Source organism: Columba livia, chromosome 10 (assembly GCF_036013475.1).
Source record: "Columba livia isolate bColLiv1 breed racing homer chromosome 10, bColLiv1.pat.W.v2, whole genome shotgun sequence".
In the NCBI taxonomy this organism is placed as follows: Eukaryota; Metazoa; Chordata; class Aves; order Columbiformes; family Columbidae; genus Columba; species Columba livia.
The window spans coordinates 2,679,173-2,804,263 of record NC_088611.1 but is presented as its reverse complement, the minus strand read 5'-3'; the positions used below and the strand labels follow the sequence as shown (position 1 = coordinate 2,804,263).

Here is a 125,091-nt window from a genome sequence, read left to right as displayed (position 1 = left end):
AGATCAGGTTTCGTTACAACTAGCAAGATCCTGAATTGTTTTCATATTGTCTCAATATAATATACAGGTCCTGATTATAATTTTCTGATAATCAATATTAACAGGCTTCTGGTCAAATTAAAAAAATCTGGAGTCCTAGGAAATGCTTCTTACAACATGATTCTATAACAAGAAAGCTATTAATAAGATTTGAATATTTATCAGTTACAACCCTTGCAATTTATTTAGTGGTAACAAGAGCAATAAGGACATTTTGCTAAAACAGAGACATTTATAAACACTTTGATTTCACCTTCAATAAAGATATCAGATATCTTTATGAAATATTGTCTCCTAAAATACATAATCCTTTTTTTTTTTTCTGACTAAACTCAACCATCAAAAGGTTTATACAACTGGAAAGTGCTGTTTCAGTCAAGCTGTGCTTAAGCGGAGGGGAGCGATCTTCACTAAGTCCAAATAAACCACAGGCATGTCTGCTCCTCCAAATGCTACCAAGGCGGAGTTTTCTGTTAAGCCAAATATTCTGTTATGCAGCTGCCTACAAAGGTTTTGGCGGTGACGGGATGCAAAACCTTCTGCATGAACAACGTTTTTCCCATTGTTCTACTAGAATTAACTAATCCAAATAGTTTGGACACCCACCAATTTCTCAGCCCGATGCTGAGAACAGTAAAGCTCACAACAAACTCAGTTATATTATCAATTTAAAACGTATTTCATAACCTTCAGAGGGCAAAGCCATTGTGATGGTTCTTAATGATTTTTACAAATGCTGCCTCAGTTGAAAAACCCAACATTTGTGAACAATCGTATGAGTCTGCCATGGTTGGACAGCGAGCTCAGGATCAGCTAGGAAAACAACAATATAACTAAATACTATGATGAAGCAATCCAAGAAAGTATTTTCTTTCCTGAAGAGCAGACTGTAAGTATATCACAGGAAGTATATATTTTAGCATTTTCTATAATGTTAAAAAACTGCTTAGTGCCAAATGGCAGTTGTTCTGTACCTAAAATAAATTCAGTCAATTTTGTCTTTAATCTTCCTGTCTGAAATCTTGGATTTTCCTAATTACTCTGAAGAATAAACCACCATATTTTATCACCTGTAACAATTAGCCTTTCCCACATTCACTCTATGAAGAAAAACCAGCAGTTACCATGAGTCACAACAGAACCATCATCTCTTTCATCATATTCTCTACTGCGACAAAACACTCACCAGCTGACACCCTCGTAGTCCAAATTTATTGCATTGGTGTACTGAGAGATGAAGGTCTCATATCTCAGCTTCAGCCAGTTCTCAACAAATCGCAACCTGGGGGTACATCTAGCCTGTATTTGCACATTCCATAGCACAACCATGTGTGTATATATGTGCGTATATATGTATACACATAACTTAACCATGACTGCTTGCTACCTGCACAGTACAGTAACTGTGGATAGTTAATTTCACATTCACACTTCCTCCTCCTAATTTAGAAACCTACAAATCTGACTAAGAATTTAGTATATTCTTGCCAAATGAAGGTGGAAACCAATGATACACAAGTAGTTTCAAACCACAAGTTAATAATACTTCTCTACCCAATTCACTATAATAGTAGACAGAACCTATTATGAGAGACAAAGATTGCCTTACCGGATGCACAAAATTATCGCTTTGCTGGAATGAGGGAATCTGGGAAGCTTTGGTAGCAACCACATGTGCTATGGGGCAGGTGGCCACCCTGCTGAGGAACCAAGGGGAAAAAACCACCCAAGAAGCATTAAAATTCTGAACATCTTTTCACGGGGACTTGTTCCACGGCCTGAGCGCTGCGGTGGTGCTCCACAGGGACAAACAAATACTTCCATTCACACGGATGCGTTGGTAAGGATGCTGCCTTCACTGATTATAGCTCTAAATATCCATTCCTGCAAGCATTCAGTAGCACGACAAGGCACTATAAATGCTTAGCTATATACATTTATATATTTCTATAATTTTAACTTTCACAGATTCCTCAGATGAAGGGTAAAAAATACAACATCAAATGATCACTAGGAAACACGCTATTGTTCAAAGCTACTGTTTTCTGGATGTTTTGTACATTAGCAGCACTTTGGTTTCTAATGTAAATTATGTTTAATTATTTACACTTAAAAAAAAATTATATATATATACATATATATATATATTCAGTTGAGGCAGCAAAACGAATAGAAGTAACTTCTCCAGAGGCAGCACATTCCAACATTTAAGGCAAAAAATATTGAAAGATGGTTTAGAGACTCCACCACTGGTATTTAGTCATTCTTTTGTGCATCATACTTCTGTCTGCTCTTGCTAGTTAGATTATGAATTTCTCAGGGTGTGGGTTGTCTCTTGCTCTATGTCTGCACAATGTCCAGGGCTGTAGGGCCTCATCTCAACTGGGACCTTGAGGCACTAATGCTATAAAAGTATTACTAACAACAGTAAAGCAGTTCTTTGATCGCACTGAATTTTGAGAACTTAGTGGAGCAATGGTTCAAAAATAAGTAGCGACCTGCCAGAACTTTATTTATCATAGTGCAGCCACAATCTGCCAAAGCAATGCAAAGCATTAAATTCTTCTCTGATGAAACACTACCTGTTTAAATGGAGTTACTGGAAGAGTGAATACAGCACACTGCATATAAATATACTGAGGATTAATTTGTAAGCATATAAAGAAAAAAAAAAAAGGAAAAAAACTTTCATTTAGATATACATAAATAGTTAGCTCTTTAAACGTTTAACAATAAATTGATTGTACATGTAGAATATAGACTGGCTTTTCTCCAGCTCTACAGAATCCTAATTAGTGGTGCTGAAACTGTGTATTTGTGTAAGTGATTAGATGGTTACAGTGATCCACACAGAGCTAAGAAACAGCACAGATGATTACTGATTACGGAAATGATTACGGGATCTAAATGAAGTGACCCACATAGTTCCCTGGTATCCTTTTACCCCAGCGCGTTGGCAAAACGTATCCACACAGCAGCTCATGTCACCCTTCGCCTGCCCAAAGTAGCTGCTGCTATTTCAATCTGGTTCCTAAAGCATTTCTAAAGTTTTTTGAGGTTTTCTTAGGATTTGCTGCAATATCAAATTTTCTTACAATCATGACCCCTTCTGTAAACATATTTTCCTGTTCCCTGGGCGTTTTGCCTTGAACTTAAACTCCAGAGACGAGGGAGGCAGCAAGTGAGGCCCAGCCCACAGCACACAGCGGCACCCAGAGCTGTAGGTGTGCACAGACACACTGGGTGCTCTCCCCAGAACGTAAGAATGTCAGGGGTTGGAAGGGACCTGGAAAGCCCATCCAGTGCAATCCCTCCATGGAGCAAGAACACCCAGATGAGGTTACACAGGAAGGTGTCCAGGCGGGTTGGAATGTCTGCACAGAAGGAGACTCCACAACCTCCCTGGGCAGCCTGGGCCAGGCTCTGACACCCTCACCAGGAACAAGTTTCTTCTCAAATTTAAGTGGAACCTCCTGTGTTCCAGTTTGCACCCATTGCCCCTTGTCCTGTCACTGGTTGTCACCAGAAGAGCCTGGCTCCATCCTCCTGACACTCCCCTTTCCATATTGATCCCCAGGAATGAGTCCCCCCTCAGTCTCCTCTTGTCCAGCTCCAGAGCCCCAGCTCCCTCAGCCTTTCCTCACACGGGAGATGCTCCACTCCCTTCAGCATCTTGGTGGCTGCGCTGGACTCTCTCCAGCAGTTCCCTGTCCTGCTGGAACTGAGGGGCCACAACTGGACACAATATTCCAGGTGTGGTCTCCCCAGGGCAGAGTAGAGGGGCAGGAGAACCTCTCTGACCTACTGACCACCCCCTTCTAACCCACCCCAGGTACCATTGGCTTCCTGGCCACAAGGGCCCAGCGCTGGCTCATGCTCATCCTGCTGTCCCCAGGACCCCCAGGTCCCTTTCCCCGACACTGCTCTCCAACAGGTTACATTGTTTTCTGTTTTAAAGTTCCTACTGATTTGTAAGACATTTTTGTCAGCGTTTCACAGAGGTTAAAAAACCCAGTAACACCCAATCTAGCTTGGAAGACCTTGCTAACAGGTCTTGAGTAGCAACGGCCACATATTATACTGATGCGTCTGACTGTTAAAAAAATAGACTGAAGAGGAATTTGGAGTCTGACTTAAACCATCATCTAAATGTAGCCTCCACCAAAGTTTTAGGTCAAGGGGGTTTTAGTTCCTGAGTTTCAGTTCTGGCTCATCTCCAGAAGGACCACAGATCTGACAAAGATTTTCAGAATTAGTGTAGCCAGAAACCCAGCTATTAGTCCTGCTATTGACTGACACCCAGTCCCTCCAAACAGACAGCATGGGATGAACAAATAAAAGTATCCCATAGTGCATTTCCAAACAAACTGATCTTCTTCAAGAGTATGCCCATAACATCTGCAAAATACATGTTCCTCAAAATAAAATTATCTCTTTCAGATCTAGGCGTAACTGTAAAAATGAACAGTCCACTTTTTTTCCTTCCTGCCTTGGAATGAAAGCATACTTGGTTGGATAATTAATTTTTCCAAAAACCTAATTAATTAAAATTACACAAGCATACCTAATTTTAGCAAGAAAAGGAGCTGCAAACCCGTGTGCTACAGCGTATGGCGACTCTGGAACCCAGCCAACGTCTCACCGCCACAGAAACTCCATGGAGAACCAAGGAGTTCAACTGAATCCCTTCCATTGCCTCCCGCCGCGTGACAAGCTCCCATTGTAAAATCACGGTACCAGAAATCGTCCGGTTTGCAGAGTGGTTAAAAAAGTTGAGAGAACACAAGCATAATTTTTAGGGCTCACTTAAGCAAACTCAGAATGTCGAGGGCTTTCCCTCCACCCTCCTCCAGTAATTGCTATTTAAAGATCATTTGAATGACCTCCTAGTACATCTTAGCCATCTTTTTATTTACTTGTCTGGTAAAACCCAATCCTTCATCAGGCCAAATAGTCAAAGAGATGGAAAATTTAAACCTTTCCAGCTCCTGAAGGAAAGTTTCTCCCAACAGCTGTCTTGCTTTATGAAAGCATGAAGTCAGTACATCCAATCTCATGCTATCAATCACGCCGGCTGACATTTCCTGCAAACTGTGTCCACAAGACAAACGGGGAAAGAGAACCTAAAAGGAACAACAAATTGCCAAAAAGCAGATGGAATTATGTGCTCTTGTTTATATTTGGCTGTTCAAATGAGCCTGGTCTAAATGCCTTCCCCTCCAGAATTATAGCACTAAGCAGTCATTTGCATCACTGCTGAAAACACCTGACACTCGTATTAAGAAATATTGGGTTTAATTGCAGTCCATTAAAATGTGGAAATGTCTTCAATGTAGGATTAATGATTTAAGTGAACTGTCGGCTTTTAGAGTATTTTTAGGCCCTCCTCCTGCAGATGCAAACATCCTCTTGCTCCCCCCCCGCCCTGAACTTTTGCAAAAAAGGTCTGCCACATGTTTCTCATCTCCTGGCTTTAGGTAAGTAGCATTTAAAACGACTCTGAACATCAAGCATCTATGATTTGTGACTTTCAGAAGAGTGTTTGTGTACACAAAGGGATGTTAAATTGTTGTTTTGACTTTAATCTAAATAATTTTCATTTCCTCTTACGGCGAACATTTTCTACACATACCAAAACACGATTTTGTTTTTGCCAGTTCTTATATACGCACAAGTATGAAGCTACACACTGGATGGAATGCACTGACTGCTGGTACTCTGTTTATGACTTTCCTTTACATCCGGAGTCAGGTTTTGCCCCAGACCAAACCTGCAGTTGGATTTCAGTTGCACTGCCATTTAGGGTGACACGCGTGCACACAGGGCAGGATGAGGGAAGAGCTGTTGTTGCTGACAACAGTAAAATCATAGGAAAGAAAAATACAGTTTGGTGTATTGAATTCTGTAAATGTAAATATAAATAATTATCTAAAAAAAAATAAAAATAAAAAACACCCCACACCTTATCGGGTCAAATCACCAAGTTGCACTAGACAATTGTTTGACATTCTAGGATATTAACTGCAGGGCTGCCGATATCTGTGGAGAGAGGGGGATATTAAAGCTAACAACATTTTAACTGAAAATCATTTCTGGCATGTACCGCAGCAAAAATCACCAGACCAACGCCCCAAAGGAGGCTGTTGGATTCTGGCCCAACACTGACTACCAAAGCACGTGGACCCTGGTGGGTCCAACAACCATGGAGCAACGCTGGTCCCTCTCCTGCCCTGCTCTCACGTTCCCGAATCATCTAACAATGGTTTGTAAGGCTGCGGTAACCAGCTCCCAACTTACTGACTTACTAATGGTTTATCACAAGAAACTGTGGAAGGTGAACGTGGCCCAGCAATCCAAGAAGTCTAAAAATCAAGACTCTCATCAACACATTCTCTGCCTGCGGCCTCGAAAACACCACTTTCTGTCATACCCCTTACGGTTGGTTTCCAGATCCTATATTTATATATCTCTACCCTCTCTCTCTTTTCATATACTAAGAATCATGAAATTCAAAATCATTCAAACATATAAATCTTGCTGGATCAGCTCTGAAGCTTGTAGATGTGTAAATACAGGTGCCATGTCATTAGCCTTCCAGATTAGTCAATCAAAACCTAAACAAAGTCCACCCTAAAAGCTGAAATTATATTTACCAAAGAAATGAATGGAAAATGAGGCGTAAAGCTCAAGTGCAGAAAAGGATTTCAAAACCTCCAGTTTTACTACTTAGCAAACTGGTCACGATTCCCATGTCGCGTATCTCTAAAGGAAGTTACGAGAAAGTCGGATGGTTTCTGCAGTGTTGAAGGCCAAAAAGTACAAAAACTGTAGATGGAGCTTGGGGTTATGACAGGTTAAAGTTGTGCCTTCAAAAATGTAGATACTATCTGGTCACTTGCTGTATATTTGTCATTTAACTCTTACAGAAATCTGTACTTTACATTTTAAGTAAGAAAATATTTAATTGTATTCTCCTGTATATGTCAAAAAAATGCCCCATCATTTCAGAGGAAGTATTTTCTTATGTTTTTTTTCCATCATTCCCACAGACATAAAAAAATAGTATAATTGTCAAATATATGTTATTTGAAAGCAGGCCTGGAATGCTCTCAGTTTGCACATGTAGGCATTATTTATAGCATGTACTAGATCATTAACATTCAGTTATTAAAAATGCAGTTTGCAGAGTCGGCTTAGCTACACTCCTAATACACCTACTTCTTCACGACATTTTCAACACTGTTATTAAACACGCAAAGCCTAATGTTTAGCCAGTTTTACAACATTTTTTTAAATATTGCACTTGAACATTTTAAATATTTTTGTTTATGCGTTTTGGCACGCCTGTGCTCATAAACAGTGTGAGCTCAAGTAAAGCACACGCGGAAAGGTAAGTTGCGACTAACCTGAAACTTGGTTTAAAGCATGACCGTCCTTTTGGAAAACGCGACTGTCTGACCCTTTTTAGCATCGTTAGGTCTTTTCTTTCAAGTAGGTGGCCGTAGCACCATTTATTTCAACACACTTAAAGAAAGCAGAAGAATTTCTGAAAGCATCTGATCACATTTCTCCCCTATGCATTTTTCCATGCTAACTACTGCTTGCAAGTACCACGCTCAAGATCAAGAGCATCAGCTTATCCGCAACCATTTCAGTGTTATCTGGGCACAACTGACAGCAGTTTCAGGTTCCTAAAGACAAAGCAGCACCTGAAGACAAACTGCACCCCTTAGGTCCCCAACAGGACATTGGGTATTTTCAGGGCTATTTTTTTAAATCTCTCTGAGTGAAAATTTTCTCTTATTTCCAATGAAACAGCACGTTCTGTGATAATACGGCTGGAGATTAAGCCAATTCTTGCAAAAGAAGTGTGATTTTCCCAGAAGTCAGGTATTTAGAACGGGAAAAATTCAGACACACAATAATACTTTCTTTTTTTTCTTTAAATTGGCAACCTACCCACATTCCGTTGCAACCCCAAGAATCTGTAATAAGCAAGAACCTCCAGTGAATACTGAAGACTTCCAAAGTAGAAGTGAAGTTTAAGCAGTCAGAGAGACCAGAGCTCCAGGACAATCCACCAATAAATCACCATCTACATGGATTATATTATTTTTATAGTGGGGGAAGGAGTATTAGAGTCCTTTGTAACTCCTGTCGCCCAATCAACAGGAATCCCATGGACAGAAAGACCTCGACAAGGCATCCCAGCCTTCACCTTTGGCAGGAAATATGAATAAATTCTCCAGCCCTCGGCAGAGATGTCCTGCAAACAGTGAGCAGCCCTGTAGGAAAGCACTGTAGCTGCTTGAGCACCTGGGATGGTATAAATCAAATCCTAAAGGAAGATATTTTCTATACTGTTATTTTCCTTTCTGCAAGATCAATGCCATCCCAGGCTAATAAAATGCTGTATTTTATTAAAATTCTATATGAAGATACTGAAACATTTGGGTTGTTTGGCTCTGGTTGTTCAAGAGTACCGTCCACCCACCTCTTCCTTGCTTCCGCTGTCTAAGTTTTCAGCCAAAATCTAGGAGAAGATTAGAGGCCTCCAGATGTCCATGGATATAGAACCAGACCTCGAAGGTACTAGGACATGGAAATTTCACTCAAATCCACTGGCAACCAATTATTATGTGTTAACCACTAACTAAGCCAGCAAAACCAGGTCTCACGATCTGGGTCTCCATCTGCTGGTGAACAGAATGACAATCCAAGTCCACGAGCTATTGTATCTCCACAGTTAACAGGCAGTTCATTTGAGGTTAGACTTACTGAACACAACAGAGCACTTACCTTTATCCACAAAAACAGGGAAAGGTGTGATTCCTACTAAACGAAGTTCCTATATGATCCAGACCATACAGCCTGGACAGCGGGTGAAACCTTTTCACCGTGAAAAACAACAACAAAATCCAAGTTGCAGGAGTCACAGATTTTTTTAATCAAAGAATCTCACCTCTAGCAGAAAGCTTATACAATTAGGAAATATTTTTACAAGATATTTGATTACCATGCTGCTCAGATCTATTCTTTCTTCTGACCTGCCGTGCCATACATGCACCTTTCTAGATGAGTCCTGTCCATGAAGAGTATCCAACAGGATGGAAAGGGTATAAACTGGAGAAGCCGGAGTGGTCCATCAACAGACAATCACGACAGGTGTTTTTAGAATGTTGATTAAATCTCTCCTATCTAGCAATATACTAAAAAAAAATGAAAAAAATAGATTTCCAGACATACCTGAATAAACTAATTTATGGATCCCATGTCTTACAAGCTGATACAAAGAAGACCCAGCAGATACATTTTTTCACCATATTTGTTGTTTTATAAAACCTATAAATACTGATGCTTAATTTCTCTCTGCTGATGTAATCTGTTTTACTATATATGTACCCTCCAAAACTGTATCCTTACCCTTTGCCTTTGCTCCTGCATAAGCAGCTGAAGCATGTGGAATCAGAAAACAAAAGAATCCCAGCTGAGAGATAGACATGAATGAAACTAATAAGGAAAACAAAATTAAAAACAAGAACACAACATTATAGGAAAGGGTACAAGATAAAGGCAGAAGTGACCTTCGAACAACATTAAAAAGACAGTAGATATGGGGGAAAGAAGAAATGATACCAAAAAGTTCAAAACCTGAAGCGGATGGTGAAGCCAGATGAACACCCAATTAAGGTACTGGGAAAGAGCAATGAAAAGACAGAACAAGCACCACTGAGTTAAGTTTTTTCTGGTAACTACTAAAATAGAGTGTAAGATACTTAGAAAGGGAGTATTTTTGACAGGAATATGGGGGCTAATTAATGACATACTGTAATTAAACACCTTTTACCATCTGTAGACTTACTTCAGCAAGACTGAGCTTCTCTGACCAAAACTATTTGTATAAAAACAATGTAAATTTTGTTAGTCTCTGAAGCCCAGGGCTGCACACAGACTGTGCTCAGTGCACACACACTGGGCACAAAACAAATCACAAAGATAGAAATTTCATGAAAAAATAAAGGAGTTCACAGCTCCTACTGCAAACTTTCATGTATGAATAGGAAAAGTGTGCTCAACTCAGAAGAATTAACTATACCTGCTAGAAAAAAGTAATAGATATTCAGAAACCTTCCTTTTCGGAGAACTCAGCCATATTTGAATATTCCAGGTTTTGATAACAGCTTTAATTTTTTTATTACTAACTTATGTAAGAACCTACGAACTAGGCCATACCATGAAGACCGCAAGTCCTGTACGCAATAAAACATGTTAACACATGGCGACAGTATTACATATATAGCTGCCTTACGTAAAATAGGAAGCAATTTTAAGGAGAAAAATCATTTGGCAACTCTATTTGAGACCTACTAGTCACAGGAAAGTGTTGCTGTCATTGTCATTTTGTTCTGACCACTCACTCTTCCACTGCTGCTACGTGCGTACGGATTTGCAAGAGGCATCTAAAGATCCATTCTGCAAACCTTCTGTTGCTTTTTTCCCCAAAGACTTGAAGGAGTAAGTCAAAACGAGATGTCAACATATCTAGCAAAATACATTTTAGCTTACACATGAGACTGCACACAGAAGAAATGGCAACGGACTCATCAGCTGCAACAGGACGACTGGAAAACCACACTTGGTGTTCTGCACTTATGCAATGGGTTCAACAGCAAAGTAGTTAAATGGCCTGCGAGGGGGATATAGATTTTTACCCACACAAAAAGCTCTTCAAATTTACCCTGATGAACTGCCTTGTGCATGCTAATGACCACTTTTTCATTCTTACTTACAAGCAAAACTAATTATAAATCCACTTTGTCTCACTGATGCGTAAACACATTTCATACTAACCACACGAGAAATGTGCTCTGGATTACGGACTTAATATCTGAGTTACACAACTTTTAGAGTCCCTGTGCTCTTTGTGGATTAACAAACCATCAGAATTGTTAGGCAGCATTAAAGGGCAATTTCCTTCATTTTGTAGAGTACAATTATTCAAGCAATTATGCAAGCATAGGAAGCAATTGCTGATAACTTATTTTTTCAGAAATAAGACCCCAGTTTTTCAGAAATAGCTTCCAATGTAATTGCTGTGAAACCTGAAGAGCAAAAACAGCCACTCTGTAAATACACAGATTTTACAATTTAAATAAATGGTTATTTTTTTCCTTATAAAATAAAGTGTTACCTGATGCCTGAAAGTTTCAGATGGCATGAAAATTAGCCTTCAATTGCACAAAGTAACTACTTTGTACTGGCAATAGCTAAACACCATAACAATTTGCAAATTAAACCGTGCTATAATTGCTGTACAGAGTTCTACAGTAAGTGAGAGTACGGCAGTATCAGGCTTATAAAACGGGGTGACACGTTTTTCATTGGGCTACTTTAGAAATCGCAGCTGCTATAAAACGAAGCGTGTGCAGCGCTCGCTAGAACTGCGGCTCTCTATGAGCAGCTCACATCTCCAACGCAATTACCTCTAATCTGCACCAGTCTAAAGATGTTTGGAAACATTACCCAGGTTTCTGGCAATGAATTTGAGCTCTGTGGCAAGAATTCCAACTACCACCCCTCTTCTGCCCTATGTCTTCCTTCCCCATCCAACAGGTGAGGTTCAGACTCTGGTACATCCCTCCATTGGCAAACCTGAAGACTAGTAGGAAAATATTTGTTGTCTTGAGCTGCCCAACACGGTCACTGAGTCATCAGAAACATTCACATGCCACATACACACTAATCTAATTATTTTGTTGTGGCACTATAAACTCTTTATGGAAGCAACTGTGTCAACACGCGGTAGAAATTGGACCTGACCTAAATCACAGATGTAAACTCCCCGTCTCTTAGAGACTGGCACTGTGGGATTTAGCATGCCAAATCAAGCCCTGAACTCACTGTTGCCTACGAAACTAGACTTAATATTATAATCAAATAAATGTAAGGGCGTGGACATGGCTAAAGCGAACACGGGAAAATGGCCTCTTCTGTGGAAACACTTCTGGAAGTCACCTAACTCTGCAGAGTGTCTGTGTCATCCACCCGACTTTATTTCCTTCTCTGTTTTCATTGGATGCAACACTGAGTAAACCCTTCTCTTGGATGGCTGCTGCTCCAACTGCCTCTGTCTTTTGTTAATCTGAAGTTTAGCACTGACACGTTCTGCTGGCAGGTGATATCTCCTTCCTAGACATGCACAACCCCATTCCAACCCTCTTCCCACTGGAAGACACAGCCATGCTCACATGGTCACGTCGAAACTCTCTTCCTCATGTTCCCCTCATCAAACTGTCTGTTGCGCTTGACCATCACCATCTTCCTGCTCTTCAGTTCTTTCTTCCTTGGAAATTCATACTTCATTATCTTCTCACCCACTTGAGCTCTCATTTCACATGTTCCTTGTAGCAGCACACGAACACCGCTTCATTTCACATTTCCATTACACTCATCTGCTACCGTTTTTAAACTAACTTCTCGTTCAACAACCTCTACATCACCAGCATTTTTCAGAAAAGAGCGTATGCCATTTCCCACATCTTACTCTTCTTCTGCTTCCAGTTCATCAGCAGCAAGGGGATGACTGAACTGGTAATTCTTCACACTCTTCATCTTCTAACTCCTCTCCAGCCGAGGTGACATCCTCAGTGCCTTTTCCACACCTCTTTATTCAGCCTGTCACGGCAGTTGGTCAGCTCTTCTGCAGCTCCTCCAGAGTCCAACCCTTCCTCCCTGTCATTGTCACCAAGGGTTTATTGCCATGCTGCCCCCAGGTCACCATGGCTTCCTCTCTTCCCACCTCCCAGACTTTCACCTCCCCTCCTCAGCCAAGGACCTCGTGTTTAAAAAACTATCTCCATTCGTAGCTATAGGCTGCCAGTTTCTGCCCTTGCCTCTCCAATTTTCTGATTCTTTTGTTCACCTTCAAAATTTCTCCTGGTCGAGCTGATCATGCACACTTGTCCAACTTCTCCTTTCATTGTCCCTGCACAAGTTTCTTACCTGGACCTTTTGTTTTCTCTCCATTTTCGCGACTCTGTGCCTTATACAGTCATCCTTTACTCTGGGTCACCTTTCCCCCTCCCTTTCTCAAGCCTCTCTTGCTCACACCCTGACATGACCAACAAAACTGTGAACGTGGTCAGGTTCTGAGGAGTGTGTTTCTTCTGCCCTGGTTCTTGCTCCACACTCACCCCAACTTCACTTGCTCATTGTTTCTTACTGGACTCTGCTAACTTTATGAAACTGAGTACAAACTAAACCTTCATTTCTAAACAAAACCAAGGGCTGGTATTATAAACTCAGTAATGCTAACTATATTCATTTTATTCTGAACATGCTGAATAATTGGAAGTAAGGAATAAAGAAAGGAGATTAAAAATTTAATTACATAAGGAATCAAGCATTTTAAGAAAAAATAGCAAGCCAGAAAATTATTTAGCTGAAGATAGTCTAGAAAGCACTGCTACTATTTCACAAAATTACAGAGTCAGGAGTTCTAATTTACTTAATGGAATACTTTTCTTTAGTTTTACTTTATTAGAATGAGAACCTCATAGATGCCTGGTTTTATTCACGAAGCTATTCCAGCAGAGCTTATGCACTGTTTAGATTGCCTGGCCTAATCAATGATAAAGTCTATAATTAAATCAGAATGTTATCATTCAAACATACTTAATTTAGAATATATTATAGATTTAAAAGCGTAAACAATGACAAGGAAATATCGAGCTTAATACAGCAATTAGAGAAAGGGTTTCATTAAGGGTCACCCTAGCATATGGGTTCCATTTCACAGAAAATATCTGCCAAAGCCACGCAGAAGCCACAAGGGTTATTTTGTTACCATGGAATATGAGCGAATCTGATGATACAACAGACCAGGAGAAGGCGCGTGTGTAAATACTTGTTCTCTGATGTCAATGGAAGGTTGTCCACCGGAGCCACCGCACATTGGGGTAAGAAAACTGTTGAATCATAGAATTGTTTCAGTTGTAAGAGACCCCCAGGATCATCGAGTCCAACCATTACGCAACTCCAGCACTAACCCAAGTCCCTAAAAACCTCATCTAAACGCCTTCTAAACCCCTCAAAGGATGGTGACTCCACCATTGCCCTGGGCAGCCAAGGCTTGTCTCTAATCCAAATGTGAAGATGAAATAAGGTTAAATTAGGATTGATCAAGGATGAAACGTTATTTCAGAAGCAGTGACCGATTCCTCCTGGTCATGGGAAGCCACATTGTGCATCATCTGTTGCCCAACTATGCAGCAGGGGTACCAGGAACAGGGGTCACTACCATTTTTACAGTTTACCGATTAAAACATGTTTTTCCTTTAATTATTGACAACAGGCACATGCTGTTCTCAAGCCACATACCTTGTACAATGGCAAAATGTTGATTTGTCTGTTGTTAGAAGGGACATCATGATAATATCTATCTGGAGTTTCACTGCATTTCTTTTAATGTAAAAATTCAAAGAAAATGAAAATTGTAGTCAGATTATACACTGCAGCAGCAGTCCCTTTGGACCTCAAAAAATATACAAGCCTATGAAATTTTCAAAATTCCCTTTTTGCGGGATTTCCTACATGTTTGTGGGTAGAAGTTTTAGTTTTTTCATTAATTAAATACAAAGAAGGAATAAGGAAGCTATAAATTGTAACGTGCATGCCTTCCTAATATGTCAACTAATATCTCTTTAAAAAAAAAAAGGGGGGGATATAGAACCCCAAAATCAACTTTTCTACACTGAAGCTACCTCAAAGCTACAACCAGCCCCAGACAGAGGTTTGACAGCGGCAAGCGGAGCGTCGCACTTATACAAGGAACTCAAATAAGTTAAACAAAATCTGCTTTGACATTTAAAATGGAATTAGTATTTGGCCAGCGCTATAATGTTCATGTCCCTTTTCCTTGACAAAGGACCCTTTTCTCAAGATTTCTAGACTGAAGTTTAGCATTTGATTTGCAAAAGGCCCTAGGGCCACTTCACGCTAGACTCCAGCACCAGTTCTGTGTTTGGCCACAGTCCCGAAAAATGCTCCATGTGGGCACGGAGCTTTACCAGCATCCTGCACCCCTGGTACCCGCAGCAAGCCAGGACTGTGTGTCCTGCTCCCCAGATCCCCACGCACAGACGCCCTCGGGCCCCAGACCCCTCTGTTCCCACACACGAGGAGCCCAACTGCTGAATTCTCTCTGAGTAGCACTCGGATTGGTTTGGAAGAGCACTTAAAATGCAATGATATTGGCTCGTTAGAGTGTATGTTTCCAGGATGTTTTGGGATTAGTGGTAAAAAAAAAAAGTCTCGGAAAAAAGCTAGAACAACTGCTGTGTATTAGAACAGGATGGAAAAACTTATTCTATTGATGCCAGCTCTGTTAGTCCACTAGCTAAATGATTAATGTTGATAATTCCTCTCCAGCAGACTCATTAAACCTGAACTTATTTTTCTTACAGGCCTTTGACATTTCCTACTTTCTTAATATCAGAGGTAATGACAGTGGCGTGATTATGTACTTATTCCTTTCCACCTTCAAGCAGTTTTCTTTGGCAAGAGTTACTTTTTAAGCAGAAAACCTGCACACGAGCATTCATTCTTTCCCAAAAACTGTTACAGCTCCATTAGCAACACTAAATGGCAGTGCCTTAGAGGAATGCGCAACAACCCCTCTAAAAATTAAATAGTCGAGGTATTCAGAGCAGTACCACGAGCAAGATATTTTCGACAAAACTGCAATTTATAATGGTAGGGGGGGGTCCTGTCCCTCCCCCCACATTTCTTTTAGATCCTGTTGTCAAAAAAATGTCCAAGTTAAACAAAGAAGAAATTACAGAATGAATCTGGAACTTAGCCTTGAAGAATTAGGTTTCACTCTAATTGAGATCATACGCTGCATGTGCAGTTTTGGCACATAAGCCATATTAATCAGAAACTCTTTAATCGTGGATAATTTCTCCTGTGTGTGCCAGACTGGGCATTCTGCTGCTGGCCCAGCTTCTAAGTCTGTTTAAGAGTCCACCTTTGACTTCATAAACACCCGCTTACAAAATTGGGGTCAACTTCCTTCTATGAAGGTATGCTACGCTGGCGCTAAAAAAATTCCCTTAATGATTAAATTGCATGTCATATGGAAATAAAAATGTGCAGATTCCAAAGGAGTGACTATTCCGAGTGATTACAATTTGTGCTGGAAGTCGCCCTCGCTCGAGCCCATCTTTCTATGAAGTCCACAACAAATGAAAACCAGGGATGATCCAATAGCCACAGCAAGAAATTCGATGACTGCAATGAGCATCATTTAATCTACTGTTATTATACTACTGCCGAGATCCAAGTCCAGAAAGGCTAAACAGGACACAAAAATGTTTCTTGCATTCAATTCCAGATTGAATGGGGAGGATAACTAATGATACACTGGTATTGACTGGATTTTCATCCCTTTGCAGTAGAGACAAAGATGGAACTACTGAAGCAGAAAGTGAAACACTCACATACACGGATGAAACATGAGTTCTTGCCAAACTAGAGTATGAATTTGGAGCCACGATGGCTTTGATGGAATCTGCAACCTCGTTCCAAAAGTTTGTCTACAATTGCGGGAGATCAAAATTAACTGCACTCCTCCTACTGAAAAATATTATCACTCACATCACTCATGCCTTCATTAGATTGTTGGTATACTTAAAACTTTAATTTCCATAGCGTGTGCATAGATCTGTAAAACCTAGCTTAGATTTGTAATAATGCACAAGCAGCCTTTTGTAATAAATGGATCTTTCTATACATTTCTGCACCTGTAGGTTCAAAATGAGCTCTTGTCCCCAGCGTTCCATTTGCTATTTCTGTTCAACAGTGTGACACCCGTGAAAGATAAAGTAACCACTACAGAATTACCCTTGTATGAATTTTAAAGTAATAAAGCAAAACCAACTGCAGCATAATATATAAACCTAAAAAATAAAATAAGGGAACCTTCCTTACTCAAGCATACCACTTCCATGAAACATCACACACACTGCACTCATGTCCGTAATTTATTTTAGCAGCGACTGCTAGACTTTCCATTATAAAATTTCCAGCTTCAGACACCCCTCCTTGTTTCTACAACTTTGTAGTAACAAACTCCAGCCTGCCTTATGCACCTCATGTCTCTCTACTCCCCCACTTCTCTAGAGCAAGATTTTTGCCTCCTCTTTCTCCCTTTATACATTATTATCCACTTTTCTCTTTGCATTTCGTGTTAAGAAGGCTGTTCTCAATATTACCTCTTCACCTAATTAGCTCAAGGAGTTTTTCCAATCTGCTAGGGTTTATACTTTCCTCCTTCACCCACAGAAATTGTAATTTGTTTCCTTCCCCCTCTCAAACTGGGTTTCTTACAGCTGGATTCTGCTTCTGAAGGAGGAACTCAAGTTTTGCATGTCCTTAGTTGAAAAATCAGGAGTCGCTCACACCAGGGCAGAAGAACTGAGAAAACTGAGAGCTTGAGCTCCCATAAAGCCTGGTTGGATGTGTTGGATGCTTTTCAGGAAAGGGATGATTCTCTGCCTCTTCTGCTTTTTTAATTTCCATTTATTAAGCTTCCACAAGCATTTACCACAGGCACAATTCTGCTTCTTCCCACATTTACCATGTCTTTCTATGGAAGACACAGATCAATGGTATGTCTTTATAAAAATATACTCTTCAGAGTGAACAATCAAACTTTTGGTGTGATGACTTATGAAAACTCCAAATGGAAGGTATTTTATCTTACAAGCATTTCCAATGATCACATGTCCCTTCCAATAATTCATATTGTATTGCTTTAGAAAAAATGCAGTAAAATTAAACCCACCTAGCATCATGAGACACCAGGAGAATTAGGAGGAATCCTACATATTAATAGGGCTATCATAAAATAAAACAAAGAAAAAAATCAGCTGTTAAACATCTGGAAATATCACTGTCTTTCAGCGGAAGGCAGGCTGGGAAGCAGCTACCAAAGGCTTTTGTATTTTGGAACGCAAGAAAATCTGAGGCAAGGGTGCAGGTTTTCATGTTCTCCTCATGCTTCTCTTGATGGCAGGAGCCTCCAACTGGAAATAACAAGCAAGTCTGCTCTTCCAGACAGTCAGTTCAAATGTTTCCACAATGAAATGTGAAAGGAACGAGAATGTAAAAAAAGCCCTTTAAAGACGGCAGAAGAGAGAGATGGCACAAAAGATGCTACGCACCCAGGAGACTTGGAAAAAGTGCCTTCACCCCAGAGCCTGTTCCACCTGCCCACAGAGGAGATCCATTAACATGGAGATTCAGTTAATCTTAGAAGCTAAGTCAGGACTCAAAATCAAATTACCTCAGCATGGTAAGTTATGGCTTGTCAGACAAGTCATGGTGTCTGCCTATACATCATCTCCTGGCTGGCAGGAAAGGTAAGGTAATGCAAAATCTGAATCTAAGAGCTTTATCTGAAATGCATCAGGGTTTGCTATGGGCCAAGAACATGCAGACTAATGTTTGAGAAAATTAATATTAATAAAAATACAATAATTGCATTTTACCTTTTCTCCTAGAGCCAAGCAAAAAGGTCCTCTTTACTTTTGACAGATGCTCAATTCGACTTTTAAGTCAGGCCATGGGTCAGGTAGGGCTTTAACCAGTACTGTAAATAAAAAAGCCTCTGGCCACCAAAGCTCGGTCCAACTTAATGCTGTAATGAAGTTTAGGCTTCATTAAAATGTTGAGAAGGGTTTAGGGAGATACCTGGTTATGAATGGATAATTCTTACAACTCTTTGCAACTGCTTTACTGTACAAGCTGACATTATGATTGTTGCCATCTATTTGCATATTTACAAACTGAAAGTTTCTGTGTTTTTTCTTCACTTACAAGATTTATACCTCATTTACTCCACAGAATAGTTTCAGCGTGACATTGCACCTTGTTAAAATCTAGTGTAAACTTTACACTTTTTCCAGACTTCAGGAGATTCACTGTGTAAACAACAACAAAACCCAGTCCATAAACTATTTATCTAGGAAAGGAAAAATAATAATAATAATAAAGGTCATCTTGCATTGCATCAGCTAGTGAAAAAGAGTAAAATAAACTGCCTTTTTATTTTTGAATGAGGGAAATGGGAACCACAGAGTAGGAAACTAAGGAGCCACCTCGCAAGATACAATTAATGCAAAAACTGTTCTTCGTGTCCTCTTCCCAAATAAGCATTGCTTTTCCTTATCCATGTGTCTAATAGCAGAAGTGTATAACATCACTGATTTATGGTAAAACTGACTGCATGTCAGCACTAGTTATCTTACTATTTCTTTTAGTAACACTTAGCAAAAATGATAATGTAAACCTCCAAAGCAGAGCAGCACGCTAACTATTGGCCGTCAAACTTCAGAGTCGTGTTTCAAAGCTCATCATTCAGATTCAAAGAGCAACTGGCTGCAGACAGCTGTGCTCATTAGGGATTTCTCAACATTTAATACACCAGAAAGATAAAGGCTGAAATCTCCGGCTCACTGAAGTCACTGGAAGTTATGCCCCTGATTTTGGCAGGGCCAGGGTATCACTGACGGAATTAGGGAAGGATTTATCAATAGATGTAAACGGGTAAAACTGTCTCCTCTGGAAGAATGTTAGCTGCCAAGTCAGATAATGGCACCATTCACCAGCAAAAATGACATGTTTAATCTGATGGATTGAGCATCCTTTAATCCTTCCAGCTATCCATTAAGCTGTTTATTCTCAATGTAAATTGTTCCAGCCATAAATTTACACCGGCTAAAGTGCCTATCATTCTGGTTTATACTCAGCCACAACCACAACCACAATTTTTGTATTTTCTGACACACATCTACAGAATTTGAAAGCTTGTACTGTCTAAATTTAAAATCCAAAGGCAGGCCAAATTAAAGCTGCATTTTCCAATAAGAGTATACCAACATTTAGGAAATACAATCTGTATTTAAGGGACACGCTTCTTGTGTTGCACCCCAAATGCTTGTGTTCTTTAGTCTCCAAACTGAAGCACAACTTAGCCAAAAAGTTCTTTATAGATATTTTATATCACTCTGGGCCCAAACTAGCATTCACTAGAGTTAGCACGATCCTTGATCGGATTATCTGGAGAGGATTTACAGTGCTTTACCTTAATACTAGCATCCATTATAAGGTGAGAGAAAAAGCAAATGTGTTTCCTTAGCACAAACTGCTGGACAGTTTTCTGGACCAGGAATGGTTTTCTTGGCTTCTTCCACCCAACATTCCGTAAGCCACAGTTAACCTTTTTCTTTCCAGTGTATGGAGATCTGTGTGTGCCCTGCAAAACAAACACGTTTTACGTGGAGGTGTGAGTACACAAGGCAAGGATGAGCAACTCATAAACCTTCGTGGTCTCCCAGTCTGGTGTAACTGCAGAGAAAACAAGGAGTAGCTACTACCTGGACCTTCTTCACCCAAGTTTGACACCACTGCAATGAACGGAACAGTAAACTGTGATGCTTCAGTAAAGTATACAGTAAACTATGGATTCATTAGTAATTTGATTCCTAGTTAGCGGATAACAACTACATCCTAAACCATCAGTTCTGATTCATAGTTATCGTCCAAATATATGATTATTCACAGAAGTAACACAAAGAAATTTGGACTTAAAATTATTTTTAAAATGTGTTTTGCCTTTTTCTCCTTAAATTCCGACAAGCAGTTGTCTTCCAAACAAGGAATTTAACATGAAATCATGTTTAATAGATTATCTAAAGGGAGGTGGCAAGGCAGAGGCCATATTTGCTGCAAAATTCTCATTACAAGTTAGACACTGGAAAGTAAGTTAAACAAACTCATAATGTAAATCTCTTAATCCTCAGGTAAACTAACAATGAGGATTTGCATACAGGAAGAATAAAAAAAGGGGGTGCATTGAGACACCAAGTTAGAGTATCCTGGTTTCCTAAGAATCTCATTTGAGTATGATCCAGTGGCTTATAAAAACATATCGTATGTAAGATTGTATTAAGTTACAGTAAATAATTCCAGTAGTTATTTCAAGTTTTACAGAATATGCTGAATAGAAGTGCAGTTGATTTTATAAAGACTTAATAGTAGTGCCATACCCAAGTCACTCATGTTTCTATTCATATGTAGACTTCATTTTATAAAAACTCCCCAGACAAAAATTAGAACCTGTTAACCTTGTTCATACAAGAAAATACAGAAGAAACATTATGCCATCCACATGGAAATCCAGCTTACCAAACAGCTTCCCATTGGTACTGAGCTTAAACAGGGTCTGAGGCAACCCAGCAGTTCTCTCATCAAACAGCCTGGCACAGGCAAAACATGGAATGGATTTTAAACCTTAAATCTGTATGACTTGGGAAGAATACTAATTTACCAACAAAATTATTTAGGGGAAATCTGTTCTACGGTCCCCCTTTTTTCCCTGTTTTAAAACATTGTTCCCTATTTTTTTTTTTTTTTAATGGTTAACAATATACTTACTACAAAGCTTCTTGCATTCCAGTTTATTTGATCTTTGCACCCATTGACACAGTCATGATCCAAATTAGCTTCCTAAAGTTAACTTCCTAATTGCATTACGAAAACATTACTCTCTGCTGAGTCACCAATTTTCTGCTTCATACTCGCATGATATTTCATCAGAAACTTGTTTCTCAACAGGCAAAAAATAAATAAATGCCAAAGCAAGTAAAAGAGAATTACCACTTATTTTTAATAAGTGTAATTTAATTAACTTGGATTAAACAAAATACGAAAAGAAGGTCTGTGCTTGGTTACTACCAATCAGTTCTCATTTGTACAAGAGCCAACAGAGGTGCCAGAATAATGATTTTACTTGTCCTTTGCTGGCCAGCCTCCAGCCTCCAAAGTCTGACACAATGACCTGGTGCCACATCATTTTAGAAACAACTGCTGGGCCAGTCCTAACTCCTAGAAACATGGGACATCTTTAAAGGATATTAATCACACATGTGGTAATCAACCTCCTCCTTTACCAAAGGCGTCATCACATTTCTGCTGAATTCCTTGAGGCACAAGAGATTTATTCCAACTTTGGTTTTAAGCAAGCTCTTAGAGGGCAGATGATGTGGTACAACTAAAACTTAAAGCTCCTTGGGCAGATGATACCTCAGCCAGTGTAAACACTGCTGATGTGAAGTTGACCTATCAAAAAAACAATTAATTGAACTTAAACCAAATAAAGTTTAGGCTGAACCAATGCTTTGTGTTGTGGACGTGGAAACAGAAAGCCAGATCTGTTATGAAACTGAACAACGGCTTCAGAGAATTTCTTCTTAAACATACATGAATCTCAATTTTTTTCCTAGTAAGTAACAACCAAAGCCTAAATCAACACAAGTCTAAATAAGAAAAATCTGCCCCTGCTGAAGTTGGGCCATTGGTTCTTCCACTAGAGTGAAGATTTCAGCTCCACTGCTCTGGATGGTACAAAGGGCAGCAAAGATGCTGAAGGGAGTGGAGCATCTCCCGTGTGAGGAAAGGCTGAGGGAGCTGGGGCTCTGGAGCTGGACAAGAGGAGACTGAGGGGGGACTCATTCATGGGGATCAATGTGGAAAGGGGGAGTGTCAGGAGGATGGAGCCAGGCTCTTCTGGTGACAACCAGTGACAGGACAAGGGGCAATGGGTGTGAACTGGAACACAAGAGGTTCCACTGAAATTTGAGAAGAAACTTGTTCCTGGTGAGGGTGGCAGAGCCTGGCCCAGGCTGCCCAGGGAGGTTGTGGAGTCTCCTTCTGTGCAGACATTCCAACCCGCCTGGACACCTTCCTGTGTAACCTCATCTGGGTGTTCCTGCTCCATGGGGGGATTGCAATGGATGAGCTTTCCAGGGCCCTTCCAACCCCTGACATTCTGGGATTCTGTGAAAATAACAATTTCATACCAAATTGCCTCACATCTTCTATCACTCAACATCCTTGTCAGGAATTCTGGTGTGTTTGAGTTGCTGGTTAGAAGTAAACCAAACTGGAGTGTTAACAGCAAAACACTCACCTTTTGTCTGAGCTATAAACATGCACAGAAACAGCAAAGTCAAATGCACTAATTTGACCTCAAATTTTAAGGCCAGTCTCCGGTACCTCAAGTCCTCTCTCTCAGTCTACTGAAGGGCAGAACGTTTCTTCTCAAGTGTCATCTCCAAAATCAGAGCAAGTTTGCTGATCAGCTGAAACAATCTACCAGTTAATTCATTGCAACTCTTGCACGATAACTCACGTGATAACTCTACCACCAACCATATAAGCAAACACCGGTCACCAGCTCGGGTAGTAAATCCAGCTCAAATCACAGCTACAGATCTTATGGCACAAATCCTGGCTCCAGCTTCTGGCAGCAAAAAATGGCAGAAGCTCTGGGTGGGATAAAGCTCCTGTTTCCCTCAAGTCCTGCTCCTTATTTGCTCTTTTTTTCAGGTCTCATTCACCCAGATACTTGCACATGTATCCAGACACCCTGAATGGTTCACAACCCCTTCCAGGGAGAGGGTTACCCAGACTGCAGGAACCATTTTTTGTGGTTTTGGCAGCAATGTTTGTGGTCTTGACTGTCTGAAAGATACTGGGTTAGAGCAGACCTAAGGGGCAACAGACCTTCCTGGGGTACTGGTGATTATCACTGAACTGTTCAGCGCAGCAGCTGCAAAACGCTCATCTGAGCCCCAGCTTCTTGAATTAAAGCACAAGTCCTTTGTTACATTTAAAATCCAGCTCCCATTTTGAGTTATATGTGGAAATAAGGTTGTTACTTCGTATGTAGACCCACTTCACTGTTGGTTTGGGGTTTTTTCCCCCACCCAGAACTCTAATTTTCAGTCCAACGTCTTGTGTTTGCCATACTGACACAACATGAGGATGAGGAATTAAATTAGCAAAGAATTGTGCTCTACCACTTCACAGTTTCAGATTTTTGCCTTTTTATGAAATGGCTACATGTTTGAGAACATGTTTTGATAGAGCATCAGAAATCACATCTTCGTGACTACTATTTATTGTTTCTACTAATGTGCAATGTAGCAATCCTGCTAAGACCAATTTATTTTCCTACCACAGTTTCATTACTTGGTAAAGAAGTCACTTTTTGCTTAATAAAGGCTTGATTAATTTCTACTGCTTTGGGGTATGTCTTTTTAAAATATACTGGCACGTTATGCAAGGCTTTGGAAAGAAAATGTTGCTCTGAGACACAATTTTACCCAAGCCTGTAATTTTCTATATCCCTTTTCCCTCAATTCTCTTTAAAAAAGCAGCAAAGATATTTACATTTAAATTTGATCTTCCTTTAGGATTTTTCCAACTCCACTTTTATTAACTCCCTCCTAAAATTAGTCCATGATTATCTGCCAGATATCAAACAGGCCTTTTTGCAAGAGAACTGCAGAGTTAGGAAAGTACATTTGACCTTAAAAATAGGTATATATGTATGTATAATCTGTTTTCAAACGCACACCAGAGGAACAAAATCAGAAGTGGCACCTAAAAGTTGTAACTGGTAAAAAGCATCATCTGCTGCTTGAAGTTCTGATTCTGCAAGTGGGCATGTGTGTGCTCAACCACGCTGCTGCTGGTCTGAGGGACCACGAAACTCCCCAGCTGACTGTTCTATTCCACATCACCTTCATGGTCAAAACTGATGATAGGAACGGCACGCAAGCACTGCCTTATTTTACTTTATGAATCTGAAACAAATGAAGACATCACTCCTTACAGATCAAGGTTCAGAGCATGTGGTGTAATGCAAATATAACTATTAACACCTCTGTAGAATGAGTGCTCGTTTTCAGAAATAATGTCCTACTATTCGCATCTCCCGCTATATTAAACAATAACAACAATTTTTGTCTTTAGATGCTAAAACACAAAACCTTGATCCTTATTTGTTCAGTTTTCTCATCATTGTAGCTCTCTGGCATGTTACCAAGCAGCAGAGATACCCTGACAAATGCAGTGTATTTGCTTCTAACCAGTTGCAGCTTTCATGTCAAAAAAGAAAAGAAAAGCTTCTAAACACACTTGATTTAAATAAATTTGCAAAATCAACAGAAACTACTCCACTTTTCTTAAACATCTCTTTTAAGTGGTAAATGCAGGACAGATTAATTTAGGGAATGAACACCCAATCAAAACCATAGTTCTCCAGGTTTCTGTTTTATCACCAGCTAAACAAGACTTCACCTGGAACATGTAACAGCCACTTTGACATCCAACACTGATGTTGCAAGCTCTAGAGCCATCAAAAAAATACAGTAAATTAGCAAACGCCTTTCCCATTCAATTTGCTTCCAGATATTGCATATTTTTAACATAAAATTTATCAGTTTGCTTTTCTGATACTGACATGATTATAATAAATAACATAATGTATAGTGTAGATAGATAAAAAATATTGTGTGTGTGTATATAGTAACTATTTAAGATGTCTAGTAATTCTGTAGTAAAACTACCCATGGAGTTCTGTGACAAGCTGCATTTTTTATCTGAAGAACTTATAAAGACCAAAATCAGGAGCAACATCAGGCTCGAGGAAAAGTAATGCAGAATTAGCAATAAAGATGGCAACAGCTACTAAAATCCCCGACAAAGACTATTTCAATATGAAAGCAGGATGCTGGAAGAGAACCCTGGTACTGGATTCGTTTGCTTTCTTATTTGCCTATTTTATACACATCCTGTTGGCCAGGTTTCCAGTAGCCCAGCCAATAACGCATGCAGAAGCATATAGACGCATTTCAGAGCACTTCCCTCAGCCTGGTACCCGCGGAATTCTGCCTTTGAGGAAACTCAAGTGATCAAATTGTAGCCAGACTTGCCAATCTTTGTCCAATTTGAGGTCAAAAAAGCTGACAAATCAGGAACTCTCAGATGTTTTGCCCTCAACAATCTGAAACACAAAAACTAAGTAATGTTCTCCAAAACCTGCAGCTCTAATTGACCAAAAGTTTGGGTGTTTCAGTGAACTCCCAATCAGTTTCAGGTGCAACTTTACATCAGGTTTTTTTGCATATAGACATACCCAAAAGGACCATCAGAAATGTTACCATGGTGTGAAATGAGATCTTCTCACAGTAGTTATATCTTACCAGACATGGGCAGACTTCCAAGGCTTTGGAATATTGGCTCAGTAAGGACATGCTTCCAAAAATGAGAGGATGGTCGGGCTGAAGGGACCTCTGTAGATCCCCAGTGCAACCCCTGCTCACGCAGGGTCACCGAGCAGATCACACAGGTGGGTCCAGGCGGTTTGAATGTCTCAGAGCAGGAGACTCCACACCCGCTCTGGGCAGCCTGGGCCAGGCTCTGGCACCTCCCAGCAAACAAGTTTCTCTTCGTGTTCAGATGGAACCTCCTGCGTTTCAGAATCAGATGATGATCTGAAACTCCTCCAGGTCACTGTATGACGGGGCCAGAAATGCTCCGTTCTAGGGTAGAGCTCCACAACATCAGCACAAAGCGGCTCACCACAAACCAGAGAGCCTCTGTGATACCCTCTTTGCAAAGGCTTTTCCATGAGGCTGGTTCCTGCACTACGTGCAAGCATCAATATATTTAAACAGAAGTAGGATGTGGGTCTCACACTAGAGTAACGATATAGTGGACACCTCCAGGCTTCAGAGGTGTTCAGATCAAGCTGTTCTTCCATACAGTGACACAAATACTTGTGTAAATTATACACCAACACTGACGATGGTAAGGGCAAACGCCAATGTCAACTGAGAGCAAGAACCGCTGTGAAGATCTCAGGCTGCAAACTCCAAATGTTGTGTGGTGGTTTGGTTTCACATCTCTGCCTCTCTGTCTCTTTCCAGGTGCACGATACCCCCGTATAGTGCTGGTATTGCTGAACTCCCTCCCACCCCACCTCTGGGACCACTGAAGAAACAGAGCTGCTGCTGGCAGGTTAAAACATGGCACAGAAGGAGCCATGAGTTCAGCAACACAGAACATCCCAAGGGGGATTGTAGAGCACTCAGAAGGTGACACGGGACAGGGTGGGGGGACGTACTGGAGGGCATGGAGCTCCATCTTCTTCGCAATGATGCCCCATGCTTTTCTATTTTTCACAATAACACCTCCGCAAAAGACCAGAAATTCCGCAAGCAGGCAATCCAGAGGGCTGTGAAAGGCTCACCTGCACCAGCACTGGAGGACCCGCCACCCTCAGAATGCTTCACCCGCCAGTTCCATTGCCGGAACCGAACCAGCACCTGAGGCCCAAACTACGAACCCCAGCGGAGACGCGTGGCCCTGGGCCCGCACTGCGAGTCCCGCCATCCACGCTGGGAGCCGTGAGGGGAGCGGGTCCCTCACTTGCTTTATTCCTTTCTATTGTCTTGTTCTTTCTTTCTCTCTCTCTTTCCTTCCTTCCTTGTCTTTCGAGGGTGCTGGACACTGAACAGGCTCCCCAGGGAGGTGGCAGGGCCCCAACCTGACAGTGTTCAAGAAGAGACTCAGACACACGGGGTGACCTGTGGAGTGTTCTGTGCAGGACAGGAGTTGGACTCCATCATCCTGGTGGGTCCTTCCAACTCAGGACATTCTATCATTCTATGATTCCCTTCTTATATCCCTATTTTTTTGTCTCTCCTTCTGTGAGTAGTATAATAACATAAGGCTTACAACCCCACGTGTGCCACAAAACTCTCATGTAAATCCTTCTGCTGTTCACCAATTAGGCTTAAGTAATGTAAATCTTTCTGCCGCCAAATCATCTTCTAATTGGGCTGAGTTGCAAAATTATAAGTGTTTTTCTTGTTTACAGACCTTAAGTATTGTATATACTGTTCTCCAACCAAGGAAACCCACGGACCTGAGTGACCTCTCCCCCCACTCACACCTCTGGGCAGGACGGGACACTGGGACATGTTCTCTGTAATCTCTACTTTCAACAGAAGACACATTTTCATACTTCACCTGGTATTTGATTAGATTAATCCTATTTATTCTTAAAACAAACCTGAATAACATTCATAATCACCTGTTAAATTACTCCCTTATCCCAAGAAGCAAGTTCCTCCAGGATCTTAAAAATAAACACATTGTGATATTTTTCTGGTCCCTTTTAAAATTTGCATTCTTATTATTAATAGACCACCAAACTATGTGCAAATTCAAGTGATTTACAGAGTGACACCAGAAAACAAAATGTAGATACCACGTGGATGCCCAGGAGCCAGAATCAGCGGCCTCACCAGCCCCCCGTCACTTCTGCCATGGGAAAGGGCCCAACTCGGAGTCACTTGGCTGGAACGCAAACAACTGAAGGGAGCGAAAGACTCTGTATATGTGTGGGGAGCATAAATGTGATATTAATTATTAATTTTGACAAGTCTGAATACCTTAATAATGTATTATTTTAAGCTACAAGCTTTTTAAAAAACCATTGAGGCTAAAACGAGTCAACGTTGCGGCTTGGACTCTCATTCCTCAGCATGTAGTAAAATGCGCTGTGACAACAAAATGGGCTGTGACAGATTTTGGTGAGTGTGGTCTTGTTTTGTATATTTAATAAAGGGCTGATAAATACAATGTTTAAAGTGTAAGGGTTGGGATATATCAGCCAGGAAACAGTATGTGTTAGCCAACCTGTCAAGGCAGAAAAGACACTTTAAATGAATACTTGCACAAACCGACCCATTAACTGATTCCCTCCTACTTTAGTATGCATTAGTAGATTATGCAGGTGCAGGTAACATTATTTCTTTAATAAAAACGGATTATTTGTAAGCAAATGTGCCAAGAACTCATCATACTCTATTCTGCAAACTTACTGAGATGAGAACTATCTTAGATTTTTAGCATGTATCGTAGAGTAACTTACTGGGCAATTAAGATCAGAATTTCAGAACTACTACGGGAAGCTTCACTTTTGACACCACTTGCAACAACAATGCTGAACGCTACTTTAAAACCCACCATAAACCTGTAAAGCACATCCTACCTATGAATCCCTGAGCATTTTACACATTTTAATCAGAGAAAAGCTCATAATATTCCCACAAGTTATGTATCACTAACTTTATTAAGTAGATTTCAGAAAAGAAAGATTCATGAACTTGGACACGAAATAATTCTCCAATGCTCCCCCTTGGCACAGATAAAACTGTATGTGAAACTGGCAGGGAGCTGAAAGTCAAAAATAAATATAACACCAGAGTAATAATGGACATATTTTAAAAGTGAAATCAAGTTATGTTTTTTCCTATCATTCTGTACAACTACGGAAAGATTTGCAAACTTGATTAATCACACTTTTTCATACTATAGTTTTGAAGACAAGGCTTGAAGTTTCTAACCCTCAGTGGTACAGAGGGAATAGTAACAATACAAAGAAGATTTTAAAAAAACAGCCCAGACAACTTAAAAATCACAAGCAAAACAATTCCTGTTTCATTAAGCTTTGTGATTCTTTTCAAGCCAGTCTGATGATTCCTGGAGGCTTGACTCCCGATTTTGAGTTGGGATTGACCATTTACCAAGTCGTGCCATTCAGAAGTTAAATTGCTGACACATAAAGATGTTTTCTTGAACATGATATCTGACTAGAAATGAAGAAATGCATTGAGAGTTTGAGGAAACAGAAGGGAAAATAAATTACTTTCCTTCTTAATTCTACCATAGACACATACAGAAACCCCCAAGCTGGTCAACAACCTCACAAAGTCTGTTTTCCTGTAGCTCTTGTTTCCTCAAAAAACAGATTGAAAAGTCAGAAATGGACAATTTTCATTGCAGCAAACAAGGATTTTGTAAGAAACTCGAACTTTTGTTGAATTTCTTGCTGCCGTATGCCAAAACTGTTTCTGCCTAAAGACTGAACAGTGACCTCGAAGACAAGTGTCTCCTACTGTCACTTACTTAAATCTTTGTTTTCTGAGTGGTTGCCCTTAAAATACTAACAGCAACATCAAATTTTATCCAGAAGCTAAATGCCCATTTCTCCTGCATAAACAAGGAGCTTGAAAGAAAGGATGCATCCAAATTTTAAATCCTTTTGTTCCAGTTAGCAAACCCTAGAGAGCTGCGATACCCAGGTCCCTGACACAGCCGCATGTGTCACACTCAGTCCGTGACTCCATGGCTTTTACTGTCAGCCCCACTGTTCTTCTGGTTCATTTCAGAAAATCTGATAACAAAAAGAGTTCAGCGTTGGACCAACATTTGCGTAAGTCTCTAAAACCCCCAGAAGCGCCGTTTGCATGATCGTCTCTGATGAGTCATCTCTGCGGAACACAGCAAGGCTACTTGCCTGCTAGAAGCAACCCAGCCACAGCAGCAGAGTTCTGCGCCACTTAATATTTACTTCTTAAACTAGTCCACTCTGGCAGCTAGACAAGACCTTGTTTAAAACCACCTCCATGATTCCACATTACACTTTAGTCTACACTGTGAATTAACCTTAAATCTAACTGAAACTCAGCTAAGCTATGTTTGGATGTTAGCACACTTCCCCAGCTGATGCTGACACTCATCTTCTCCTACAACATAAAAACTAAGACTCCTGCTTAGTAAAAAACATAATATAAACACCACTTTATTTGTGGGGAGCTGCAATCAATGGGTATCAACCTATGCATTATGAAAAACTGAAGGAAAAAAAATTACCTAGCAATAACAGAAGATCAACACAATATTTACGGCCCCAAAATCTTATTTTAATTCCCCAGATTTAGGTAGCAGACAGACCCATCATTTTTAAACGATACAAATTATTCACCATTCTCTCTAACTTTGCAATTAATTTTTTTCAAGGGAAAAATACATGGAGTTCTGACAGCCTGACTCCCAGAAGCTGCAGTCAGATGTTTAGGTGGTAACAATAACACAGCAGGGAACCTGTGTGCAGATATAGATCTCAATTTCTGTACCTGTTTTATAGTCCTACTGAATAAGAATAGTATGAAATAGAAAGAACAGTTGAAACTCAAGCTGTTAAGACATGCAAATACTTTTTCTGAAAGAAAATAAATGTATCTTTCCCATACAATAAACCTTAACATTCAAATTATCCAAAACAATAAGAAGATAATTAAGTTAGGTACAATTACCAACATCTCCCATATGGCGGTTTTCATTAAGCCCAGGTCACACATAGTACCCAACAGTTCTTTAATACAGCAGAGCTGGTTCTAAACTCATCCTAAATCCTGCAAAGGCAAAAAGCTCAATCATCTTCTACCAGACACTGATGATCCCAATTCTGTAAAAACCATTCTTAAAACTTATTCAGCCAAAGTCTTTACAACGTGCATAATCCTTACTCCTGCTGAAGTCCCAGAGCTTTAGAGCATGCTTTTAAAACAGGATTTTTGCCAAAGTAAAGACTGAGATTTAACAGGAACAAAGCAACGAAAAATTTAAGCAAATGCCTAAAAATAGACGTTTCTTCTGTGAGGAACAGTGTTGTCGGCTTCTTCCTGTGTGTTCAATTAATCAAAAAAACCCTTTTAAGTGAGGTTTAAATTGCAGTTACTACCAAGAAACCCTGACAACATGTGCTATTTAAATGGGGTTTTGGACTGAATGAACTCTTGCCTCTAATTTTATACCCAATTATGAACACAAGTGTGTATTTCCCAATCACATCTGAAAGACGCATTTCAAGTGAAATAAATGTATATCCATCTTACCTTGCATGATATAGCATTCTTCTCAAGTTTTTAATCGTGCTTGAAATGCTGGGGGAAACTGGTCACTCCATGAAGTATGTGTGCTGCTAATAAAAAATAAAGGAGTTTTTTTATCCTTTAAATACACTACTAAAAACAGAATCTAAATCACGAGAGTCTGTGGTAAACAGTTAGTGCCTCGTGCATCAGGTTGAGTTACGTTCCATATACAGGTAAAGTTACCCCAACTCACTCATACCTCTCAAAAACATTTGCTCAGATGGCCAGCAAATGTGTTATCCATTTTTATGACATCCACGTATACGTATGCAGATGTACAATGGAGCCACAGAGGCAAACCCCCATGCCCAACCTGCCGAACACCTGAGATGCCATCCAGCTGATTTCCTACATCCTACCATTCAACTAGATGATCCTCACCACAACCACTCACAAACTGCTCCAAGATATCACCAGCCAGTTCCTCTGACTCCTCAATATTCCAGTCAATGAGGAAGGGAAAGAGAAAGCTTCTCTGTTTACAGAGAAATATATTCAGAGACGGTGACTTCTTTTTGGATAATTACAATTTCGTTCAATGACAACCTGTATCTTGGTCTTCACCTCCCTACCTGATGGCTATCAGCTCACTCTGAGGTGTTGTATTCCCAAACTCATCCCAAATAAAGCAATTAACAGGCAGGATGCGGATGGCTCAGAGTGGCACACACATAGCCAGCAGCACATCTCTCCCATGTTTCATTTTCCATTTGCCAGCTGGCTAGCACAAAACCTTCATCCTCTGGGAGCTGAGTTCTGTACTCCTGCTTGTAAAGGCAAGAGGAGTTTATTAATCCTCCTTATTTCTCTCTCCTTAGTAGGAAAGGCTAAAGCTTTCTTAAAAGAGCAAGATTAAACAGTGAACTCCAAAATGCAACACAGAGCAGATAGATGGATAATTCAGGGAAGTTCCATGTCCTTGACTGAGGAGTAATCCACACACCAAAGGCCATGACACACAGTAGAAGCGATGATGATGTAGGAGAGACCAGAGTCTTCTACTCACAGCACAAATTTGTCAACACCTCTCAGCCAATCTGCCTTAATTAAGTCTTGGATTCCCAGCTGCAGCTGACGGAGCAGCTCCCACCCTCACCCTTTAAAAGGAGAGTTCCAGCTACACCCACATGGACTTTCATTAGATGTGTGAATTAGGAGACTTAGAGAATGCTCATTTTGCAACAATTTTCAAACAGTTGCTCATAATCCATGCAAAAAAAGACACCGTTGGTCTGGAAGCATCTGTTTACCAAATTCTTGCACCATCTCCACTCTGATTTTCTACCCGTATGTCTGCAATTTTAAAGAACCTTGTTGTTGACATGCAATAAAGGACAAACTTCACTGTGAACCAACTACCTCGTCCTTGAAAATCCTGTTATTTCAGCTACTGTTCCTGTTTTATAGACTAAAATATGGCCCCAGAAGTAGGGGGTGAATGTGCTAAGAATCTTCCAGACAAAAAACTTATTGAAGTATTGTCAGAAGACAAATCACAGTAATAAATTTCTTGTGCCTAGATGGGTTGAGGGTACATCAGAGTATCTAATGAATATTTATTCACATTTTCTAAAACACCTTTTAAAGTTATTTAAGACTGAAACCATTTTAAAATTAATCTCTGGGAGCTGCAAATCTTTTGCAAACAGAAATATCAAATCTGGGAAGCTAAATTAACAAAGACAGCAGTCTTAGCAAGTAAATTCTTCCTCAGCTCAGAAGGACATCCAGTTATTGCCACCTAAAAATTTACATGTTTAACGGAGATATTTGAATGAGCAGGTGGAAAACTCCATCAAAATAGAGAAGAAACAAATAAAGCACCGAAGATAATCACTGTCAACAGAAATCCCTTAAGAAATTACTTTTATATGTAACATATATATAAACAGGTACATGTTTATAGCCCTTGAAATATTTGAAACACTTTTAAATAAATATTCAATAAAGTATGATACTATTCTATATTAGAAGAAATAACAGCACACAGCAGCCGTACTGGAAAATCATCCAGCTTAGCTAAAAAATATCACTTTAAAGATGGCAAGTGCTAATTAATAGCAATACAAAACAGAAAGCTAGGTCTCAGGTCTGATGTTATCCTTGGGAACACAGACAGCAGCGGCAGTCCCGGTGAGGAATAACTAACTCTTCAACTGCTCTGCGGAAGAAGTGTCTTCTTTTTTTCCAGAAGACAGGCAGAACTTTTTGAAACTACCCTTAAAATTACCATTTCAGTTGGGCAGTCAGAGAATATGGATAACATAGACATGGTCAGAGGTGAAACATGGGCCAGGGCCTACGAGGAATGTGAAGCCACCACGGCCTTGATGTTCTTGTTCCGTAGCCAAGCAACCAACCTCTACCTCCAAGGCCACGAATCCCACGTTTTTCATAAGCACTGGATTCAATTAAAAATAATTAACTATTAAAAGACAGGTTTCAGTTAATCGCTAACTGGCTGCATCACGAATACTAAAAGCTCGCTGTGGCTTCCACTGCCAGAACTTCCAAATAAACTAAGCAAACTTGCTTATAATAGCAGGAAGAAATCGGATCTTTCCAAACGCTGAGGCTCAGCCAAATGCATCCCAGAGACCTGTGTTGCCATGAACTGAGGCTGGAGCTGGTTTCCACATTGCTTTGTTTATATTGACTGCATTTATGATGCCTCAGAAGTTGCCAGTAAAATATTTATTTAGCAGTTAAAACGTTCTGCAAATGATTTTGCTGTCCCAAAAGATAAATATTTCTCAGCATACTGAAATGATACATTGATGTTTTTGTTAAGGAAATTGCATGTTGATAAAATTTCCTCAGATTACACTTTGTCGTTCCTTTGTATTTGAAGTGGCCACATTAATTTTTTTGATATTTATTGTAATTGTAAATTGCACCAAGATTAGAAACATTAAACTTACCATAAAATGAAACACATTTCAAGTATTTCCGAGTCATATATTTAAGGGCTTGAGGACACTTTTGATCCTTCAGGTGGACCGGATTGCTCTAAGCTTACAGGACAAGGATCCAACACAAACCAGAATCCCACTTTAAACTCTTAGGGAGCCATTTTCTTTTATTTTAATCTTCTCTTCCCTTTTTTTCTAATACACTAATATCCAGCATCACTTTGGGGTGTCCCTGCCCTGCAAAATTTCAATCTGAATGTGAGCTTTACAGCAGATTAGAAATTTATGCAAGTCACTAAGTAAAAATAAGCCCTGCACTGCTGTCTTCACTCCATCAACCTCTAAACAACATTCACATGCATGGTTCCCTTGAACTTTCAGGCTCAGAGGCAACAGTATTATTTTTCTAGACAAGACCAAACACTTGCAAACGGGTGAAGGCTGTTGGTGCTCCAGACCATCAAAATTTCCACTAAGTGCTGTGGCCTTTGGGCCTGCTCCCGGGCACACAGGGCGTCTGAAGTATGCTGAATTGCTATGAAAAATTTCACTACAGGGTGCAAGCACGATCTCAGTGCAACAGTATGGCTCCTGAATGCAGCTTCTGCCTTGGCTTCAGCCTTCGGCAGCCTCAGCCTTGTTGGCCAACGTCCCAAACACAGCCCTCCCCTTGGGAAACCTCTGCAAGGTTCTGACACAGGGAATTAACTAATGAACAATTAACGCTTAAAAAACCTAACACTTAAAGAACCAACACTTGAACTAAGGAGCTAACACTCAGAGAGCTAACCCTTAACCCACATCACAATTGCCTAGCCTTGCTTAGCTTTGTGTAACTTATTGTATGAGAAACAGGAGTTTGCTGACGACTTCACAAGCCTTGCAAAGATAAAAACCTTGGGTGCATCCTTCGGTGAACTATATAACAGAAACTTGGGCACAGGACAGGAGATACGCCAGTTCTAACCAACTCAGCAGTCTGAGTCCCAACCAACTCGTCACACCAGCCCAAAAGTGACCAGGTACAGAGAAGGAGACCCGGGTTCACAATCACTGAGCAGGCACAACCAGGAGGAGCCAGAGGTGGAGACTATGGATATGATCTCCTGGAACTCACTGTAATAAGAACTGCCTTCTTGGGGACAGGTTATGAATACGTATAGACGTTCCTAAAACTTTCATGAATATGTAATACTTTACAGCATTTAACCAAGCTCATAGCTACTGGAAATTCGCACACATCTTAGGTGAATTCTTTCCCCGTGTGTCCAGCGCTGTAAATACATACCTTCTTTACAATCTCAAGGGTTGTAAGGCCATTTCCGCGCCTCAGTTCAGTGCCTGTCTGTGCTCCGAGACACATGGGTGCAAACCCTCTGTAGATAAGTTCTCCATGTATTGATTGCAAATGGGCTGCAGAGCAAGCCCACACTTCTGCCACCTTCTACAGTGGCATTACTTGGCCCTACCATACATTTCAGCCTCCAGGACAGTTTACACCATCAAAATTTCTCCCTACAGTTTTAGTACAGGTGGTGTCAGCTCCAGCCTACGCCACAAGCCGCTCTGTGATTCTGCTGTACATGGTTAAAAAGTGGCAGCACGACCACCCAGGGGTGACCTCAGATTGATATCTTCAGGTGCAACACTGGAACTATTCTGGGTTTAGCATCTGCGTTAATCAACTAAACTTGAATTTTTGGCCACTCGTGTATTAGGCATTAATAAAATGAGACATGTATTATAAAGAGTAATAGAAAACCAGATGTCTTTCCTCTTTCTGGTATGAAGGAAGTGAGCTCTGGGCTTTCCAAGTGTCTGCTGAGGTGGGGTGGTTTACCAAGGACAGGAGGGACGCTGGTTTGGACAGGCCCGATGCCTCATTGCTACAGAAATAGTCTCCAAGCAGCTTCCTATCTGGCAAGTAACGTTTTACCTGCAGAATAAGACATCTTAGGTTATGTGTAAATATGCAGAGATGAAATTCTGAAAAAGTCTCACACCACACATAAACAGGCAGAAATATGTTCCCATCAAGTACAAATAAAAACCCACCTATTGCTAAGCCAAACGTCTTTAGTTTGCCTCTCAGATTGCTGGGGCAACTTCACTGTTTCTACCTTGATTTTAAGTTCTAATAAATACTCTTTAAAATAATTTAGGAATTAAATTAGTTTTCAATGTACTCAGTTGCTGTTGTTACATTATCTTTGCTGCTGCATGTTATATGTGTGTGCATGAGTGTACGTGGAGGGTGTAGGGAAATTTATAGGAAAAGCATGCATAATACAAGGAAGGAAAAGTAAAACTGTACTTATGTATTATTTCTTCACTTCTTGTTCCAAAGAATTTTGTTTGTCTCCATACTTTGAAAAGAAACTACATTTATTTTGGATAAAGGCTAAGATTTATATGTTAAGATCTGGTAGGTAAAATCTTAGCCTCATTAAATCCCATGACGAAGCTGAAGTTAGCTTCAAGGACACTAGTGCACTACCTGATAAAAAAAATCAATGCGACAGGTCTTCAAGGGGTTTTTTAAATGATTATTACAGAAAAGTATTCAGGTTTCACAACCACATGTGACACAATCTTCATTCCATATGCTCAAAAATTTTGTTAAGGTTTTTCTACTACTATTTTAGTATTTTCTTCCTTATTTTCTTTTCTGTAGGTGGATTTTTAATTGTGGGTTGTTTTTTTTTCAAACATTCAGTTGTATTACTTGCACTTTACCCCTCAACAGGAGAAACCTGTATTTGGTTCTACCGCAGTCTTCTTCCTCAATTACATCTTCTGAGAAAAATCAATCTGAACATATTACCTGAGTGCAGTCAGAATATATTTGTGGAGATCACAGGACGCTGCCACTTCCCAGTGCCCGACTAAACATTCAATACAAAAAATATTCTACTTTGCTAAAATTTCCCATCTTCCTCACCAATCTTTTAACACATCATATTCCCTAGGTCTAAAATAAAAACATTCTTCCAGCATTTGGAGGGAGATTTTTTCATATTTGCCTGTGCAATGAACTTTTTTTTCCCATCTTTTCTCCCTTTTGGTTGATTTTGGTGGAGGAGTTGTGCCATTTGACTGTGAAGAACATCAAATTCTTTGGAAATCTACAGGGACAGGATGAAAGATTAAACACATGGGAAAACGTTCCCATTCTAGCTGTTTTCAGTCCCGTTTTTTAAGCAGTCAGCACAAAATTTGAGTAACTAACCCTAACATCAATGAGCTCCAGCTCTTCAAATGAACAGTTAATTAAAGGAAAACAACTTCATAAACGAACAGGGTTGCAACAACAACACGTGAAGAGGCTTCCACCTCTTCCTCTGTCGAGCACAGCTCCATCACCAGCCGGCACATGGACCACAGCTTTGCGGAGCAAAACATTGAGGTCTCTATCACAGGAACCGCAGTTGAAATTCCTGCCCTTATCAGCAAGCCCGAGAGCGCTCTGAATCAAAGCTAACCATTAGAGGGCAACCTGATTACATGAGCAGGGATTATTCTAGCACAAGGACTGGGTTTCACTCCAAAAACACTGATATAGGGATTTTAAGATGCCACGGGTAGGCACGGATTTACAGCCAGAACACTGAAGAAGCTCTTCATAAAATGTATGGAGGAACACAAACCAGAAGGGTCCATGCCAGCAGTTCTTGCTTTAAGAAACACTGTACATGCCTATGTAGTCACTGATGCTGTTCAGTTAGAAATTAAACCCACTATATTTTAGACCAAAGAGCCTGATGAACCTCAGTACAGCCCAACAGGTATGACTGAGGTGGAGGGAAGGCAGAAAAAGGCTGAGAAAAATGATGACAGAGCTCCACAAACCAAAGATTTGCATAGGGAAAAATAAAAGAGGCTGTTATCTTTGTGAAAACATGTCACCTAAGTTTATCAGACAAAATTACCAGGTGGCAAGTTGAAAACACAAACAACGGGCTGTAGTTCTTCACATATTGCACAGATAACAGAACTTGTTGCCAGACAGTCTGGCATATACCAAGGACAACTTGGCTGGAAATGACAAATAGATGGTAGAAATGTGTACTAGAGGCTCATATACATAGTCTCTTGTGCCTTGGGGAAGTCTTAAGCAACAAATGACTGTGAAGTCCAACTGTAATGCAGAAGAGCATCACTATTTGCTTACCTTTTTTAATATGTTTTCCTAGGCATACTGCCAAATGCTATCAAATATAGGGCATGGTTAAGCTGAACCGGTACTGTGGTCCTCATCTTAGGAAGTTTGGCTTTCTGACTGTTGCCCTTCTCTGCGAGTAAATATTGTTCTTGACAGAGATGTGGTGAGGGTGGGGGCACCAAAAATTGGTGGCTTCAGCACACACTGACATCACAAAGGACTGAAATGAAGGAGAGAAAGTGTAACCTGGGGTGTAAATTCCCTGGAGTTCTCTCTTTACTCATTTTCTAATAGTTAAAGTAGTTCTTCATCACGTGTCAACTATTGCAACGCAACAGCAGCTGGAGGGATCTGAATATAATGAACAAGATTGTGCGAGACCCAGACCAATAACTTGCACAGTGTAGGGAAAAATATTTCTGATTAGAAACGAACAAGACAAAATCAGTATTCATGCCATTCCATACCAATAATTATTTCAAGTCCTCTTGTTTCTTTACAAAATCAGTGCATATAAGGGCCTAGGAGTAAACCTACAGCTCTTTCCTGGGAAAAGAAGCTGCATGTCCCAGGTACAGCAGCTCTATTTATAAAATATTCAACCCTAGAAATTCCGCTTTGCCTTGAAACTTTCATCTGCATTGAATGCACTAACAGAATGTATATTGGACAGGATTTGTGGACATTCAAGGACACATTTACCACGAATACACTAATAAAAATATCATCAGGGAAAACGCACCTGGAAAATGTGAGATATGTAAACACGAGGTCAAAGAAGAGAATTCTTGTAGAGTGTGTATATCCAAGCCTAAGAAAATACGGTGGGGTTTTTCATTTTAATAGGGCAGAAAACACAAATACGTGCCACAGTCTTTGACCCAGTTTTGGGTACTGCCAAGTATGGGCTCTCTGGTTATAAAGGTAGTATTTTCTTACCCAACCCAAACATAGCTATTCCAAATTCGTATATGGATAACATCTCCTCTGGAGCTGGTCTCATTTAAGAGAAGATACTCTAAGGGTCCATATGCAATCAAAAACCGTAGTTACAAAGAAATACCTTTTCTTCCTAAATATTTTTTCCATACCCAACCAACAGATCACATCACAACATAGTTACAAAAGGTTCTGCCAGGATGTCAGTTGCTTTTATAAATCACTTCATAAAAAATAAAGATTGCAATACAAGAAAGAGAATGCAATGGGATGAGCGTAGCCAGCTGACACTGCAACACCCAGAAGCATGGATGTTGGTCGGTGACTGAGGCTCTTGAGTACTGATATAGCATAAACATACCCTAAAAATATGTTAGGACTGCTTTAGTAACGAGAGTTCAAGAAAATACAGAGGCTCTCTTTTTTTGTCCCGCTGTAGCTGTTTCTGGGCAGCATTTCCATGTGCATCCCTGTTAAACACGACCCAACAGGCTACATGTTTTTATAGACTAGAGACTCACAGCAGATGACAAAGATCTCTTCCTTACCTTCATGATAATTGGCTTTTCTTTTTGAAAAGCATCCTTTTCTGAAGTTATAACTAAGCATAATTTCAATACCTAAAAAAATATGTCATACGACATAGTAGAAAGGGCTCTTCTGGCAGAATAAAGATCAGTGGCTAGAAGGAAAGCACAGTAATTTCAAGGCTAGGTATACATAAAATTCTGCTTGCATGACCATGCAAAGCAAGGAAACAAGCAAATGCCTCTCTGTTTTTAGATGCCTGGAAAACAGAAAACATCACCCTTTTTGAGAAGAGGAATCTGCGAGTCTGTAGAGAAGACAGCAGGCAGACGTTTCGGACCATGCGAATGCCACAAGCACACTTGCCAGTGCTGCAGCTTTTGGCGGCGAAACACCACTCTTACACTTCATCTACAGCTGCTTTGGCCACACATCCAGCATTTCTAGGCACCCAAAAGCTGGGTGGAAGCACACGAGACTGCTCACACAATGCACGTTAGCTCCTTGGGTTCCCCAGGCCGTGTTTGCACTGGAGACACGGGGAAAGCACGAGGCAGTCCTGGAAATCCAGAGCAGGAATCACAGCAGCAACTCTTTTAAACATCAGGAATACAGGTACGAGATTCTTATAGAAGCCTAGTAGGGTTTTGCCATCCAGATATCTCCTGTTCCAATAGGGGTAAGAGAGCAGCAAAACTAACAGGAAATTATCTGTATCAAGGCAATGCTTGCTTTACCCAGCTTTCCAAATCTTTGCAGACTACAGCCCATTGAAACCCGGTACTCTTTCCCAAGTCCTGCTCACACTGAGCCTGCTTTCATACTGAAAATACAAAATTTGGCTCAAATGATGTTTGAGCACCTTGGGGTGTTGCTGCTGGCTGGAAATGAAAGAGTTAAACTACACAGCACTTTTCACCCACAAGCCAGTGAAGGCTACAGACCACTAATATATGTGCTCATCTAAAGCTTCTGATTTTCTATATATTTTCCTGCTTTGTTGTTTGGGTTTTTTTCCCCCAAACTAGGCTGTATTTCTCCCTTTAAACTAAGGATGTAAAAGTTAAATCTGATGGGCTTAGCTGCAATTTACACACTGGCAAGTGTAAAGCATTTATAAGCTTTCTGTCCCGTACATACATACATTGCAGCTTAGCCAAAAATCTACAAATATTCATTAAAATTCAGAAGAAAATTCAGCCATATTTACAGCTGCTTCACATTTGCTTTCTGCAAATATTTGAGTACTTGTACTTTACTAGTACAAATACTAGTGAAAAATTACTTTTAGTTTCAAATAACCACTGAGCTTAACGTGGTATTTTCAGTTATTACATGCATGCTCTGCACACTGACATTTACCCAGTGAGAAACGCATCAGACCGGGAAACAAGCGGTAGTCTGTGACTTCCGCAATTAACAGTATAAAATCTGAATATGGAATATTTCCACACTCATTAACATGGAAATTTCATGGCACGCCACAGAGTTCAAAAAACCCCAAAACTTACAGAGCCCTTTAAACCTTACCTATGGCAGCCATAAGCCTCAAGGAGCTAAACAGAGAGGAGGCTCTGAACATCTGCAAGTACTGACACAATAATCCAGCATTTTGCATTGACTCAGCAGGCCCTATGAGAATTTCTGTTTAAGTAATGGGAATATCCAGCAACCCCACTCTCAGTTTTACAGAGAGGAGAAGAGGACAATATATGCAAATTATATTCTTTTTAAAAACTTGTATTAAAAGCTTTTTTAATTTAGACAAGATGCTGTTCACTTCCATTTTTCAGCAAATGCTATCATTAAGAGAGAACATAATTTGAGATTATTGGGGGTTTATATTAAGTTCTCAAATATTTATGTTTAATAAACGTCTCAAAAAGCGCACCCAGCAACATTAATCAGGTAGAATCCCAGCAGAGAAAGAAAAAGCCAGTTAGCTCAAACTGAACAGCCAGCTGAAGTCAGACTTGCGTTTTGCCAGGACTGACGGCCATATGTAGATTTTGCTCCCAGAACACTTCCCTGACACAATATTCATACTATGTGAAGCGCAAATTTGGTAGTTGGAGAAGTGTTGCACTGTAATTCATGTAAAATAGCCCAGCGTGGTGTTTGGGGGTCTCTTATCCTCGTTATTGTAATAATGTGGCCTCAGAAAGATGTCAGAGTTCCTAAGACACACAGTTGTCGGTGTGTGATGTCACGGAGGCACCCCGAGGTTAGTTTAAGGGATAACAGGGTCCAAAACAACTTATATTAAACCGGTGAGAAAGAGGGTTTTAGAACTCCAAAAGTGACTTAAATACAGGTTTGGATATCAGTTGAGGAAAATTATGAAGGGGCAGCAACTAATACAACAGGCAGTCCACAGTGTGCATGCATGTGGCTTCACCCAAAACAATGCTGGAGCTGTCCCTCCATGCCGGATAAATACACACTTGCCTAACACGGTGTGGGATTATTTTTAAAGAGATACACGTACTCGTAGTGAGTACGGGAAGTGTACACTCGCGATTCCGTGAGGGTAAATTTATAATACACTCGCAATCCTACGAGGGTTAAATTACTTACGTGTGCAGACGTGCACGGAATATTACACGTGCTTATGTGGAAGCACGGGAGGAAAATACACTCGCGATTGTGCGAGGAAATAATTTATACACGTGCTCGTATTGAGCACGGAAAGTTACACGTGCATATGTGCACGAAAAGTATAAATATACTAGCAATCCTGCGAGAAGTTTTAGTCACAGCTGCGGCAGCGAGGCAAGCGGGGTCTCCATCCCGGGGAGGGGGGCTCTCGGCGGCAGCATCTTGCTCATGCTTCGAGAGACCCGCAGCAATGGGTGGACTCTCCACGAGAGTCCCGTTTTTCTATTGGCTGATCAGATCTGACTGTAGTCATTCTAGAAGCTTCTCTGCACCCCCACACTGGCTGTGGATGCCCCTGAAGCCTCCAAACATCCCCCACACTGGCCGCAGGCGCTCAGTGGCTAATGGCCCTGGCCAGGGTGCTCTGGGCCAAACAAAAGAAGCTGTTAGCCTCAAGCAGCAGAGAGAGAGGCAGATGTGCCTACTCCTTCCATACTGAAGGAGGGAGGGGGAGAGAACAGAAAATAACACAGAAAGTCATTACGAGAAAATAACCATTGCACATCTGCCTATTCTCTTCTGGGCTCTCTTTACCCTTTATTTTCTTTATCCTCGTGGAACGTCGCTGGAGTCCGGGGATCCTGCACAGGGGAGTTTTCAGGTTAATAGTTACGAAATATCAGGCTGGAAACAGTTGTCATAAATCACTGGGGTTTGCATAATTTTTCACTGCAAGTCATGCCTGAGTAACTTTTGAGTACGAGTGACAAAGGACATCACACTTTAAGCATATCTGTACGTGAGCCCAGCAGGCAATCTCTTTAAGGCAAACTCAAGGGGTTCCTCCTTGCATATTTAAATATAATCCACTAACTTCAGCCTGTATTCAGAGAGTGAATGTACACTGCCTAACATCTTTACGTTTACCTCAGGGGAAAAAAAAATGTTGAAAAAATGAAATATTCTCGTTCCAGCTAATACTTGGACTTTAGACACAACTCTTCTTTTATTCATTTGCCATTTCAACTTTGGAAAGTTTCCACATTCCCATCCTAAAAAAAAAAAAAAAAAAAAAAAAAGAAATGTTTTAGAAACGCTATACAGGCTTATTTTGCGGTTTGTTAATATAGGTGCAATATAAACAGTGGATTTGAGGATCTTGCAGAGGAAGAAGCCGTTTTATACATAATCATGTTTTAATGGACTCTGTTTGTAAACTGATGGACCCGTGTAAGACTGCGAATGACTTTTTCCATCAACACAGAGCTGCATGGGTAAGAACATGTATTTCTAAAGTCTGCTACAAAAACCGCTGCCTAGTGACACAGTAGTCACTAGGTAAGGTACCTCCATCCATATCCCAGAGCCCTGATTCTGGCAAATTTCGTATAGATTTCATGGAAAAGTTTAGCCAAGCAGTATCAAGGACCATGTTAGTGCATTTAATGCGAACTTGCCCTGAACTTCATTTACGTATTACTCTGCCAAATTTAATGGAATAAGGCACCCAGTGTTTAGATTTTATCTGCCCTACAAGTCAGCTGAAACAACTGAATTTGTAATGACCTCAATCCAGCGTTTTAAGTTAATACAAATGTCTAATGACTGTACTTCATGTGCTGGTTAATGATTTTCAGATAATTTGGCTGAACTCAATAGGTCATATTGATCCCTTCATTATATTTTTATCCAAAATGGTGATGAGAAGTGCCAGATAGTTGTGAACTTTTTTCTCCCCAAGTCGAGGAATGCCTAACCCCCCCCAGCTTCAGCTCAGCACACACGTTGTGCCACGCAATGTATTTTAGCAGCGACAGAGGGTCACAGGCTGCAGCATCCCCCTGCATCCTCTCGCATCTTAACCCTCCATTCCCACTGCACCTCCCTCCAGCCTCCCCACCCGTTACCCCTACATCCTCACACACCCCCTTGCATCCTCCCCACATCTCTCCATATCCCCATTCACCTCACATCCCCTTGAATCTCCCGCATCCCCTCAAAACCCCCAGCTTCCCTCACCACAACCCTCCGCATCTCTCAGCATTCCCCCCATCCACCCTGCATCCCCCCCACATCCTCTCCCATCCCACGCACATCCCCTTGCAACTCCTACATCCCTCCACACCACCCTCTCCATGGTTCCTCCCCTCCAAACCACCAGAGAAGAACAGGCAGCATTAAGACTGCACTTTTGTGGGTTTTTCTGTGGGAAACGCCCACAAGACATTGCTATAGGACCAGTTTTTACATTCAGAATGGCAGAGCAGATCTCCACTTGCCTCACAGGCCTCGAGCAGAGAATCAGGGCAACATCTCTGCCCCCAGCAGCAGGAAACCCCATCATCTCACCGACACCATGTCCTCTCCACCCCACCAGAGCGAGCACTCCTGCGCTTTTACCTCACCATAAACCCTGTGTCATTAATCTTAAAGTCCTCTGGCTCCATAGAGCTATTTTTAAATTAACATTGGTGAAAAAGCAGAACCTTTCTCAGGTTTCCCCGAGATGTTTCACAAAAAGGGAATTTAGGATGTTTGAATTGGAAACTCACGTAAATGGATTTTTGTTCAGAAAACCATTGTAACGTTTGCCGATTAACTGTGACCTGATCAGCATTCTAACATGGGAAGAACCCACTTTTGGTGCTGCTCTTTCAGCCTTCAATCTATGCCCTTCTGCTTTGTTTATGGAGAAAACATACACTGTTTTACCTATACTGATGTAATTAATATGATAGAGTTCCCCAGCATGGATGTATTTCTGACAGAATGAGTTTTAACAATACAGCTCATTTATATATAGAAAAGAGAATAAACATCAGGTATATTAGCTACATGTATACTTTGCTGGCTGCAGAATTACATAGCACTGGCAAAGGACCCTCGGGGCAGGGGGCAGCTTTTCGGGTGCTTTGGGGTGCTGCAGAGAGAGATGATCCCCATGGGCAGAACATGCTATGAGCAGAAATCACAGCACTGAAGAAATTCATCCAGATCTTCCCCAGGGCTCCTGTCCGACATCCCCGAGCATCTGGGCTGACACATCTTTGCTGCTGAACCTTTGTGAACTTGGGTATCACCCATCACAGCCTAACAGCATCCATACTTGTTCATTACAGCTGTAAAAGCTAATTAGAAAATTAAAATATCCTGCACTAACAAAAATTATCCATCAGCACTAAACCCATGTGCTGGTGAGCAAGGCCTGTTTCAATTTCTTCATGGTTATTCACCCACCAGCAAAGGTTATTGATGCTGGTTGAGGTGAGCCCCAAAGACTAGTTTGTAAATGCACTCTGATGTCATCAAAATGCATCTGAAGGGCTGTCACTAATAGCTGGTGGCACTTGCCTTTGCTTTTCAACGAGAAGGTGACAGCTTGCTGGGATCGCTCTGCTCCCAGCTCTGAGGGGCAGCGCCACACCAGCCAGCCCAGCAAGAAAATCAAATGGGAAATCAGACTTTAACAGAAAATAACACAGAAAGTCATTAAGAGAAAATAACCTGCACAAAATATTTATATATATATATATATATATATATTACAAGGTTTAAAAAAAAATACAAACAACACCGCACCAGTCAAGCTTATTGTCGGTTACTTCCAACAGACTTCTCACGTGATTGAGAGGACTTTGGGTTCTATTAGCACCAGTGACAAAGTGGGGAGGGCTCCGCAGCTCAAGACACACGCACTCAGCTCCTTCCAAAGCGAGAGTTTGTCATTAAAGTCCTTACAACCAAAAGAATTGTTTCTAGGCAAGCGGCTCCGAGCACGGAGCCCGTTAACCGGAGGTCACGGTACGCTCCTGGAGGTTCAGTGTTTTCACTCACAGAGTGTTTACGCACTCAAATATGCTCTGAGCCGGTTGCTTACGAGCAGCGGGAGCGCATCCTGTCCGCGCACCGCGGTGCCCTGCGCAGCCGGAGCCTCCCGGCTCTGCTCATGGACGGTCATCTCCCACCTGTATTTATTCTGCTGGAGAAAAAAGCAGAGGGGCAGGTAGCAGGAACAGGGAGACTCCGTTCTGCCGAGCTCCCCGCGGTCAGCCCCGCGCAGGCGGTGGCTCCGGGGCCGCTGTTAACAACGGGGGAGATGCTCCCCCGAGCCGCCCGACAGATATTTTCCTGCCAGGGGCAGCAGAAGTTTTTTCCTCTGGGTCTTGCGGGGAATCACGAAGCGGCCGATACGCAGCCCCCTGGAGAGACGTCCCTGCGCGGGTGCGCAGCCTGCGCTGCCCGCGGCTCCCGGGAACTGGGGCGATGCGGTGCGGGGTGCGGCGGCCCGGGGCTGCGCTCCGCATTCGGCCCGCACCTCCGGGCACAGCCGGTCCTCGACCCCGGCTCAGCAGAAAACGCGCCCTTGATTTTCTCTCTCGCTGTCTAGAAAAGAATCAAATAATTTTCGTTATTTAACGCCCTTATGGTCTGCGAAAAATACTCACTTTACGGTCTGCGAAAAATAATCACTTGTCCGCCACTTACTCAAATGTGAAAAGAAAATATTAACATTATATCGTAAGCGCGATAGCAATAACTGAAGCTTGGCTATTTCCACATCTCTGTTGAACACTGGTGACGGACACGGCTTGTCGTTCTGTTAATTTAGGTTAACGCACCGGTCAATCTACCTTTTAATTAAAACCGGCTGCTGTTTTCACGTGCGCTGAAGTCGTTAGCCTGTAACCTAACCAGAAACAATAGACAGAAGATGAAATAAAGAAGCGACAGAATCAAACACGCCCCGTGTACTGCCCACGCCGAGTGACCCCGCAGCCCGCCTGGCTCCTCCACCCGCGACACCGCCGCCTTCCCCCTCCCCGACGTTAATCCTCGTCCCCAGGTTAAATAAAACATTTCAAAGGAATTGCTTGTTTAAATATATAAGTCATTTTAGTGTAAGAATATGAACTTGCTTCCTGTTTACTCAGCAATGGCCGTATCTTGTGCTTACCAACACTCAATCGCTCATCCAGGGAGTTTATTTAACCTGGGATAAAGGAATCCACCCGGGCATCCCCCGAGCCGGGACGGGGCAGGGGCGACCCCCCGGACCTCCGCTCACCTCCTCACCCGCCGCCTCGCTGCAGCGATCCGGACCCCCTGGAGCGTTGTGGAACAGGCAAATGAGGGAAACCGGGAATAACCGTGTCGGGAACGGGGCGACTTCAGCGCGGATTCACCTCGGCGCTCACCGAGGGCTTCAGCAGCGGCAGGTTCGGAGCTATTTTCAATTAAAGCCCATAAACACTGCCAGGGCGGCTCCTTTCCCGCCGGGATGCTGCCTTCGTGCCGCTATCAAGGGATGGAGGTTTCAGAGAAAGCCGGCTCCAGCGCCGAGCTGTGTCGGGATGGACCGTCCCAGGGGCTGTGCTGTTGCAGCCAGCCCTTAATGCTCCCCAGGGGATGCAGCCGGGAGGTGCTAATTACCACCTTCAATTGGGAGGCTGGCCTAATTAGCACCCCTGCAGCAGGGGCTTGGTCTGGGCCCACCCTCCGGTCAACTCCCGGCCGCACAGCACCGCGCCAGCACCACCTCTGGTCCCGCTTCCCTTCCCGAGGTGCTTCTGCTCTTTAGCAGGATGGTGGTAGTTGCACGTCTCAGTAGATACTCTACGGTTTTATATCTCGATTTAAAAACAAAACAAAAAAAAAATAGTACAGCAGGGACCGGGAGAATACAATTTAAAAATAAATAAAACTAAAAAACCAAAATGCTACGATTTCATGCTATGCCGCAGAAGTTGACAGAGAGCCCTGGAAAGGCGACGGGAAAGGTCGGGAGAGTGCGGGACCGGCCGGAGCCCAGTCAGGGAGGTGATGGGCTCGGCCACGCTGCTGGTTGAAAATAATTCACTCAGGCCGCTCGCTGTCGTGTGCTATCAGACAACCTGCCCAGCCACGTTTTAAACAAGCGTAATTAACATATCTGACAGCAATTTACGTGTATATAAAACGCGAAAGCATCCAAATTTGCCCGAGTAAAGATTGCGGGTCTTGCCCTTGTGGACAGGCCGGGTCGTAACGACCGAGATAGCGCCACGTTTTGTTCTGCCTCAGTAGACCTGCCTACGAATCTGGATTTGAATCTCTAACCTACCTCCTCGAAGAAAAAAAAAGGCATCATATTATTCAAAGCAATAGTTCATAAAATACTTTATTGAAATAAAGTAAATATCTTCGCATTAATAAAACTGATCATAAAATGCAGTTTTCGAATAACTAGGGGCACCACAGGGTTTTAGACAGCGATCAGATGTGAAAAGATGGGATCCAGTGACCTCCTGGCCGCTCCGGGCCGTCGCACAATACAAGCGTCCATGGCGCAGCGCTCCGCGGGCGCGGAGAGGAGCGGGAGACGGAGGCGCGACCGACCAAAACCGCCCAGTTCACCGGAGACCGAAGGCGACCGTGAGCACGGACCGTGCTGTCCCTTGTCCTCTGCCCCCAGGGCCGCCGCGGGGTTGCGGACACTCGCGGGGCCGGCGCCGGGCTCGGCGGGCAGCGGCCGGAGGGGCGGCCGGGGCCGGCGGCGGTGGGGCCGGGCGGTCGCCCTCACTCCTCCTGGCTGACCTCGGCCGGCGAGCCCAGGCTCTCGGGCGGCTTCTCGGCTTCCCGGGCTCGTTCCTGCTCCGAGAGCTGCTCGCTGCTGGGGATGGAGTTCTTCTTGGGGCGGCCCTTTGGCTTGGTGGGGGACTCCAGGCCGCCCCCCTGCAACACCTGCGAGGCAGGGAGGGAGCAGAAGAGGGGAGCAGTCCGGTAAAACCATGCTGCCCTCCGCCCAAGGCAGGAGGAACCTCCCTGTCCCCCGTCTCCCAGATCGGGCCGTGGCCAGGGGAGCAACCGTGAATGCCGGTCCTGCTCGTCCCGGCCGCGCCGATCGCCCTTCGCACCCGGGGGCCGAGCTGCAAAACCGGGCGGCCTCGGATCGGGGGCGTCCGGCGGGGGCCCAGGCGATACGGGCCTTAAACGCCAGGACCTTAAGTTGTTAGTTTTTTTTTTTTGGCCGGGGCCGGCATGCAGAAAGACGAGCCCGCAGGGCAGAACTCGGACACTTACTATTTTCTTCCATTTCATGCGCCTGTTCTGATACCAAGTTTTCACCTGGAGCTGGCTGAGCCCCAACGATTCGGCCAGGTCTATTCTGCGGGCGAGAGAGAGAGACGGTGAGGCCCGGCAAATTTCATCTCGGCTGGTAGCTTTCCTCCTTTTGCCGGAAAAAAAAAAATGAGCCCCTATCCCGTCCCGACCCATCCCATTCCCGGTCCGGAGGGTCCAGCATCTCTTACCTATCGGGCGTGGAGAGATATTTCTGCTTCTCGAAGCGCTTCTCCAGCCCCATGAGCTGCAGTTCGGTGAAGACGGTGCGGCTGCGGCGTCCCTTCTTGGCCTTGCTGCCCGGCTCCGGGGGGCCCGGCTCCAGCTTGCCGCGGAGGTGCAGCTCCAGCGGGAGATGGGGCGAGGCGGAGCCGCCCTGCAGCCCCGAGCCGGCGGCCAGCAGCGCCGAGCCCAGCCCCGAGCAGCCCAAGGGAGCCAGGGGGAACTTGAACACGGCTGCCGGCTCCGCCTTTAGCACTGCTGAGGAGGGAGAGAAGGACCGTCAGCGCCAGGCAGCCCTCGGCCCGGCCTCTGGGGATCCCCGGGGCTGCAGGGTGCCTCGCTTTCCCTGGGGATCAGAACCTGCAAGAGAGCCCGGATCCTTCTCTTTCTTTCCCGGCAACGACCCAGCGAGCAGGAGCGGAGTCAAGGGTCGGGTTCCCCCGGCTCCGCCGCCTGCTCGGTACATTTTAGCCTTCAACGGGCAGTTGCTAATTACGGAATGGCTTGAGAAGTTACAAGTGGAAATAGTTTAAATCAACCGAAAAGCGTTTCCCTCCACTGCCACCCAACAGCAGCGGGGCCCGCTGCAGCCGGCTGAGCCCCGCCGGGCGTTCCGGCTTTTTCCTCCCGAGCATTTGCAATGCATTTTAGGACACTTTCGACGAGAGAACAATTTCTATTCCTCCCGGTGCACTGCAGCCTCATGATTTTCTAATGAAGACGCTGACAGGGAGAGTTTCCAAAGGGAGGGAGCCCATCCCCGAGGATGTTCCCGGCCCAAGCTGAGGCCGCTCAGCCACTCCGCTGCCCGGCGGGCTGGGGCCGCTGCCCGGTCCCGGCTCGGCTCGGTTGGTTCCGGCCCTGCCCAGCCGCCGCTTCCCGGCGCCGCCGCCCCGGCCTGGGCCCGCGAACCAGCGCTGGTCCCAAATTTAGGGCGTTCCAGGGCCTGATCCTTGTCCCGTTGAACCCGGGCCACAAAGAGCCTTTTATCTGGTCGACTGTTACAAATAGTTCTGCCCATCTTGAAAATAATACTGCTTTCCAGATATTCTAATACACGTTGCTCCCTTGCTGTGAGATTTGGCGTTTTCCTCTTCCTCTTTTATAAGGAAAACAAGAAATAGGGATCCTCCTATTCCGTTCGTTTCAACGGATAAATAGCGACATCTCCGCAGACTAAGATCGCTTAGCTTTCGCAATCACACATTAGATACTGGCGCTTAAAAAACGCATATTAAATACTGGCGTTAAAAACAAAACAAAAAGGAAAAAAAAAAAAAAAAAAAAAAAGAAAAAGAAAGAAAACCCGAATATAAAAACCTATGTCATTAATACGCAGCATTTTTCCTAGATACTATATCAGACTGGATAGAGCACGCTGGGTCCCTCTTAAAATAAATGTAAGTACATTATCTATATATGTAAGTATATTATCTATATATTTTATATATAGATAATGTATCTATGCCGGATTTCCAGCTAAATCTGTGTCCGCAGAGCACCGTGCCGCCTCTTGCAGACATACAGATACATATCCCACTGCGTAGCGATTCACACCTCATCCCAAAATACACGAAAAAAACGATCAACAACAACGGTCTCCCGTGAAATTCAATGGCCGTTCTGTGCAGGCGGCGTTGGAGCCGTAAATCCGCTTTCTTCAGTTTAGGCCCAAGCTTTTCGCCAGGCTCCAGGCTGGCAGCTTCCCGCGGCACGGCGAGGGGATGCGCAGGACCGCCAAAGCCCGGTGGCTATTTTTTTAGGCAAAATTCACGAAGTTTTCTTCAAGGGAACCGGCTCTAAAACGCGTTCGAGTACATCAGCGGGAAATGCCTGCCCCCCCGCCCCGCTACCGCAGCCCCCTGCCCGCTCCCTCGCAGCCGCAGGACCCCTCAGGGTTCGGGGACCAACCCCCCGCCCGGGGACGTACCGAGGTGGTTGTGGTAGGGCCGGGCGGAGAGCAGCGCCTGCACCCCGAACTTGAGCAGCTCCCCGGCCGGCGCGGCCCCCTTGGAGTCCGGGGGGTCGGTGAGGATCTCCTCGATCATGAAGCTGCGGTAGCGATGCGAGCGGTGGTCGGGAAAGGCTTCGGCCGGGAAGTAGTGCCCGGCCCCCAGCTCCAGCGGGTGCTGCATCCTCGTAGCCGCCCGGGGTGGGGGGAGCCCCGGCCGCCCTAGCGCAGCCCCCCGGCCGGCGCTGCTGACAGCCGGGCAGCGGGGCGCCCCGCGGGGGCTCTGCCCATCGCCCCGCCGCCCCCTACCCTGCTCCTGCCCCTACGGGCCGGGCCCGGTGTGGGCCCCCCAGCGCGAGTGGCCCGGGACCGCCCTGAGCAGCGCGGCGGGCTGGAGCCGTTACCGCCGCATGCACACGGGGCGCGGCACCGGGGAGCAACTCTCCGCCCCGGGACGGCGGGCAGCGGCCTATTATACCGCCGGCCCCGGCGGGGCTGTCAGCGCTGCGGGGGAGGGCGCGGGAGGGGCTGCGGAGGAAGGAAGGGGCCGGGGCGGGCGAGTACCTGGAAGCGAGAGGTTACAGCAGAGCATTTGATCCCCTGCCATATAAAGCAAATTAGCCTTTCTGCTCGCCGCGGGAGAGCAGACACCCAAACAAGAGCGCGGTCTCGGTCCCATCCCCGTTCCCATCCCCGTTCCCATCCCCGTTCCCATCCCCGTTCCCATCCCCGTTCCCATCCCCGTTCCCATCCCCGTTCCCATCCCCGTTCCCATCCCCGTCTCATCTCTATCCCTGTCCCATTCTCATCCCCGTCCCCAATCCCAACCCCATCCCCGTCCTCATGCCTACCCCTGTCTTCGTCTCCATCCCTTTCCCCATCCTCGTCCTCGGCCTCATGCCCATCCCCATCTCGGTCCTTGTCCTCACCTCCATCCCTGTCCCCATCCCCGGGGCTGCTGGGGGAGCCGCCTCTCCAGGACGCGCCCGGCCGGAGGGGGCGACACACGGACCCACCCCGGGGGACCTCCCTGCCACCTGCCCGGGTCACCCGTCCCCTGCTCCGGCTCCCCTCGGGGGGACCAGCCCCGCGGCCCCGGCCATGGACCCGCAGGTCCCTCCCGGCGGGGAAGGGCCGCAGCCCGCGGCACCACCGGCGGCTCGGAGCAGCCCCGGTGCGGTGGCCGGGTGGAGCCAGGCCCGGAGGAGCCCGCGCAGCCCGAGGGGAGGCGGGTCCGCGCTGCCCTTCGAGGGTGTCCGGCCAGGCGCCCCGGGCGTCGGCCGCATTGCTGTGACAACTGAAAGGAGCTGGTCAGGGAACGAGACCGAACTCAGCACGAAGCGAAGCGTTACCCTTGACTGTTACAGTCTTTTCATGAATATTTTGCCCGGTACAACGGGATTCGTTTAATTCCCCTTTAGCCCGTGTCATGTAACAGCAGATAATTACTGAGTGGTCCCTACTCATTACTGATGTACTTCATGCAAGATTCATGTGCAAGAGTCCCAACGCTCATGATCCCCAGCAGAAAATGTAGGAACGGATTAGATGTGGGATGATTTCGGCGAAGCCCCGGCAGGATGCTCTGTTCCCACGGCGGAATCGGCACCGAACACGCGGGACCGCGCGTCGATGATTTCCACAGGAGGTATCCCACGGACTCAGCCCAGCCGCTCCTCTGCTATGGACCTGGCCCACGCAGAGGGGCGGGTGTCGGGCTCATCCCCGGGGCAAGGGGAGCTCAGCTTTCACCTTCATGGTTTTCGACAAAAAAAAAAGGGGGATTTTGGCAGGTTTTCCCGGGGTCTACGGGGAATGCGTGGGGGCATGCGGACCCGCCGGCGAGGTCTTGCCCGGCCCCGCTCCGCCGAGCCGCGGGCAGCGAGGCAGGACGAGACCGCTACGGGGGTCACCCATGGATGGCTTCTTCCCACGGACAAACAGCGCTCCGAGGCCGTCGGGGACCGGGGGTCCGGCCGGCACCCCCAGCTCCCCCCGTCCCGGGGCTCCCCCGCCCTGTCCCGGCTCCAGCTCTTCTCGCCGGGCTCCACGCCGCGGTTCTCGGCCGGCAACACGCGTGGGGGTACCCGCAGGCAGCAAAGGCAGCGAGCGGCCCCGGGAATGGGCTTTGCACAGGTCCCGGTTGCTGGGACCGTCGGAGGACCGGGATACCAGGGCCGGTATTTTTAATTAAATCGTGACAGAAGGGATATGTGGAGACGTCTAAAGAACCATCGAGAACAGGAGGCCGAGACGCTTACTCTTGTCGGCGTTATTTAAATCCTACTGTCCTGTCTGTTCACCGTACTACTCAGCCATTGCATTGGACAAAATAGAGGTGTTCCTTGATTTAATTTATGCTCGGTACTTCCCCTGCCTTCCCAGATAACCTGCTGCAAATGTTCACTGCCATTTGCACGGAGCAGTTGGGCATCGATTTTTTTTTTTTTTCCCGTTTTCTCCACGTTTCTTCCGTTTAAAATTATGTCACTTGCTCTGTGACACAGTAAGGAGCTGAAAAACACGGTATTAGCCCTCCCCTGACTTCTGTTAGAGGCTTGTCACTTATTCAGACATCACTCTTAGCGTTCGGACTGCCAACGAGTCGGTGACACACGACAAAGCAGTGGCCGTGTTGGGAGGCAGCAGCATCGCCGTCACACCCGCCCGTCGCTCCGGGGAGTCCGAACCGAGGTTAACGGGGCCCCAAAAATCCGAACAAAAACCCTCCCAGTTTCCTTACGTGGCTTTTTGTCCGCCCATCTTTTGCTCATCTTCTCTATTCAGATCAGAAGGTATTTTCGTGCCAAGGCACTGATTTCTAACGGCCGAGGCAAAAAAGGACTTTGGAGTTATTGTAATAAATAACAAAGAGAATAATTACGAATAAGGTGAGAAGGATTTGTATCACATTCAAGCGAGCAGACAAATCCACATGGGATTATTAAACAACCCCACATCCGAGACTAGCACTCTCATAAAGAAATAGTACGCATAAAATATATTACCAACTCCCCCCTTGCCTTTTCTTTTCTTTAAAGTAAAACAAAATCATGGATAATTGTAAATATTCAAACCCTCCCTCACCATCTCTGAGCAGGTAATGTCCAGGCCAGTACAGACGTGGTATCATTTCCCAGCAATTACCTTTGATAATTAAAGGTTTTATATATGATACCTTATGAAACATCTGCCCCGAGGTTGCTTGTGTGAGCAGGGGGGAGGATCACACGGCAGCAACCGGTCCCGGGAGCGGGCCTGCAGTCCCTAAATTAGTTAAGAAACAAACCAAACAAAAAACGTGAACGGAAAACGCTCGCTATGCAGGATTTTGACGCTACACCGTGAGAAAGGAAGGACGAACTTCATGATCCGGCTGCACTCACAGTCAAGAATCTAAAATCGTTGCAAAGCAAATCCCATAGCTAAAAGTACATCAGTTAATATTTTTAAAATTGTGCTTCTTAGAGTGTCCGAAATTGTCTAATTTCCCGTGTTTTTACAGAGCACCTAAACCCGCCCTTTTATTTTGCATCGCTTGGTCCCGTAGATACAATCCTCAGCCGTTCATATAATCTCTTTTTTATAAACAGCATCACTTCACAGTGGAAGTTCAGCAAAATATGTGGGGCTTTGGGGAGGAACTGGATGAACAAGCTGCAGGCCTTAAATTTTATACACTTTTTCCCCCCCCAGTTGGTAGAAGGGAATCACCTTTCTCTGCTCCTCATTAACTGTTTTGTTGTTGGTTTTTTTTCTCCCACCAGGGACATAATTTAAATAACTGTTAGAAATAAAGACTATTTCTACAGTTAGCTATTTAAAAATAATTTTATACAAATGTATGCAACTAGTTTCATAAATTGCCAATACAAACTATCTAATTCAGGCGGTTTTCTATTCTTAATTTTATAAAAAAGGCGAATGCGTTTTTAAAGGCTCCTTCTGCTTACTTTTACACTTCAGTTATCTTGATAAGTGTCTCTATTTTGGCCGGGTAACTCAGAAAACGATGACAGTCTAACTAGTACAAATTTTGCTGTGGAGAAGGAAACAAGTTAACTCGGTGGTATAAAATTCTTCACCGGGGTAGGAGTAATTTTGCCTCACTGATTAACCACCGTTTTGACGGGAAGAAGAGTTTTGCCGAATTTTGCACATCACCGGCCCCTCAGTTAAGTTCTCACAATACCCTCCGAACTCCGACAACTCTAAGGCGAAAAAATAACCAAATTAAAACTCTTTTGCCTCCTGGGTCCCTCAGGAAACATCCCAAGCGGGGAAATACTTTTACACAAAAAGGGCAACAAACGAACCCCGCGCTTCTGAGCATCGCTGGGCCGATCCGACCCACCCCAGAGCGCAGCAACAGAACCCGACAGAACCCGAGCTCAAGCTCGGGGTCCCCGCAGGGCTGTTTGGGGGCACAGAGCACAGCTCAGGGCTGTCAAACCCAAGCTCTGGCTTGCCCAGGAGCGGGAGGGTCTCCCGGCCCGCACCCCGCTCCGGGTGAACCGGCGCTGCCGTCCCGGGCGATGCACTGCTCCCATAAGCGGCGTTTAGATTAATTAATAAGTGTTTCGTTTTGTTTTGTTTTGTTTTGTTTTGTTTTGGTTTGGTTTGGTTTGGTTTGGTTTGGTTTGCATCAAATCTCTCGATGCATCTCAAACCCCAAACACTTCTCGTTTTTTTCCAATGTCACGCCCCCATCCCCACTGTCCGTACCCACCGACGGAGCGAAGCGGCAGCCGGGCGGACCCGATCCCCCGATTCCCCCCGGCCCAGCCCGGGGGTACCGGGTCGCAGGGCTGTGCCCACCGCCGGCCTCCCCCCGCCCAGCTGCGGAGAAGCGGGGGTGACCCTCATGCCATTGTGGGAACATCATCCCCGCAGCCCCTGCCCTTCCCACGGGTGTCCGCGGAGGGGAATTAGTCACAGCCATCCCCGACTCGCTCTCTTCTCATGGCACTTAACAGTCAGGAAATCCACAAAGTGGTACGAAGACAGTGGAAAACGTGACATCACAGGCTAATTGGGAAGGAGCATTAGGGCTGAGGGAATAGCTCAGCCCTGAGTAATACATTATGTTTAATGGCTGAGTAAAGCTTCATCAGCATTTAAACACGTATCCCTCTAGAAACGATTTTCTGCAAACACCTGGCCTCATCAGACAGTTTGATTATTTAATTATCTTTGAAAGATAATGCAGTTAGGTTTGAGGGAGGGAACTGCACTCCAGCCCCTTTATTTCCCTGCCATACGAGGCACATCGCGGCCCTCCCTGCTGCACACACTCCGACAGCGCTCACAAAGAGGTGTTCTCCATTTCTGAGCTTTACAAGCGTAAGGAAACTATCCCTAAACCTGCTATTGTCTGAATATGTTTAATTTCTGTCCAACAGAATAGCCCACAAAATGCAAACCGCCCCACACGTGCAATGTCCCTTGTCACCAGCAGCACTGGGGACAACACACACCCGAGGGTCACACTCCTCTGCCACGTACAACCACGGACCCACCCATCCCACTCTAACACCTTTTCCGCGGCATTCTTTATTTTGCAGAACACCAAAAGGGCGCAGACAGTAAGATGCACACTGTGAAACATGGTAATTCCCTTTTTTTTTTATTTTTCATATAGGATTTTAAAATTTTATTAGTTTCAATTTTTCCCTAGTTCACAAGGTGAGGGATGCAATGTGATTAGGTTTCAGGTTGGACAGTATTTCTTCCTCTGTGGATTGATTTCTAATTATGAAGAGATCTGTAGGCTGAGGGAGCTGGGGCTCTGTAGCTTGGAGGGGACTGAGGGGTGACTCATTCATGGGGATCAATATGGAAAGGGGGAGTGTTAGGAGGATGGAGCCAGGCTCTTCTGGTGACAACCAGTGATAGGACAAGGGGCAATGGGTGCAAACTGGAACATAGGAGGTTCCACTTAAATCTGAGAAGAAACTTGTTCCTGGTGAGGGTGGCAGAGCCTGGCCCAGGCTGCCCAGGGAGGTTGTGGAGTCTCCTTCTGTGCAGACATTCCAACCCGCCTGGACACCTTCCTGTGTAACCTCATCTGGGTGTTCCTGCTCCATGGGGGGATTGCACTGGATGAGCTTTCCAGGTCCCTTCCAACCCCTGACATTCTGAGATTCAGAGCATAAACTGCACTGCCCAAAGTGTGGTGGCTACAACCCTTAAAAACAGTGTCCCAGGTAACAGATGAGTGCAATTGCACTTTCCCTTGTTGACAGCATGTGTAACCATGATGATGTGTGCAGGCCTTGGCCTCTGGTCACGATCAGCACCAACCCCCCCGCGGAGGGTTTAATGTCAGAACTGATCTTGCACAGCACAGTCTCAAGCAGAGTTATGGATGTGGAGCTGCACCTGTGAAACTGCAGGTGACAAATGTGTTTTGCAAACAACAGTTAGGAGATATCTAAAAAAGTTAAACAGAGGTTCAGTAAATAACTACACTCAGTCTAAAATGGCACCTGTGACTGTACTACCCGTTTCTAGATGCTAAATTAGTTTCAGAGAGAAAAAAATGAATTGTTCCTATCACTTTCATATTAGGTTAAACTCAAGCAAATCCTGCATCTGTTGCAAAATTAAGGATGTCCTTAATGATGTGGCATTAGCCCCTGTGCTGTAAACACTTCAATGTGTGCTCAGGTTATTCACTGTGCGCACAGTCGAGTGACTGGAATAGACTGTTTATAGTTCATAAAATTAAGCTAATGACCACATCTGTGCAGAGCTGGGGCCTTCAGTTTTTAAAAGTGAAGAAACAGAATAAGATCCCTACATTCTCCAGTTTTACAGTTAGCCTCCAGTCAGTTTTGATTCCTAGTTCTCAAGTACTGTGCCAGATTTGGACGGTTTTGGTTTCTAGATCAGCAGGGAGATGTTTAAGTCATTTTAAACAATAATGGCTAATTGAAACATTTTCTTTTAAAAATAACAAGATGCTTTACACATAATAAACTAATATTAATATTGACTTCCCAGTCTCTCACAGGCACCACTACAGCTAGTTAAAAGTTAGCTAGCCAATTACATAAAATAGCTTTTATTAAATGCCAAACAATATAAAACAATTAAGTGATGATGGGTTTGTTTGTTTCTCTTCTCTTGGTTTATTTCTTAAACACGCTTTTGATTTGTATGTGTATGTTGTTTCAAAATACGGGTACAAAAAAAATAAAGTGCCCCTGCCATAGGGATTAGGAACAGAATCTCTTATAATTTCCCTAGAAATTAATGGCCCTGGCACAGAAGGGTCTGCAGTCTGGGCTCACCAAAAAAGAAAATCACACCCACCAAAAACACTTAAGAAAATTGTTGTAAAAATGAACAACCAGGTGTCTGAAATCTCCCAAATGGGTCCTGTATTTAGCAGATATTCCGCCTGACAGGCCAAGTGATCTGGGGCAGCTGAAACCTGCACTGACGGAAACATCAGCCCTACGGACTGAAGTGAATCAGGCAAGTGTTACCTGCTGCGAGGAGTGTTAATAACAGATGGTGATTAAACATATACGGCTTCCCAGACATGAGACACTCAGAAACTGAGTATCATTACAACCTCAGGCTATAATTATTTAAAAAAAATAAAATCGTGCCACACAGTTTAGAGTTTCTGCATGCTGCTTATGTTCCTAAGAGTTTTAATCTCCGTAGCTTGGTTGAGATTCAAGGGATCCTTAGAAATGTAACTTGTTGTTGGAGTCTCACTCATAAATCAGCACACCAGATTAAAATATTTAACAGAGGTACCTGTGCTCAGGGGCTTGTTCTCCTCATCTTCACCTGAGCAGGGAGCCCTGGCCCGTGACCAGGCTCAGGTGCCTCATGCTGATGTGCCAGATTTAACCAAACAGAAATCAAGGTTTGGTCCTGATCCAGCTGATATTGGTGGCAGCTGTGTCCCCGGTCCAATGGGAGCGGGATCTGAGCTTGAAGGAACCTGATTTTCATGAGAGATGGCAGGAAGTCGGTGGCACCAGTTTGCGGGTCTATGTATGTGGACTCACAGAGCGGGTTTTATGCCATTTCCTATTATGCCCCCAAACTTCCCAGGGTATGTGTGTCCTGGTCAAAATCTCCCCCTGATGTTGTAAGCCAACCTGTATGACTCTCTGTATGACTCCTCATGCCAAGGTTTTGCTTAGTGCACCCCACTCTGAAACCAGCCCAGGTCACAGAAGGATGTGCAAGTAAAATCAAGCCCGATTTTCATTGTGCTCACTTCAGGAAAAGGCTCAGGTAGATGGGGATTACATGCTCTGCTCACTCCATATTAGATCCCACACCGTGTATTGACCCTCCCTGGCTTACATTGCTGTCTTTGCATGGGTAAAACTAAATAAAACTAATAAACCCACATTGTGATACTTATATCTATGGAAAGTCTGTCCCATAGATTCATTTCTGTTGGGATGGAAGACGGAAAGGGTAAATTTTACTACAATTGTCAACTTTCTCCTCCTGTATCCAACTTCAGCTGGAAGAATTATGTTTTTCTTATTACCATTCACGGATCAGTCTAATTTAGAATGAATCAGGGAGTTAGGATGGTCATATTTTAATGAAATACTTAAAGAGAAGCAATGTTAATAGAAGTAAATTTGTACGCAGAAAATTCCCCTTGAATGCGTGAGATTTTGGGAGAGTCCTTTATCATTCGTGCAAATGGAATTATCTGCATGAAGAAGTTAATTACCCTGAAACCAACAAGCCTCAGGGTATACCCTGGGCCCATAGACAGGCTTTATTACCACCCTGAAAGCTATAATGCACCTACAAATTCTTCTGTGCAGGAACAGATTTCCTCTCCTTTCTAATGGATTATTAAAAAGAGTTAGAGGGCTTCCTAAAATTAGCCTTAAGAAAGACCAATGTTCTTACAAAAAGTGCAATAGTGGTTTCTGATTTCCAGGCCTTTCTCAGACAAAACCTGGACTGTGCTTTAGGTCTTTTATTCTCCTTGCAGATATTTTGAATTCTGTGTGGGAAAACCTTGCTCACACTGAAGTCACCACAAAGAGATGTGCTATCCACCTCAGGCGAAATGAGAACTGATTCTTACATTGCCTGCACTGCAATTCTTACATCTGATACAGCAAATCTCTATTTACTAGATCCAGAACTAAATTTCAAACCCATATATGGCCATGGCTGCTTAAGAAGTTTAAACAATTTTGCTTTCCATACATATATTATGACACGTGCACATTTTTGGACTCTAATACGAAATTCCATGAACCCACAGATACTTATCTGTCTGAACTACACATGGATTGATTTAATATGACTCTGTCCCCTCCTTCCCTTACTCAACAGCTCTTCCCTGCTCATTTTCTCCAGCCTCTCCGCTGCCTCACAGCAGCCACCTCTGCACCACAGACCCGCTCTGGATCCTCTGGGGACCACGGTCGGTCCATCGTGACTTGGGCTGTCCCTGTGGCCACCGCATCCTCAGCTCAACAGCCACAGATGGGGGAGCTGGAGAGAGGAGTGGGAGAGTTGGCACCTTTTTGTTGTTGTGGTTTCTTTATTTCTTTCCAAAAAAGGAAACTACAGAATATTAGTACAGAAGAAAACAGAAAGAGGGAATCATAGAATAGAATCATAGAACCATTTCAGTTGGAAGAGACCCTTAAGATCATGGAGTCCAACCATAACCCAACTCTGGCACTAACCCATGTCCCCGAGAACCTCGTCTAAGTGCCTTTTCAACCCCTCCAGGGATAGTGACTCCAGCACTGCCCTGGGCAGCCTGTTCCAATGCCCGACAGACCTTTGGGGAAGAAATTGTTCCACATATCCAATTTGAACCTCCCCTGGCGCAACTTGAGGCCGTTTCCTCTTGTCCTATCACTTGCTACTCAGGAGAAGAAACCAACATGCTCCATGCTATCAACTCCTTTTGGGCAGTTGTAGAATACTAAAGATGAGGGGCAATAGGTGCAATATCCTGAGGAAATTCTGACTGGGGACAAGAGGGAAATTTTTCACAACACGAACAATCAGCCATTGGAATAAATTCCTCAGGGAATTGGTGGATTCCCCAACTTTGGATATTTTTAAGATTCAGCTGGACAGGGTGCTGGGCCATCTTGTCTAGACCGGGCTTTTGCTAAGACAGGTTGGACCAGGTGATCCTTGTGGTCCCTTCCAACCTGGTGTTGTGATTAGCCTGTGTAACGGGGAGATTCACGGAACAGCAAACTTAAAGAAACACTTGAATATTAAAGACAGATTCAGCAGTACAATACTACTGTCGCAAGTCTTTCCTCTAGCTTTCATAAGAGAATTAGGCCCTTAGCTTAATCAGAGGAATCCGCTGCTGACCCCAAATAAAGTTCCAGCAAGAGGCCTCTGGTGATTAAGTCATTACTATCAGAAGATTTTGGTTCAAAAAGGGAAAATTCTAATTAATAGGTTTCAATGAATGGCAACATGAGCACACAAAAGCTGAGATTTTAACAATGACAGTAATTAATAATAATTTTTTTTTCTGAGAAGTTTGTGCATGTAACTGGCAATACCAACACATCTGCACATGCAACAGTTCAGACACTGGCTCTTTCGGATCATCAACAGCGTTCACATCCCATTTTTAACTGGGATAGAAGTTTCCCAAGTTTGCAGTTGCTTTGCAGCTCCTACATGAACGTCCTTTCTCCTAAACCCACGTCACACACTCCACCTATGCTGGCTGCAATATTTTATGTGATTAAGGGAGGGAGCGGGTCCGTCACCACCTCACCCTGTGCCTGAGCATTGCCTTCCAGCACACACTCAGAGCTGCAGATGAACGGCAGAGACCTCAGACAACACTACGTCTTTGAAAGGTTTCTCATTCGCCACCTTGCCAGCCTGCCTGTGGAAAAGCAACAGCCAGATGTGACACAAAAATCCACTTTACACCACCTTGCAGCAACAGACCACTGCAGGAATGTCGGCTGCGCCGAGCTCGGAGCTGCTTCGCACCGAGCTTCTGAGCACAGACCGAACACGAGAGCGATGGAGCGCTACGTGCTGCAGAACTGAATCATCCTACAGCCCCTTTCGGATCTTTTTAACCACATCCAAATTTCTCTGGGCTTCCTTTGGCGTGGTTGCTGCTGGTGCTCTGCTGAGGGACCACGAGTGGAAACTCAGGACCAGCTTTTCTCTCTGGAGGACTCTTTGAATGACTGGCTTTTGAGTCTTCAATGATAGCAATCCTCTAACAAGTTATGGAAGAGCCTTTGAGTTTGACATTTTTATAAACATCAACCTTTTCATCCTCAATGTTTGTTGTTTAAGGAAATCCCTTCTAGTTCTTACGCATGTATAACATATAAAACAATTGAATTAATACCATATGAGGGTAGAGGGGTGAAAAATCACGTCTATAGCCAAAGTAGTTCAGAAACACTGTACAGCTGAGGTTTAAGATTGCCTATAGTGACTTTGTATTTTGTTTAGACATCAGTGTTAATACTTCATATAGATTATGTGCAATACAGATTACAACAGTATGTGCTATGTGTTGTATAATTTATGAACTATTAAACTTAATTCATATGTTTTGGGGTTGTGAGTTATAACCAAACAGAATCTAAACTACCAGCAAGTGAAGATTTATTTATTTTTCTGGATTAAACTGTTTTGTGGGACAGGGAGGAGACCCAAAGCCAAACACTCGCACACTCACCCTCAGCAAGCTGAGAATTCAAGTTTTATAAATTTAAATGTCTTTTATGTTCCGCACATGCATAAGCTGTACTGGTGGAGTTCCAAAACAGGGATTATCTGGCTGGGTTTGTTCTGTACGTGAGAGGAAGATCAGGACAACTGAGGAAGGCAGTGGGGAAACACTTTTGCTTCAACAGGGAGCCAGAGGCTAAGGGTTGTATGACACCGAGCGGGTCCGTAAATTCCACAGGGAGCCCTGCAGCGTTGGCTACAAGTCTGCACTGCCCTCGAAAATGGAGTTGTAGCTTCTTGACTCCCTATGTAGTCAATAGAGATTCTCATGGGCAACCTGTAACTCAAACTGTCCTCCTGCAACTCCAATGTTGTCTCTTGTGAATCCTGTGCTCTCTGCCTCGGTGGTGACAGACTTTTCTGATAAGCAGGTGCCAGAGATGCGACAGTACAATCAGGCTTACAGACAGACTCTTACTTGCAGGATGTGCTTAGCTGACAAATATTTATCAAGTGATAGAGCCAAGTGGTTTGCTCATCTGTTCTCATATGTAAATCCTACCTGATGCTGGACCATCCCAGACAAGCTTTTGCAGGGAAACTCCTGCAACTGTTTTAGTTTATGGCCGGTACAACCAGAACATTTCTGTCAGTCACCGCTTTTCAACGAGAAGCGCCAGGAACAGCTGAGGGTGCCCACCGAAGGTCTTCAAACGATACCGGAATGCCGTGTTGTTCTCCTTGGGCTCTCAAGAACCAGTGATATTTCTCACTCCCACACCTGGAGTTTACACATCAGAATTTAAACCAACGGCCTTACAGAGGAGGAAGAAGGAACCCAAATAAAGAGTGTCTTATTCCTCAAGGGGACTCAGCATCTGTGGCTCTATGCAGCAGCTGAATCCCAGAATGTGAGGGGTTGGAAGGGCCCTGGAAAGCTCATCCAGTGCAATCCCCCCATGGAGCAGGAACACCCAGATGAGGTTACACAGGAAGGTGTCCAGGCGGGTTGGAATGTCTGCACAGAAGGAGACTCCACAACCTCCCTGGGCAGCCTGGGCCAGGCTCTGCCACCCTCACCACAAACAAGTTTCTTCTCATCTTTCAGTGGAACCTCCTGTGTTCCAGTTTGCACCCATTGCCCCTTGTCCTGTCACTGGTTGTCACCAGAAGAGCCTGGCTCCATCCTCCTGACACTCCCCCTTTCCATATTGATCCCCAGGAATGAGTCCCCCCTCAGTCTCCTCTTGTCCAGCTCCAGAGCCCCAGCTCCCTCAGCCTTTCCTCACACGGGAGATGCTCCACTCCCTTCAGCATCTTGGTGGCTCTGCGCACCAGAACTTTTGAAAATTATACTTTTCAGTAAATTCTATTTTACTTTGACACTTTTTGACTTTTTATTGTTTACAAGGTTTGCCTGGGAGATGAAACAAAAGTTAATTACATCAACTGATACGTCAAGAAAATGGATTGATTTGCTATCCCCTCCAGATGGGCCGCCTTTGCGTGGCAGTACGCGCAACACATCCCAAAGACGGGACACAGAACGCGCTGGGAAGGCACATCTGAGCCAGCAGACTGACACGTCTTTATTACAGCGTATTTATTTTTTATCACGTGCTTTGACAGAAGTCTCATAAAGTGTTATGCTCCTTCTGTAGGGTCAAAGTCTTGTGACCTTCCATGATTTTAGAGAGAAGGAACATAATTTGAGAGGGCATGTTTATTATTTCTGTAAACAGTCTGTTTTCCATGCCAAAGAACAGTTTTTCTGTATGTATTTGGATGACAGCTCAACTTTACTGGCTCGCTTTGCTGACTGAGCCTTGCCTGCCAAATGTTTTTGATCATAATCTGGCAAACAAAACAATATTAATAGTAGAGCTGAGCAAATAATCTCCAGAAAACTGCTGATTCTTTTAAACCTCTTTTTATTGCTTCCCTGAATCAAATGCAGTTTGCTTGAATTCAATTACAATTTTAAAGCACCTATTTTTAATTACAAACAAAACAACCCCACAGAATCGGAAAGCCCACTTGCAAGACAGTTAGTTGTGACAAAACGGGTCCGTCACGCTGTGTTTCTTATGTCCCTGAAGAAACAAGTGTCCGTGCCGTTCCCTCGGGAACGCACACGCTTGTGAGATTAAACTCTGGACAGACAGCTTCCAAATCTGTTTTTTACCGGCAAAAATGTTCGTGGGTGGTAGACAAGATCACAGTCAGAACAAATCTGTTTTAAAATTGGAATAGTCTGCTTTTGCAATATATACTGTCCTCTGATAAATGCACTGAAGTGACTTATTTCCCTTTCAAACGGTGAAGATGTATTTGAAATATACCTCTCTGAATGTCTTACATTCATGCATGAGCCGAGGCTCCGTCAATGAGGTTATTGTACAACGTACGCTCCAAGTCCTTGTTCTTTGACAATCCATACAAATCCTTGCAGCATCCTGCAGATGCTGTGAGCCTGGAGCAAACTGACTCCTCACCTTTTTTGCATGGCACAGAGCTCATAAAATCACTCCAAGTTGTCCCACTATTATGTCACGAAAGGCAGAATTCCAGTATGTACGTTTGACTGTTATTTGCAGAACAGCTTTCTGGAACCCAGCGCAGCGGGACACAAGACAAGCATTACGGCATGATGACAGCACTGATGGCACCGAGCTGGACCGTGTCGGTTTTCACTCCTGTTCCTGCAGAGTGAACAGAGGGATGAGGACTCAGCTCACCGCCCCTCCACAAACAGCCCACTTCCTCTCCTAGGGATGGGTTTACTTAGGGACTTTGATGGGACTTAGTGGAAATCCTAGCTAAACACACCATGCAGCTGCAGCTGGAACGCGGCCGCTGCTCTGTTAGCGATACAGCTCTCAGCAATATTTCCACACCACCAAGAGCTGCCCCTTCCCGCTGGACACCCAGCTGCATGAGCACCAACACGTTATCTTTGCCAAAGTCTAACTCATCCCAAGGGTTCTTTGGGTTTTGGTCAGTGACTTAATGGTCAGAAACCACAAGACTTCGCTTCTGCAGCTCAGTTTTCTTGATCTGCGTTTTGTGCCTTCTTCCTGCAGCAATCCGGTGGCAGGTTGGTCTGTTTGGGCAACCAAAGGTTCACACCGACCCAGCGCCCGACTCTGCTCCTTTGCCGTTCCAGATGTTTTGTTAAAAAGTAATCCATACCTCCTCATCCTTGTTCTTTCTTTCCCAATCAAAGAAAAACCAACCAGAAGCCCAAACTCAGTGCTTCGCTCCCCCCTCTTCCAGCATCTGCCTCAGGAAGCAGCCACTCCATTGTGCCAGCGTGTTCTCATTTGATGGAAAGAGAACTATTATTTAGTTAATAACTGTTTCTAATCTGAGACACAGATAATACCCATTCTGGCAGCAAATTAGCTGCTGTAATGCACGCAGTGGGCCTTAGCAGTCATTGATTTGAAGAAACGGACCAAATTTTGTACAGATATGAATCTGAATTTTCATTGAGCATCACAGGAGATCTGACATTTATTACTTCTAGGTCTTAAAACCAAACTCAACTTAATGCAGAAGTCACTGAAAATCCCCTTCAATTGAAAAATTATAATGTGGGAATTAAAAAAAAAAAGCTGTAGACTGATAAGCTTTAACCATCAAAAAATTTACCTCTAGAATTATGACCAGAATGAACTACATCTCACTTATTTCTTACTAAAGCTCAAGGCAGACTGGTAAGGGTGCGTGGTTTAAATTAGCTGCCTGCAAACTTCCAGCTGCTATATTATCCTATTAAAATTTATTTTCCTCCATTGTGGCTCATATTAATTCACAGCTATAGAGCTGCACGTAACTTCAACCATTACAGGCTTTATAAAATGAAAAATATGGAAGCATTTGTTTTAGAAAGTAAAATTGTTACACACAGATGAATGATGAAAGCAGACTACTGAAATAAATGCAGCAGGTTAACATCTTTAACACCTTTCTGGAAGGAGAACACACACCACACGCAGAGGGAGAAGAGGGTCTCCAAGCCCCGTATTCCCTGATCTGGGAAAGAATTCACCATAGACAAAGTTGTAGGCTTTGGTTATAAAATGTCTTAATCATTATTTTAAAGTACAGCCACTCAAAACCCAAGACACTCAGACCTTTCTCCATTGTTTTACAGGTGCTGTTGTAAAATGGGGGGTGATGATTAGCTCTCCTCTCTCTCCTTTAATGAAAACTGCTTACATATTTTTCACTGGCATTGTTTCACAGCATCTGCTGATTATCCCTCGTAGCCTTTTGTTCCCTTCCCATCACACTGGCTGGTCACAAACAGGACAGATATTGTACAACGCGTGATGTGCCTGCGTGAACAGTGCAAACGAGACGCTCATAGGGAAAGCCGAAACCATCTTTGCAAAGGCTGTGTTGTGCCGGAGAAGAACACTGCTAACCCCAGCGAGCAAGCAGAATGGCAGAAAAGAGGAATAAAGTGTTTAAACCCAGCGCTTGTGCAACCACAAACAATTTGGATGCAGAAATGAAGGTTAACAGGTTAGAGGTAAAAGTTCCATATTCTTTACAATACCTTATTTCACAGATTAATCCCATAAAGTCATTCTTCAGCTGGCTGCTAGCGTTGAATCGGAAAGGGCTCAGAACACCTTGCTGAAAAGCACACTTCACATAGGCCTAACATCCCGGTGCAAAACACCACCAGACTGAACAGGTGGGATTTCCAGACTACGCAGGAGCTGCCAAGATGGGGCGCAGGAACTTTGGAGATGAAACCCGCCTTGCGTCCCGAGCAATCCAAGGAATATCGAAAGAGGCTTAAACCTTCATAAAGAATAAAGCGTTTTACAGAGCTGGAAGAAGAAGGGCTGCATCATGTGAATTTGCCACCAGGTGGCATGTGCTGATCTGAAATAAGTTCCAGTCAGGTGAGATTTGTAAGATCTACACAGCAAAACTCAGGCCTGGGGTAGGCAGGTTGAGCTTCAGTTATTCCATTTGCATCAGGTTTGAACTTGGCCCTAGGGTATTAGCAAATCTACGATGTTCCTGGGATTATCATCAAGCTCAAAATCAAACTTTGGGGGGGGAAAAAAAGTTTCCTTTTCCCTGTTTCCCTCCTTATACCCTATTGAGTTGCCCTAAGCAAAAATGTTTTCCTGGCTGTATCTGGGAGTCTGTATCTCATGTTCAACCTCGGTGAGTTTCCTGCCAGTTCTGGTTCACCCTCTGAACCAAAAACCCCCTATCATAGAATTATAGAATAGTGGGTTGGAAGGGACCGCAAGGATCACCTGGTCCAAGCTTTCTTGGCAAATGCCTGGCTTAGACAAGGCCCGGCCTCCTGTCCAGCTGAATCTCAATGTTGGGAATCCACCCCTTCCCCAGGGAGATTAGTGCAATGGCTGGTTGTTCTCATCATGAAAAGTTTCTCTCTTGTGTCCAATCGGAATATCCCCATGAGCCGGATCAAGGGCACGGCTTGGTGAACACCTGAGCTTTTTCCTTATTTCAGACATAAAAGAGCAAAGCCAGTGCTTCTTTTCAAAAAGCATGGTACACCTCTGTGGTTGTATCTTTACAAGACAAACTTTATGCTTTCTTCTATGAATTTTATAAATTCTTTCTGATGTATGCAGGGAGTTTGTTTATTCAGGTAATTATGCGATGATAAACACAAATTTTGGGAAAAGATATCACATGGCGTGCTTGGCATTCCAGCTCTGAGCCAGCAAAACCCTAAACACACGAGAATTATAACTGATGGCAAAAGCACAATCACACACAGTAGGATTGAGCACTCAATATGAGTCCTGCAGTTAATTTTAAAAATGAAACTTGTAAACTTCAGCAACAGTTTCTGACAGGTAGACATGGTAAGGGAAACCATATTCGAGTCTTTTAGAGGGAGACAGAGGTTAAGAGTCACACAGAGATTTTCTTGCTTGTTTAGAAATCACAGTTACTGCAGGAAATGCAGTATGCTAATGCTGTCAAAAAACATGACATGTTTAAGACACTTCAGTATTAAAAGGACTGACATGTTTTAAGAAGCAAGCCCTGCATCTCCTATGCTGACAGCTCCTTCAGCTTAGGAGAAAGAAAAGGAAGAGACAGAGGGAAGAAGAGGGAAGGGAAGGGGAGGGAAGGGGAGGGGAGGGGAGGGGAGGGGAGGGGAGGGGAGGGGAGGGGAGGGGAGGGGAGGGGAGGGGAGGGGAAGGGAAGGGAAGGGAAGGGAAGGGAAGGGAAGGGAAGGGAAGGGAAGGGAAGGGAAGGGAAGGGAAGGGAAGGGAAGGGAAGGGAAGGGAAGGGAAGGGAAGGGAAGGGAAGGGAAGGGAAGGGAAGGGAAGGGAAGGGAAGGGAAGGGAAGGGAAGGGAAGGGAAGGGAAGGGAAGGGAAGGGAAGGGAAGGGAAGGGAAGGGAAGGGAAGGGAAGGGAAGGGAAGGGAAGGGAAGGGAAGGGAAGGGAAGGGAAGGGAAGGGAAGGGAAGGGAAGGGAAGGGAAGGGAAGGGAAGGGAAGGGAAGGGAAGGGAAGGGAAGGGAAGGGAAGGGAAGGGAAGGGAAGGGAAGGGAAGGGAAGGGAAGGGAAGGGAAGGGAAGGGAAGGGAAGGGAAGGGAAGGGAAGGGAAGGGAAGGGAAGGGAAGGGAAGGGAAGGGAAGGGAAGGGAAGGGAAGGGAAGGGAAGGGAAGGGAAGGGAAGGGAAGGGAAGGGAAGGGAAGGGAAGGGAAGGGAAGGGAAGGGAAGGGAAGGGAAGGGAAGGGAAGGGAAGGGAAGGGAAGGGAAGGGAAGGGAAGGGAAGGGAAGGGAAGGGAAGGGAAGGGAAGGGAAGGGAAGGGAAGGGAAGGGAAGGGAAGGGAAGGGAAGGGAAGGGAAGGGAAGGGAAGGGAAGGGAAGGGAAGGGAAGGGAAGGGAAGGGAAGGGAAGGGAAGGGAAGGGAAGGGAAGGGAAGGGAAGGGAAGGGAAGGGAAGGGAAGGGAAGGGAAGGGAAGGGAAGGGAAGGGAAGGGAAGGGAAGGGAAGGGAAGGGAAGGGAAGGGAAGGGAAGGGAAGGGAAGGGAAGGGAAGGGAAGGGAAGGGAAGGGAAGGGAAGGGAAGGGAAGGGAAGGGAAGGGAAGGGAAGGGAAGGGAAGGGAAGGGAAGGGAAGATATCCTCAGCATTTCCACTAAGTTCCAGAATGTTTTTATCTTTAAAAAACGTAAGTTAAACCCACACAATCGCTGCTATTGTTTATGTAATTTATACAATGTACTAGAGACACTAATTTGATGTTATAACATACTAACGTGGCTAATGAGAGAGACACATTATAATGTCAAAAATCTGCAAGTATCTTGAAAACCAGAACTTAACTTCACACGTGTGTTACGAGGACACTCACTCCAAAAACATCCTTCCTACCCGGCAGACAGATGTTTCAGCCAAGCACACTAATGCACCCCAAAGGTTTACAGCTCTTATTACTCCTTTAATCAGGAGCTGTGTATTCAACTCTAGTATTAAAATAAGCCATTATGAACCTATTCTACTCTGTGTCCAGGACCCAAGTACTTTCTGCACCTGTTAAAGATGCTAAAAAAAGCTTTAACTAAGTCTCTCAAACTGATGTCTGTTTGGCATAGAATCGTCACCAACGCTAAACCCCTCAATAAGTGAGACACAACGGAACCAATAGAGCAGTTGTAGGGCACGATTTACCCAAAAGGTACCATGGTTTGAAAATTTTCAGTGACACCCCAAACCTGAACCACTAAGAAGGATTCACAATGCTGTGTCAGTGAATTTATTCACTGCTGTTTGCTGTATTTCTGAGCACACAGCAGCTCCGAGAGGCCAGAGCCCCGGCTCCCGGCCCTGGCAGAGGCGGCTGAGGGGATATCAGCCCCTTGCACATCTCTGATCGGGAAGAAAATGAACATAGAGTCACCTTTGATTCTGCGCGGTCACGCTGCAGCGCCCAGGAGGCGGCACACTGTGATAAGAGGGGTACCAGCTGCTCCTCAGCCATTTCTCCTACAATCATAGAATGTCCTGAGTTGGAAGGGACCCAGTATATACAGAGAACAGTATATACAATACTGAAGGTCAGTAAACAAGAAAAACACCACCTTTTATTTCACAGCTTGGCCCAATTAGCAGATGATTTGGCAGCAGAAAGATTTATATTATTTAAGCCTAATTGGTGAACAGCTTAACAGCAAAAGGATTAACATGAGAGTTTTGTGGCACACGTGGGGTTGTAAGCCTTATGTTATTATACTACTCACAGAAGGAGAGACAAAAAAATAGGGATATAAGAAGGGAATCATAGAATGATAGAATGTCCTGAGTTGGAAGGACCCACCAGGATGATGGAGTCCAGCTCCTGTCCCTGCACAGGACACCCCACAGGTCACCCCGTGTGTCTGAGGACGTTGTCCAGTCTCTTGTGAACACTGTCAGGTTGGGGCCGTGACACCTCCCTGGGAGCCTGTTCAGTGTCCAGCACCTCTGGTGAAGAACCTTTTCCTCATGTCCAGCTGCCCCTCCCCTGGCACATGTTCCTGCCGTTCCCTGGGCTCTGTCACTGTCACAGAGAAGAGAAGAGCTCAGCCTGCCCCTCCTGCTCCTGCTGAGGAACCTGCAGCCCATGAGCTCTGCCCTCAGTCTGCTCTGCTCCAGCTGAACAAACCCAGGGACTGCAGCCGCTGCTCACACGGCTTCCCCTCCAAACCTTCACCAACTTCATGGCCTCCTCTGGACACTCTCCAGCAGCTTTATCTCCTTTTCTCCTGTGTCCCCAGCCCTGCACACAGCGGATGCTCCAGGTGAGACGGAGGGACGAGCACTCACGGGTGCGCAGCAGACACCGGCCGCGCCGCCCCTCGGCCCGCTCGGCCCGCTCCCCCCGCAGCCGCGCATGCGCTCTCCGCCGGCACCGCCCTCCCCACGCCGGCAGCGGAGCGGCGGCCGGACGCGGCGGGAGCCAGGTGGGTCCGGCGCCCTCCCCGCGCCCCTGCGGCCCCGCCGGCAGGGACACCGTCCCGCTCAGCCCCTTCTCTCCCGGCCCGGCGGGCTCGCCCCGCTCCCGCCGTCCCCCGGGGCCCGCCCCCGTCGCCATGGCAGCGCGGCACGCCCGGCGGCGGAGGCCGCGGCCATTTCCTTCCGCCGGCGCCCCGAGGGCTCCTGCCCCGCTGCCCGCCCGGCGGCTCGGGCGCTGCCGCGGCCACGGGGAGCGCGCCCTGCCCCCCGGCTGAGGTGAGCGGCTGCGCTGCGCTCGGCACGGGGCGGAAAGACAAAACAGTTGCCTTTAGCCAGTGACCAAGTTCTCCCGTGGGGCCACCCCGAGCAGAGGCCCCTGTTAGGAGCCGGACACCCACACACACCCCGCGGGGTGACCGGCCGCAGCTGTGGAACCCCGGGCAGGGGCGGGTAATCGGGCTTTGCTCAGTAATCCTGCGGGATTTAACCTGCAGCAAGGCCTGGGTCTGCCAGGGAACGAGGGCAGGGAGCCCGGGCCCTGATAGCCGCCATGGAAACGGGCACCCCCTGCGCAGTGTTACGTTCTCAGCAGTTACACCCGACCTCCATCATCGCTTCATCACCCTCAGATGCTCAGGCAGCCCCCTTTGGAGTCCAGAAGACAGGCATGCACATGGAATATTCTTCAATCCAAACGCAGGACAGTACTTTTTCAGTGTAGGTGTAACTGCACTCCTCACTACATTAAGAAAAAGAAGGGCTTAGCTGATATATTAGTAATCTGGATTTAAGTGCTTTTGCACAGCTCCCTTGCTTTGCTTTTCTCAGAGCCATGTTTTCAGTTGATCTATGCCTCTATTAGTAAAACTGAGCACCACATCTGTAGAGTAATTAATCCCAAAAGAATACGTACAAAATAAATTTCAGCATCTACAATTATGTATTGCTTGAAAGCATTTCTCTGTATCCTTTTTTTTTTAATCAATAGTTTATGTGTAATACAAGAAAGACAAAATAGGCTAGGGAAATGGTCTTCAGGGCCACATACTGTGAGAATATCATCAGAGAGATATAATTAGCGGTGTAATCCTCTCTCATTGTGTGAGTGATTGGGTGGCAGCGTGAGCTGATCTGGATAGTGTTTCTTCCATGTGTTTGAGTAAATGCTTTACTTAATTGTAAAACCTATGATACCATTATGAGTAATTTTTAATAATAGTGGTAAAACTACAAAAGAGAGGAGTCATGAGTAGAAGTGCTGAAATCTGACCTGGATGAAGCTGGCCACTGGGAAGGATTGTGTTGCAAATAATATACAAAAAGTATGGATTGCAAGTGCTCAGATAAAGTACGAGATTGCTTGTATCTTTTAGTACTAGCGGGTAAATGTATTCCCAGTTTCTGGCTATATATTCCCACTTCTCTGGATATTTTCCTGCCGTGCTGCAGAAGCTGCCCAGAGCGGCTCTTGCTCAGCCAGTTCACCTGTACGGGGTAATTAATACCTGTTACCCCTTAAAACAAGTACATTATTTCAAAACAAACTCAGTCCTTTCCTATTGCAGCCACGTATAGTTAAAGACCACGTGCCTAGTTTGAAACAGTTCGCTGAATTTCCATCTGTCCGAGGAAGGATGATTTTGGGTAGCTTGTTTATGTTGTAAATTAGAAAAACATGTAAAAATACACTTATTTCCTCATTTTTCTCTCTACTCTGGAGTATTTCCTGGACTTAATCCTATCACAGGAGTGCGATGGAGTTACAGCCATCTGCAGCCCTTGCTCTCTGGCCACCTATATTAAGTTCCTTTGACCCCTTTGGCTCTTCACTCAAACAATTCCCTGTGTTACAGAGCTTGACCATTTTGTTCCCTAGCAAAAAACAAATGATAAAATGCCTAAAAAGACCGACTACTTTAGGTCTACCTAATTTTCTTAACATTCCCTCTTTACCTAGTCTGCCATTTTAGAACAGTTAAGTTTAATTGTGCATAAAGTCGACAACTGTTCCGCACACCCACGGCAGGTCCCACGTTTCTTAGAAATTCTGGGTACATTAAGTGGTGCTTTTGCAACAGTCACCACAAACTGGCTTAATATATGGTAGCTCTGCGGGAGTTGTAAAATTTATGAAAGAAGGATTTCTTCCTAATTTCTCTGTTTTTTCAACAACCTGATGTTTGCCAGCTATTTCAAAGACTGAGCTACCAAGAATAGTAGATGGTTACTGGACAAGGGCTTTGCAGCCACATGGATGCTGCCATAATCATATATTTAGGAAACGAGCTCGCTCACAAATCAGAGCAAGATTGCTATGGCTCTGTGCCACATCTGTTTCCTTTTTTATATGTGTATCTAGTTTAACTCGTGATTTTTCTTTCATTTTAGAGAGGTTCTAGACTATTTTCCTTGGCTCGTCGTCACCTTTTGCGTTGCAAGTCCATTGAATGGCCAGTCATTAATACTTGATACAATTATTCAGTTTTAGGCCTGTCTTTTGAATTGAAATATTTTTATTACTATGCTGCCTCTGTCTAACGTTTCACTACCTTTCCATTTTGTCCATTATTGGTAATTTTAACTAGCAGTGCAACAAAGAGAGAAAGAGGAGCTCTCAGACAGATGATGGAGGACAGGGATCACAGGTGAGCTGCTGCTCTGGGTTCTCATTAAGCATTTAAACATGTATTATTTATTTAAACATGTATATTTATCTTACAACTATAACACTGCTGGTGTAGTCAGGGTCTACCAAAGATAGGCTTTGACCCTGCTTTCCTGATTGATGTGCAGTGAGATGCATTGCGCTTAAGGAACAGAAATATATATAGAGATATACACAAATCTGAAAGCAAACTTAGAAAAAAGTATTTAATAACATTTCATACAGTTTTAAAATTGCACAGAACTTAAGCATCCTCTGCAGTGTTTCTACACAAGCTGAAAATAAGGCAACATCCATTGATTTTCATTATCCAGACTAGAGGAGCAAAAAACGAAAGGTGAAGCTGGAAATGTCCAAAGCGAGCTAGGAATCTAAATATATGGTTTGTACTAACCTAAAATGAACCCTAAAGTAAATCAGGTTTTAGTCAACTTTAAGTTTTAGGATAATTTGATGTTTTGATTTTGTCTGTGTATCAATGCGAACAATACAGTCTAAGCAACAGTCAAAGGTTTTAATTGCGTCCAGCTCATTATGAGACACTATGGCCAGTTTTCTCTCTGCCTAAATTAGTAGCTGAGGTCACAGGACAGGTGGATTTGCTGCGTCTGTGTAAAGTCGCTGTGAGGCATCCCGTGCAGCCCAGGAGAAATAAGCTGCCAGGAGCCGAGTGATCCTGTTCTACTTACCTAAAAAGCTTGTTAGTGTCTTTAAATGGCATAGTTCAACAGAATTTTCCAAAGGATTTGGGATTCTTCATTTTGTGTTAGTAGGAAAATGCCAGGCCTAGAGAGATAAAGATTATTAGTTTAGTCACTAGCATCCCACCTACTCTTTGTATTCTTTCCTTGGAAATGGCAAATTATTTCAACCTAATGGTTCACTCCCCCAAAAAATCATCCTCCATTCACACAAAGCCTTGTCTTGACAAAATATGATGACACAGCCTGTTCCAACAAACATGTTTGGCACCGATTCCTGGAACTAGCTGAACTTTGCGGATCACTAGAATAAAACAGTTCTTCAGCTGAATAAACTGCTGTTAATACCAGTGGGTACAAACGTAGGAACAGATATGAGGAGCAACCCGGCAAACCTCTAACAGCTACGAATTCATAGAGCAAAGCAACACGCTGTTGCACCGAGAATCCAAACCACCCACGAATTACCCCCCTTCCAGAATCAAATAGGCGAATAGTGTTATTATATTATCCATATGACAATAAAGACTGAAGTATGTCAGTGACTGCTGCTCAAATACGAGCATTTAAAACTTTCCCCTGAATAAGTATGCTAATATTAAGAATTTAATTAATATTTCTTAATTATCCAAAGCTGTTCTTTGTTCTCTAGTCAACTAAAAAAAAAATGCTAACTTCCTCCAGTTCCTCCTACAAAACATTTTACCAGATGCTCCATTTGTTGAACCATTTTTTGTGTGCTGACACTTGAAAAATGTGTCCATTTATTGATCATTCTTACACTCTAGTTTCTAGAGCCACTTCTATAATGACTATGTGACAAACCCAAGAATGTACAACGTAGTATTTTAGGCTCCACAATCTGCTCAGATTTTTAAGTACTAAGGTACCTTAGTGTGTTTTCCAAAATTGAGTACAAATCTTTCGAAGCCCCATTTTTATTTAAGGATGTTTTGCACATCCCTAAATGATGTGTGCTGTATACTAAAATGACTGGGTGCAGTTTAATTCATGCACGTGAGGTTTTTTGTCTTCGCAAGATTAGTAAGAAACTAGACGTGTAATTTTAAGGTCTACCTTGGTAATTTGCCTCTGTGCTCAGTAAATTAATTTTCTATAGTAGTCATATTCTTCCTTCTGATTTTCATGAGCTGTATACCGCAAAAACCAGTGAAATATGACTGCAGAAATATTTCTGAAAATTAACAAAACCATTTAGTCGTATTGTATGCTCCATCTCTATTAGCAAAAATTAAGATGATGGGTTTGGAATTAATAAGGTTGTTGGCATCAGCCTTGGGTTGCTGTCCTTGCTTGGTTAAGTAATACACACATCCCGTCCACAGAAGCTTACACAAATATTTTGTTTCTAAATAATTGTGAGGCATTTTTAATGATGAGTAGTGAGCAGCACTTAATTAGTACTATGATTTTTCATAAGACATGCAATGGAAATAGATGAAAACTTCTTTTTTTTAATATTTAGTGGTTGACATTGATATTGCATCCTATTTCATTTAGCTTGTTTAATTACTTACTTTTAGCTAGTATTTAGTCAAATCAACAAAATCTTTGCATCCTTTACATTCAGATGAACTTTTGTTACATTTTTGAGATACTTTTAATGCAGTTAATGTATACTCAATGTAAATAGTGACATTCTGGTCTTTGTTAGGTGGGAAATAATAAATTTTGTTCAGGTTGTAACCACAGGTAACAGTGAAACGTTCATTGAGGATCTTTTCATGACATTTCAACATGAATGGATCAGTTTAGCTGTTATTAATGTAACTTCACAATCTTCTCAGCTGTGTGCTTAGTTCTTGGATGCATGCAGATGCATACATATAATGAAATACATTTAATGAAATATAACAAGGGCAAGTGTAGAGTCTTGAATCTGGGCAGGAACAACCCCAGGTTCCAGTGTAAGTTGGGGAATGACCTATTAGAGAGCAGTGTAGGGGAAAGGGACCTGGGGGTCCTGGGGACAGCAGGGTGACCATGAGCCAGCACTGGGCCCTTGTGGCCAGGAAGGCCAATGGTACCTGGGGTGGGTTAGAAGGGGGTGGTCAGTAGGTCAGAGAGGTTCTCCTGCCCCTCTGCTCTGCCCTGGGGAGACCACACCTGGAATATTGTGTCCAGCTGTGGCCCCTCAGTTCCAGCAGGACAGGGAACTGCTGGAGAGAGTCCAGCGCAGCCACCAAGATGCTGAAGGGAGTGGAGCATCTCCCGTGTGAGGAAAGGCTGAGGGAGCTGGGGCTCTGGAGCTGGACAAGAGGAGACTGAGGGGTGACTCATTCCTGGGGATCAGTATGGAAAGGGGGAGTGTCAGGAGGATGGAGCCAGGCTCTTCTGGGTGACAACCAGTGACAGGACAAGGGGCAATGGGTACAAACTGGAACACAGGAGGTTCCACTGAAAGATGAGAAGAAACTTGTTTGTGGTGAGGGTGGCAGAGCCTGGCCCAGGCTGCCCAGGGAGGTTGTGGAGTCTCCTTCTGTGCAGACATTCCAACCCGCCTGGACACCTTCCTGTGTAACCTCATCTGGGTGTTCCTGCTCCATGGGGGGATTGCACTGGATGGGCTTTCCAGGGCCCTTCCCACCCCTCACATTCTGGGATTCTGTGATACAGATATTTACTTGTTGTTGATAAAAGGAAAATGACGTGAGCAGAAAAAAAAAAGAGATGGAAGATTCGGTTATTAAAACTTAGGGTTGGTGTGGCCTGTTTGCCTCAATCCCTTTAAAATCGGGGCAGATACAGAAGCAGTTTACAGGATGATAATCTGCGTGGTCCGTAGGGCACTCCTCGTACAGCTTTAGGATAAGAAAAGATAGTTGCTGGCTCCTCCCAGATTACCATCCCCAATCCAATTAACTTCAGGAAATACCGTGGCAGCATCATTCAGCCTCGCTACTGTAAAATGTGAATTGCCAACAACGTTTTTCTTGTGGTTGGTACCGCAACAATGAAGGGGTCAGCGATCATGCATTCTTTTTGCAGGGCAACAGGTAAGGTGTTCAGTTGAAATTATTTGAAACTCTGTGAAAACTCATGTGCATTTATTATGCTCTGACTATTTGAGATTTAAAAATAATTCCTCTAATTTGCGGGGTTAATTTTTAAAACTTTTCCGCTTCTGAATGCTGTTAAAATGCATTAGTGACGATGTTCATTCTTCTGTATGTAGTCAGCCTTACAAGTCTGATAGTCTCTTAGTAAACATGATATTCATGATCAAGAGTATCTGAGTCACCAGCCTTGTTTGTAGAACAGTTAATATATTCATTTTACACCATCTCCTTTACAATTATCGATAGTAATTACTGGCTTCCAGCCTGCTCTAGATAGTTTAAAATAACTTTTGATAACTATTGCATTAACACTATCACAGAAGGCTGATGTGACTTAAATAACATGAATCAAGTCAATTTATAGACCTGTCCATCAGTTTAGCTTGCAGTTTCTTGCTCTTTCTGTAAAAAAAATATGAGTAGCAAATAGTGAATCACCAGACCGACACCTACATAATCATCTAATGAATTATATTCTTTTGTCTCTTTTGTACGTGAAAGTAGTTACAGCCCTTTGTAAATATAACACTTAATGATTAAATGACATTCAGCTTTTAGTAAAACGGATGGTGAGGCCTTTTTTCCCAAAGGGGAAAGAACACATATAGAAATAAGAAATCAGTTCTGCTTGTGGTCCCAGTGGAGTTGTACAATAGCTGTACTATTGTTCTGGTGTGTAAAGTCTTCTCTTTGTCCTGTATCAATGTGTTTTGTTTTTTTGGAGTTTGCTCATAGGTAGTGAACATTTCCCATTTGAAATAAGCCCAGGGAATTGATGTGTGTGCCTGCCGAAACGTGCGCTCAACGCTGAAACCGCCTTCTAGCCTTTGGTTAATTGTAGCTCAAGTATTTGTGAAATATCTACTATCAGTGAACTTGTTTTACTGATCTGTACCTTAGAACAACAAACTTTGCATTTTGTTTCATTCATAGTAAGTTTAACAAAAATCAGCTACAAAATTTTAGCAGTAAGTGCTTAGTTATTTCTGACACTGTTAAATTTAGATAGTCTGTTGTAATTTAAAACATGGTTTCATTTACCAGTGCTTCCTGGAGAAGTGACTAATTGTGTCTCAGCAAATTTAGAAGATTTTTCTATTTAAAAGTCTCATGATCTGCCAATATTAAAACATCATATTTAAAGCCTCAATTTAGGGACCAAGTAGTAGCTCTTAGCCACTTCATTAAATAGAAACAGTCCTCCTTACACTATCATCTTTTGGCTTGGTCTTAGTTATCTAAGTTGTCTTTAGTTATAATAAATCTAAAACATCTTAATTAGCGCAGTTTGCCGAACTTTGCATTTTGGCAATGATACTTTGTCCTGTCAGATCTTCTGTTTAGCCCAGTGCCCTGTTGACTTCTTGGGATGGCTCACAAATGCAAAGCTGCTCAGGAAGATAAGTACCTGTAGAATCAGGCCACGGAGGGAATTTTAGCGGTGTTACCTGAGTGCTTCGGTACCGAGCTAACACAGCCCTTACCTGTGTCTGTGCTCCACCGGCTTCCTTTAAAAATTTGGCTGCTGGTATTGAGTTACATGTTTGCAACAGGGAGCGAACAACTCGCTTTAGAAGACAACATAATAGTGAAAACACCCTTCCTCATTTTATGTGACAGGCATAAGCATCAGCACCTGCCTGTTGTATGAATATATTTGAGGTTTAAAATAGCTTTTCTTATGCACTGATATTTTACGATTGAAAGCTTATCGAAGATTTTTTCATGTTAATACGTTAATATGCAAACAAAATCTTTCGAAATGCGCGGTCTGCTGTTGTATTCTCAGTTAGCAAATCCACATGAATTGGAGAGATGGGACCTTGCTGCTCATAGATAGTTGCACAGAAATGCAGTGGGAGCTTTACAAAGGGATTAGTGTTCGTGCCAGCAGCTCAACTGCCCCAGCTGGAATCATTCCAGTCTGGAAAACAAGCTCTTCTCTCTGTTTTGAAAACATGTCCTGCAGTAAAAGATAGTAATTGCATCTGTTAAATAACCATCTTAATTGCTAAGGCAGAGTGAGACCACCATCTTCTCGTCTCATCACTTTTTTGCTCTATCATTGTTTTCTGGCTGCTAAAACATTAGACATTGCTCCTTTCTCGCATTTCATTCTGGAGCAAAAATTCAGCCCAGTGACTGGAAGCCACTGATTTCCAGATCCTGAAGGACTAGAAAGGAATCTTCCTTGTCATGAGGCAGAGTGACGCTAATTTTGTAACCCCACGGCTCGTTTGCTGCCTCCACGCTGCAGCCCATGCCTGTGAACCACTAAGACAGGGGCCAGGATGCTCTTAGTCAGCCTGCCCAGCAGTTATTAATAGTTGCAGAACCTCTTTCCTCATGGGTCCCTGATCTCCCAGTTGTCCCACATGCTGCGTGGCAGTTTGCTGCTCACCCTGTCACAAAGAGAAGTGATTTTATTCTGGAGGAAATGGAGGTGGACAAGAGGCTGCTTGACGCCTGAAAGTGGAAGCAGATCTCACCTGCCAGCGCAGCGTGCCCATGCCGTTCCTCTGCAAGAAAACCACCTCTCTGCATGTGTGAATCCCAGAATGTCAGGGGTGGGAAGGGCCCTGGAAAGCCCATCCAGTGCAATCCCCCCATGGAGCAGGAACACCCAGATGAGGTTACACAGGAAGGTGTCCAGGCGGGTTGGAATGTCTGCACAGAAGGAGACTCCACAACCTCCCTGGGCAGCCTGGGCCAGGCTCTGCCACCCTCACCAGTGGAACCTCCTGTGTTCCAGTTTGCACCCATTGTCCCTTGTCCTGTCACTGGTTGTCACCAGAAGAGCCTGGCTCCATCCTCCTGACACTCCCCCTTTCCATATTGATCCCCATGAATGAGTCCCCCCTCAGTGTCCTCTTGTCCAGCTCCAGAGCCCCAGCTCCCTCAGCCTTTCCTCACACGGGAGATGCTCCACTCCCTGCAGCATCTTGGTGGCTGCGCTGGACTCTCTCCAGCAGTTCCGTGGCTGCTCTCATGTTACGAAATACAAGAAGTGAATGAATGGTGCAAGCAACAGGCAACAAAAAATGCTATATCCTTTCTGTTAGAATCGGTATGCTCAAAAGTGGACCCCCCCACACACCTCAAAAATACATGCAGACATCAAAACAAGTACAACATCCATACCTGGAGGGGACCTCCTGAAGTATCCCCCTTAGTGCTTGACATGGTGCATCATGATTTCGAGAGAGCCTTGTTTCCTTGGGCGATGTGCTGCTGCCATTTCCTCCTGCCCGCCAGCATCGGGGGCATTATTTTCACTACATTGTGGTTCCATTAGCTGCGTTGTTTGCCCACGCTTAGCAACGTTGCTTCCTGTGACAGAACAGGAGATAGAGCATCACCTGAGACACTGTTCCACTTCTGCAGTTGGGCAACGGGGATTAGAAGACCAGCGTCTTTGCTGTCATGGCAATAGAAATGCAGCCCCAGATAAGGGAGCGGATCTGGTTAAGCAGGGTCACGGTTCCCACAGGGCACCTGATTCCAACAGCTGGTAAGGAACGTGACCCGAGATAACTCGCCAGGCTTGGTTTTTCCCTCAAGTGTTCATGTAATGAACAAAATGCTGAAGAGCACCTTTTAAAAACTAAGAATATATCGTACAAAGAAGAATCAGGAGAGAGTTGTTTCTCTTACCCAAGCACTATATATGCTTTAACCACTTTTTATCTATGCAGGAATGGAGTGCCCCTCTCTAGTAACATCAACACTGAAATAGTGCTGCCTGAACCCTAATTACATCATTTTACAGCTGTTTGAGGCAGTGTAATACTGTAAAGTTATTTATTTCCAGCATCTCACCTCTTTTTTTGGAAATAAATATAAGGGAATTGCTCACATTGGAATTTAAAACACCTGTCAGAAGTGAATGCAGCAAACTGAAAGCTACACAGCCAAAATGTTGAAGTCAGTTGGAACTGCCTGGTTGTGCAGAACAGGAAATATGGATTTGGTGTGTCTTCCGAAATCAAATTAAGAGAGGTCTAATTTGTCACACAGCAAATAAACACATTGTCCACCTCTGCCATTCAAAACAATGTTGCCAGTATTTTAGTGTTTTGTGATACTGTAGGTATATTATCTTCTGCATTAACATCTATCTCTTCCCTTTGTAGTTAAGAATCCCTGTCAGCTCGAATTCTGGTTTAAATAAATATATATATATATATATGTATATATATTTCATTTCATTTTTTCTAACACTTGACTACAAGGTAATAGGAAAGCTCAGTAGCCCTAGTGGTGATGATTCTGCTGCCCCTATTATGAGGTGTTTTTTTCAAGTGTTTGTATGTTACCTGGGCAAATTATTCAGGTGTTTTTGGAATAACTTTCTGAGAAATAGAAACCAACAATTTTTGTTAATTCAACTCTATTAACTCTAAAAAGAATTCCTGGGGATGAAATAAAGTTATTTCCCTTACTGATTTCAAAGTCCAATGAAAAAAAAAAAAATAGACATTTTGGAGCTTGCAATAATATACATGTATTCCTGTCTATTTATTAAGGAATTGACTTTTAAATCTGCAGAGTCAGATGGTCAAGTAGCTGAGTAGAAAACGCTCCAAATACCCTTTAATCATTATTAAGATGCATTTTAATTCATATTCTTATTACTATGATTACATTATTCCCACTACATTGTTCCCACCTTAAAGCACCTTGAAAAGGCCAGAGCTGCACTAGGCAGCTCTGATGCAGAATAAACTCCACTAGCGTTGTCGGAAGAATAATCTCAATTTAAGCGAGTATGTGATAGATAATGTAATATCTGAACGGATGAAATTCTATTTGAGCCTATTTAAATACCTATTTTAAAAACAATTATGCGTAATTATAAAGGTGGACAATGAACAGCAAGCAGTTAACACCACACTTCAACCCAGCACGGGACGGTTGTACCACCTCATCCTTACCATGCCTGTTTTTGTGGGGTTTTTTTTAGCACATCTGTCTTTTCAAACACTATTTATGCTGCTGAATCCTGATACTGGTTTTGCAGAATTTGGGACCTAAGGTTTGTCTGTTTAGAAAAGTTTCAGCAGTTAGACGTGCAGCAGAGACATATTTAGTTTGGTGGGAAAAAAAGCTCTTTTGTTATACTTGTAACTATTTTCTTGTATAGATAAGAAAAACAGTGATATATGCCGGGTAAGAATTTCCACTCAAGATCCTTGTAAATGGTTTATTTAAATATCACAGGGACTGATGAATAGGTTCACATTCACAGCTTTCCTTTAGCTTTTTAGGTCTTCAGAACAGGACTTACCTTATATCAGAAATTATAGTAAAGCATGAGAAGAACCCTTTTTCTGCATAGACAGACTTTTGTGTTCAGTTTTCTTGCTAGAGGACAATCTTCATATACACGACTTCAAACTTACCAACAGGCTAAAAGCAAAGAATGGAGGGAAGAGAGCAGAGAAAGCGTGTAACTTGTGGATAATCTGTTTGGCAAGTATCGACTGAAATTATAAATGGCATGATCTGGGAATTGTGCTGTCGTGATATTATTAGCTTTGCTGCAACTGCCTCTTGCAAGATTTGGGTTCGAGATGTCGTACGTTTATACTTTTAAGGACTGGAGAAGATCAAGACGGCAGTACATGAAATGCTTTTAGTTGAGTGATTCCTGCCCATATGAAACACATAGTTATAAAGCACATAATCAGCCGAACTCTAGAGCCAGAAACACACAATCGACTAAACTTTTAAATTGCTAGAACAAGCAGTGAAGCTGCTGAATTTTAAGATGATTGCACAGCAAAAAGAAAGTACAGTCCATGTCCAACTGCCCAAATCTCGAGCCTTTGACAACTCTATAGCCAGGTATTCAGCTTTATTTTGCATTTTTGAGCTTCTGTTGTAGCTTTTCAGTGAACATATTACTGTTCCAACAGGTACTGCAATGGCTGCAGGAGTTTTGCTGCAGAATGAACTGCCGTATTCTTCGTTGCTGGAGAGCAGTCTGTATCTTGCAAATATGAGTTCAGGTAATAATTTTTCTCAGATACACCATTCATAAAAAGTGCTTAGAGAAAATCTGGGAAAAAATGTTTTCCATAGGAAATTAAAAACCCCAGAAATATTAACCCCAGTTATAAAATGTCTATAACAAAACCAAGCTGCACAATGCATTAATATGTTGAGATTTTCTGTAATTTTCCTATTGTCAGTGCCCTTAGCTGAAGAAACGATGTGATTTTGGTGTTCAGAAGCTGCCTAGCTCTCTGAACACGCACGCTTTCAACAAACTCCCCTTTCTAATACAGTATTTAAACCCCTATAGGATGTAATTCTTTCTTACTATTTTGGCTGAGTACTTGCAAATCTTGCTAGATTCAATAGGAAAATGATGGTGTGCAGCATTTTATTTTGGTCATTTCTGGCTCCACTATAATTTGTTATATAATGAAGAAGAGTTTATGGGAAAATAAAGGGAAAAATAATTAAATATAAGAAAGCAATGTAATTAATTAGAAAACATTTTTCATATTTGCTGGGTATAGGTAGCACTTGAAATAGCCTTTTTCCATCTCCTTCCTTTCTCTTCCACCCAACCCCTAAAATACACATTTAAATATTTCCTCACCTCTTGATATCAGCTTTATTGTTGAATTGGAACAGTCAGAGTCTTGAGACAACATCTGAGAGAATCACAGAATCCCAGAATGTCAGGGATGGGAAGGGCCCTGTAAAGCTCACCCAGTGCAATCCCCCCATGGAGCAGGAACACCCAGATGAGGTTACACAGGAAGGTGTCCAGGCGGGTTGGAATGTCTGCACAGAAGGAGACTCCACAACCTCCCTGGGCAGCCTGGGCCAGGCTCTGCCACCCTCACCAGGAACAAGTTTCTTCTCAAATTTAAGTGGAACCTCCTGTGTTCCAGTTTGCTCCCATTGCCCCTTGTCCTGTCACTCGTTGTCACCCAGAAGAGCCTGGCTCCATCCTCCTGACACTCCCCCTTTCCATATTGATCCCCAGGAATGAGTCCCCCCTCAGTCTCCTCTTGTCCAGCTCCAGAGCCCCAGCTCCCTCAGCCTTTCCTCACACGGGAGATGCTCCACTCCCTTCAGCATCTTGGTGGCTGCGCTGGACTCTCTCCAGCAGTTCCCTGTCCTGCTGGAACTGAGGGGCCACAACTGGACACAATATTCCAGGTGTGGTCTCCCCAGGGCAGAGAAGAGGGGCAGGAGAACCTCTCTGACCTACTGACCACCCCCTTCTAACCCACCCCAGGTACCATTGGCTTCCTGGCCACAAGGGCCCAGTGCTGGCTCATGGTCACCCTGCTGTCCCCAGGACCCCCAGGTCCCTTTCCCCTACACTGCTCTCTGATAGACTTAATCAGCTTTAACATTTTCTCATATGACATCACTACTGATGTTTCAGGCCTGGTACCCACAGCAAACCTTCCCATAGCTCCTTAGGACCTGGGCTGCAGGATTCAAAATTCAGTCACTCAGTTCCTATTCAGTAGCTAGAAGTAACAATAGATTTTTGCCTGATGAATTCTTATCAGAAGACCACTTTTTCTTGTGCAAGTTTCTCTGTAAGAGTTGCTGTTTTTGTAGTACAAAAAGAAACATCAGACACAGACTGACGATGGTATCCATAGGAAAATGCAATGGGATTAATTTGCTTATTGAACAAACCCATGGTGAGGCTTTTTAATATCCCAAGTTTCTCTCTTTTTAACATGCAGTCTAATGCACAGACAGTGGGATGACCAAGTTTTTTGAGCATTGCTATAGTCTGTTCTCCACACAGTTGCATGATATTTTTATGCTTTTGAGAGCGTTGCAAGCTTTTTGGCCAGCTCATTCCCCTTAGCGCACTGGGAGCAAAGTGGGAGGCAATTTGCCACCTAATATCTACCTTCAAAAGCCTAAAGCACTCAACTGATACATCTTCTCCTCCCCGTAATCTGCTTTATCTCAGTCTGTAGGGCTAACAGCTTTGCTTAATAAAAAAGCTGCACCCTGAAAAAAAAACAGGCCTTTTGTTTTGAATAACAAATTGTGTTTTGTTGGAAGATATGAATGGTCCAGAGCGAACAGTCTGCAATTCATCATGTACTGAACCCTTGCAGCAGGAACACACTAATCCCAATCATTATAGAGCTAATGATGCATTTTGGAGCAACTAAGTGGAGGAGGAGAGGTGGTTGTGGAATGTTAAACTGAGAGGTGGGGGAGTATAATGTTCTGACTTAGAGATTTCTCAGGAAGCAGAGCCTCCAGCTACATTTTGATTGTTCTTTTGACTCTCGTGTTTTGCATCTGCGCGAGTTCTGAATGCACCTTATTGACGGCCGCCTAAATACTCACATTGTTTACGGGAACCGCTCGGGCCGTTCCCTCTCCATTTTCCAAATTATCTACTTGAACCGCAACTATTCGCATCCAGCAGCGGGCACAGTTTGTCCCACACAGGGGAGACGGCTGGTGGCAGCGCCTTCCCCGCGCGTTTCTATGGCGACAGCATCGCTGAGGGATGCGCGGGAGGATGCGCTCGCCGCGACTCCGCGCTGAGCAACTTGGCCGTGCCGGCAGCGCGTCCGCGGCGCCCGTCCCGGCCGCTCGCGGGGCTGCTCAGCCATGCAGGGCTCTCCCCGCCGGCGCTCGGCAGTGAGCATTTTTAGCAACTTTTTCCAGGGTCGGAGACATTCTTCCTCCGATCCGCTTCTCCGCATCCTGCAGAGGCGCCGGAGCTCGGCTGTGGAGGTGCTCTCGTCGTCGACTCACCGCGTTATGGTGGCGGTATCGTCGCTGAGCCCCGAGGAGCTGGATGCAACTTTTCCTGATAAAAAAAGTAAAGTACTTTTCCTTAAAGCTGTTGGCAGTTCTGGATATTTTATTGATGTTTAATCAATATACTTATGTTCTGTTAACTATATTTTGTATATATGCATAAAATACTGGGTTTATTTTTTTTTCCTGTATTTTGTATTTTGCTCACTGATTCCTTATTTGGGGATAAATACACGCTTTTCACTCTAACAGCTCAGTTATAAAGGACAGATAAAATAGAAGCACACATTCACACATACACCAAGTAAATGGCTAATATATATTTGATTTCAGGTGGAAGAGGATTGTGACTTTGTTGTTGTTGTTATCACACACCTCTCGCTTCATCAGAAATCCCCAGGTTACAGTGAGAAAAAACAACCTCTGCAGCAATACATTTTTTCTCCCTTAGAATCCTTTCTTCAAGTCTGTATTGGAAAACGAGCCTTCCGTATATATTCCACATATTTGTGCTGTTTGCAGCTTCATGGATTTAAGGTCAAACGGATACTTTTAAGGTGGAGATGAATTTCTTACTGAATCTGTGTTTTCTTGCCTGTTTTCTAGGAGGTTCAAGGCGTCCGACGGCAAAATACACGAAGGTGGGGGAGCGGCTGCGCCACGTCATCCCCGGCCACATGCAGTGCTCCATGGCCTGCGGCGGGCGGGCGTGCAAGTACGAGAACCCGGCGCGCTGGAGCGACCAGGAGCAAGCCATCAAAGGGCTCTACTCCTCCTGGTAAGCAGCAGCATTCGCGCTCACGAAATGTAGCTGCAACGGTTGTATTTATCTCAAGAGAGAAGTCAAAGTAAAATAACGAGCTTTTCTTTTTGAATCGCCTACCTCTGAGTCAAGTATAAAATATAATTGTTTGATTCAGAGTTACAGCTTAGCAGCAAACTATAATAGCCATTGTACACAGCCCACTAAATTTTAGGAGAGAATTCTGTTTGCTTGTTATTTGGTTTTTAAGTCTGGTTCACATCCAAAAGGATAAATATCTCTCTCTCGTGAATTACAAACAACTTTTTGTGGGTTCTAGACAGTTCTTGCTAAGGTTAAAATAGGTGTCAATTAAAATGTGTTCATAATAGAATTTAAAAGTAAAATAACTTAGTGAAGGTGAAATAGTGTAAGGTACGCAATCAAAAGCATATTCATATACAGTAATATTCACATGAAATGCATATTTACTGATTTTCTTGTAGTGGCAAATGCTATTCAGAAGCATTACCGGGCCAAACAGGGATCTGAGTCCAGATTTCTATTCAAGTGAATGTTTTTAATATGTTCATTGACCTGGCCTTTGAACCTTTCCAGTAATGGTCTTTGGATATGACATATCTGCATCAGCTTAACCGGATTTATTAGTAGCGATATATGATAGTACAATTTGTTGAAAAATCATTTCTAGTTAATCAGAAATTATCTTTCTTGAAAATAACATGGTCTTATTTTGCTAGGTTCATATCCATGAAAATATTAACAACAGCGTTATTATTTGCTTTTCTAATTTCTCAGGATAACAGATAACATACTGGCTATGGCTCGACCCTCAACAGAATTAATTGAAAAATACAACATTATTGAACAGTTTGAAAGGTAACCAATTTAATCATTATATGTTGTAGGTATTACTAAGGTAATTCTTGATCCATTTTATTTTTCAGCATTGATTTGGATTGTTGATAAAGATCCTTTAGTTTTAATAATGTACAGGTAAAGATTTATTCTCCACTAAGAATAAATGCGTTTCAGAAAATATGGGATAATTAGATCTTGGCTGAATATAATACTTTGACTCATCTATTCCTTCCCTAAGATGTGACATAAAAACCATAATTAACCTTCAGCGTCCTGGGGAGCACGCGAGCTGTGGGAATCCGCTGGAGCAAGAAAGCGGCTTCACGTACCTTCCTGAAGCTTTCATGGAGGCTGGAAGTAAGTTCACTCCTGCTGTTCCTCCTTAATTATTGATTTTGGCACTTAAAGACATTTTCACTTGACTTCTGTGTGTTAAAAGCAGTTATATAAGAAATATATAAAACGCGAAGGACGCTTCAAATTCTGGTACAATTCATGTTTTCTTATCTAGACTGTAAAAGGTTATTTCATTTGAGGGCTCATGTATTGACAGCATTTTTATATTATGGTGAGATGAGAAAAAGCGCCTCTCTGTAAGAAACAGCTTTTGACTGAAGAAGTGCTTTTATTTCTAAAAGGAAAAAGAAATTACCCTCTACCTATATATAGCTCAGTAATTTTTGTATGAATCACTCAGTTTAGCTACACCTTCTACATTCTAGCTGAACTTTAGTTTGACAAATCTTTGCTACCTTCATGTATTTATCAAAGTTCAGTAGCAAGCGTACTCTGAAATGGGAAAAATAGTCCCTTGCAAACAATATGTAGTCAGATTCCAAGATCCATTAAGCAATTTTAGTACTATCATTTATTATTAGTCATCTCTCTTCTGCATATAGGACTGAAAATTTCACATTCAGTGTGGCAGAAAATAACTCTCTCCCCTTTTATTTCAGTTTATTTTTATAACTTTGGATGGAAGGACTACGGGGTGGCGTCTCTCACTACCATACTTGATATGGTGAAAGTCATGGCTTTCGCACTGCAGGAAGGGAGGGTCGCCGTCCATTGCCATGCAGGACTTGGTCGGACAGGTACGTGCTCGACTGCGAGATCAGCAGAATGGTTTTCTACAAATGCAAAACAATCTCTGGTTACACACTATCGATCGTTTGTTTAGGTTCTATACCATTGCAAGATGTACATCTATAAAATGGTTAAAAATGCTAAATGGATTTGTGAAAGTTATTTGAATGGCAGGAGGGGATCGGTTTTAGTGTATTAGAAACAGTAACCTGTAAGGTTAGAGAATTTTTGAATCTTTATAATAATTCCCTGTTACATTCAAGTGGAAGAGCTGGCAAAAACAAACCCGGTACACTTTCATTTTCCAGTATTTATCGCTTATTTACAAACCTGCCAGGCATTGTCAGATCAGGTGGATTTGGTGCAGCGGCTACAGTTTCATTTACTTCTGTCCCCGTGTGCCAGTGTCCTTGCTGGAGAAGCCACCATCGCTCCTGCGGTCACAAATGGTGGAACTCCTCGAGATGCTGCGGTCAGGAACCAGCTCTCCATGGAGTGTAGAGAGAACAGGTTGGACCATTTTGTGGTCCAGAAATGCAACTGTACCTACCTAACAGCATCATGTGATACCCCTATAAGGCCTGGATCTTTCCCTATATTTTTATCCCATAGCTCCACCGCCTATTTGTTTTAGGCAGATAGTTCTTCGACTAATGCTTGTTTTAATATTTTCCAGGTGTTCTAATAGCTTGCTACTTAGTTTTTGCAACAAGAATGAGTGCTGATCAAGCAATTCTTTTTGTCAGAGCAAAAAGGCCTAATTCTATTCAGACTAGAGGGCAGTTGTTGTGCATCAGGGAGTTCACCCAGTTTTTGGTTCCTCTGAGGAACGTATTTGCGTGCTGCGAGCCCAAGGCGCACACGGTGACGCTGTCCCAGTACCTGACCCGTCAGAGACACCTGCTCCACGGCTACGAGAGCAGGCATCTCAAACACGTGCCAAAACTCGTTCACCTCGTTTGCAAATTGTTGCTGGACCTGGCTGAAAACAGACAAGTGATCGAGGCGGAATTGTTGGATATCCCAGATCTCTCGGCTGAAATCGAAAAGACCGTTTCTCAGTTGGTGTCCACACAGCTCGATAGAGAGCTGGCGAGGCAGGACAGTGACACCTCGGAGTTCTCCCACACCCACTCCTCCACTTTTGAGACGCAGGATTCTCTTTTCTCCCTGGGACATGAATGCGATCCTCTCTGGAAAAAAAGGAATGCTGAATGTCTTCAGCCTCTTACCCATCTGAGAAGGCGTCTAAGCTACAGTGAGTCAGATTTAAGGAGAACTGAGTTTCTCTTAGAACAAGGAGAAACCGCATGGACAGTACCTGCTCAGATATTGCTGTGCAACAAACTTAAGCAGAATAGTGGTGAGGAATGTTCTGCCACTAGCGAACAAAAGCCGCAGCTGGATTTAAACAAAGAAGCGTTAGTGCGTAATACGTGTGTGTTCTGGAGTCAAGGTAAATTTAGTTTGGATGGACAAAAAGATGGATCCTCACTTTATAACAGAAGGAACTCCATCAAAGAAGTACAACGCAGTAGAACCTTTTCTTCAGGTCTAGCGTCTCTCCACAATACCAGGGAACCTGGAACGCCAAGGCATAGTTTTACCAATGAGACTGGTCATAGAAAAGACCGCAAGGCTAACATGTATAGCAGAAGAGTCTATGTCTCTGAGGACTCTGATTCTTCTTCTTCTTCTAAAGTGAACTTTTCCATTGGATATGAAAGCCAAGGTAGCAAAGATGTGTCAGAGACAATTCCACACATTGTTCTGCAATCAGAATTGAGTTTGGAAGCCCGAAGAGTTTTGGCAGCAAAAGCACTTGCAGACATAAATGAATTTCTGGAAGAGGATGAAGTGAAGCAGAAGGTAGAAATGTGGCAGGTAATTTTGAACTCTATTCAGTGTTATGGGCTTTGCATATTTCACCTAGATTAATTCCTAAAATGGCAAAAATGCCGCCGTGTGCTTTAAATGACACATTGGGACATGGGTTTATACTCTATTTCAGGATATTATTTTATTTGTCAGTTATGGGCCAGTTCTTTCAAATGCAAGCAAAATGCACCTACAAATTTTGGTCTCTAGCAGGAAGTTAGAACTTTTCTTTTCTGGTTGTGTTCATTCATTTTACTAGAAACTTAACTGCTTATTCTCAAAACCAGATCCTCCCAGCAATGTTTGCTTTGAAGTTGGAATCTAAAGCTGCTTGATGTATTCTAGTAGATAATTGAGAGGTTCTGAGCTTCACTGTTATCCTTCTGTTTAAAATAATTGCTTGTATTACTGCTGATTAGTATTAACACTTTGGAAAAAACCTAGAAATAATCTCTTGTAACTCTGAAGTCTTTTTCTGTTGGAACATAAGCAGCCAAGTACTGCTGTAATCAAAGGGAATGTTAGCAAAAGTAAATAGATGATGCATTTTCAGTTTTGTTTTGTTTTTTTTAAGAAAGAACTGAACTCTCGAGATGGAGCTTGGGATAAAATCTGTACCGAGAGAGATCCTTTTATCCTCTGTAACTTGATGTGGTCCTGGATAGAGCAGCTGAAAGAACCTATTATATCCGCAGATGATGTTGACATGCTGGCAAAAAACTGCACGGAATCACAGGATGCACTTTACTTACTGAGAAAGGTAGATACTATATATGTCAGTTTATTCTTTAACTGCCAAGTATATTTTGTTAATTTGTGTCAAACTATTTATTTATGGCCTTTAGGCAAGAGAATTGCACTTTTAGAAGGCAACTTTCATCTCTTTAAAGATCAAAATGAAGATTGTTTTGATATTGAAGTGTGAGTTGTAATCAATATTATAATGATGAATATTATCAGAAAAATACCAGATACCGTCTTTGCACAGTATTCAGCAGAAGCTCAAATTCAGCATATTTCCCTGCAAATTCTGCAGTTTGAGATCCAGAGGCAAAGATGAGAAGCATTTTCTCTGTGAGTTGATGTGTGACTTTCGTTACTGTCACATCTGGCAGCTGTGCTTAAGGCTTGTCAGATTTTCTGTGCAAACATCACTTGCTGTGCAAATCCATCAGCTTTGGAAGAGCTAGGGCAAGGAATAGGAAGAATTTGCCACTTTGAGTATTCAGAAGCCAGGCCAGATTCCTTTACATAAGTCAGGCCTTCTGTATTCTGAAATCCCTCTGCAAAGCATTCAACATCTTTGTCTCTAAATTGGAGAGACATGGATTTGATGGATGGGCCACTCAGTGGGTAAAGAATTGGCTGGATGGTCGCACTTAAAGAGTTGAGGTCAATGGCTTGATGTCCCAGTGGAGATCAGTGATGGGTGGTGTTCCTCAGGGGTTGATATTGGGATGGGCACTGTTTAACATCATTATTGGTGACACTGAGGTACTAGAAAGAGTGCAGAGGAGGTGATGAAGCTGCTGAGGGGCTGGAGCACAAGTGTGATGGGAGCAGTTGCGGGACCTGGGGGGTTCAGCTGGAGAAGAGGAGCTGAGGGGAGACCTTCTGATCTCTGAACTGCCTGAAAGGAGCTTGGAGCACAGAGGGTGTTGGTCTCTTCCCCCAAGCAGCAAGTGATAGGACAAGAGGAAACGGCCTCAAGTTGCCCAGGGGAGGTTGAGGTTGGATGTGGGGAACAATTTCTTCCCCAAAGGGCTGTGGGGCATTGGAACAGGCTGCCCAGGGCAGTGCTGGAGTCACCAGCCCTGGAGGGGTTGAAAAGGCATTTAGATGAGGTTCTTAGGGACATGGGTTAGTGCTAGAGTTGGGTTATGGTTGGACCCGATGATCCTGAGGGTCTCTTCCAACCGATATGATTCTATGATTCTATGACAAGGACAGTGAACCCTCAGCAAGTTTGCTGATGACACCAAGCTGAGTGGTGTGGTCAGCATGCTGGAGGGAAGGGACCCATCCAGAGGGACCTTGTCAGGCTGGAGAGGAGGGCCCGTGTGAACCTCATGAGGTTCAACAAGGCCAAGTGCAAGGTCCTGCACCTGGGTCGGGGCAATTCCAAGCACAAATACAGGCTTGGCAGAGAATGGATTGAGAGCAGCCCTGAGGAGAAGGACTTGGGGGTGTTGGTTGACAACAAGCTTAATGTGACCTGGCTGTGTGCACCTGCAGCCCAGAAAGCCGACGGTGTCCAGCTGCATCCAGCTCTGGAGCCCCCAACATAAGAAGAGCACTGACCTGTTGGACAGGGTCCAGAGGAGGCCATGAAGATGATGCGAGGCCTAGAGCACCTCTGCTATGGAGACAGGCCGAGGGAGTTGGAGTTGTTCAGCCTGGAGAAGGGAAGGCTCCAGGGAGAGCTTGGAGCAGCCTCCAGTGCCTAAAGGGGACCCACAAGAAAACTGGAGAGGGACATGGGCACGGAGTGACAGAACAAGGGATAAATGCTTTAAATGGAAAGAGGGGAAATTTAGATAAGATGTAAGGAAGAAATTCTTCACTGTGAGGGCAGTGAGGCCCTGGAACAGGTTGCCCAGAGCAGCTGTGGATGTCCTGTCCCTGGAAGGGTTCAAGACCAGGTGTAGTGGAAGGTGTCCCTGCCCATGGCAGAGGGTTGGAACTAGAAGGGCTTTAAGGTTCCTTCCAACCCAAACTGTTCTGTGATTCTATGGTTCTTTAATTCTGGGAAAAAACAGGTACTTCTGATCCAAACTATTTAATTGTGCTTTCCCCAAAGGACTAGATGTGAGGTAAATGAAAAAAGAAAATTCTCTATTCTTGATCTCTTAATTACACAAATTCATCTCCTAATTTTTCAGGGATTCTTTGTTTCTGAAATATTTATGAATAGGGTCCCTTTTAACAACTTCTGGATATCCAAGAATACAGCTTCTAATCAGGTGGTCAGAACTTTCTGTGCAGTCCCCATCTTCATGACAGGACACTCAGAATGCCCAAGTTCATCTAAAAACATCATGTTTCTTCCTGAAGCATCTTCAACTCTGTCAGAGTTGTAACTCTCTGTTTGTATTAAATAAAAAAATAATTGCTTGACACCTGTTATAAACAAATAGGAAAGGAATAATAATTACAGGGAGTTTTATTTAAAATGTTAATTTTATCGCTGGAACACAAGAGGTTCCACTTAAATTTGAGAGGAAACTTCTTCTCAGTGAGGGTGGCAGAGCCTGGCCCAGGCTGCCCAGGGGGGTTGTGGAGTCTCCTTCTGTGCAGACATTCCAACCCGCCTGGACACCTTCCTGTGTAACCTCATCTGGGTGTTCCTGCTCCACGGGGGGATTGCACTGGATGAGCTTTCCAGGTCCCTTCCAATCCCAAGCATACTGTGATACTGTGATATCAGAGTCACAGAACAGTTGAGTTGGCTTCTGGTTGTCTTCTAGTCCAACCACCCTGCTCCAAACAGGTTTCTTGTGTGACAGATGCTCCAGTCCCTTAATCACCTTTGTGGCACCTCGCTGGACTAGTTCTAGTGTGTCAATGTCCTTGTAGCAAGGAGCCCAGAGCTGGCGCCAGCATTCCAGATGTGTCACCTCCATCGACCTGCTGGCAACTGCCTCACACAGCCCAAGATGCCCTTAAGCTGCCTTCACCGCAAGAGCCCGTGCAGCTCACGTTCAGCTGGAACACCCGCGTTCCTTCCTGCTAATCTGCTCTCCAGCCAGTCAGTCCCCTGGGTGTGCTGGTGCATATTTAGCTGCTCTTTGCAGAAATCCCTCAAGTTTTAATTTAATTTTCACCATTAAGTGACCTGCCAGTGCGGAGATCTGTCTGCCCTGGAAAAGGGATGGGAACGAGCAGCCACAAAGGTACTTTTGCCCCTTTCGTGCATCCTCGCTAGCACAGCCCAGGTGTCTTTCTGCGAGCTTCCTGTAATGGTGAAGGAGACTTGGTAGGACAGAGAGAGATGCAGATCATCCTATGTTAGTTAAGGACTGAAAAGATCAAATTTTGGACTGAAAAGATCAAATCTCGCTCTTTCTATGCCAGTTCTTATAAATGCTGCTGTTGCTGTAGGGGACTTTGAAAAATAAGTTTCAGATGCGTGCCCGACCTCCTAGAAATTTCCGGAACAGCTTGTGGTACGCAACAAGAGAAGAGTTTCTCCCATCATGACTGAAATAATTATATAGAGGCTCTTTAGGCTTGTGAAAATTCCCTCCCCAACTCCTACACCCGAAGGTTTCAATACAGGAGGGGGCACAGTCTTATGTTGAAACAGCAAGTAGGAAAAACTCAAAGTTAAGTGTTTTTCTTGCAAATATTTCTTCTAATGAGCTGCTGTTCCTCTTGCCCACCAGGAGCAGTGTCAGACCATCCTTTGTATTTTACACTGTGTGGTGAACTTGCAAATGCTACCAGCTGATGTGGAGGAGGCCTTACTTGCTCGTGCTATTAGAGCTTTCACTAAGGCGAGTAACCATTTGTCCGTGGCATCGTATTTATTTGTTTTAAATCATGAAGGGTGAATCAACAGAGCAGGCCTCTGTGGCAGAAGTGACGGTAATTGCTTCACACGTAGAGTGCTTGTGCTTATCAACTTCAGAGTTTACATGTTATAATAGTCAGATAGGAAATATTCTTGATAGAATTAAATTCTGTCGCTACAGCCTTGGTCTTTTAGTCTCATTTATCTCTTTCTGGATCACTGCCAAGCCATGGACTTCTTCAAATTGGGGAGAAGATAATTTTCAGTTGTTGAGAATCATCAATCACTGGGAGTAGTTTACCGAAGGCTTTGGCAGATTCTGTACTAGTTGGAGTTTTTCCGACAGATTAAATAGTTTTCTAAAATGATGTTGCAATTCACTTGTGTTTTGGGCTCTTAATATAGGATATGGATAAATAACTTCTGCTTTTGGAACAATTTAATAACAGTGACAGGTTACGCTTACTATTGCTCAGCTCAGAGCTGTTTGCTTCTCAGGCTCAGAAGGTGAAATTATTTGCGCAGAATGTTTGTCATATTACCTCTGAATTTCCTGTAAATCTACAGCTGGGTCATCTATTAAAACAATCATGACATTTCTCCTATTTTTTGATGTTTGGTCCATGTAAAATTGAAATAGTTAGTGTTAAGTGCTCCATCACGAAACACATTCTTTGATACATCTTAAAACTGATTTTTAAAAAAATGTCGGTCTACTTTGCATTTCACCGTATGATGTCCATGTAACAACTAATTTTCAATTTCTCCCTTTTATTAGACAAGCTTTGATTCTGATAATGGACCGTATGTTTACAATACCCTGAAAAAAGTATTTAAACAAACACTGGAAGAAAAAAGGAAAAGGCGCGACAAAGGAACAGAGAGTCCCGCTTGATTTCTGCACAGCTGTGCTGAAGAATTAGACGGGCCTACCAAATCACTTTGCATTTTCCAGCTACTGTATTTTGTGCTGTCTGGCGTGACTTACCTAACGTTAAGTAACAGTAGTTATTAACAAAGCATTTTACTTTTTTAGGTGGAGTTGTAGTGAGAGTTGGTTTATCTACACAGTTCTAAAAACAGCTCCTGTGTGACCGTACTGTAGCATTTGGTTTCAGGTACTACGCTTTTATTTGGTGAACTCTTCTCTTGTTTTCAAATGTACTTATTAATTTAGCAACATTATTTCCAAGTGACACGATTGCCATAAGTTCAGTGCCATGGTACACAAAGGTTTAAGGGACTGTGTTAATACTTGTGTATTAAGTGTGTTTACATTAATGTTAATTGATTTTACTTTGTAGAAAATAAATATTGACTGAACTTATTAAACTCCTTTTCCTTTTAGAAATTTTAAAATAAGACTAAGAGTAATAATGAATGACGGATCTTGAGGTCTACTGTTGTCAACAGATAATTTTTTGCTTTAGATCTCTTAAATAATTGTCACCAACATGTTTCTAAAAGATGTTGCAGTAGAGAAATACATGAAGTGTATTGAGTATTAACTTATCAATGCCTTATTTTATATTTTTTTGTTTAAGGAAGCTTTAAAGTGTTTTTAACCGAAAATTGATCGTGGCTTTTAAAGTGCTTTGAATAAGGGTAAAGTTTTATCTTATTAACTAAACTTATCTTACTTGAAGAGAGAAAATAATTATTAAAACTTAATGAGGTTATAATTCTGTCTGTACTTATGTTCAGTGAAAACTTGCATAAATAGCTGTAAAATAATAATACTGAAAAAATAATCAGTGAAAATCTTACTATCTGCAATATACATCATAGAGGTATTTTTATCTAATAAGACAAATAATTGTGCTGTTGTCATATCTACACCTTTTGATTACAGCCCTCGGACTCAGACCGGAATGCCAGTTAGCAGGATTAACTTCAGTTTGAGATATTTAATCAGTTAAGAATCTGTCTGTTTTCCAAGTACTTCTATTCATTTCTGTAAATGACTAATATTTAGCTAAAATACCTAGCACCAGTTCCTGGTGTTATTCACTCAGAGTGTAGAAACCAGCTCAGGATGGTTTAAATCGTTATAATCAACAAGGACTTTCACATATCATTAACTTCAGAAAGATAATTCTAGATGGATCTAATGTCAGATGTCAGCATTTGAAAATTTGCCTTCGTACACTCCCAGTAATGGATATTGTAGAATTGGGTTCTTTTTTTTGGTTATTTTTTTTGGTTCACTGGCAAATGCAATTGTAAATATGGCCAAACTGGCCGCCCCATCTCACTGGTTTTAAACTAAAGGAGGGGAGATTCAGACTGGACATGAGGAAAACATTTTTGTGAGGATGATGGTGAAACACTGGCCCAGGTTCCCAGAGAGGTGGTAGATGCCCCATCCCTGGAGACTTTCAAGACCAATAGCTGGTCCAGCCTCGGGTCCCTGCCTGTGGGTGAAGCCCAGCATGGCAGGCGGGAGCAGGGCGAGCAGGGGACAATTCCCCGAGTGCTCTCCTGTGACACTGTGACCTACAGCACTGATGTGAGCGGTGGAGGAGCCGGTGACCTCTTGGCCAGCTCTGGCTGCTCTGACACACTCTGTACAGGCCACAAGAAACAGCTCTTGAGGAGAGGATGGACCAACACAGGGTCCCTGGGGGCTTCCCTCCCGGGGGAGCTCTGGCACACAGAGGAAGCCTCGCAAAGCACTGGAGGGAACAACCACCACCCACACTGCCCGGGAGAAGCGTTAAAACTGCTTCCCCCTCAACACTGTAAGAGAGGCCAAAGCGACTGCCATCTTAGCCAAGGCCTCAGAATGAGCACCAGGCCCAGGCTCCCTTTAGCCTAAGAGGCCCCGGGCTTGCTGCTGTACAGTGAGAGGGGGCTCAGCACCCAGATGTGCAGATACTTTGCAGCACCCCAAGGGGCGATGGCCTTGACCTGTCAATTGGGGCCCATCAAGGCCCTGTTAATTAGGGAGGGCCTTTGTTGTGCCTCCAATGCATTTGCTTGTCTGGCTCATATCCTTAGAGGTGCTCTGGATGGCTTCTCCCTTTTATCTGGGTATGCCGTTTGACAAGGTCCATGGCCAGATGACCCCGCTGCAACAAACGCTGCCTCACCCCACAGCCCCTCACCGTTCCGTGCGACTGCCCAGGCCGGGCTCCTGTCACCACCTCCCGCACCGCGTGTCGGTCGCATTGGTGTCACCGGCTGTTTCAGGCCATGGCCATGGGCTCCCCCAGCCCCTGGTGGCCCCACTGCTGGTGGGGGAAGCCCAGTGCCCGGCTCCTGCCGACCCCGAGGGGATCCAGGGCTGTGCCTGCGGGTTGATTTTGGCACGACCAAGACACATGTGCAACAGATCAGTCCCCTTTATTTGGGAAACTGTGGGGATAGTGGAGGCACTTGTCAGCAGCACTATGGGAGCTGGATGACATTGGGCTTTTTCCATGGCTTCATTAGCTTCAGGTCAGCAGAGAATGGGTTCCAGGAACGTTGGAGTGGCGATGAGGCTGGACGTGCTTCCTTGACGCCAGTCTGATGCTGCAGAGCACCATCCTGGTCCTGTCCCTGCAGAGCCGGTGATGGGCCGGAAGGACGCAGGGCTGGTGAGGACTGCGGACGAGCTGACTTGAAGCCCATAAGTTGCCTGATGATGTAATTGTGCTCCCACTGCGGCTTGGCAGCCGGTGATGTGCTGGGGGGAGACAGGAGCTGTAGGGATGGAGGATGTGCCAGTTCCCGAAGCAGGGCCAGCAGCTGCTGGTTTTGGGTGTACCTCTCGGAAGTGCCACAGCGCCCGGTCTTCTTTTCTGGAGTGAGGGGCGGCTGCCATATTCCAGACCGCCTGGCTGCTGCCTCTGCACTGCGGAGCCTGTGGAGAGAGGAGGCTGCTGAGGGCTCAGCTGCAGGCGGGACACAGGGCCTCTCCTCCGCAGCACGGCCCAGAGCTGGCAAGGCTCCCCAGCACCACGGGCTGAGCTGCTGGCCGGCCTGGGCCGAGGGGGAGCCCTGCACCTCATGGCACCACCGAGCAGGGGGATTCCTCCGGGCAGGTTCACTGCTCAGGAGCGGGTGACAGTGAGAGTGTGGCTTTCTTGGCCAATCTCGTCCCCTGCTCCTCCTCGTCCTGCCCTGGCTTTGCCTGTGCCTGCCAGTCCTGGGGCTGCTCTTGCCCAGGCAGGGTCACTTTGAGCTAAGCCTGGCCCAAGTCAGAGCGGGCTCCTGGGAAGGCGGCCCAGGAATTAAGAGGCCAACTGAAGCATCTGACAGCAGCAGAATCCTCAGTAGAGTTGTTTGGCCAGCCAGTAACTGGCCACTCCACAGCAGCCTGAGTAGAAATTCTTTGTGGCTACAATCAGCCACCTTAGGAAGCAGCGGGGGGAAAAGCAATAACTCACTTTTTAGCCGTCCTCCACTGCCAGATTGCGACACAGAAGAACACTATTGCCAGTGGTATGGAAATCATGGTTGCTACTGTGAATATGACACAGTGCTTTCCCATAACTTCGTGGCAGAAAAAACTTGTGTTCCCCTGGGGACTGGGAGCACCTGTGGTTGCCTTGTTAACCACATCTGGAGGAGAAATTCAAGATGTTAGTCCATCCTGTGCACCACTGCTAAGCTTGCAGCACCTTCAATATGGCCAGTGAGTTCCTGGTTTCCCAGGGTGCTGCTGCCTGGAGGCACCATCCCACCCTCTGGGACAGGACTCCCACCCTTTGGGACAGGTTGTCCCACCAAACAAAACCCAGAAGGCCAGCAGGACAGCACGGGGGGAGCGCAGCTGCTTGACCAGTCGCTCCTTTGAGGGACACGGACAAAAGTGCCAGCCCCAGCTCTGCCCCCCGGTCCAGCTCCCACAGCCGCAGGGGACGGAGTCAGGCCCTCTCAAGAGGGACATGAGCCTTGTTCTCCCCGTCTGCCTCTTCTCCTGCGTGGGCAACGCTTGCAGCCGCTCCCGGGTTTTGGGACGTGTCTCCTGTTCATGGACCCCACCAAGACGTTCAGTACCTGAGTTCGTCGTATGGGATTCATTTACGCTGCTGTGCTGGTAAGCTCCGGGCCTTGACAGCCCTGTCAGAAAGCAGAGAGGAGAGGTAAAGCCTCAGCACGGCGCAGGCACAGAGGATGCAGGGGGACGGGACGTTCCCTCTAAGCCCCTGCCCGAACTGGCGGTCAGGGCATCGCTCTGGACCTCAGATCCCGGGAGGGATCCTGCTGGGTGCTGCTCCTGTGCCTGGAGCCTCTGGGGACTCCGGGCAAGCTCTGGGCCACAGCTACAGCGGGAGGTACGTTTGTGCAAGAGTCACATTCCCCATCATCTGCAGAACGTGGCCCAGATGCCTCGAGCCCAAAGCACTTTGTGTTTTGGCTGTGAGGTGACGTGCAAGAGCGGGCACTGGGGGAAGAGCCTGCTGACACACACCCATCCTGACGGGTGACACTGGCTGACCATGCGACAGTGATTACCTGGCATACCAGCGGCTGGCATCGCCTCTGCTGCTTCACCAGAGCCTGGCAGGGAGCTGCGGCTTCCTTCTGGAAACGCCTCCTTCCACACAGCCTCGCGGTTCATCTCTTGAGAAAGAAAGAGGGAGGGCTGGATCAGATGGAACCGTTCCCCATGAGGGACATGGCATCTTCGGGGGGCAAGACTTCTCAAAGGCATGGCTAAGGTTTAGAAACCAGGGCTGTGCTTTGGGGCTGCGCCTAGCACTGCTCCGAACAACAGCCACGTCTGGCCCTGCCGGGACACCAGGAAATCGCACGTGACCTTCTGGTTTGCGTTGCACATTGTGGGCAAAATGTCGGGTGATGCTGAGCGCCGTCCTTCAAAGAGAACGGGAAGAAGCTGCAGCCAGGCCAGCTGGGGAAACAGCCCTCTGGAGAAGACTCCTCTGCAAGGCCCTCCTGCCCTTCCTGGAAGCACCAGCTGCAGCCACATTCGCCCCATCCCAGCAGCTGCCCCTGGCACTCGGCTTGAACCACAACTGGCCACACAAGCCCTGCACCATCTCTCTGGCAGCTGCAAGGCGTGACACCAGCATCGCTGCAGCGGGGCCCTGATCGACCCCTTCCCGCTGTACAGCCTGTCCAGACCAGTACCTAAACCTCCGGATGCTGAACCTCACAGCTCATTCCGAGTAAAATATACCCACCGTGTGCTCTGTGCAGTTCGTCCAGGAGTTGCCTCATGAGTTTTGATGGCTCTGGGGCCTTTTTACCTCGTTCAGCTTCATTTCTTGGTCTTGGAAGACCTTAGAAACAAAGTTTGGTTCTATGTGAGATTAATCCATTACAGAAAAACAAGGCAGAGGTTGTGAGGTCAGCACAAACAGACTGCTCACCCCTGCGACGCCAGCCGGGCTGGAGCCCAGCACGCTGCCGAGGAGCCTGAAAAGTCCTTCCTGCGTGATCATCTGTCAGTAAAGAGCCAGAGAAGCTTCCATCACCTGCTGTGATCTGCATGGGCAGCACTGAATGGCAGAAGCGGCGAGGGGACCGCGCAAGGAGAGGACACACACACGAGCAGGGCTCTGTCCTCACACCCGCAGACCTGCCCGGCTGCCGGACCTTGGGGCTTGGAGCTGGCAGCTCCCAAAGGGAGGAAAAAGCCATGACGTACCCACGGCATGTCCTGGGAGCTCGGTCCTGGAACCCAGACGGGAACCTGGATCAGCTTCACCCACAGGCTGGGCTGCAAAGAAGCGCAGGACACAACAGCTCCCGTGACACAGTTCAAGATGCTTCTTCAGCTCGGAGTGGCCGGGAGCGCGATGCAAAGACGGGATTGCTCCGCGGCACTCGTCCCTCCCTTCCGCTCGGGAGCGTGGGGCAAAGAGTCACCACGTGCCTGCAGCGGCACCGTGCTGGGACCAAACGAAGCCCGTGCGGAGTTGCCGGCACAAAGGAGTCCCTGGAGCTGACAGCAGCTCCAGACTCAACCCCAGCCAGGCGCTGACCTGGCATTGGGCACCGGGGCAGATCAGGCTCCAAGACGCCGGCACAGGCAGCTCGGCAAGGGAAAGCGCCCCGGACACATCACTGAGCCTGACCCGTTCCCTCTCGGCTCTCCTCCCTGTCTGAGTGGGGGCCACACAAGGAGCAACTTGCATTTCACGTGGAGCTTACCTCCAGGATACCTCAAGGGCTCCGAAACTGCATCCAGCCAAGAAGCTGGATAATCGTTGCCAACAGCCTCATCTAGAAAGAAGCACAGAGGAGAAACGTTTCCATTGCCCGCTGGGATCCAGCGCTGCCTTAGGGAACTGCAGGCACTAGAAGGGGGTCGGGCAGCCACGTGGGAGCCAGTTGGAGTTGGACATTGCCAGAGCTGCAGAGGGGCCGGTGACCTCTTGGCCAGCTCTGGCTGCTCTGACACACTCTGTACAGGCCACGAGGAACAGCTCTTGAGGAGAGGATGGACCAGCACAGGGTCCCTGGGGGCTTCCCTCCCGGGAGAGCTCTGGCACACAGAGGAAGCCTCGCAAAGCACTGGAGGGAACAACCACCACCCACACTGCCCGGGAGAAGAGCCCGCTGGCCACGAACGGCTGCACCGCTCACCTCCTCCCCGTGCTCGCCACGGAGCAGCCTGGGCAGGCCCGGCGTGCAGGGCCAGCAGGAGGAGGAGGAAGAGGAGGCGGCGGGCGGGGAACATGGTCCTGTGCGCTCGAAACGTCCTTGTGCTGCTGCTGCTGCTGCTGCTGCTGCTGCTGCTGCTGCTGCTGCTGCTGCTGCTGCTGCTGCTGCTGCTGCTGCACTGGGGGCCGGGGGCTGTGCAGCCGCTTCTTATGGCCGGTGCGGCACCGCGGGCTCTGTGACCTCACAATCACTGTGACCTCCTGGCCGGGCCGAGGCCGCGTGGGGACGGCTAATGGCGCTGGTGGCAGGTGCTGGAGCAGAGCCGCCATTGAGAGACGGGGCGCAGTTTGATGCAAACAAAATGTCCGCTTTATTAGTGTGCTTCACATACATTTATACTTTTCCTCAGCAACGTGCTGCGAGCTGATTGGTGTTTCTGTTGCCGTGTTACATACTGATTGGTCTGAGACATTTTCTTAAACAGCTGCTACCCTGACCCAAGCAATCGTCCCTGTGCAAAAACAAGAGCAAAACCAAGAGTCCCCTTCTTACAGGACAACCTTATTAACTTGTGAACCTTGTCTAAACATAGAATCAGCACTTTCCACTCCTTCTAATTAAGGTTCTCACCTCTACCCTTCCCATGGCCTGTGACCAACAAGTTCCAGCACATCTCCTTTTACCGATTGATAAGTGCTGGGAATGTTACTGAGGCCAGCCAAATCCCGTCCCACATCGCAGAGCCGGGGAGCTGCCTCCCGGGAGGGGAGCACGTCCCGTGGGGCAGCTCCGTGCAAGGGCTGAGACACCGTCCCGCCCGGGGCTGGGCCCACGGCTCTGCCCTGTTCTGCGGGCTCTGGCACAGGGGCAGGAGGAGCTCGCAGTGCCCAGAACTGCAGGAGACCACAGCCACGGGGCTGCTGACCTCCTCGGGTGCTGTCAGCGGCAGCTCGTTGCCCCAAGAGTGAGGGATTTCAGTCTGCAGCCAAGCACAAGGTCCCCTCCCGTCAGCAGCTTCCAGGCTGGAGCCCGGTCTGGCGCCTTGGGGGACCCCAGGGAGCACGAGTCACTTTGGTTTTACAGGAAAGATAAAGCCTTACATTTTCCATTTATTCTTCATGCTCAGGCTGGTGGGGGCTCTGAGCCAAGAGATGCTTTTGAAGATGTCCCTGCTCATTGCCATGTGTTGGACTAGATGAGCTTTGAAGGTATCTCCCTTTCTTCAGAGTGCTTGAGGGTATGGAGCTGGTTCTGTTGCTGCAGGGCATCTGGGTACACACTGGGGGGCTTCTAGGGCCCAGGGGATGATGGACATGATGGATTTAATTCCATCTGCTGCTTAAGGCCACTGTCTTGGTCCCGCAACTGCAAGGCAGACACTGATGGGCTGGGTGGATGCACGGGCCACAAGATGGTGGGCATACTGTGCTCCACTCCATTGGGTGCCTCAGGATGCTGGGGTTGTTCAACTGCCACATGGCAGCTGGGTACAGGCTGGAAGGACATGGAAGCCATGGGGAGGAAGGATGCGCCAGTTATCCAGGCTGGAATGGAAGCTGCTGGTGCCGGGTTCAGCTCTCAGATCTGCCACAGCTGCTGCTCCTTCTGTCCAGGACTGAGGGGCGGCAGCCATTTTCCCGCTTGGCTCCTGCGCCTCCATTGCTGCAGGAGACAGGCTGCTGCAGGGGGGCTGGGGACGGGCTGGGGGCACGTGGAGGTTGTGGCGACCGTGGGCATGCAGGATTTGATTACTATGTCTGCTGGAGTTCATTGTTCTGGATCTGCCACTGCAGGGCAGGCGGTGATGGCCTGGGGGACATGAAGGCCGTGGGGATGGTGGCTGCTCTGTTTTTCATTCCAGCTGGTGTTGGAGGCCACGGGGCTGATTCACCACTGCAGGGCTTCTGGGCTCGGGCAGAGAGGACACAGGGGCCATGGAGATGGTGGACGCACTGCTCTGTACCCCATGGGGTGCTTGAGGACTGGCTCACGTTTCCCAGAGAGGTGGTAGATGCCCCATCCCTGGAGACTTTCAAGACCAACAGCTGGTCCAGCCTCGGGTCCCTGCCTGTGGGTGAAGCCCAGCATGGCAGGCGGGAGCAGGGTGAGCAGGGGACAATTCCCCGAGTGCTCTCCTGTGACACTGTGACCTACAGCACCGATGTGAGCGGTGGAGGAGCCGGTGACCTCTTGGCCAGCTCTGGCTGCTCTGACACACTCTGTACAGGCCACGAGAAACAGCTCTTGAGGAGAGGATGGACCAACACAGGGTCCCTGGGGGCTTCCCTCCCGGGGGAGCTCTGGCACACAGAGGAAGCCTCGCAACGCACTGGAGGGAACAACCACCACCCACACTGCCCGGGAGAAGCGTTAAAACAGCTTCCCCCTCAACACTGTAAGAGAGGCCAAAGCGACTGCCATCTTAGCCAAGGCCTCAGAACGAGCACCAGGCCCAGGCTCCCTTTAGCCTAAGAGGCCCCGGGCTTGCTGCTGTACAGTGAGAGGGGGCTCAGCACCCAGATGTGCAGATACTTTGCAGCACCCCAAGGGGCGATGGCCTTGACCTGTCAATTAGGGCCCATCAAGGCCCTGTTAATTAGGGAGGGCCTTTGTTGTGCCTCCAATGCATTTGCTTGTCTGGCTCATATCCTTAGAGGTGCTCTGGATGGCTTCTCCCTTTTATCTGGGTATGCCGTTTGACAAGGTCCATGGCCAGATGACCCCGCTGCAACAAACGCTGCCTCACCCCACAGCCCCTCACCGTTCCGTGCGACTGCCCAGGCCGGGCTCCTGTCACCACCTCCCGCACCGCGTGTCGGTCGCATTGGTGTCACCGGCTCTTTCAGGCCATGGCCATGGGCTCCCCCAGCCCCTGGTGGCCCCACTGCTGGTGGGGGAAGCCCAGTGCCCGGCTCCTGCCGGCCCCGAGGGGATCCAGGGCTGTGCCTGCGGGTTGATTTTGGCACGACCAAGACACATGTGCAACAGATCAGTCCCCTTTATTTGGGAAACTGTGGGGATAGTGGAGGCACTTGTCAGCAGCACTATGGGAGCTGGATGACATTGGGCTTTTTCCATGGCTTCATTAGCTTCAGGTCAGCAGAGAATGGGTTCCAGGAACGTTGGAGTGGCGATGAGGCTGGACGTGCTTCCTTGACGCCAGTCTGATGCTGCAGAGCACCATCCTGGTCCTGTCCCTGCAGAGCCGGTGATGGGCCGGAAGGACGCAGGGCTGGTGAGGACTGCGGACGAGCTGACTTGAAGCCCATAAGTTGCCTGATGATGTAATTGTGCTCCCACTGCGGCTTGGCAGCCGGTGATGTGCTGGGGGGAGACAGGAGCTGTAGGGATGGAGGATGTGCCAGTTCCCGAAGCAGGGCCAGCAGCTGCTGGTTTTGGGTGTACCTCTCGGAAGTGCCACAGCGCCCGGTCTTCTTTTCTGGAGTGAGGGGCGGCTGCCATATTCCAGACCGCCTGGCTGCTGCCTCTGCACTGCGGAGCCTGTGGAGAGAGGAGGCTGCTGAGGGCTCAGCTGCAGGCGGGACACAGGGCCTCTCCTCCGCAGCACGGCCCAGAGCTGGCAAGGCTCCCCAGCACCACGGGCTGAGCTGCTGGCCGGCCTGGGCCGAGGGGGAGCCCTGCACCTCATGGCACCACCGAGCAGGGGGATTCCTCCGGGCAGGTTCACTGCTCAGGAGCGGGTGACAGTGAGAGTGTGGCTTTCTTGGCCAATCTCGTCCCCTGCTCCTCCTCGTCCTGCCCTGGCTTTGCCTGTGCCTGCCAGTCCTGGGGCTGCTCTTGCCCAGGCAGGGTCACTTTGAGCTAAGCCTGGCCCAAGTCAGAGCGGGCTCCTGGGAAGGCGGCCCAGGAATTAAGAGGCCAACTGAAGCATCTGACAGCAGCAGAATCCTCAGCAGAGTTGTTTGGCCAGCCAGTAACTGGCCACTCCACAGCAGCCTGAGTAGAAATTCTTTGTGGCTACAATCAGCCACCTTAGGAAGCAGCGGGGGGAAAAGCAATAACTCACTTTTTAGCCGTCCTCCACTGCCAGATTGCGACACAGAAGAACACTATTGCCAGTGGTATGGAAATCATGGTTGCTACTGTGAATATGACACAGTGCTTTCCCATAACTTCGTGGCAGAAAAAACTTGTGTTCCCCTGGGGACTGGGAGCACCTGTGGTTGCCTTGTTAACCACATCTGGAGGAGAAATTCAAGATGTTAGTCCATCCTGTGCACCACTGCTAAGCTTGCAGCACCTTCAATATGGCCAGTGAGTTCCTGGTTTCCCAGGGTGCTGCTGCCTGGAGGCACCATCCCACCCTCTGGGACAGGACTCCCACCCTTTGGGACAGGTTGTCCCACCAAACAAAACCCAGAAGGCCAGCAGGACAGCACGGGGGGAGCGCAGCTGCTTGACCAGTCGCTCCTTTGAGGGACACGGACAAAAGTGCCAGCCCCAGCTCTGCCCCCCGGTCCAGCTCCCACAGCCGCAGGGGACGGAGTCAGGCCCTCTCAAGAGGGACATGAGCCTTGTTCTCCCCGTCTGCCTCTTCTCCTGCGTGGGCAACGCTTGCAGCCGCTCCCGGGTTTTGGGACGTGTCTCCTGTTCATGGACCCCACCAAGACGTTCAGTACCTGAGTTCGTCGTATGGGATTCATTTACGCGGCTGTGCTGGTAAGCTCCGGGCCTTGGCAGCCCTGTCAGAAAGCAGAGAGGAGAGGTAAAGCCTCAGCACGGCGCAGGCACAGAGGATGCAGGGGGACGGGACGTTCCCTCTAAGCCCCTGCCCGAACTGGCGGTCAGGGCATCGCTCTGGACCTCAGATCCCGGGAGGGATCCTGCTGGGTGCTGCTCCTGTGCCTGGAGCCTCTGGGGACTCCGGGCAAGCTCTGGGCCACAGCTACAGCGGGAGGTACGTTTGTGCAAGAGTCACATTCCCCATCATCTGCAGAACGTGGCCCAGATGCCTCAAGCCCAAAGCACTTTGTGTTTTGGCTGTGAGGTGACGTGCAAGAGCGGGCACTGGGGGAAGAGCCTGCTGACACACACCCATCCTGACGGGTGACACTGGCTGACCATGCGACAGTGATTACCTGGCATACCAGCGGCTGGCATCGCCTCTGCTGCTTCACCAGAGCCTGGCAGGGAGCTGCGGCTTCCTTCTGGAAACGCCTCCTTCCACACAGCCTCGCGGTTCATCTCTTGAGAAAGAAAGAGGGAGGGCTGGATCAGATGGAACCGTTCCCCATGAGGGACATGGCATCTTCGGGGGGCAAGACTTCTCAAAGGCATGGCTAAGGTTTAGAAACCAGGGCTGTGCTTTGGGGCTGCTCCTAGCACTGCTCTGAACAACAGCCACGTCTGGCCCTGCCGGGACACCAGGAAATCGCACGTGACCTTCTGGTTTGCGTTGCACATTGTGGGCAAAATGTCGGGTGATGCTGAGCGCCGTCCTTCAAAGAGAACGGGAAGAAGCTGCAGCCAGGCCAGCTGGGGAAACAGCCCTCTGGAGAAGACTCCTCTGCAAGGCCCTCCTGCCCTTCCTGGAAGCACCAGCTGCAGCCACATTCGCCCCATCCCAGCAGCTGCCCCTGGCACTCGGCTTGAACCACAACTGGCCACACAAGCCCTGCACCATCTCTCTGGCAGCTGCAAGGCGTGACACCAGCATCGCTGCAGCGGGGCCCTGATCGACCCCTTCCCGCTGTACAGCCTGTCCAGACCAGTACCTAAACCTCCGGATGCTGAACCTCACAGCTAATTCCCAGTAAAATATACCCACCGTGTGCTCTGTGCAGTTCGTCCAGGAGTTGCCTCATGAGTTTTGATGGCTCTGGGGCCTTTTTACCTCGTTCAGCTTCATTTCTTGGTCTTGGAAGACCTTAGAAACAAAGTTTGGTTCTATGTGAGATTAATCCATTACAGAAAAACAAGGCAGAGGTTGTGAGGTCAGCACAAACAGACTGCTCACCCCCGTGACGCCAGCCGGGCTGGAGCCCAGCACGCTGCCGAGGAGCCTGAAAAGTCCTTCCTGCGTGATCATCTGTCAGTAAAGAGCCAGAGAAGCTTCCATCACCTGCTGTGATCTGCATGGGCAGCACTGAATGGCAGAAGCGGCGAGGGGACCGCGCAAGGAGAGGACACACACACGAGCAGGGCTCTGTCCTCACACCCGCAGACCTGCCCGGCTGCCGGACCTTGGGGCTTGGAGCTGGCAGCTCCCAAAGGGAGGAAAAAGCCATGACGTACCCACGGCATGTCCTGGGAGCTCGGTCCTGGAACCCAGACGGGAACCTGGATCAGCTTCACCCACAGGCTGGGCTGCAAAGAAGCGCAGGACACAACAGCTCCCGTGACACAGTTCAAGATGCTTCTTCAGCTCGGAGTGGCCGGGAGCGCGATGCAAAGACGGGATTGCTCCGCGGCACTCGTCCCTCCCTTCCGCTCGGGAGCGTGGGGCAAAGAGTCACCACGTGCCTGCAGCGGCACCGTGCTGGGACCAAACGAAGCCCGTGCGGAGTTGCCGGCACAAAGGAGTCCCTGGAGCTGACAGCAGCTCCAGACTCAACCCCAGCCAGGCGCTGACCTGGCATTGGGCACCGGGGCAGATCAGGCTCCAAGACGCCGGCACAGGCAGCTCGGCAAGGGAAAGCGCCCCGGACACATCACTGAGCCTGACCCGTTCCCTCTCGGCTCTCCTCCCTGTCTGAGTGGGGGCCACACAAGGAGCAACTTGCATTTCACGTGGAGCTTACCTCCAGGATACCTCAAGGGCTCCGAAACTGCATCCAGCCAAGAAGCTGGATAATCGTTGCCAACAGCCTCATCTAGAAAGAAGCACAGAGGAGAAACGTTTCCATTGCCCGCTGGGATCCAGCGCTGCCTTAGGGAACTGCAGGCACTAGAAGGGGGTCGGGCAGCCACGTGGGAGCCAGTTGGAGTTGGACATTGCCAGAGCTGCAGAGGGGCCGGTGACCTCTTGGCCAGCTCTGGCTGCTCTGACACACTCTGTACAGGCCACGAGGAACAGCTCTTGAGGAGAGGATGGACCAGCACAGGGTCCCTGGGGGCTTCCCTCCCGGGAGAGCTCTGGCACACAGAGGAAGCCTCGCAAAGCACTGGAGGGAACAACCACCACCCACACTGCCCGGGAGAAGAGCCCGCTGGCCACGAACGGCTGCACCGCTCACCTCCTCCCCGTGCTCGCCACGGAGCAGCCTGGGCAGGCCCGGCGTGCAGGGCCAGCAGGAGGAGGAGGAAGAGGAGGCGGCGGGCGGGGAACATGGTCCCGTGCGCTCGAATCGTCCTTGTGCTGCTGCTGCTGCTGCTGCTGCTGCTGCTGCTGCTGCTGCTGCTGCTGCTGCTGCTGCTGCTGCACTGGGGGCCGGGGACTGTGCAGCCGCTTCTTATGGCCGGTGCGGCACCGCGGGCTCTGTGACCTCACAATCACTGTGACCTCCTGGCCGGGCCGAGGCCGCGTGGGGACGGCTAATGGCGCTGGTGGCAGGTGCTGGAGCAGAGCCGCCATTGAGAGACGGGGCGCAGTTTGATGCAAACAAAATGTCCGCTTTATTAGTGTGCTTCACATACATTTATACTTTTCCTCAGCAACGTGCTGCGAGCTGATTGGTGTTTCTGTTGCCGTGTTACATACTGATTGGTCTGAGACATTTTCTTAAACAGCTGCTACCCTGACCCAAGCAATCGTCCCTGTGCAAAAACAAGAGCAAAACCAAGAGTCCCCTTCTTACAGGACAACCTTATTAACTTGTGAACCTTGTCTAAACATAGAATCAGCACTTTCCACTCCTTCTAATTAAGGTTCTCACCTCTACCCTTCCCATGGCCTGTGACCAACAAGTTCCAGCACATCTCCTTTTACCGATTGATAAGTGCTGGGAATGTTACTGAGGCCAGCCAAATCCCGTCCCACATCGCAGAGCCGGGGAGCTGCCTCCCGGGAGGGGAGCACGTCCCGTGGGGCAGCTCCGTGCAAGGGCTGAGACACCGTCCCGCCCGGGGCTGGGCCCACGGCTCTGCCCTGTTCTGCGGGCTCTGGCACAGGGGCAGGAGGAGCTCGCAGTGCCCAGAACTGCAGGAGACCACAGCCACGGGGCTGCTGACCTCCTCGGGTGCTGTCAGCGGCAGCTCGTTGCCCCAAGAGTGAGGGATTTCAGTCTGCAGCCAAGCACAAGGTCCCCTCCCGTCAGCAGCTTCCAGGCTGGAGCCCGGTCTGGCGCCTTGGGGGACCCCAGGGAGCACGAGTCACTTTGGTTTTACAGGAAAGATAAAGCCTTACATTTTCCATTTATTCTTCATGCTCAGGCTGGTGGGGGCTCTGAGCCAAGAGATGCTTTTGAAGATGTCCCTGCTCATTGCCATGTGTTGGACTAGATGAGCTTTGAAGGTATCTCCCTTTCTTCAGAGTGCTTGAGGGTATGGAGCTGGTTCTGTTGCTGCAGGGCATCTGGGTACACACTGGGGGGCTTCTAGGGCCCAGGGGATGATGGACATGATGGATTTAATTCCATCTGCTGCTTAAGGCCACTGTCTTGGTCCCGCAACTGCAAGGCAGACACTGATGGGCTGGGTGGATGCACGGGCCACAAGATGGTGGGCATACTGTGCTCCACTCCATTGGGTGCCTCAGGATGCTGGGGTTGTTCAACTGCCACATGGCAGCTGGGTACAGGCTGGAAGGACATGGAAGCCATGGGGAGGAAGGATGCGCCAGTTATCCAGGCTGGAATGGAAGCTGCTGGTGCCGGGTTCAGCTCTCAGATCTGCCACAGCTGCTGCTCCTTCTGTCCAGGACTGAGGGGCGGCAGCCATTTTCCCGCTTGGCTCCTGCGCCTCCATTGCTGCAGGAGACAGGCTGCTGCAGGGGGGCTAGGGACGGGCTGGGGGCACGTGGAGGTTGTGGCGACCGTGGGCATGCAGGATTTGATTACTATGTCTGCTGGAGTTCATTGTTCTGGATCTGCCACTGCAGGGCAGGCGGTGATGGCCTGGGGGACATGAAGGCCGTGGGGATGGTGGCTGCTCTGTTTTTCATTCCAGCTGGTGTTGGAGGCCACGGGGCTGATTCACCACTGCAGGGCTTCTGGGCTCGGGCAGAGAGGACACAGGGGCCATGGAGATGGTGGACGCACTGCTCTGTACCCCATGGGGTGCTTGAGGACTGGCTCACGTTTCCCAGAGAGGTGGTAGATGCCCCATCCCTGGAGACTTTCAAGACCAATAGCTGGTCCAGCCTCGGGTCCCTGCCTGTGGGTGAAGCCCAGCATGGCAGGCGGGAGCAGGCGAGCAGGGGACAATTCCCCGAGTGCTCTCCTGTGACACTGTGACCTACAGCACCGATGTGAGCGGTGGAGGAGCCGGTGACCTCTTGGCCAGCTCTGGCTGCTCTGACACACTCTGTACAGGCCACGAGAACAGCTCTTGAGGAGAGGATGGACCAACACAGGGTCCCTGGGGGCTTCCCTCCCGGGGGAGCTCTGGCACACAGAGGAAGCCTCGCAAAGCACTGGATGGGAACAACCATCACCCACACTGCCCGGGAGAAGCGTTTAAAACTGTTCCCCCTACAACACTGTAAGAGAGGCCAAAGCGACTGCCATCTTAGCCAAGGCCTCAGAACGAGCACCAGGCCCAGGCTCCACCTCGTCCTGCTGCAGCAAAATGGGTGCTGGGGGGTGTGCGCGGCTCCTGCTGCCTCCGAGGGCATCCTGAGCTGTGCCCGGGTGTGGAGATCAGTCAGCACTGGTGGCTCGTGGGGTTTGATGTTGGTACCACCCAGAGATTTGCGCGACAGCTCAGTCCCTCTTTATACGGGGAGAAAAAGCTCTGTGGGGGCTCTGTCAGCGCATCCGCAGCCCCGTCCTAGCAGGGCCACCTTCGCCTCTCGATGGACGGCTGGAGCAGCAGCCTTGGGTCTTGAGGGGGCACTTTTGGTTGGGGCTGCTGCTGGAGGCCACTGCATTGGTCCTGCAGCTGCTGAGTGATTGGGGACGGGCTGGGAGATGCCAGGTCTGTGGTGATGGTGGACGTGCTGTTTGCTTTCCGTCCACTGCTGGAGGAGCTGTGCTGCTCCCATTGCTGCTGGCTGGCTGCTGAGGACATGGAAAATTCAACACCTTAATCCCTCTTTATTTGGGGAGCTGTGGAAATGGTCGAAGAACTCACTTGCAGCACAAGAGGCGCTTGAGTACGCTCGGCTTGTTCTGCTGCTGCGGGGCGGCTGAGGACAGGTTGGGAAGGTTCTGGGGTTGTGGTGACCCTGGGTGCGCAGATTTTGCCTCCTTCTTTTGGATGCCGTTGTTCTCATCCTGCTGTTGCAGCGGAGCCGGTGAAGGTTCTGCAGGACGTGGTGGTTCTGGAGAGGCCGGACACTCTGGTTCTGATTCTGGCTGCTCTTGGGGGCTGCTGGGCTGGTCCCACCACTGCGGTCCTGCTGGGGTCGGACTTGGGGGCTGTGAGGTCCTTCTGCCACAGAATAAGGGGCAGCTGCCATATTCGCGCTTGGCTTCTCGCTCTGCATCCCAGAGCCTGTGGAGAGAGGAGGCTGCTGAGGGCTCAGCTGCAGGCGGGACACAGGGCCTGGCTGCTCTGACACACTCTGTACAGGCCACGAGGAACAGCTCTTGAGGAGAGGATGGACCAACACAGGGTCCCTGGGGGCTTCCCTCCCGGGGGAGCTCTGGCACACAGAGGAAGCCTCGCAAAGCACTGGAGGGAACAACCACCACCCACACTGCCTGGGAGAAGTGTTAATTCCCTTTCCCTCGCAACACTGTAACGGGCCAAAGCGACTGCCATCTTAGCCAAGGCCTCAGAACGAGCACCAGGCCCAGGCTCCCTTTAGCCTAAGAGGCCCCGGGCTTGCTGCTGTACAGTGAGAGGGGGCTCAGCACCCAGATGTGCAGATACTTTGCAGCACCCCCAGGGGTAATGGCCTTGACCTGTCAATTAGGGCCCATGAAGGACTCATTAATTAGTGGGGGCCTTTGTTGTGCCTCCAGTAGACACTTCTGCAAAAGCTCAGTCCCTCTCTGTCTGGGGAGCTTTGTGAATGGTGGATATACTCTTATCCAGCACTTTGGGTGCTGGACAACGCTGGGCTGCTTCCCCTGCTACCACTGCCGCAGTGCGGCTCTGAACCGGCTGGGACACGTGGGAGTGGTGAGGATGATGGATGTGCTGGCTTGAATTCCATCTCTTGCCTGAGGCCATTGTCCTGGTCCTGCTGCTGCAGGGCAGCCAGAGATGGGCTGGGGGGACACGGGAGGTGTGAGGCGGGAGGACGTGCTGGTTTGCCAGGCTCAAACAGCGGCTGCTGGCACCGGGTTCAGCTCTCAGAGCTGCCACAGCTGCTGCTCCATCAGTCCAGGACTGAGGGGCGGCAGCCATTTTCCCGCTTGGCTCCTGCGCCTCCATTGCTGCAGGAGACAGGCTGCTGCAGGGGGGCTGGGGACGGGCTGGCGGGATGTGGAGGTTGTGGTGATGGTGGGTGCGCAGGTTTTGATTCCAGGGTCTGTTGGACGCCTTTGTTCTCATCCTCCAGCTGCAGAACAGCCGGTGGACCCCTGCACCTCATGGCACCACCGAGCAGGGGGATTCCTCCGGGCAGGTTCACTGCTCAGGAGCGGGTGACAGTGAGAGTGTGGCTTTCTTGGGCAATCTCGTCCCCTGCTCCTCCTCGTCCTGCCCTGGCTTTGCCTGTGCCTGCCAGTCCTGGGGCTGCTCTTGCCCAGGCAGGGTCAGTTTGAGCTAAGGCTGGCCCAAGTCAGAGCAGGCTCCTGGGAAGGCGGCCCAGGAATTAAGAGGCCAACTGAAGCATCTGACAGCAGCAGAATCCTCAGCAGAGTTGTTTGGCCAGCCAGTAACTGGCCACTCCACAGCAGCCTGAGTAGAAATTCTTTGTGGCTACAATCAGCCACCTAAGGAAGCAGCGGGGGGAAAAGCAATAACTCACTTTTTAGGCGTCCTCCACTGCCAGATCGTGACACAGAACAACACTATTGCCAGTGGCATGGATATCAGGGTTGCTACTGTGAATTTGATACAGCGCTTTCCTGTAACTTCAGGGCAGAGAACACTTGCGCTCCCCTGGGGACTGGGAGCACCCGTGGTTCCTTCAGCCAAGAACGGGCTGGAGGGCCATGGAGGCCATGGGGATGACAGACGTACTGGCTTTGAATCGGGCTGGTATTGGAAACCGTGGGGCTGGGCTCACCACTGCAGGGCCCTGGGGAGGGGCTGTGGGGATGCAGGGGCCATGTAAGGACTGATCTCCACCCAGCTGGAGGACATTGAGGACACAGGGCTGGTTCCACTGCAGCAGGGTATCTGGGGGGAGGCTTGGGGCCTTTGGGGCCCACATGATTTTGGACGTGCGGGATTGAAGTCCATCTCCTGCTGGAGGCCATTGTCCAGGTCATGGCCATGCAGGGCAGCCAGTGATGGGCTGGGTGGACGCTGTGGCCATGGAGAGGATGGACCCTCTCTACTCTATCTCATCAGGTACTTGAGGACGTTCAGCTTGTTCTGCTGCTGCACTACAGCCGGGGATTGTCTGGGGGGACATGGGGTTTGTGGCAATATTGGGTGCACAGATTTTTATTCCATCATCTGCTGGAGGTGGTTTTTCTGGTCCTGCGGCTGAAAGGCAGACGGGAATGGGCTGGGGGTTGCATGGGCCACAAGATGGTGAAGGCACTGTTCTGCACTCCATTGGGAGCTGGAGGCCACTGGGCTGTGCCCACAGCTTCAGGGCTGCCAAGAAAGGGCTGGTGAGCCATGGGAGCCGTGGGGAGGGGGGATGTGCTGGGTTAGCAGGCTCAAACAGCGGCTGCTGGTGTTGGGTTCAGCTCTCAGAGCTGCCACAGCTGCTGCTCCATCTGTCCAGGACTGAGGGGCGGCCGCCATTTTCCCGCCTGGCTCCTGCACCTGCATCGCTGCAGGAGACTGGCTGCTGCAGGGGGGCTGGGGACGGGCTGGGGGGACATGGGGCTTGTGGTGACCCTGGGCACACAGGTTTTCACTCCAACATCTGCCTGAGTTTGTTGTTCTGGTCCTGCCACTGCAGGGCAGCCCGTGATGGGCTTGGGGAGGTGATGGCCGCTCTGGTTTTGATTCCAGCTGGTATTGGAGACAACAGGTCTGGTTCACCACTGCAGGGCTTCTATGGACAGGCTGAGAAGATACAGGGGCCATGGACACGGTGGACGCACTGGCTTCTACTTCATTGGGTGCTTGAGGAAATGGGGCCCAGGTTCCCCAGAGAGGTGGTAGATGCCCCATCCCTGGAGACTTTCAAGACCAATAGCTGGTCCAGCCTCGGGTCCCTGCCTGTGGGTGAAGCCCAGCATGGCAGGCGGGAGCAGGGCGAGCAGGGGACAATTCCCCGAGTGCTCTCCTGTGACACTGTGACCTACAGCACTGATGTGAGCGGTGGAGGAGCCGGTGACCTCTTGGCCAGCTCTGGCTGCTCTGACACACTCTGTACAGGCCACGAGGAACAGCTCTTGAGGAGAGGATGGACCAGCACAGGGTCCCTGGGGGCTTCCCTCCCGGGGGAGCTCTGGCACACAGAGGAAGCCTCGCAAAGCACTGGAGGGAACAACCACCACCCACACTGCCCGGGAGAAGTGTTAAAACTGCTTCCCCCTCAACACTGTAAGAGAGGCCAAAGCGACTGCCATCTTAGCCAAGGCCTCAGAACGAGCACCAGGCCCAGGCTCCCTTTAGCCTAAGAGGCCCCGGGCTTGCTGCTGTACAGTGAGAGGGGGCTCAGCACCCAGATGTGCAGATACTTTGCAGCACCCCAAGGGGCGATGGCCTTGACCTGTCAATTGGGGCCCATCAAGGCCCTGTTAATTAGGGAGGGCCTTTGTTGTGCCTCCAATGCATTTGCTTGTCTGGCTCATATCCTTAGAGGTGCTCTGGATGGCTTCTCCCTTTTATCTGGGTATGCCGTTTGACAAGGTCCATGGCCAGATGACCCCGCTGCAACAAACGCTGCCTCACCCCACAGCCCCTCACCGTTCCGTGCGACTGCCCAGGCCGGGCTCCTGTCACCACCTCCCGCACCGCGTGTCGGTCGCATTGGTGTCACCGGCTGTTTCAGGCCATGGCCATGGGCTCCCCCAGCCCCTGGTGGCCCCACTGCTGGTGGGGGAAGCCCAGTGCCCGGCTCCTGCCGGCCCCGAGGGGATCCAGGGCTGTGCCTGCGGGTTGATTTTGGCACGACCAAGACACATGTGCAACAGATCAGTCCCCTTTATTTGGGAAACTGTGGGGATAGTGGAGGCACTTGTCAGCAGCACTATGGGAGCTGGATGACATTGGGCTTTTTCCATGGCTTCATTAGCTTCAGGTCAGCAGAGAATGGGTTCCAGGAACGTTGGAGTGGCGATGAGGCTGGACGTGCTTCCTTGACGCCAGTCTGATGCTGCAGAGCACCATCCTGGTCCTGTCCCTGCAGAGCCGGTGATGGGCCGGAAGGACGCAGGGCTGGTGAGGACTGCGGACGAGCTGACTTGAAGCCCATAAGTTGCCTGATGATGTAATTGTGCTCCCACTGCGGCTTGGCAGCCGGTGATGTGCTGGGGGGAGACAGGAGCTGTAGGGATGGAGGATGTGCCAGTTCCCGAAGCAGGGCCAGCAGCTGCTGGTTTTGGGTGTACCTCTCGGAAGTGCCACAGCGCCCGGTCTTCTTTTCTGGAGTGAGGGGCGGCTGCCATATTCCAGACCGCCTGGCTGCTGCCTCTGCACTGCGGAGCCTGTGGAGAGAGGAGGCTGCTGAGGGCTCAGCTGCAGGCGGGACACAGGGCCTCTCCTCCGCAGCACGGCCCAGAGCTGGCAAGGCTCCCCAGCACCACGGGCTGAGCTGCTGGCCGGCCTGGGCCGAGGGGGAGCCCTGCACCTCATGGCACCACCGAGCAGGGGGATTCCTCCGGGCAGGTTCACTGCTCAGGAGCGGGTGACAGTGAGAGTGTGGCTTTCTTGGCCAATCTCGTCCCCTGCTCCTCCTCGTCCTGCCCTGGCTTTGCCTGTGCCTGCCAGTCCTGGGGCTGCTCTTGCCCAGGCAGGGTCACTTTGAGCTAAGCCTGGCCCAAGTCAGAGCGGGCTCCTGGGAAGGCGGCCCAGGAATTAAGAGGCCAACTGAAGCATCTGACAGCAGCAGAATCCTCAGCAGAGTTGTTTGGCCAGCCAGTAACTGGCCACTCCGCAGCAGCCTGAGTAGAAATTCTTTGTGGCTACAATCAGCCACCTAAGGAAGCAGCAGGGGGAAAAGCAATAACTCACTTTTTAGCCGTCCTCCACTGCCAGATTGCGACACAGAAGAACACTATTGCCAGTGGTATGGAAATCATGGTTGCTACTGTGAATATGACACAGTGCTTTCCCATAACTTCGTGGCAGAAAAAACTTGTGTTCCCCTGGGGACTGGGAGCACCTGTGGTTGCCTTGTTAACCACATCTGGAGGAGAAATTCAAGATGTTAGTCCATCCTGTGCACCACTGCTAAGCTTGCAGCACCTTCAATATGGCCAGTGAGTTCCTGGTTTCCCAGGGTGCTGCTGCCTGGAGGCACCATCCCACCCTCTGGGACAGGACTCCCACCCTTTGGGACAGGTTGTCCCACCAAACAAAACCCAGAAGGCCAGCAGGACAGCACGGGGGGAGCGCAGCTGCTTGACCAGTCGCTCCTTTGAGGGACACGGACAAAAGTGCCAGCCCCAGCTCTGCCCCCCGGTCCAGCTCCCACAGCCGCAGGGGACGGAGTCAGGCCCTCTCAAGAGGGACATGAGCCTTGTTCTCCCCGTCTGCCTCTTCTCCTGCGTGGGCAACGCTTGCAGCCGCTCCCGGGTTTTGGGACGTGTCTCCTGTTCATGGACCCCACCAAGACGTTCAGTACCTGAGTTCGTCGTATGGGATTCATTTACGCGGCTGTGCTGGTAAGCTCCGGGCCTTGGCAGCCCTGTCAGAAAGCAGAGAGGAGAGGTAAAGCCTCAGCACGGCGCAGGCACAGAGGATGCAGGGGGACGGGACGTTCCCTCTAAGCCCCTGCCCGAACTGGCGGTCAGGGCATCGCTCTGGACCTCAGATCCCGGGAGGGATCCTGCTGGGTGCTGCTCCTGTGCCTGGAGCCTCTGGGGACTCCGGGCAAGCTCTGGGCCACAGCTACAGCGGGAGGTACGTTTGTGCAAGAGTCACATTCCCCATCATCTGCAGAACGTGGCCCAGATGCCTCAAGCCCAAAGCACTTTGTGTTTTGGCTGTGAGGTGACGTGCAAGAGCGGGCACTGGGGGAAGAGCCTGCTGACACACACCCATCCTGACGGGTGACACTGGCTGACCATGCGACAGTGATTACCTGGCATACCAGCGGCTGGCATCGCCTCTGCTGCTTCACCAGAGCCTGGCAGGGAGCTGCGGCTTCCTTCTGGAAACGCCTCCTTCCACACAGCCTCGCGGTTCATCTCTTGAGAAAGAAAGAGGGAGGGCTGGATCAGATGGAACCGTTCCCCATGAGGGACATGGCATCTTCGGGGGGCAAGACTTCTCAAAGGCATGGCTAAGGTTTAGAAACCAGGGCTGTGCTTTGGGGCTGCTCCTAGCACTGCTCTGAACAACAGCCACGTCTGGCCCTGCCGGGACACCAGGAAATCGCACGTGACCTTCTGGTTTGCGTTGCACATTGTGGGCAAAATGTCGGGTGATGCTGAGCGCCGTCCTTCAAAGAGAACGGGAAGAAGCTGCAGCCAGGCCAGCTGGGGAAACAGCCCTCTGGAGAAGACTCCTCTGCAAGGCCCTCCTGCCCTTCCTGGAAGCACCAGCTGCAGCCACATTCGCCCCATCCCAGCAGCTGCCCCTGGCACTCGGCTTGAACCACAACTGGCCACACAAGCCCTGCACCATCTCTCTGGCAGCTGCAAGGCGTGACACCAGCATCGCTGCAGCGGGGCCCTGATCGACCCCTTCCCGCTGTACAGCCTGTCCAGACCAGTACCTAAACCTCCGGATGCTGAACCTCACAGCTAATTCCCAGTAAAATATACCCACCGTGTGCTCTGTGCAGTTCGTCCAGGAGTTGCCTCATGAGTTTTGATGGCTCTGGGGCCTTTTTACCTCGTTCAGCTTCATTTCTTGGTCTTGGAAGACCTTAGAAACAAAGTTTGGTTCTATGTGAGATTAATCCATTACAGAAAAACAAGGCAGAGGTTGTGAGGTCAGCACAGACAGACTGCTCACCCCCGTGACGCCAGCCGGGCTGGAGCCCAGCACGCTGCCGAGGAGCCTGAAAAGTCCTTCCTGCGTGATCATCTGTCAGTAAAGAGCCAGAGAAGCTTCCATCACCTGCTGTGATCTGCATGGGCAGCACTGAATGGCAGAAGCGGCGAGGGGACCGCGCAAGGAGAGGACACACACACGAGCAGGGCTCTGTCCTCACACCCGCAGACCTGCCCGGCTGCCGGACCTTGGGGCTTGGAGCTGGCAGCTCCCAAAGGGAGGAAAAAGCCATGACGTACCCACGGCATGTCCTGGGAGCTCGGTCCTGGAACCCAGACGGGAACCTGGATCAGCTTCACCCACAGGCTGGGCTGCAAAGAAGCGCAGGACACAACAGCTCCCGTGACACAGTTCAAGATGCTTCTTCAGCTCGGAGTGGCCGGGAGCGCGATGCAAAGACGGGATTGCTCCGCGGCACTCGTCCCTCCCTTCCGCTCGGGAGCGTGGGGCAAAGAGTCACCACGTGCCTGCAGCGGCACCGTGCTGGGACCAAACGAAGCCCGTGCGGAGTTGCCGGCACAAAGGAGTCCCTGGAGCTGACAGCAGCTCCAGACTCAACCCCAGCCAGGCGCTGACCTGGCATTGGGCACCGGGGCAGATCAGGCTCCAAGACGCCGGCACAGGCAGCTCGGCAAGGGAAAGCGCCCCGGACACATCACTGAGCCTGACCCGTTCCCTCTCGGCTCTCCTCCCTGTCTGAGTGGGGGCCACACAAGGAGCAACTTGCATTTCACGTGGAGCTTACCTCCAGGATACCTCAAGGGCTCCGAAACTGCATCCAGCCAAGAAGCTGGATAATCGTTGCCAACAGCCTCATCTAGAAAGAAGCACAGAGGAGAAACGTTTCCATTGCCCGCTGGGATCCAGCGCTGCCTTAGGGAACTGCAGGCACTAGAAGGGGGTCGGGCAGCCACGTGGGAGCCAGTTGGAGTTGGACATTGCCAGAGCTGCAGAGGGGCCGGTGACCTCTTGGCCAGCTCTGGCTGCTCTGACACACTCTGTACAGGCCACGAGGAACAGCTCTTGAGGAGAGGATGGACCAACACAGGGTCCCTGGGGGCTTCCCTCCCGGGGGAGCTCTGGCACACAGAGGAAGCCTCGCAAAGCACTGGAGGGAACAACCACCACCCACACTGCCCGGGAGAAGAGCCCGCTGGCCACGAACGGCTGCACCGCTCACCTCCTCCCCGTGCTCGCCACGGAGCAGCCTGGGCAGGCCCGGCGTGCAGGGCCAGCAGGAGGAGGAGGAAGAGGAGGCGGCGGGCGGGGAACATGGTCCCGTGCGCTCGAAACGTCCTTGTGCTGCTGCTGCTGCTGCTGCTGCTGCTGCTGCTGCTGCTGCTGCTGCTGCTGCTGCTGCTGCACTGGGGGCCGGGGGCTGTGCAGCCGCTTCTTATGGCCGGTGCGGCACCGCGGGCTCTGTGACCTCACAATCACTGTGACCTCCTGGCCGGGCCGAGGCTGCGTGGGGACGGCTAATGGCGCTGGTGGCAGGTGCTGGAGCAGAGCCGCCATTGAGAGACGGGGCGCAGTTTGATGCAAACAAAATGTCCGCTTTATTAGTGTGCTTCACATACATTTATACTTTTCCTCAGCAACGTGCTGCGAGCTGATTGGTGTTTCTGTTGCCGTGTTACATACTGATTGGTCTGAGACATTTTCTTAAACAGCTGCTACCCTGACCCAAGCAATCGTCCCTGTGCAAAAACAAGAGCAAAACCAAGAGTCCCCTTCTTACAGGACAACCTTATTAACTTGTGAACCTTGTCTAAACATAGAATCAGCACTTTCCACTCCTTCTAATTAAGGTTCTCACCTCTACCCTTCCCATGGCCTGTGACCAACAAGTTCCAGCACATCTCCTTTTACCGATTGGTAAGTGCTGGGAATGTTACTGAGGCCAGCCAAATCCCGTCCCACATCGCAGAGCCGGGGAGCTGCCTCCCGGGAGGGGAGCACGTCCCGTGGGGCAGCTCCGTGCAAGGGCTGAGACACCGTCCCGCCCGGGGCTGGGCCCACGGCTCTGCCCTGTTCTGCGGGCTCTGGCACAGGGGCAGGAGGAGCTCGCAGTGCCCAGAACTGCAGGAGACCACAGCCACGGGGCTGCTGACCTCCTCGGGTGCTGTCAGCGGCAGCTCGTTGCCCCAAGAGTGAGGGATTTCAGTCTGCAGCCAAGCACAAGGTCCCCTCCCGTCAGCAGCTTCCAGGCTGGAGCCCGGTCTGGCGCCTTGGGGGACCCCAGGGAGCACGAGTCACTTTGGTTTTACAGGAAAGATAAAGCCTTACATTTTCCATTTATTCTTCATGCTCAGGCTGGTGGGGGCTCTGAGCCAAGAGATGCTTTTGAAGATGTCCCTGCTCATTGCCATGTGTTGGACTAGATGAGCTTTGAAGGTATCTCCCTTTCTTCAGAGTGCTTGAGGGTATGGAGCTGGTTCTGTTGCTGCAGGGCATCTGGGTACACACTGGGGGGCTTCTAGGGCCCAGGGGATGATGGACATGATGGATTTAATTCCATCTGCTGCTTAAGGCCACTGTCTTGGTCCCGCAACTGCAAGGCAGACACTGATGGGCTGGGTGGATGCACGGGCCACAAGATGGTGGGCATACTGTGCTCCACTCCATTGGGTGCCTCAGGATGCTGGGGTTGTTCAACTGCCACATGGCAGCTGGGTACAGGCTGGAAGGACATGGAAGCCATGGGGAGGAAGGATGCGCCAGTTATCCAGGCTGGAATGGAAGCTGCTGGTGCCGGGTTCAGCTCTCAGATCTGCCACAGCTGCTGCTCCTTCTGTCCAGGACTGAGGGGCGGCAGCCATTTTCCCGCTTGGCTCCTGCGCCTCCATTGCTGCAGGAGACAGGCTGCTGCAGGGGGGCTGGGGACGGGCTGGGGGCACGTGGAGGTTGTGGCGACCGTGGGCATGCAGGATTTGATTACTATGTCTGCTGGAGTTCATTGTTCTGGATCTGCCACTGCAGGGCAGGCGGTGATGGCCTGGGGGACATGAAGGCCGTGGGGATGGTGGCTGCTCTGTTTTTCATTCCAGCTGGTGTTGGAGGCCACGGGGCTGATTCACCACTGCAGGGCTTCTGGGCTCGGGCAGAGAGGACA

At 46.8% G+C, this 125,091-nt stretch overlaps 5 protein-coding genes across 26 annotated transcripts; 1 reads left to right on the top strand and 4 right to left on the bottom strand.

Annotated features, from left to right (window-relative positions):
• Window positions 1-49,006: 49,006 nt before the first annotated feature.
• On the bottom strand, window positions 49,007-52,630 carry BARX1 (BARX homeobox 1). 2 transcript variants are annotated; one of them, XM_065074926.1, is made up of 4 exons: window positions 52,129-52,630; window positions 50,168-50,456; window positions 49,938-50,085; window positions 49,007-49,598 (listed from the first exon to the last, which is right to left on the bottom strand). In XM_065074926.1, the coding sequence occupies exons 1-4, from the start codon at window positions 52,331-52,333 to the stop codon at window positions 49,434-49,436; spliced, it is 807 nt and encodes a 268-aa protein (XP_064930998.1). In that variant the 5' UTR covers window positions 52,334-52,630; the 3' UTR covers window positions 49,007-49,433. The 2 variants fall into 2 exon arrangements, with proteins under 2 accessions (XP_064930998.1, XP_064930999.1); XM_065074927.1 differs by having other exon boundaries at window positions 49,938-50,022; window positions 52,129-52,618.
• A 19,432-nt stretch (window positions 52,631-72,062) lies between these two features.
• PTPDC1 (protein tyrosine phosphatase domain containing 1) lies at window positions 72,063-98,797 on the top strand. Of its 21 annotated transcripts, none has more exons than XM_065074922.1 (13): window positions 72,758-72,804; window positions 73,426-73,513; window positions 75,385-75,441; window positions 85,161-85,253; window positions 87,964-88,075; window positions 88,621-88,792; window positions 89,576-89,656; window positions 89,877-89,995; window positions 90,595-90,732; window positions 91,401-92,608; window positions 93,177-93,362; window positions 96,988-97,098; window positions 97,894-98,797. In XM_065074922.1, exons 5-13 carry the CDS (start codon window positions 88,015-88,017, stop codon window positions 98,008-98,010), a joined length of 2,193 nt encoding a protein of 730 aa, XP_064930994.1. In that variant the 5' UTR covers window positions 72,758-72,804; window positions 73,426-73,513; window positions 75,385-75,441; window positions 85,161-85,253; window positions 87,964-88,014; the 3' UTR covers window positions 98,011-98,797. The 21 variants fall into 21 exon arrangements, 19 of the variants coding, with proteins under 19 accessions (XP_064930985.1, XP_064930987.1, XP_064930981.1 ...); XM_065074918.1 differs by having other exon boundaries at window positions 87,919-88,075; XM_065074915.1 differs by lacking the exon at window positions 73,426-73,513 and having other exon boundaries at window positions 72,735-72,804; window positions 87,919-88,075.
• Window positions 98,798-100,444: 1,647 nt separating this feature from the next.
• Window positions 100,445-104,895, bottom strand: LOC110356754 (uncharacterized). Its single transcript, XM_065074905.1, has 10 exons — window positions 104,658-104,895; window positions 104,223-104,294; window positions 103,717-103,788; window positions 103,439-103,510; window positions 103,250-103,348; window positions 102,561-102,668; window positions 102,102-102,164; window positions 101,489-101,663; window positions 100,867-100,962; window positions 100,445-100,785 (listed from the first exon to the last, which is right to left on the bottom strand). The coding sequence occupies exons 1-10, from the start codon at window positions 104,749-104,751 to the stop codon at window positions 100,506-100,508; spliced, it is 1,131 nt and encodes a 376-aa protein (XP_064930977.1). The 5' UTR covers window positions 104,752-104,895; the 3' UTR covers window positions 100,445-100,505.
• Window positions 104,896-107,658: 2,763 nt separating this feature from the next.
• LOC135580441 (uncharacterized) lies at window positions 107,659-113,479 on the bottom strand. Its single transcript, XM_065074904.1, has 9 exons — window positions 111,872-113,479; window positions 111,437-111,508; window positions 110,931-111,002; window positions 110,653-110,724; window positions 110,464-110,562; window positions 109,775-109,882; window positions 108,703-109,378; window positions 108,081-108,176; window positions 107,659-107,999 (listed from the first exon to the last, which is right to left on the bottom strand). The coding sequence occupies exons 1-7, from the start codon at window positions 111,963-111,965 to the stop codon at window positions 108,939-108,941; spliced, it is 957 nt and encodes a 318-aa protein (XP_064930976.1). The 5' UTR covers window positions 111,966-113,479; the 3' UTR covers window positions 107,659-107,999; window positions 108,081-108,176; window positions 108,703-108,938.
• A 5,467-nt stretch (window positions 113,480-118,946) lies between these two features.
• On the bottom strand, window positions 118,947-123,827 carry LOC135580440 (uncharacterized). The gene is made up of 9 exons (XM_065074903.1): window positions 123,160-123,827; window positions 122,725-122,796; window positions 122,219-122,290; window positions 121,941-122,012; window positions 121,752-121,850; window positions 121,063-121,170; window positions 119,991-120,666; window positions 119,369-119,464; window positions 118,947-119,287 (listed from the first exon to the last, which is right to left on the bottom strand). The coding sequence occupies exons 1-7, from the start codon at window positions 123,251-123,253 to the stop codon at window positions 120,227-120,229; spliced, it is 957 nt and encodes a 318-aa protein (XP_064930975.1). The 5' UTR covers window positions 123,254-123,827; the 3' UTR covers window positions 118,947-119,287; window positions 119,369-119,464; window positions 119,991-120,226.
• Between the last annotated feature and the right edge of the window lie 1,264 nt (window positions 123,828-125,091).

What these genes read in the sequence shown, in the direction of transcription:
- BARX1 (XM_065074926.1), bottom strand. Translation starts at nt 52,333, where the DNA reads ATGCAGCACCCGCTGGAGCTGGGGGCCGGGCACTACTTCCCGGCCGAA. An exon ending in TATCTCTCCACGCCCGATAG is followed by an intron (nt 50,086 to 50,167) that starts GTAAGAGATGCT and finishes TTCCGGCAAAAG; the next exon opens with GAGGAAAGCTACCAGCCGAG. An exon ending in GCATGAAATGGAAGAAAATA is followed by an intron (nt 49,599 to 49,937) that starts GTAAGTGTCCGA and finishes CCTGCCTCGCAG; the next exon opens with GTGTTGCAGGGGGGCGGCCT.
- LOC110356754 (XM_065074905.1), bottom strand. Translation starts at nt 104,751, where the DNA reads ATGTTCCCCGCCCGCCGCCTCCTCTTCCTCCTCCTCCTGCTGGCCCTG. An exon ending in GTGGCGAGCACGGGGAGGAG is followed by an intron (nt 104,295 to 104,657) that starts GTGAGCGGTGCA and finishes GCTTCTTTCTAG; the next exon opens with ATGAGGCTGTTGGCAACGAT. An exon ending in CAGTGGAGGACGGCTAAAAA is followed by an intron (nt 100,963 to 101,488) that starts GTGAGTTATTGC and finishes CTCTCTCCACAG; the next exon opens with GCTCCGCAGTGCAGAGGCAG.
- LOC135580440 (XM_065074903.1), bottom strand. Translation starts at nt 123,253, where the DNA reads ATGTTCCCCGCCCGCCGCCTCCTCTTCCTCCTCCTCCTGCTGGCCCTG. An exon ending in GCCCTTGAGGTATCCTGGAG is followed by an intron (nt 122,291 to 122,724) that starts GTAAGCTCCACG and finishes GCTTCTTTGCAG; the next exon opens with CCCAGCCTGTGGGTGAAGCT. An exon ending in CGAACTGCACAGAGCACACG is followed by an intron (nt 121,171 to 121,751) that starts GTGGGTATATTT and finishes TTCTTTCTCAAG; the next exon opens with AGATGAACCGCGAGGCTGTG.
- PTPDC1 (XM_065074906.1), top strand. Translation starts at nt 87,862, where the DNA reads ATGCAGGGCTCTCCCCGCCGGCGCTCGGCAGTGAGCATTTTTAGCAAC. An exon ending in AAAGGGCTCTACTCCTCCTG is followed by an intron (nt 88,793 to 89,575) that starts GTAAGCAGCAGC and finishes CTAATTTCTCAG; the next exon opens with GATAACAGATAACATACTGG. An exon ending in AGAAGGTAGAAATGTGGCAG is followed by an intron (nt 92,609 to 93,176) that starts GTAATTTTGAAC and finishes GTTTTTTTTAAG; the next exon opens with AAAGAACTGAACTCTCGAGA.
- LOC135580441 (XM_065074904.1), bottom strand. Translation starts at nt 111,965, where the DNA reads ATGTTCCCCGCCCGCCGCCTCCTCTTCCTCCTCCTCCTGCTGGCCCTG. An exon ending in GCCCGGCTGGCGTCACGGGG is followed by an intron (nt 110,563 to 110,652) that starts GTGAGCAGTCTG and finishes TTTGTTTCTAAG; the next exon opens with GTCTTCCAAGACCAAGAAAT. An exon ending in CGAACTGCACAGAGCACACG is followed by an intron (nt 109,883 to 110,463) that starts GTGGGTATATTT and finishes TTCTTTCTCAAG; the next exon opens with AGATGAACCGCGAGGCTGTG.